This window comes from Euleptes europaea, chromosome 12 (assembly GCF_029931775.1).
Source record: "Euleptes europaea isolate rEulEur1 chromosome 12, rEulEur1.hap1, whole genome shotgun sequence".
NCBI lineage: Eukaryota > Metazoa > Chordata > Lepidosauria > Squamata > Sphaerodactylidae > Euleptes > Euleptes europaea.
In genome coordinates, this window is record NC_079323.1 from 65,673,165 (window position 1) to 65,817,343 (window position 144,179).

Here is a 144,179-nt window from a genome sequence, read left to right on the forward strand (position 1 = left end):
CTTCTGCTAGTCCCAGGGGCTGTCATTCCACTCCTGGGGCTTTCACTGCAGTTGCAGAATCATTCTTCTAATCTCAGGGGCTGTCATTCCACTCCAAGGCTAGTCATTCCAGTCGCAGAACACTTCTACTAGTCCTGGCAGCTGTCATTCCAGTCGCAGAGTAATGTAGTTAGGCCCAGAGACCTTAATGGAATATCCATGCCACATTTTCTTTGCAATTTTTTGTGCTGTAACCTATTTCAAAGGAGCGCATGCAAGTCATTGGGAAATCCTGGCTCCCATTATCTTCAATGGGCTGTGCAGCCTCTCCCACTGTTTCAAATGGGCAATCCTCTCATTCATTTTAAAACATCCCTTTTCCCAAGCCAGCCAAGGCCAGTGCCTGCCTCTCCTGCGGGTGAGTAAAGGGCAGCTCCTGCCTCTTGCCCAGCCCAGGCTGGATGGAAAGAAAAGGGAGAACTCTCCTCTCCCCCCCCCACCGCTGCCAGGCTGGAGGGTAAGAGACTCAAAACGGATAAAAGGAAGTATTTCTTTACACAACATATACAGTAGTTAAATTGTGGCACTCCCTTCCCCAGGATGTGGTGATGGCTGCCAACTTGGAAGGTTTTAAGAGGGGAGTGGACATGTTCATGGACAGGGGTATTCATGACTACTAGTCAAAATGGATACTAGTCATGATGCAAACCTATTCTCTCCAGGATCAGAGGAGAGAATTCCAACCCAGGCTGGGAGGAAAGAAAAGGGGGGGAGAGAAGAGATGCACTTGGAAACACAGCAGGCTCCAGGTCGGGAGAACTACCCTCCCCCTCCAACTAAGGAAAGCTTCTTCTTTCCAGCCCAGAATGGGAGGAAAGAAACGAGGGGGAGGGGAGAAGAGATGCACTTGGACACACCGCAGGCTCCAGGTCGGGAGAACTACCCTCCCCCTCCAACTAAGGAAAGTTGCTGCTTCGATTCCAGCCCAGGCTGGGAGGAAAGAAAATGGGGGCGGGGGAAGAGATGCACTTGGAAACACAGCAGACTCCAGTCCAGGTCGGGAGAACTACCCTGGGGACTCGGGGAGGGAGGCGGACTTGGGTTAGGAGGAGCAACGTACCAACCTACCTCCTCCTCTAGCGACTAGCAAGCCAACAGTGGAGGCCAGCCATGCGCAGCCGCTTTTAAGGAGGCGCTGCCGCTCTGTGTTGGCCTCCATATGGAGGCAAAATTATAGAGCGTCGCCATTTTTTTTTCTCCTGCTGGAAGTTTTTCAGTAGCAGTCAGAGGAAGCTAATAGTGGAGGGGAGTCCAGGGAAAGCGGCGGGGAGTCCAGGGAAGGGGGGGGCTTTGAACCGCTCCGCGCTGCCTGCAGGCAGCGCCGAGCCGGAGAGTCCAGGGAAGGGGCGGGGCAACTTACCGGCGCGTGCCCACAGAGATGGCTCGGCGTGCCAAGTCCGGCACGCGTGCCATAGGTTCGCCAACACGGCCTTATGGGGTTTTCAAGGCAAGAGACTAACAGAGGTAGTTTGCCAGTGCCTTCCTCTGTATCACTCCCTCTACCGCAGACCCAGTCCGTTTTTTGGCTGGTCGAGGGGAGACTCCAAGTTAAGGGCTGGGGAGTCCCAGTGGTCGCTTTCCTCTGAAGATGCGGGGCTACTACCAGCAGGAGTAGTTTGCAGAACCTCTCCCACGAGAGCTCCCGCCATTGGGAAACAGAACTCGGACCCTGGGATCGGGGCCGCCGACACCTGTTGCGGCCCGCGGAGCGCAAGCTCAGCCAACAACCGTGTTAGGGTAGCAAAGTCCTCTTGCACCAACTGGACCTCCTCAAGTAAAATATCAAGTCCCAAAAGGTCGTTGTGGGCTCGTAGATCAGTGTCTCAAGTCCTCCAAGGGGTCGCCGCTGCCAGGCGACACCACTGATCAATCACCTGCCCAACCAGCTGGATGGACTCCGCGTAAGTCCGCTGCATCTCCTCCCAGACGGTACGCAGAAAGTCGGGGTCCTCGGGGAGCTCGTCGTGCGCCCCGAGTCGAGACGAGTGTCCAAGCGAACCCTCCAGGGCTCCAGCCAAGGTTAACAAGTAAGGATAGGAAGACTAGTGTCCTAATGTAAGCTCTAGCCCTGCGGCGAACCCATAAACAGATTCCAGCAGACGGCAAGTCCACGCAAGCAGTTTTATTGGTTATAATCGACAGGTTTCAGAAGCCATATTTCAAAAGGACACTAGTAAGGGGCAAAGGTAAGGCACAGGCATATATGGAAGAGCAAAAGGAGATAACTGGTAACCCAGACAACCCCCCTCCCAGAGGCAGGAAGGAGTACTTGGCATTTCCCACAGTATGGGAATCTATGAAGACTAAACACAGGGCACAGACTGGCCTTGGACAGAATAGCACAACAGCACCTGGAGGCAGTTCAATCACACTATCGCATACCATCCTCATGGCTTGCTCTTGACAACTGTAGAGCAAAAAGCTCCTGTTTTGGGGTACATTCTTCCAAACCTGTTCTGAATTTTTGGGAGACCTTGTTAAGTGGTAAATGGGAAGAAGAAGTTGCTTTTGGAAGGAAAGTTGGCTAAGTTTAACAAAATTTCTGGCAGAGTATGAACTTTCATGAGTCATAGCTCTCTTCTTCAGATACAGCTAGAAGGAGTGAAGAAGTGAGCTGTGACTAACGAAAGCTGCCAGAATTTTTTTTAAAATTTTTTAAAGGTGCTACTAGACTCTTGCTCTTTTCTACTGCTACACACAGCCTAACACGGCTACCCTTCGTGATCTGGTTAAGTTTAGTAATTCTTGAATTAGATTTTTGTCCTGTACTGGCTTTAGAGATGACCATGGAAGATAGTGAATGATGGTAGGCACCACTGTCTCCCAGTAGAATCTCTGGTGTAGTGATTGTCAATGTGGTACCTACCAGTGAGCTTCCTGGTACCTATTTGCTGCTTCAGTTTCATTTCACCAAAGCAGAGAGCCAGTCCTGGCTTTCATTTGCCTCAACATAAGAACATAAGAAAGGCCATGCTGGATCAGACCAAGGTCCAGCAGTCTGTTCACACAGTGCCCAACCAGGTGCCTCTTGGAAGGTCACAAACAAGACAACAGTAGCAGCATTATCCTGCCTGTGTTCCAATGCAACTAATATAATAGGCATGCTCTTCTAATAATGGAGAAAATACATATTCATCATGACTAGAATCCATTTTTACTAATAGCCATGAATACCCCTCTCCTCTATAAACATGTCCACTCCCCTCTTAAAGCCTCCCAAGTTAGCAGCCATCACCACATCCTGAGGCAGGGAGTTCCACAATTTAACTATGCGTTGTGTAAAGAAATACTTCCTTTTATCAGTTTTGAATCACTCACCCTCCAGCTTCAGCAGATGACCCCACGTTCTAGTCTTATGAGAGAGGTAGAAAAACTTCTGCCTGTCCACTCTCTCCATACCATGCATAATTTTATAGACCTCTATAATGTCTCCCCTTAACTGCCTTCTCTTCAAGCTAAACAACCCTAAGCGTTTTAACAGCTCTTCATAGGGCAGTTGCTCTAGCCCCCGATCATTTTGGTTGCTCTTTTCTGCACTTTCTCAAGCTCTGCAATATCCTTTTTTAGGTGTAGTGACCAGAACTGTACACACTATTCCAAGTGTGGTCTCACCATAGATTTGTACAATGGCAGTATGATAGCAGCAATTTTATGGCCAGCATGGAATTTGCCTTTTTCACAGCAGCCACACACTGGGTTAACATGTTCATCGAGCAATCCACTACCACCCCAAGATCTTTTTCTTGGTCTGTCACTGCCAGCATGGATATCATCAGTGTATATGTGAAGTTGATTTTTTTTTTGCCCCAATATGCATCACTTTATACTTGCTCACATTGAATCTCATTTGCCATTTTAATGCCCACTCCTCCAGTTTGGAGAGATCCTTTTTTCTTTTAACCACCCTAAATAATTTGGTGTCATTGAAGAACAGGTTGAAAAGCTCTGGTCTCAACATAGATCCCTGAGGAATCCCACTGCACACATCCTTCCATTGTGAGATCTGACCATTGATTCCTACTCTCTGCTTCCTATTTTTCAGCCAGCTCTCAATCCATAAGAGGACTTGTCCTCTTATCCCATGACTATGAAGTTTACCTAGCAGTCTTTGGTGGGAACTTTGTCAAAAGTCTTTTGGAAATCCAAATACACAATGTCCACGGGCTCATTCCTGTCCACATGCTTATTGACACTTTCAAAATACTCTAAAAGGTTAGTAAGACAGGACCTACTTTTGCAGAAACTATGTTGGGTTTTGCTCAGCAGGCCTTGCCCTTCTGTATGCTTGACAATTCTATCTTTAATAATGCTTTCTATCAATTTACCAGGAACAGATGTTAAGCTAACTGGCCTGTAATCTCCTGGTTCCCCCTCGGAACCCTTTTTATGAATGGATGTTACATTGGCCATTCTCCAGTCCTCTGGAGAATTCACCTCCTCAAACAAATGCACCTCCTCTAATAAACTTGAGAAATATAAGTGGCTTTACCTCTGGAATGGGGGCAGCAGAAACAGGAAATATTTGCAAAAAATGAAGTCTTCAAGACACCAAGACATTTGAGCTGAGGCATTGTAGTTCAAAAGGTAAATACTCATTTCTCTCTGTGTTCAGTCCTGCATTAACAGCATCACACATGGTATAATACCACAATAAGGATACCTCCTTTAGACTTATTTGTGGAAGTTGTTTTAAAGAATGCCTCTGCTGTTTATGCCCCATAGCAATCAGTGTGCTTTTAGCTGTGCAAACTGCCATTTCCGTACAAGGAACTCTTTTAAGAGGCATTGTTAGTGGGTTCCCCACTACTGTGTAACTCCTTCCCTTGGAGACTTGCTAATTGTTAGCATTTTTGGAAGGGTTACCTGGCCCTTTACTAGGAGAAAGGGTTCCTTTACTTTGCCATGTCATGCATATATATGGCAAAATTTTAATTCACTACTACATGCAGTATGTTTATAATGCCATGGGAGAAGGTGGAACAGATGAGGTACCAGATCTATTCCCTTGCTAATTTAAATGACTGCCTCACTGATGGTGAATGTAACCAACTAAAAGAAGACATATGTCTGATAAAATGCAGGTGCCATGTTAAGATACTCTGAAAAAACACTGGTGACTATTTCCTATAATTACCAAGAAAACATTCCTTTTGATAGCTACATGTTTTGCAGAGTCAGGTAAAAAATGACTGCTGAAAGGACAGTGTAGGTTAAAATGGTTGTGATGAGTTCTGGCTTAATAGAGGCCCCATCCCACCCACCCACCCACAATCATCCTGTCTGCCATTTGATGTCAAACTTTCAGCTCTGTTTGTTTTGGAACAGAAAAAGGTGTGCCCAAAAGACCTTTCCTTAAAACCTGGACCAAAGTGGAAAGAAGTTTGTATTTGTCTCCTTTTCAGACTTTCACATTCTTACTTGTAGACTTGTATTTGAACTGCCTAAGGTTGATGACTCAGGTAAGCTGCATCTGTAGTGTGAAGTGTTAATATTAACACTGATGCAGCCTGAATCTGGGCTCTGGGAGAGAGATCAGTCCTGGCCAGTGAGCTGGTGTGATAGGGCCCTGCTGTGTAGCCATTTGTTGCTGCCACTACGGCATCTAATGTTGGTCTCAATGGGTGAGTCTTCCAGACATACATAAGGGAAGCTGAGCCCTGTTTGATGTTTTGTGTGCTGCTTGTGTGTGTGTGTTAAGTGCCGTCAAGTCGCTTCCGACTCATGGCGACCCTATGAATGAAAGTCCTCCAAAATGTCCTATCTTTGACAGCCTTGCTCAGATCTTGCAAATTGAAGGCTGTGGCTTCCTTTATTGAGTCAATCCATCTCTTGTTGGGTCTTCCTCTTTTCCTGCTGCCCTCAACTTTTCCTGCTTGAGCCCTTATAAATCTGGAAGGTGTCAATTATCAGAGTTGCATTTTTGCCTGCTTCTTGTGGACTTTTTGTGCTCAGGGCTGCTTTGTAGGTTATAGCAGCCACATGGAGGCTGACAAATTTTTTATGTATGTGTAGCTCCATTAGAAGCTCAAATATGAAAGAGCTTCTAATGGAGCTACACATACATAAAAGTTGCTTGTTATGGATTAGTATTTTGTGATAGTGTCACATCTTGCTGGTTTAAACAAGCCATATGATAGGACAGATCTGAATTGTGGGAATGTGTAAAACTTTACACTCCAAGCATGTAGCTGTCACCAATGTTCCTTTGTTTCTTGGAAACCTTCTCTTGGCTGCTGTGACACAGGAGATGGCACTCGGTGCAGATGCTAGCCAGCAAGGTGTAAGGGTGGCTACCAAGCTGGAAACTGGCTATCTCGGTTAGGATCTGTTTTGTTAAGGGTTTGATAGTTGGCATACTCAGAGGGAGGAACATTATAAATATTCTTGTTAGAGAGAAAATGGCTTGTTAATAGCCACAGCATAAGGATTGATGGAAGTTTATTTTTTCATAGTCTTCACAGGAGTAGTTCCCCAAACTATGTAAACTATAGACAGAGGCCCAGTGTGGTGTAGCGGTTAGAGTGTTGGACTAGGATCTGGGAGACACAGGTTGAGATCCCCACTCCGCCATGGAGGCTTGCTGGGTGATGGGCCAGTTACACACTTTCAGCCTAACCTACCTCACAGGATTGTTGGGAGGATAAAATAAAGGAGAGGATGTTAGGCCTGTTTTTTACTGCTTTTAGCAGCTTGTCAGACTAAGAATGTTTTGGTTTCGGATCCACCAGGTGCATCTCAAGGCCGAGCCTGCTAACTGTTGAATTCCTGTTCCAGCGCTATCTCCCGTGGGAACGGCTCCTCGTTAGGAGGGGGGTACCATGACTCGTTGTGACTAATGCTTTCCCATATAGGCCCTGTACTGTGCTACCAGTTCCCATTCGTGCCAATTTACCTGTTAGCTCTGTATACCTGTAGGTTTTCTAATAAGTCAACTCTCTCTGTGGATGTTGTTTGTGGGATTACCACGGGGACAAGTGCTCGCATTTTGGCACAAATGCCTTCTCTATTTTTTACCTGCCTGGCTGGAGCCCTGAAGGGTTCGCCGAAGTCTCGGATTGGAGCAGAAAACATGCTCTCCAAGTAAATTACCTGTGGCTGGAGCCCCGGAGGGTTCGCCTAGGTCCCGAATGGGAGTAAAGACAGCACTCCCCGGGTAGAGGGTTTCTGGCTGAAACCCTGGAGGGTCCTAAACCTTGGTACCCTCTGTTAAAACCGTCGGACAAGTACCCTGACGACCCTTCTTTGCTAAATGACATTCTTGCTAAGGCGCTGCGGACAAATGCGAAAATCAATCACCTAATTGTACTCATTCAAGTTCAGTGGCGTCGCCTGGCTGACACAACCCCTGGACAAGCCCCGACGCAAATCAAAGTGCCCAGCACTACCTCCAAATACTGGACAGTTAGTAAAAAAAGTTCAACTGGCACAGGAGGATTTAGCAGCCTTAACCCATTTGTTAGCGGGGTTAACTGTACGTAAAAAACAACAAAAGCCGGTAGCAGCCCCGCTCCGCCCCAATCCATAGCGGAAACACGGGTGGAAGAAGTCCCAATCCCAACCGCTCCTGATCCCATTTTGTGCTTAAAAAAAGCACAGGATGTAGCAGCCCGGACAGCCTTACTGTTTGTAAAACTAACCTCGGCCACTGTGGCTAAACTCACAAAGTGTTTAACCCCTAAGTTTGGAGCAGACGCTGCTGCTCTAGCAGTTCAGGTTCAACCGTTATTAAACCTAAAAAAATCCTCTAAAGTCCTTCTGCTTCTAAAGCAAGAAGCTCTCCCAATCGTCACCACGGCAATTGCCGCCAAGCTCGAGGCCGACCAAGTGCTTGCTAACCAAAAGCAAGCCAAAAAACAGTTGTGGGCAGCGAATGCGGTGGCAGCTCGGGCACCCCCCCGAAAAGCAACGTTTGGCCGCCGCTCAAGCCCGCGCAGTCACAAACGTGCGTCCCAAAAACAGCACAAAATTCAAGTTTATCCCCTTATTTTCCCCAACTTATGGCCCATCTCGTGACGTGCAACGCGCACGTAGACTCGCAGGTCGCTTGATCAAGCCAAACTACTCGGATGAGGAGGACTTGTATAGTAAAAACCCCCACTAAGTTACTAATCTCCGGGTCAGCCAGTCCCGACGCACAGGGGGAACTAAAAACAAAATGCGTCTCTTGCAGGGTCAAAACCAAAACTTAACTGATCGTGTGGCCCGTCTGCAAAACCAAATAAAACTGCTACTCCAAAAAAATAAACATTTACAACAAGCTCAAGCTCCCCCAGTCCAACCGGTACCATCTCAGCCAACTCAGCCGGCTCCACAACCACAATTTCCGCCGCTGAGGGCACCTCTTCTCCCTGCTCCTGGACAACCAGCCCAGCCACCTCCAAAACCTCCGGCTCAGCCAATCCCAAAAGCACCAGTTCTGCCACCCCCAGGGCAGCCAATTTTGCCGCCCCCAGAGCAACCGCCAGTGCTACCTCCAGCGCCCCCTCTCATACAGTAAAAACAACCGGGGTTACAAGTAACCTACAACAGCTCAGTTAAAGCTCTGCCCTGTTTCCTACACCAAGTAAACAGTTATATAAAAAAACAAAAGCAACACTTCCCAACCGAAGACAGCCGTTTGCAGTTCGCTGCCTCCCTATTAACTAAAAAAGCCGCCAGCTGGATAGTCCTCCGGTTTAACACTCAAACCCAATCCATACACTCACTTAATAAGTTCATGCAAGCGTTACAGCAACGTTTTAAAAACCCTTTCCTGGGAGAGAAGGCCAAAGCAGCCCTCCTGCAACTTCAACAAAGCTCCACACCAGTGCGAAAATTCGCAAACAAATTCCAAAAGCTCGCCAATAAAATAGTAAACTAAACCAAGGCCACCCAAATACATTATTTCCAAAAAGCTATAAACCCTAACAAAATGCAGTCAATAACCAAATAAAAACCACCCTCCACCCGTAAGCAAGTTCAGCAATTTCTTAAATTCGCTAACTTCTACAAAAAATTCATCCCCAAGTTCGCTGAAATCGCACTCCCCATCACAAATCTCCTTAAAACTAAAAAAAGCAGCGCCGCCGCGTTGCCCTCAGCTAAAATCAATTAAACCCTCCAATGCCAAACCGCTTTCAATACCCTCAAGCAACTATTTACCTCTAAACCAACGTTAAAGCACCCTTATCCCAAACAAATATTTATAGTCCAAATTAACGCCTCAAACGTAGCAATGGGGGGTGTGCTTTTACAGCAAAAAAAAAAAAGTCTTCTGCATCCGTGCACTTACTTCTCTAAGAAGTTCGCGCAATCTCAGCTCAACTGGCCAATCTAAAAAAAAAAAAGCAGCCGCCATCCACCATGCCCTCACAGTATAAAGGCAGTTTTGAAAAAATTCTAAAATATAAAACAATCACAAAAACCTAAAAACGCTCACAAAAGCCCGTAAACTGTCCGCAAAACAAGTACGCTATGTAAGCCACTTTGTGTCCCTACTGGGGAGAAAAGTAGGATATAAATAAAAGTAAATAAAGATATATGGCTTTTCTCCCAAGATATCGGTAAGAACCATATGAGTTCCCTAGAGGTTTCTATTATACAACATGACTAAAAGTATGAATGTTTAACAATCTTCCCATTTTAAATAGGGTATTTTATCCATTCTTTACTAGTCTTTCTTAGTAAATAAAAAAGTTTGCAAGACTACTAAAGCTATATATAGAGATGGAAAAATGTATGCCAAAGAATAATGTATTACAAAAATACAACAAAATTCAACTTGGTGAGTTGCATTCCACAGACACATTCTGCTAACGGTGCTGCTGTCTGTCACTGCAAGGAGCTTTGTATCAGTGGAAGCTCCTTGTGCCAGAAGAAATCTCTTGCATTAGTAGTCCAAATCTGTGGGATTCAACTCGGGTAAGTATTTTTTAAAATCAAGGCTCCCACTATCCATCTGCTTCTAATTAGAATTGTTCTTCCTGAAATCAGTATTTATCCAATTAGTATTTACCCATAGCTGCAAGCACCTTAATTTGAATATCATACACGTAGTGATTAATTGATCAACTAATATATATATATAATTTTGTGTGGATATGCATATATGTTATAGATGTGTTTCACAGATACCTAAGGGAGTTAAGTAAATACACTATGTATTACACAAACATTTACATAACTTGTTTAGGATATAGGTACAGTAAATTAAATGAATTCAAGGGCTTGTATCCAGTAATCCATCGATAGAAAGTGATCGAAGATGTGGATTTTTGCCATGTTCCCCTCTCCTCTGTAGTCCCTTTTGACCCCCCAGAAAGATAACTGAGCAAAGGTCCTATGAGGACAAACAGTTCCCTCATCTGTCAGTGGACTTGTGGAAGAGGGAGGGAGAAGAGGGTGATTCCAAAGCCATCCCTTTCCTCACTGCAGATTCCTGGCCTACTGGGGCCAGTCTAACAGTGCAGAGAATCAACTTTCTGGGAGATGAAACATGGTGAAAATTTGTGCTGCTTCTGGCAGCCATGCCAATGTTTTCGATTTGATTTAGCTCCCAAGGATTCTTCTTTCAGGTGGCATTTAAGAAAAAGAAGAGTTGGTTTTTATACCCCGCTTTTCTCTACCATAAGGAGTCTCAAAGCGGCTTACAATCACCTTCCCTTCCCCCCTCACAACAGACCCCTTGTGAGGTTAGGTGAGGCTGAGAGAGTTCTGAGAGAACTGTGGCTAGCCCAAGGTCACCCAGCAGACTTCACATGGAGGAGTGGGGAATCAAACCCGGTTCTCCAGATTAGAGTCTGCCGCTCTTAACCACTACACCACGTTGTCTTCTGTTCAACCCAGTGAACTTCATTGAACTAAATTTTATTAAGGAGTTCTATCCAGATATGAGATTTAAAAATGATGTAGAACATATCTTGAGAAATATGACATTGGAAAGAATTGGCAGATGTTAGAATGAGATGCTGCTGATGTTGTTCCTGAAGACAAGCTTGTTTTCTTAAGAATTTGATTAATCACAAATTTTAGTTGAGAACCAGCCAAACAATAACATGTCTATTTGTCTTATTGCTGTGCAGAAGATATCTCCTAGGATTTGTGGTGTTGAAGATGGTGACTGGCAAATTTATATTTCATGCAAAAAACGTTTTAAAGATTTTAGTTTAAAATTGGTTTAAGTATAAGAGGGTAAGAATTCCTCATTTCTGTCCATTGAGCTCTTATAAGAATAAAGCTGTTCTGTTACACAGAGGTATCATCTATCTCCCATGTGGGCTTTCTTCTAATTAACACAGAAAAACACTACCTCAGGTAGATCCTTAGAGGACTATTATAAAAATGAACAATAAATATTATGATAAGGAACTTGAGATGTATCTGATAAAGATGTGAGGACATACAATCTTGGATAAATTACCCAGAATGCCCACCCCCTTTTATTTTCCTTGCATTAATTAACCCACTACAACTCTCACTGTGCCGTCCATAAACTTTCACATAGAAAAGTGCCAAAATTGGTTTAGAAGTCAATGGGTGTAACTCTGTTTGTGATTGCATTGTTAAAGAGCATTGTAGGTGGTTTTGCTGTTTGGCATTTATTTTCTGTATAACAACTCTACGGGCTACTGAATTCCTGAGATTGCATCATCTAATAGAGGCTGTCTGTCAGTCTGCATGTTCCAGTTCGACTGAGGAGTGCAATGATATCACCAAGTGTATTGTCTGCTCTGAGAACTTTCTTTGTAATTGGGAGGGTAACTGACCCTGCTTTGAATTGATTATAGAGACAGAAATACACTTGCATTATACACTCTAAGGTGTTACTGGACTCGAATGTTGCCGTACACTGAGCAGTTGCTTCCACTGAGCGATAACATGTGTGAGTCTTGGGGTGGGTAAATTTTATCCTAAAAAGGTACCTCTGCTATTTTAGTTATTTGTTGTTTTACTTCATTTATTCACTGCTTTTCTTCACAATGGAGACTGACATTGTGGTTTACATTGTTCTCCTCAATTTTATCCTTTCAACAGCCTTGTGAGGTTAAGCTGAGAGTATGTGACTGACCCAAGGTAACCCAGTGAGCTTCCCTGGCAGTGTGATTATTCCAACCAAGGTCTCCCTGATCCTAATCTGGCAATCTATCTGCTATACCACCACTGGCTTTATATATTATTATTAGCAGTAGATCATACCGCAACCAGACAGCCAGAGGGATGACAGAGCTTTTAATTTTACTTTCTTTCCCCAATTTTCCAGATGCTTGGCTGAGTCACCGCAGCCCCATATTCCTCCAAGCCAAAAGAAGAAACAAGTGCATAGCTCAGGGGTCTGCAAACTGTGGCTCTTTGGCCCGTTGAGTGCGGCTCTCTGAACTTGGTTTGGAGCCCCTGCTCTCGCACCCGCTCGCGCCGGCAGCTGAGCTGCAGAGCCGGCGCGCCTGAGAGCGAGAGAACAGGCGAGCGGGCGCGCTGTCTCTCCCCCCCCCCCCCGCCATGGAGAATGGCCAGGTCCCCCTTTCCCTTGCCCTCAATGGTTGGGAGGCTAAAGCCTCCCCTCCCCTCTAGCCGCGCGATTGCTGGGCGGGCGGCTCGGCGGTTCCTGCCCCCCCCGCCTATCAGCTGTTGGGCGGGGCGGGCTTCCTTTGGTAGACCTGGCCTCTGGCTGAGTCCCATTGGGAGGCCATGTCTACCCACTGGCTTTCTTGGTGGTAGACCTGGACTCCGAGGAGGGGAAAAAGCCCCCCTTCAGAGGCCAGGTCTACCAATTGGCTTCTATGGGCCTCCAAAGGCTAGGTCTACTGCCAAGAAAGCCAATGGGTAGACCTGGCCTCCCAATGGGACTCAGCCAGAGGCCAGGTCTACCAATAGGCTTTTATGGCGGTAGACCAGGCCTCCAGACGAGGACTAGGCGGGGAGGGGGAAATGGCAGGGACTTACAATTTAATTTTTATCAATAAATAAGATCACTATTAAGTATGATACCAAGTTTTATTTAGTGTACCTATAGTTTAATTAAGACTTTAAACTTTAATTAAAGTTTATTAAGTTAATAAACAGTGTACCTACCTATATAGTTTAAGTTTAAGAAATTTGGCTCTCAAAAGAAATCTCAATCGTTGTACTGTTGATATTTGGCTCTTTTGACTAATGAGTTTGCCAACCCCTGGCATAGCTAAACTGTGTCCATAGAATTTGTGTGACTAAACGTTATAGACTATAGGTTTTAGACAACAGCTCCACTTGATTTGTTCATTAAAAATATATTTTATAAATGGTCAGCTTAAACATGGATTTTCTGTTTAAGCTTTTGTCAATCGGACCTTTGTGTTCTGCTCACCAAGTTTGTTCTTCGTTGTGCTTAAAGTTCTATTTTGTTGTTTAAGTTCTATTCCAATGTTGTTGCACATTGTTTAGTATTTTGTTATATCAGCCTGATCTGACGTGTATATTGGTGTGATCAGATCAAATAATGCTGTGCAAGAAAATACCTGTTTTTAAACTTGCATTTGCTGAGCTAAAGACTATGCAGGAATGGGTGTGCCTTTATAGGAAGGGAACAGCTGATCGATGCTTAATCCTTCCTCTCCACACGGATTCTCACTTTACCTTTGTCTAAGCCTTAACCAACCACTTGCTGCTTCTACTACATACAGCAAAAAGTAAAGAACTAAGGGACTGTGCACATAGTATGATTAAGCAGGTTTGTGTCTGGTCAGAGCCTGGGAGGAAGACTTCTTGAAAATAATACATATACCTGCTTACGTTCCATGGTGGAAGATAACAGGGGTATAAATGCATAAAACACATACCACTGTGGATTCTAAAGAACTCCTGCCTGTATGGATAAAAAATAAAAACGTTTGGCCATGGCTACTACTTGGATTGGAATAAGTCCCATCATGAAAGCTGATTAGCCCACTCTTAGATGTTAACCTACAGCATAACTGCTATATGTGTGACACAATGCTGGGTTTGGACTTAGAATATATTTGTGAAAATACTGTTAATGTGATGATTGAAATGCAGGTAGACTTGCAAGTGGTATAATGGAAGGGAACAATTAGATCTCACTTGTAGTTGATATCTGTAATGGATATCTATTGATAGCAAATTGAGGTTTATAGAATTACAGAAATTCAACAAAAGTGGCAATAATTGGCACAAAGTGGCAGAGTTACAGTTTGCTGTTTAAATAATAATGTAAAATAGTATATGATGTGTATATAATAATGTATAGTTATATAAGTTATTATAGGCTTTAATTGGGTATTTTGATGAGAAAAAGCTGATTCCTTTACCAAGTTCTGGTAATTAGACTAGTCAGTTCTGAATGTCTGTTTTTGAACTGTAATTTTGAAAGGTTTAGTACTGACGTGTGTGTACGTAAAGTGCTATCAAATCACAGTTGGCATTACGGTGACCCAGTAGGGTTTTCAAGGCAAGAGACTAACAAAAGTGGGTTGCCATTGTACTAACATACAACTTCGCAAATCAAGGTTTTTCTGTAGTTCATAGTGATAATTGCCTGTGTATGCCCGTAAGACAGGACAAAAGAAGGGCTACTGTTCAGTAGAAACTGTCTTTTTGGTTTTTTTTTTTTTTTTACCCATATAGAACTTAAAAGACACTTAAAGCAGAATCAGAGTGTTGGAAACGGGAGTCCTCTCTGTGTCCCTCCCTCCTGCATGTGAACTGCTGTCCTCTGGTTCCTGTGACCATTGCCTACCAAAATGAAAAGTAGCCTATGTGTAAAGATCTCCTCCTCCAGGGTCCCATTTGCCATCCGGACCCGGCGAGTATCAACTGACCGTATGGAAGTTGAGTGGCGACGGCTCCTAGACCTCGGCTATCTCTCAGAAGTTGTTGACACCATTCTAGCCTCCAGGAGGCCGGCTACCCAGCACTTTTATGGGGCCACCTGGAAAGTTTTCACTGTGGTGCAATCGCTATTTGGCAAACCCTTTAAAACCCAGGACAGTCCATATCCTGTCCTTTTTTGCAGGAGGGGAGACAACTAGGGCTCAAAACCTCTACCATGAAGCGCCAATTAGCCACCATCACAACCTTGGTCCCTCAGGTCTCTGGATACCCTGACAGCAAACACCCACATATCAGGGCCTTCTTATGGGGGGTTAAGTCCACCTCTCCTCCAGTTATTCATCGATTCACCACCTGGAGCCTTCGCACTGTCCTGAAGAACTCACGAAGTCTCCTTTCGAACCACTCAGGACAGTTGACCTAAAGTGGCTCCGAATGAAGACGTTGTTCTTAACAGCCGTGACCTCAGCAAGAAGGGTCTCAGTGTTGCGCACAGACCCCACCTTCATCCCGAAGGTTAGTACTCGCTTCCATCGCATAGTGGCACAATAAAAAGATGCATCACACATGCATACAAGGCAACAGGCCTACAGGTACCCCAGAACATCACAGCCCACTCCACTAGGAGCGCGGCTGCCTCCACAGCCTTCAACCACAGGGCATCAGTGGAGCAGATTTGCAACGCGGCTACCTGGTCATTAGTTTCCACATTCACAAGACATTATAGGGTCAACCTAATGGCCGAGGGAGCCAGTGGCTTCGGAAGAAGGGTCTTGCAGGCTGTGCAGGATACCTAATTGCTCCCACCCTAGTCTAAAGTAGCTCTAGTACGTCCCGAGCTGAAGACGCCCTCCTTCATCAGAGCGAGAAAGAGCCTTGATTACTTACCGTAAAGGCTCCTTCTGCTCTGATATAAGGAGGGCGTCTTCCCCTCCCAATGGTACCTGCAACAAAACAAACAAACAAACAAAACCAACAGTTTGCCCAACTGATCTTCAGATCGCCTGCCAAACATTTTCAGTATTACTGGAATAGAGGTGTAAGGGAGTCTGTCCTTATCCCTCCATTATGTGTTATACGGAACGTTAGTTCCCAAGGTTTAATTATTTCACGGATAGTTTTTTCCTACAGTTTTTCCAACGCATGCTTACACTTTTTTTCCGGATAGTTTACAACAGTTGTTACTGGTTTCTTTTCCGGAAGGTTTTCCTGTCTATTTCAGGTATAGCTCTGTAACTACTGGAGCTTTCAGGAAGGAGGGGGCTACTTCCCCCGGAAGACAGGAAGGCCTAGTTTAAATTTGATTCCTGCCTCCCTAGCAACTCAAGGTAAATAACCCGAGCTGAAGATGCCCTCCTTACATCAGAGCAGAAGGAGCCTTCACGGTAAGTAATCAAGGCTCTATCTCCCCTGGGAGAGATGGCGAGAGGGAAAGCGGTGGAACAAGTAGCAGCTATGATTTAAAGAAGCCCTTTCTGCTCAAAGATCTTTTCCCCTGGGGCCCCAGCCTCATCAAGCCCTACACCAACCCTCAGGCAGTGGAACAGGGAGCAGTCCCTGCTGCAGTCAGTTAGAGCAACCTCGGGAAATGGACCTCTGCTGCTCATACAGAGAGGGGCATTTGCCATGGCCCACAAAGGCAGCCAGGAAGACTGTCTGTAACCAACCAACCCAGGCCCTCATGGAGTTGGATCAGATTTCAATTTACTCCTCTGAAGGTAGTGACAGGGAGGAAGGGGAATGTAATTCGGATACCGAGGAATTTTATGTTGAGGAAGGAAGCCAACCCAGGTTGTTTGCTTCTGAGGATTATCAATCCTTCCTCTCCAAATCCCTCATAGCCCTCGAACTTACTGATGAGGCTGACACAGTAGAGCAAACCAAACCTCAGGTCTGGCCCAAGGGGACAAAGACATACTTTCACAGGGTTGGCCAACGAAGAGTCCCTCTCCCAGAATATTTTGAGAGGGTTATCAGAACTCAGTGGGACAAGCCTACTATTAATAGGCAGTTCCCTGCTACCATTAAAAAACCATATGATATGTCCTTGTCGGCCAAGGAGCTTTTCAAACTCCCTGTTGTTGATGCTCCAGTGGCAGCTCTCCAGTCCTCGGGGTTATTATCAGAGGACAGGGTGGGGTCCATTAGGGACCAATTAGACCGCAAAATGGAGTTTCTGTCTAGAAAGGTACACGAAGCATCCACACTGTCCCTACAGGCCACTACCACCGCAGCAATCATTGCCAGAGCTTCTCATGCCTGGGCAAAAATGCTTTCCCAGCTCCTGCCTGGAGCAGATCGGAAGGTCGCAGAGGGAGTAGATAAAAGTCCTGAAGGCCTCGGCCTTTCTTGCTGATGCCTCTCTAGACGCACTTTCATTCTCAGTCAGGTCTGTGGTGACCACTGCAGCTATCCACTGAGCGCTGTGGTTAAGGGCCTGGCCAGTGGACGTGAAATCCAAATCTCTTTGCCTATCCCTTACAGGCGGGCAAGCTGTTTGGTGACCATCTGGACAAGATGCTGACAGAGACAATGGCTTCTTCGACCATATTAACTGTGCATCGCCCTCAAAAGCAACACGGACATCTCGCTGTCTCCTGCAATCCAAAAGAGCCTCCTGTGGTGGGCACAACCAGCCAACCTCTGAAAAGGTCATCCTCCCAGAACCGGTCCAGATCTTCATGGATGCTTGCTTAGAAGGCTGGGGAGCCACAGCGCAGAGTCTTTTCATTCAAGAGTCCTGGTCTCCAGAGGAGCGGAAAAAACACATCAGCTTCCTGGAACTAAGAGCTACCTAGCACTACAGAACTTCCAACACATCCTGGCAGACGGACATGTGCTCATCAAGATGGACAATGTAGCAACCAAGGCCCACCTCAACAAACAGGGTGGGTCCAGATCGTCGTCCTTCCACCAGAAGTGCCACTACAATTGCCGCATTCAACAATCGAGCATCCATCAATGTAATTTGCAAAGACCATCCATATCTACCTTTGTGTGGCATTACAAAATCAACACCTACGCTTTGGTAGACGCAGCCTTCGGCAGAAGAGTGCTCCAAAGTGCTTTTGAAGCAAATGACTAATCCCACCCGGGACCTAGCTCTTGGACGTCCCAAGCTGCAAGATGCCCTTCCCTCAGATTGGGAATGGAGCCTTGTTTACTCACCGAGAGGGTTCCTTCCGCTCTGAGGAAGAAGGGCATCTTGCCCACCCGAACATCAATTACACCAGGGTGGCCTTCATTAGCTGGGACACAGAAAGAGCTCAAATTGAATTTTCACTGTTAATTCTAAGAGTGTGCACTATTAAGTAGGGAATTCAGAAAGAGATACAATCATTACTTCCTTCCTCTCATCTCCCAACAATCAACTTTACACTGTGTTGTGTTATTCCTACTTGGAGTTTTTAGTTCATGTTGGTGTTATTAACTTTAGTGTTTTTCTCCTGTCTCTAGTAGCTTGTTAGTGGTAAACTGGAAGCCCGGGCTATCCATGCCCAGGAGACAGGAAGTAGAAATTTAGTCCTGCCTCCCCTAGCAGTGGGCATGAATAACCCAAGCTGTAAGATGCCCTTCTTCCTCAGAGCAGAAGGAACCCCTCGGTGAGTAAAAAGCTCCATTTTTGTTTTCTAGTTTTAACCTCTCCTTCCCTCACATCTCAGATGGCAAAAATTAAGACACATTAGCTGAAGGCAGCATGGAGTAGCTGTCTCTCAAGCACTAGGTATATTTGCAAGGTTGCTTGTAGAAAACTAAGGTATTTATAGATTAAATTTTAATAAACATGTAAAATCATACAATTTCTTCTTCTGTGCTGATATTTATAAATGATACATTTTACTGGTTCTTGTAGGTTATCCGGGCTGTGTAACCGTGGTCTTGGTATTTTCTTTCCTGACGTTTCACCAGCAGCTGTGGCAGGCATCTTCAGAGGAGTAACACTGAAGGACAGTGTCTCTCAGTGTCAAGTGTGTAGGAAGAGTAATATATAGTCAGAAAGACTACAGTCAACAATAGCCATGCAGATTAGCTTTGGATTTCACACATTAACAGATCACTTCAGGATACAATGGTTCCATATTAACATACCACACCCTCATTAGCACATTATCTTGATACTTACAGGACAATGATTAGCACATTACCTTTGATACTTTTTGCAGGACAATGATTCAGCTCAACCCAACCCCTTTCTGACTATATATTACTCTTCCTACTCACTTGACACTGAGAGACACTGTCCTTCAGTGTTACTCCTCTGAAGATGCCTGCCACAGCGGCTGGCGAAACGTCAGGAAAGAAAATACCAAGACCACGGTTACACAGCCCGGATAACCTACAAGAACCAATGAACTCTGACCGTGAAAGCCTTCGACAATATTTTGATACATTTTACGTTGTTAAAACAGTAAAATAAGTTTAGGTTTGATAGTTTCACGTATCACATATTTCATTTTTTCCAAAACATCTCCCTATGTTTTCCCCTTCTGGGGAAACAAATACTCCCCCCCCCCCCATGGCTGCAGAATTTCCAGAAAATTAACAACTCTGTCTATGTAATCTTAACACACTTTGAGAAGTACCATAATGTTATGGGAGCTGTGTTTGTCAATATGTGTTTGTCAACTCCTAAGTATCTTCCAGGAAAAATTATTTTGACTTACTTTTCAGAAGGTAAGCTGATAGCTCTCATGTTTTCATTTGAGAAGTTTGAATACATGCTGGCAAAGAATTAAAGGATAAGAAAACAGAAGGCAATCTAAAAAATAAGCTTGAATTAGTTTACTCTGCCCGCCATCTATGTACATGACACTTTATAGAATACAAGATGATATGGTTCCTTTATACTGAAATTTTTCTTGAGCTGACTTAAATCGAAATCTCTAGGTCGTATGGGCAGTGTGACCATGATCTGCTTTTCGACATCTGTCATGTTGATGAAAATGATGTGCAAATTGTTCCAATAATCACATACATCCAACCCTCTGATTCCTAGGATATTTTTGATTGTAGCCTTTTGTGCCGTGTAAGATGCTATCTACAGTTATTGCCATGTTCCATTATTATGCATCAAGGACCATTCTGAAGGACATCTTGTTTAAAATACCATAGCCGTGCCACTGGTAATACTTCTGTTATTGCTATGACTACTGGAACTTAGCAGTAGAGCCTAATAAATCTGAATTTTGCTGGTAGAAGATTAATCCTTTTGTTCTTTGTTCTTTGAAATGTTTCTTGGCTTAGAATAGCTAGGTAAGTCTAAGCCATTTCCCAAACTACTATGTGTAAAGGAGCTACTGTTCAGGAAAGCTTGAACAATCAGTGCTCAGTATTGAATATATGAATTAATGTCACATTTCTGATCACTGCTTGTGTTGCTTTTAAAGAATAAGGGCTGTGACTGTAGAAACACTTCCTGCCACAAGGAATTAATAATGGCTGGTATTTAACGGTTAACAGTTACAGCAATCAACAGGCTGTCTTAATGGAGCTTGTATCTGATTCCTTGCTTTGCTTCTATTTTTAGATTCTTTACAAGGAGATACAGACTGACAAGAAAGAAACAGTGTTAGCTTTTTCATATCATTACCAAATTTAGGGCATGGGATGAAATTGGATGGTTTCCCCTAGAACAGCTTGGATCACAGTTGAAATCCTTGTTCTTATCCTGTTAGCAAACTGAGTATGCAGTCAGGGCCTGCAAGGGGAAAGTGCCGCTTTGCAGAAAAAGTTTTGAATTTTGGAGAGAACTAGATAGCTATACCGTTGTTGTTTTTTGTTATGGAAAAAGCATCTGAAATGAAGGAAACAGAGATGTACAATTGCACCCTTTAAAGATAAGACAGTAGGATCTGGAAAGTAGTGCACATAGGAAAATCTGTTTTTATGGGAAAAGAAAATGGCTCTGCAAAAAGAGGGGAAAATAACCACGAGAGCAAAATGCGCCCTCACAATCCACAAAAAACCTTCCTTAAGAGCAAGTTACTGCAATGGCTTCAGTTTGCTTGAATGAGCATGTGTGAATAATGTACATATCCACTTGAAGCAAACTAGGGTGTCCAAGTAGTTGGAGAGGAATCTGAACTGACATTTGAGATATCACTGGAAAAATGATATCTGAAGAGCTGGAAATTGAGTCCTAAGAGGATCCAGAGATAAGTTGTTCCTGAGGAGAATCCCTGGTGAAGAAAATAAAACTCAAAGCAAGTGTCAGGGAGAACAATATTCCAGATATCTATTAAAAGATACCCAAGCCTGCAAAATAGGTGACTGGAAGGAAATGGAAGAAGGATGCAGGCAGATCACACCTCTAGTCAGTTAAACAGCCGTCTGGAGTAGCTGTGACCAATGTTGGTCTGTATAATGTTGTGGAACACAGAGGCCTCCAAAAGAATTTCCAGTACCAAAAAGGAAGCCGTGCTTTGCCAAGCAGTTGGTCATCAGGCATTACCAGTTGCTCTACTCCACTGAAGCCTGTCCTGCACTTCAGAAAGCTTTGCAGGGATGTGGAAGAGAATTATCCAACAACAGGTTATCCAACTCATTTTTTTCTTCTCTCCTTTTATTGTATCCCAGGTTTTGATTTGTCCAAATGAGTCAATCATGTCTTCATATATTATATAGTCCATCAGTTTCCTTTCTGCGCTACTATAATATGCTTCTACTGGAGACATTAGTAGTGATGGTGTTCGGCTAAGCCTTCTTTTATTTTTCATCCATTATTTCAATAGACTGTCTTTAATTACATGTTGAGTTCTACCTCAATCGTATTTTATTTTCATCCAGAGTTGATGATGCAACCCTTCTTTCATATCACCTCTCTCCAGTTTTAACATACTCCACTCCAGATTTTTTATCCAATCTGTAATCCACACTAGGCCAGCTGCCTGATAATAAAGCTTCAAATTCGGTATTGACAGTCCACCTCTAGCCTTTTCATCCTGTAATACTTTGAATCTAATCCTTGGTTTTTTTCCATTCCATTCAAATTTGTTTAATTGTTTTTGCCAACTTTCCAAAGTCTTTTCCTCCAGACCGATTGGTAACATCTGAAATAGGGAATTTAGCCTAGGTAAAACATTCATTTAGATTATGGAAATTCTCCCCAGCCAAGAAATCTTCAGCTTCGACCATCTCTCAAGAGCCTTTTCAATTTTCACCATGTAGCTTTATGTTATCTTTGAACAGTCTCATTTTGTCCTGTAATTTTTATTCCCGAATATTTTACTGTGACTTTATATCCAGTACTAGTTTTGATCTCGTATTTTTCATGCTTCAAAATGTTTTCCAGTGTTATTTTCTCCTTGGATTTATTAATCTTATACCCTGAATATTTTCCAAACTCTTCTATTTGTTCTATCAGGTGCTCTATTGAGTTTTGGGGATTGAGAATAGTTAAAACAACATCATCAGCATAACAATTCAATTTGAATTCTTCTCCTTGTAAGCCAGTAATTTTAGGATCTCTTCTTATTCTATTTGCCAGAACTTCCAATGCAATATTGAACAGTAGGAGAGATAGTGGTTGCCCCTGTCTTGTGCCTTTATTAATTTGGAAACCATCCGTTAATTTCCTATTGATCAGTATCCTTGCTTTTTGATTTTTGTAAATACTATGGGTCCAAATGACAAATCTGTCCCCACAATTTAAACTCTCCAAAAGGAACGTCCATGAGATGTTATCAAATGCTTTCTCTGCATACAAGAAGATAAATGCTGTTTTAATCTTTGTTTTAAACATATTCTATAGCATTTAATACAAAACAAATAATGTCTCTCATTTGCCTTTTTGGTATAATTCCGGTTTGATCTTGATGTATGACCTTCGTGATCTTTTTCTTCAGTTTTTTCGCAATGATGGCAGCAAATAATTTGTAGTCCACATTAGGGAGTGAAATGGGTCTGTATGATTGAGGTAAAAGAGAATCGCTCCCTTCTTTATGTATTTTTTTTTAGATTTATTACAGTCCTTAGACTGTAAAATGTTTGTAGTTACATTGCCTCACTCATCTGGCAGTATAAAATATATATATTAAAAATATACATTTGGTTAAAATACTATACAAAAATATTGCTCTTTAAAATGGTTAAAAACTGGTCAACAATATAAATTTAAACAATCCCATCAATAACTTCATTTCTATTTAGATTTCCAAAAATTAAATACCATTCTACAGAACTTGGCCACCAACTTTGTTACCTAAGAAAATTCATCCATAAGAAGGATGTTATTTCTAACAGATTCAGGATAACCAGTATTCTTTATCAAATGAGGGCCAAGAATCTTCTCCCTATCCTCCCTATAGTAACTGCACCTAAGAAGGACATGTTCCAGTGTGTCTGGTTCACCACTGTTGCAGGGACAGAGCCTTTGTGAGAGGGGAGTCTTTTTGAATTTCCCTTCTAATACTGCAGAGGGCAGAGCCGAACAACAAACTAGAGTAAATGCTCTCCTAGTAGTATTTCCTTCCAGTGTTTTGATTAGAAGTATGCTTCCTGCCATGATGGAGGGATATTTCCTTCTCCGGTTCTTGTAGGTTATCCGGGCTGTGTAACCGTGGTCTTGGAATTTTCTTTCCTGACGTTTCGCCAGCAACTGTGGCAGGCATCTTCAGAGTACTGTCCTTCAGTGTTACTACTCTGAAGATGCCTGCCACAGTTGCTGGCGAAACGTCAGGAAAGAAAATTCCAAGACCACGGTTACACAGCCCGGATAACCTACAAGAACCAATGAACTCTGACCGTGAAAGCCTTCGACAATATTTCCTTCTCCATTTATCTCATAGCTTTTTGGAGATTTGTCACAATCTCTTCTTCAAAACATTTATAGTAATTGACTATTAATCCATCAGCGCCCAGGGCCTTATCTAATTTTAGTTTCCCAATAACGTGTTATTTCTTGTACCATTATGTTTTGATTCCACATTTCTTTATCGTCTTCAGTAAAATGTAACATTGACGCATCTTTAATATACTCCTCCTTCCCATCTTGAGCATTCCTGTTACTTTGATACAATTTAGTGAAGGAGTGAAATTGTTCTTAGATATCCTTTTCTATGTAACTTGCCCAGTTATCTTTGTTCACTCCTATTATTGATCTTTTTTTCTATTTCTTTCTTTAGACAATAGGAAAGATATCTGCTGGGTTTATTGACATGCTCAAAATACCTTTTCTTTACAAACTTAATCCTGTTTTGTGTTTCCTCTGTTTCTAACATATCCAACATGATTCTCACCTTTTTAATTTTCTTTAGAGTGGCCTTCTTCTGGTTTTTTGCTTGTTGTTCTCCAAGATTTTTTAAATTCTCCACTAGTTTCCTCCTTTGTTCTTGTTTCTCATTCCTTTTATTTGCGTTTATAGCAATTAATTTACCCCTCATGAAAGCTTTGCTGGCATCCCATATCATTGCACTGGAAACATCTGGAGTATTATTCAAATTAAAGAACTCTTTTAGGTCTTCACAGCATTGTTTTATTACTTCTTCTTGCTGTAGTACATTGTCATTAAGGCTCCATCTTCTGATCCCCTATTTACCAAATATCCACACAATTTCTATAGGGTTATGATCTGCAAACGTCTTGGGTAATATTTCAGCACTTTCTAAATTGTTCAACAACATATTTGACAACCAGCACATGTCTATCCTTGAGTACAAATTATGCCTATCCAAATAAAAAGTATAATCTTGCTTCTCCAAGCATCTTTCAGTTGCATCAGTTCCATGTAACTGAGGACATTTTTTGGTAGTTTAAAACCTTTATGAACTTTTGACTATCAAACTTTGGGTCTAGCACTCCATTCATGTCTCCCAGAATTATTACTTCTTCTTGAAAGTCTAATATTGCTTGAAATTTTTTTTCAACAAATTGTTCATCTGAATGGCTTCTGTGCAGTCCCACATTGGGAACTGCGCAGGCCAGCCACGGGTAAGATTTGTTAGCTTCTAAAAAATTCTAAGAGAGTGCCCCCCCTCCCCTTGGGGCATGCAATCTCCCCGCCCCTCGGTCACATGTCCCAAGGGGGAGGGGGCACTCTTCCCTCCAGTTCTCTTTCTGCCACCACGGAGAGAGAACGTGTCTTTAGCTTCTCTTCATTATAGAGTCTATGAAGGCTCCTCTCTTTTGAAATAATTAAGTCTGATTGTCACAGAAAAACTGCCTTCCTCATGTAAGAGCTGTGCTAGATCGCTCAGAGGGCATTGAAGACTCGGACTGATCACTTTTACATGGAGTCCTCGGCGAGGTTACCTCCACCTTGAGAAAACCCCCTGTTCGGAAACTTGGCAAGACATCTGAGGTAAGTCTGGGCAAGATAAATCCTCCCTTCGGACCTCTAATCGGTGAAAACCCTCATTAAACCGGACAAGTTTTCTTTTCCCCATCACTTGGAACGTGGAGTCGCCTCAGCGCCTACCCGTACTGGCCATCGATACCGAGCGACGACGTCTACGGAGATTGAGGATACGTCTCATGATTCCCTGGTTAACCCCTCTGCCTGTTCAGAGCTGGTCCCAGGATGCCCTGGTTAGCCCCTCTGCTCCTGTTCAGAGCGGGTCCCAGGATGAGCAACAGCTCTGCACTCAATTCCTTTTGCAGCCGCATAAGGGTGTTGCTATTTTGACTCCGGACATTCGGAGCCTACGGCCTCCCAGCGCCCACGGCCTCTTGGCGACCCTCTTGGCGCCCACGGCCTCTCGGAGTCTACGGCCTGTCGGCGCCCACGGCCCCTCAGAGCCAACGGCATCTCGGCGCCCACGGCCCCTCTGAGCCGACGGCCTCTCGACGCCCGCAACCCCTCTGAGCCGACGGCCTCTCGGCGCCCGCGGCCCCTCGGAGCCGACGGCCCCTTGGCGTCCGATGCAATGGCTACTCAGGCCTCTGACCCGGAATTCCACACATTGCAACCCTCACCTGTGGACATTGCAGGAAATACTAAATCTCATCCCCTTCGGGGGATGTGAGATTATATGTAGAACTGATCTGCCTAGCTAAGGTTCTTATATATATTCTCTCCCTGACGTCTCGGACAACAACCATCATGGGTACATGGCAGTCCTCAGAGACAGGTCCGGTGGCCCTTCCAATGCTTAGAAGCATTTGGAGGTCGTCGTTTCTAATCGGACCAAGCCGATTTTTGCCTCCCTCTTCACCAGAAGAGTTGACAGCCTTTACAAGATCCGCTGTGAAGATGGTTATTTTCCGTACCAGTACCCTGTCTCAAATTCTATAGTGGTCAATGCCCTGTCGGACAAATATGGATCATGTTCACATTCCTTGCCCCAAACCGGGGGGGACGCAGACTAGATGCTTTACACAGGAACGTTTATACTTCCAGTGCCACTGGTTTTCACATTTCTATTTCATGGCAATTATGGCCAGATACTAATATGCCCCCTGTGGTGGAATTTCATCCCAAATTAATATCCTACCAGAGGATCAATGCCCATCAGAATAAACTGCTCAGAGCATAAACATGACCCTCGACAGTTAGCACTTTGTTGCGTCACGTTGCGGACCCTTCCAGCAAGGTCAGGGCCTCGTCCATAGTCCTTTGGAAGCAGACATGACTTAACCAATCCACCCTTCCGTATGACAATCGGCTGTGTATCTAGCACCTCACCCTTGAGGGCGCCTCCACCACGTGTTGGGAACCCACCCTTTGAGGGCACCTCGCTTTTAGCGATTAAATGATGCCTTCTTGATCATCTCAAGAAGGATAACCGCTATGTCCTTGGGCATTGCCCCACTGTGCCAGCTTACAGCCGACACGCTTTGGCAGCTATTCTCAAACATCTCGCCTATACAGGTACCAGGGTACCTTCCACCCCCAATCTCATTTCTGTCCAGCAGGATAGAGAGTTTTTTTGAGCACTCCTAGACACAGCAAGGGTCCTAGCCCATCTCTCGAGCCCAAGCAGGTGTGGCTAGACGCTCAAGTGCGTTTCACAGACCGGTTGTCTGATTGTTACAGTATATGATGTCCATCACGGATGATAATTGGATTCTCAAAATGATAAGCACGGATGCTTTATTGAGTTCGAGATGCTGCTTCCCTACCTCTTTCCGGCTTGCTCTACGTCGCCGGCTTCCACCCACGGGAACTTCCACGGAAAAGGGCCATCCGGGTGTTCCCCTCTGAGGATCGGATCTATGGGTACTATTCCTGTTTCTACCTAGTTAACAAAGAGAGGGGGAGTTCCCCTCTTTAGACCTGGGGACTGGATGACATAGTCAAGTTCCACAAATTCATATGTTGCTTATATGTTAAATACCCAAGGTCCTGCCACTCCCAAATGAGCGCATTTGCCGTTGGGCTTGCGTGATGCATATTGCACATTGCAATCCTCAAAGACTGCGGACTCTGTCGCGTTTTCTCTGCAAGGGCAGGGACTATGGATATGTAGTTTGCCCCCGGTCGTGCTGCGGCACCTCGCACCTTCATGTCGTGCTTATCTATAGGACTTACACACACAACCCTACAGGGATGTGTCATTCTTCATACCTATATGACGGGTCGATAGTTGGTTACTCAGAGCCTGCCTTTCCTTGTCAGGCGGAGGTTCTTAATTTCCGTCCTAACCGACCTGGTCTCCTGGTCAACTATAAAAGTCTCCATTGACCTCTTCTAAGGTCATAGATTCATGGTATCCACCTGCACTTGGCCACAGCTAGAGCTTACCTTCGAATACAGGAAATACGCTCCAATTATCAATTAGTTAACCTGTTCTAGGAAAGGTTCCAAACGACTACTAAATTCAGTTCTTGAGGCTCATGGCTTTCTCCACAAGCTCATTGTTCCTGATGCCTCCTTATCAGGACGCAGAGCTTGTTGTGGGCTCTTAAGGCCCATGGTGTATGGCCTGCTCTAGAATTTACCCTCTACATTAGCTTTCTTGAGCCTTATTCTATTAGGCTTACTCTCTGTTCCTTTACAAGGGTCCTCCAGTATCGACGTGTTCAGATCACAATGGACAGCACCACCCAGCTCTAACAGGGCGGCATGAGGTCCTTTTGCTGTGCACAGAAGCCACTGCAGTCTGGGCCTGGCCATAACACACGGCTCCACTGTCACTGCCATTCACAGGCACGAGTTACGTTCTCGTACACTTCGTAAGTTATCACCCTGACGATTGTCGCAAGCTCGCTATAGACCTCGTTGTCTCCATTATCTAGTTCTAATCTGGGGCACCACGCAAATGTATCTCTTGTGCCTCAGCACAATTCAGTATTTCCTCATGGTGCTCTCGAGCGGGGGTGAGCCTACGTTCCATGGGGGATGCTTCCAAGTACTTGGCCGCCGCCCCTTTTTCCCTTGCTGACCAAGGTTCTGGTCAAGATCTGGTTGGAAAAGACAAATGGCGTCCTGGTAGCACCATCTGGCCCAGGAGATCCCAGTCCACAATTCTAATGCCCCTGTCTCAAGGGAGTACTGTTCCTCCCCAGGTTTTTTCTCACATTCCTTCCAGAATTAAGCTGGCAGCATGGAGAATTCTATGTGATCTATAGTCAGATAGGGTGACTCAGATGCTGATGCACCCCAGTAAGTTGTCCAGGAGGCGTTTTTAATTGAGGACTAACGGAGACATTTGTCTCTGTGGGCTACTGGCAATGGTTTGTCCAGAGCTACTTCTTTCCTGTTGTCAATTTTGGCTACCTCGACTACAATTCGGCCCTTCATGCTGAGTTGCACTCTCTTTCTGTGTTCTTTTTTCACACCCAGGCTCACAGAACTTTTTTTACGGGGACATATCAACCTCTATCCCAGGGTATCTCCACCTGTTCCTCAGTGGAGCTTTCCCTTCATGTTGTCCTGACTCACGAAACACCTTTTGAGCCTTTGGCCACTTTGGGCCTCTCTTTGCTATACCTATGAGACACTCTGTCTGGTCACAATCACATCGGCCAGTCATGTCAGAGATTTAGCGGCTCTTTGTCGTTCCTCACGTTTACTAACTTTCACGCTGTTAAGTGGTGTTGAAACCCGAGCTTTCTTCTACACAAGGTATCGTTTTAACAGTGTTATTGCCGACCTCTTCTTTCGATGCGTAGAGGGCTCAATACTTTTAATGTATGGAGGGCCCTCCCTTCTTATCACAAAGAACCTTGTTTGCAGGAAAAACATTAATATGTTATTGCTGTAACGACCACCGTAAGGGTCACCGAGCCTCCCAGTAGACCCTGTCCAGGTAAATTACCTCAACCATTTAACTGTCTTATGAGAGAGCATGCGTGGATGCCCTGGACATGATCTTGGCGCACTCCACAAGAGCTTATGCTGCCTCCGTTGTCTTTTCGGCTAATATTGACCTCTGAGACATCTGCTCAGCGCTGTGGTCGTCGACCCCTTCTACTTTCGTTAAGAACTATGCAATCGACGTGGATTCATCTAGTGAGGCAGTAGTGGGACGTGCCGTATTATGGTCATTGTTTTGGTGATTGTCCCACACCTACCGTCCTGGTAACCGAGCTCGCTACTCTCCCAACGTAGGACTGCATAGAAGCCATTCAGATGAAAACAGAGTTTCACTTACCTGTAACTGTTGTTCATCTAATGGAATTTCTATGCAGTAACACATTCCCTCCCTCCTTCCCCGCTGTGGGACCTCTAGGCAATCATGTGGTTATTGGTTCCGTGGTGGCAGGTTGGAGAACTGGAGGGAAGAGTGCCCCCTCCCCCTTGGGACATGTGACCGAGGGGCGGGGAGATTGCATGCCCCAAGGGGAGGGGGGCACTCTCTTAGAATTTGCAAGAAGCTAACAAATCTTATCCGTGGCTGGCCTGCGCCTGCGCAGTTCCCAACGTGTTACTGCATAGAAGTCCCATCAGATGAACAACAGTTACAGGTAAGTGAAACTCTGTTTTCTCTAGCATTGCTGGGGGCATAAATTACACCAAGCGTGAATGTCTTCCCCTCAATTCTGTGTAGTTTTAATAATAGATATCTTCCATCTGTATCTTGGAGTTCTTCTAAGATTTTAATTTGTGGATTTTTTTTATAAGTTGCAGCTCCTCTTTTTTTTTCCATAGCCAACGATAGATATTTTTTATTTTCTAATACATGTTTGTGTGAGTTCTTCGTGTGAGTTTCTTGAAGGCATATTATTTCTGCCCTGAGTTTATTCAGGGCATGGAAAGTCTTGTTTAGTTTGGATAGGCGATTTAGACCATTGATATTCTTATAGGAGTCATACATTGCATAACTGGAAGAATTATTCTGGCTTCCAGTTCATTTCCAGATAGCAGGCTGTTTAGAGTCTGTAAAGTTATCTGAAGATTGGTTAGCTTTCTTGTGAGCCTAACCACCCATTAAGCTTTGCAGGAGAGGCCCTACTGCATGTGCTGCTGAAGCAGGTCAGTGCATTTCATATGACTATGCTCTTAAAATCGACCCCTTCCTGAGAAGTGGTATGTTATCTTATTCAGTTAGTCACCTACTAAGCAGGACTCAACTTAATTTACTTACAAAAGTAAGTCTTTTTATTGAATAGCTTCAATGTAATATATGTGTATATGTAAGTATTTCAAAGTCTTTAAAGTGTTAAAAGTGTATACAAGAATACAAGCAACTTCTACATACTATTTAGTTTCAAAATCCAGTACTTAAAATATAACAGTTAAAGAAGTCTGATTTAGTTAAAAGAGTCTGATTCACACTATCTAGAATAGCATATAAGTAAGTTCATACATACCAAACGCCAATCCCTTCTGAGATTCTCCAGTCTATGCAAAGACTTGGAGAGATCTAACTTTCTAGCCTTTCCCTGCGTATATTTATACTGTCCAATTTCACATCACTTGGTTTCCACTCTGAAGTACACCACTTCAGTTCAACTTTAGCTGTACACCTTTTACATACTCCCATATAGGGAATTCCTCTTCCAGCAGAGCTATCTGCTGGCTAAACAATATATTGAATAGTCAATACAAGTTCTTGTAGGTTATCCAGGCTGTGTGACCGAGGTCTTGGTATTTTCTTTTCTTTCCTGCCGTTTCACCAGCAGTTGTGGCAGGCATCTTCAGAGGAGAAACACAGAGAAGATGCCTGCCACAGCTGCTGGCGAAACGTCAGGAAAGAAAATACCAAGACCACGGTCACACAGCTCGAATAACCTATAAGAACTGATGAACTCTGACTGTGAAAGCCTTCGACAATAGTCAATACAAGATTCAGCTATTTTAGCTAATACATACTGTCACAAGACGGACCCTGCCAGGCCCCGCTCGGACTTTAGCGGCCCGACGCAACGAGGGAGGGCGCTCCACCCCAGGGAAAGGAGAGAGGGAAAGAACAGTCCAGGGACGGAGGCAGCCCCGTTCCACAGAGGCTCCTTTCACCCCAAGGAGGAAGCGGAGGGGAGAACCGAGACGACTCCACCGCCGTGCAAGGCGCCGCCATGCCTGGGGGAAGCAAGCCAACCTACCACGCCACCAGAGAGAGGGCGGAGGAACAAGACGGCGAACACCGGCCGGAGCGCAGAGAAGCGGCCGGGCACAGCCACGCAGAGCACACAGGCGATTCCTGCCCCGCAGCCCAGCTAAGCGGTGGCAGGGCGCGTCCCGGACGCGCACTCGCCACCAGGTCCTATTGAGGACTCGGGAGGCATGGCTTTGGGGAGGGAGGGTCCATGGCCGGGGCCTATAAAGGCAGAATGGCGGAGGCCGATGAGGAGGGCAGACCGAGGTCTCATGCCTGTGACCACAACAGGAGAGAGACACTGGCTGCGTCTGAGGGAGAGGTTGATTCTGACTCTCCCTCGGAATGGTCTGAGGCCGAGGAGGCTCCCCTGGCGCGGCCCCTGCAGTTCACGGAGGAGAAGAGGGTGGGCACTGCCAAGCCCCAAGACCCTACACATACATTTATAATATTTCATTTTACAAACATCTTTATATCCCAAGAAATGCAGTGAAAATGAGCCTATTCTTAATATTCTACTAATATTCTAACATATATAAACTTTAAAACAGCATAATTTATATAACATTCATTGTGTAATGCTTTTTACAGTTGGTTATTTTGGAGTCTCTTTTGCGGAACAGGAAAATCTGACCAGAGATAAGTAACTTCAAATGTGGCACAAATTCTCTGAATACTTTACTACATTCTCATTTAGCTGTTCCCATTTATCCGTTGACATTTATCTGAATGTTACTGACTAAGCAACTTTCAATTCACTTCACAATGAAGGAAAAGAACTTAGAACTGTCTTTTGAATGAATGGAATAGGAGACATGTCCAGGCTTGTTTAGCTTAAAGCTTCTATATGAAAGCCTCATATATGAAAGCTTCATAGGTAAGAAATAGGTAATAGGTAAATTCTGTCAACGCACAACACTAATACATCAGTTCATATGTTCCATATGTTAAAGCCTGTAACACTGCCACCATTGGAATTGTGAGAGGGCCTTCCCAGTGGTAGTGTCTAAGATGGGGAATGCCTTCTTCAGTCACCCACCTGGTAACCAGTTTATCTAGTTTTAGACCCTGGTTGAAAACTTCGTTTACACAGTCCTTCAGTAAAGGTTTTTTGTGTAGATGATTTTTGCTTGAGTGTACCCTTGATCATATTGATTAGCAGACTGTATCTCTTGCTCATGGATTTTTATTGGTGGTTATAGTTATCTGCTGGTTTTATTTTGGATTTGCATTGGTGGCATTCGATTACATTTTAATGAGATTTTTATGTATTGTCTCTTATTGCTGTATTGTCTCTTATTGCCTTGGGAGCAACTTAATGGGCTTATTAAGTTTTTAAATGAGTAAATGTCTGTGACACACCCGTTTTCAATGTTGCTCTTCTCAGCATTTGTCCTCTGATCTACCATTGTTTAAATAGTTTTTTACGCAGCTAATGCTTTTATCCATTTGGGTTAGAAGAGAGAGGCACTTGGTTTTCTGTCTTCTCTACTTTTTCTTGTACTGTGCATTTGAAGTATGTAGTTGCTGCATTAAAGTTGATAAGATATAAGGTGTCTGACCACTGAGTACTTGCTTTGTTATATTTTTTAAATAACAGATCTGTCCTTTTAAAAATTCCCAGAGCATGTTTGTACTTTTTGCCATCTCCCCTCCCCCACTTGCCACAATACAATTCAAGATATTCTGGTCAACTGTAGCATGGCAGTTTGCCATAAGACGATTAGTGGATTAAGGCAAAGACTAGGTATGTTGGCTCTGATAGTAATATGTATTGCCAAGCATTTCCTGTTTTATTGCTTAATTCATGAACACCTAGGTTTATATTGATTTCTTATGATACTAGGACTTTAAAAACTTGGATGGGTCATTAAATACACTGCTGTGTCAACAGGAGAAGGCTCTTGTCCTGCTTTTCTTGTTGCTGAGGAGGCAGCTTTTAGCATCAAGCCGTGTTTCCAGATTTACCTCAGTGTGCTTTGGTCATCGTAATCCATTCTTCTTGTCAAGACTGATTTGTTTGTTCAAACGGAGACTGACATCTTCCTGGTGTTCATTCTATTTTTTTTCCCGCCACTTCTTTCTCATATTGCAAAAGCAAGAATAAATTGGAAAGATGTTGACAAACCAGTCAGGAATATGTTTGTTAGCTGGAGTTTGTGCTACGTTGATTGCACTGGCTGTAGCGTACTACGTGTACTGGTAAGTAAGGCTGCGATAACTTTGGGCTTTACTTTCCTCTTTATGAAGTTGAGATTGTGTATCTTTTAAAGCTTTGTTTATATTGGGTGCGGTTTAATATAGTAATGTGTCTCCCTGGATGGATCTTGTTTCCTAATCATGGTCAGAGGTATTTTTTTAAAAAAAAAATCTTTCGTATTTAAATAGGAAAGAAATGGCTTGCTAATGTAAATCTTAGAGAAAACATTGGGTTTCTTGGATTACATTACTGCCTACAGATTCCACGTCCTTGTTCCCTTCCTTTGCTCCTTGCTTAGTTTTTGAGCAAGACCAACGCATGTTAACTAAATGCATAGGTAAAATTGTAAATGTCTCCCCTAAAAGATGAAGCATACTTCTAGAAAGTTTGTTGTTCGGGCTTTTTGTTTAGTTCCTCCAATTTGTTCAAAAGCATTGATCAGGTATAATCTCCTCAACCAATCCATGGAACTTTTCAGGGTGAGAGTGATTTCCCCCTCCCATCCAGATTCACAGCTGAAATGTGTGAGTTAATTAACAGGCCTGAGTAGATGGCCTTGATGAGTAACCACCAGTGAGGGGTGACTAACTCCCATAGAGAACAGTGAACTTAACTGGAACTAACTGGAAAATTCTTTTAAGATGCCTTCTCTGTTGACAACCTCCCCTTCAACTAGGAGTGCTGAGGACCTCAGAAGACAACTGAGTTAAACCTGTTCTATCATTATTAGTTTGCTTTCTGGGATATCTGACCCATATGACAAGGTTTTATAAGCATGTGGACTTTTTCTGTTCCCCAAAAGTCTTTTCCCTTGTAGTCTGAGAATCTCAGTACTTTAAATTTGAAGTTGAGAAAAAAGAAAAGAAAAGCTGTTTTAGGACTTTGGATAAGGGTATGAAGATGAAATTTTAAAAACACTTTTCTAATAGAATGCTAACCATGTTTTGTGAATTAAGGTTTTCTAACGGCAATATATTTATAAATGTCAACTGTTGCACTTTGCATAGAAATTTAGTCAGAAAGAATGGGTGATTTTTAGATTATTATAAGTTGCTGTTGACACTTCCTATTGTGTTTGTAGCTTGCATATATGACATATTTTAAGAACTCTTCATAGAGGAGTAAACTTTAATTGGATTGACTATGCTTTGCTGGCTGACCTATATACTCTCAAGGATTTTTCCATGACTTGAGTCGTGTGCATCAGTTTGACTTCCATATGCATTGCAAGCAATCACTTGACATGATTTTTCCCTTTTATAAATGCTCTGTTCAAATTCTGCCTGGGTTGCCTCTCCTTTAAATTGAAAAGCTTTTGTAGTTTAGGACAGAATAATTGAAGTTATAACATCTTGAAATATACATTTTTGGGGCAAAAGACTGTAATTTTTGTACATTTTTTTGTACAGGACATGGAGAAATGAGGTCCTGATTTGATTAACCACTCTGGGGTCTGCCAGCTTGTGAATACTGTTAAACAAGAGATCTTTATTTAAAAATTGTCCTTGCTAGTGATGGCCTTTAGACCTGTACTACTGGTCTAAAGTATTTATGTGTCCAACAGTTAAAGTAAACCATCATGAATTGTCATGAAATGTTCTTACAGGGCCGGCATCAATGTACTCTGAAATAAGGTACCTGCTGGAGCTCAGTGTTTCTGGCAGGGCCCACTACCAATGACCATGTGCCTCCTCTGCTGCCCATGCACCCTTTTCCCACCCTCTTGCAAATACTCTGTCATCCATGTTCCCAGCTGTACACACCATCCAGCATCACCAGGGAACAGGCATCTAGGTAAAGCAGGCATCTGTGAGTGCAGGTGGTTAGAAAGCTCATGAGAGGGTAGGGAAAGGATGCACAGGCAAATAGTGGGTGAGAAAGGAGGCATGGGGGGATAGTGGAATGCAGAAGGGTTGAGTGCACTCTCCCCAGGGCTTTCCAAATCTGGAACTGCCCCTCTATTCTTATTTACTTCAACATCATGGTTCCTGTGCAGTTACACGGGGTACTGTGTATGTTCAGGCCTACCACAGCGAGTTTTTCAAGCTCAAAAATGCCTCCTAGCATCCCCCCCCCCATTTTCCCACCTTTTGCATTGTGATATAGAGTGGGCAGAGCACCTTTCCCTCAGTCCTCTCTCTGCCACTTTTCACCAGTTCACTCCAAAAGCTGGGCACGATAGAACTTCCCACCTACAAGTGGCACTCTGGGAAAAGACTTTGTCAGGCACCACTCACAAGGTCTGAGTGCCACTCCGCCTTCTGTTGATGATAGACCGCTCCGGGTTTCCGGGGTTCCTATGGTCCTCTGACTGAACCCAACCACTCTGGGTCCAACATAAAAAAGAGGAAGAGCTCTACTTTTGCATCTCCTAAACACAGTTCCTTGGAATCACCACCTAGGAAGGCTAACCGTAAACACAAGCCTCCTGGAGATGCCACCAAAATCAAAGTCATCGTCCACCCACTCCTGGAACCAGTCAAGGAGGCAACTCCCTCTCTGTTGGGGCATTCGTCTTTTTTGTCCCATTCTGTGTTGGAGGGTGATGTACAAGATTCGAAACCCCCCCATCTCCTGTCATAAACCCAACCCCCCAACTCACCGTATGGATCCACTAGCCCAATCATATCTGATGGATTTATATTTAACGTTGTCCCAATTGCCATACCAAGAACAGTGTGACTATTGCAACATAGGCTGGGATCCATATGCCCCGCTTGGTTACTACCAGGAAGAGGCAGGCTGTTTCCCTTTAGATGATCCTGAATTCCCATAGGATCCACATGAGGAAAATCAGCCCTTTGATGATACAGCTTTTGTCTACAATCCGCCTGTCTCTGAGGACAGAGAGTTCGACTGTACCTTTGAAGCTTCACCCAAGGACAAGATGCCCAAACCATCCATATATTCCCTGAGCAAAGACCTCCAGTAATGAAAGACCTATTAGAAGTCACAACTGAACCTTGATTATGCCTAGCATTGGTGTTGCTTTCTGCTTGGCATATTGAAAATCAATACAGAACCAAGCTGGAAGGATGCCCTTTCCTCTTCTAACACCCCATTGTTAACTCCTTAGTTGTCAACCACACCCAAAGGAAGGGCACCCAGTACTCTGCACCAATTGCCAAAGAGGATATTAAGCTAGATGTGGTAGGCAGAAAAATCTGTGCCTCCTCTGCTCTCAGATTCAAGATTGCCGACTACCAGTGCATAATAGCCTGTTGCCAACTCTTCCAACCAGCTTACCTGGCAAGACGTTTCCCAAGACCAGTGAGTTATAAGCACCATGACAAAGGGTTATGCAATAGAACGTGCCTCTCTCCTGACCTACAGTCTCCCATCGTCCAACCCTCCTGCCCCATCTCCAGAACTCCTAGCTGAGGTCACTCAATCAATCAAGTCTTGATTTGGTACATAACCAGCAAAGTTGCAAAAAGTCTAATACACAGGTATATCTAACCCACCATCCAAATACAATGGATGGGATACAACACCCCACAATAAAATTTAAAACTGACTATAAATATAAAATACACATATAAAGCCCAACAAATCATCTAAATAAAGTTATCTTTACAAGGTAGCCCTTCATTTAGGTCACCGCTTTATCTTTGCAGATTTTAAGGGCTATAGCTAAAAATCTAGCACAATTCAATATAAACTCCAGGTTTGTATCAAATAATAGTTTCTGGCTTATTTAGGCATTGGTAATTCCATGCCATCGTTTTATTATTGGAGAAATAAGATTCATTCTACTTGCTTCATAAAACCTACAGTGCAATATGATATGGTCCATCGACTCGATCCTCCCTGATCCACAGGGACAAAACTGCTCTTCCAATACTAGCAGAGGTCTATGCTCTGCTCAGAAAGAAAGATACTTTCTGGTCAAAAAGAAAGGGAGAGAATGAGGCCCATGCTAGATCTGACAGGCCTAAACAAGTTCTTGTTATTTAAAAAATTCAGAATGCTATTGATTCCCAATGTCCTTCGGCAGACGTCTGCAGAGCAGTCCTGTTCTATCTAAATAGGACGAAACCATTTAGAAAGGACAACAACCTTTAATATCTTTCATAAGTTCCAATTTAGGCAAGAAACTTGGACTCAAGGTGGATTACACAATATAAAACAATGCAGTCAGACAGCATAAGACATCCAATGAACAATGCAATGGGACTAGGATTATAGAATTAGAAAACAGCGCAAGGAACATAATATAAAAATATAGTCTGGTAAATGCATCCTTGACCAGTCAAATACTCCCTTACAAAGTGAGAAAGGTCTTTGATCTAGTGTAGTGTCAGAAAATGGACAAGATAAGCCCGTTGAGTGGACCCAAAAGTGAAATTGTAACAGGAGATGAAGAGAGGGCAGAACTCCTCAATTCCTACTTTTCCTCAGTCTTTTCTCGTGGGGGAAGTGGTGCTCAACATGGCATAAACAGAACATGTGATGAGGGAAGAGATTTGCAGGCTAGAATTGGCATTGGGGTAGTGCACAAACACCTGGTTTCTTTAAATGAAACAAAATTCTCTGGGCCAGATGAATGGCACCCAAGGGTACTCAAAGAACTTGCAGATGTAATTTCGGAACCTCTGTCCATTATTTTTGAAAAGTCTTGGCAAACAGGTGAGGTGCCAGAAGATTGGAGGCGGGCAAATGTTGTCCCCATCTTCAAGAAGGGGGAAAAGGAGGATCCAGGTAACTACGGTACCGACCCATCATCTTGACTTCTATACCAGGAAAAGTGTTCGAACAAATCATCAAAGAGTCCTTGAGCATTTAGAACAGATGGATCTGATCTCTAAGAGCCAGCATGGGTTTCTCAGGAATAAGTCATGTCAGACTAACCTTATCTCCTTTTTTGAGAAATTTACTACCTTGCTGGATCAGGGGAATGCTGTAGACATAGTTTATCTAGATTTCAGTAAGGCTTTTGATAAGGTTCCACATAGAATTCTAGTTGACAAATTGGGAAAATGTGGGTGAGATCCTATTATTGCTAGATGGATCTGCAACTGGTTGACAGATTGTACCCAAAGAGTGCTAGTTAATTGTTCCTCGTCTACTTGGAGAGAAGTGACTAGTGGAGTTCCTCAGGGATCTGTGCTGGGCCCTGTGTTGTTCAACATCTTTATAAATGATTTGGATGAAGGAATAGAGGGGATGCATATTAAATTTGCAAATGATACTAAATTGGGAGGGGTAGCAAATACGGTAGAAGATGCAGGATGACCTTGACAGGCTGGAGAAATGGGCTAGAACTAATAAAATGCACTTCAACAAAGACAAATGTAAAGTTCTGCATTTAGGTAGGAAAAATCAAATGCATAATTATAGGATGGGGAAGACTTGTTTGAGAAGTAGTGTGTGTTAAAAGGATCTTGGGGTCTTAATAGACCAAACACTGAACATGAGTCAGCAGTGTAATGCGGTAACTAAAAAGGCAAATGCAGTCTTGGGCTGCATCAACAGAAGTATAGTGTCCAGATCACGCGAAGTGATGGTATCGCTTTACTCTGCTCTGGTTAGACCTCAACTAGAGTACTGTGTTCAGTTTTGGGCACCACAATTTAAGAAAGATGTAGACAAGCTGGAACGTGTCCAGAGAAGGGCAACAAAGATGGTGAGGGGTCTGGAGACCAAGTCCTTTGAGGAAAGGTTGAAGGAGCTGGGTATGTTTAGCCTGAAGAGGAGAAGACTGAGAGGGGATATGTTAACCATGTTCAAGTACTTGAAGGGCTGTCATATAGAGGAGGGTGCCGAGTTGTTTTCTGTTGCTCAAGAAGGTCGGACCAGAAGCAACGGGTTGAAATTAAATCAAAAGAGTTTCCGTCTAGACATTAGGAAGAATTTTCTAACAATTAGAGCGGTTCCTCAGTGGAACAGGCTTCCTCGGGAGGTGGTAAGCTCTCCTTCCCTGGAGGTTTTTAAGAAGAGGTTAGATGGCCATCTGTCAGCAATGCTGATTCTGTGACCTTAGGCAGATGATGAGAGGGAGGGCATCTTGGCCATCTTCTGGTCACTAGGGGTGTGGAGGGGGGAGGTAGTTGTGAATTTCCTGCATTGTGCAGGGGGTTGCTTGATGGCCCTGGTGGTCCCTTCCAACTCTATGATTCTATGTTCCTTGCAGCAGAGTCAGCAACCAGCAATTCTTTTAAATTTACCAGTTAACCATGCATGTTCATTTGTAGATAAAATTCAGGTAGGTAAACAGAAAGGAAACAGCCTGTTTGAAATTCGATTAGTTAGAGCTGTGGTGAATGCTGAGCTGTGTGGTCAAAGTGCCTCCTTTTTTCCCCGTGCCTTCAACTAGAATGATGGGGACAAAAAGCTGGTATTTCCTTGTGGTCTTCTGCCTTTCTGCCCACAGCTAAAAACCTGCTTTGTTTGTTTGTTTGATCCAAGTTTCATACCATTTGGTTGATTTCTACCATTCACTGATTTGTCTGCTCTATGCTATATTTTTAATCTCTTCTGCTGCTGTTTTTTTTTTTTAAATTATATAGGCATCGCCTTGAATACCATTTTACTCTTGAAGAAAGGAGTCAGCTCTGACTTGTATTGCTCAGGCTAGCCTGATTTTACCAGATCTTAGACACTAAGCAGGGTTGACCCTGGCAAGTATTTGAATGGGAGACCTCCAAGGAATACCAGAGTTGTTACGCCACCATGGTTAAAGTGTTGGACTAGAATCTGGGAAGCCCAGGTTTGAATCCCCAGTCTGCCTGGGAAACTTGCTGGGTGACCTTGGGCCAGTCAAACACTCTCAGCCTTGATTCTGACAAGTATTTGGATGGGAGACCTCAAAGGAATACCAGGGGTGTGGCCTGGAGGCAGGCAGTGGCAAACCACCTCCAAACGTTTTTTGCCTTGAAAATCCTACAGGGTCGCCATACATTTTGCCTTGTTGAATGTTTAAAAGCCAAAAAACTACCTTTACATTTCAGACAGTTTTTCAATCAAGATGCATCTAGTACCTATTCAAGAACACATGGTTTACACAATTTCACCTTGCAGTAGAAGTAAATTGCTTAGACTCCTGGAATATCGGAATTTCTTCAACGTTAAAACGTTTTTAGTTCCTTTAGAAGATTGTGAGAGCTTGCCCACAGTAGAAAATAAAGCTGTATTTAACAGCTGCTTTCCTACAGAACTCCCTCCTCCTGTTCTTCAGCTCACTGCTTTCACAGACATTAAGATGGAAAACACAGCTCTTGTGTGAAATAGGCCAAGTCCCTTTCTGAACACCTGACAACTATGAGGTCTTACAAGTTCAGTGTTTTAGATTATTGCCACTTGTGCTGACCCTAAGGAACCCCTGCACAGTTTTGCTGTGTCTCTACTGTCTCACAGGCTCAGTTGTGTGTGTGTGTTTAATTTGCTTGGTTCTTGCAATTCCCATTGACTTCCATTGCACTAATCAGCTTGTTGTTTTAGTCCTACATGTTTTGATACATTATCGTTAGTAATGACACAGCAGTGAAGGGGGGCAGTGTCTCAGATCTTGCCACTATGTTCAGAGAACACAGGCAATCAGAATAAAATATGGTGTGCTCTGCAGAAAAAGTTACATATTTGTACTGGAAAAGCTAGTTTGACCAAGAAGAAAAAAACAGGTGAAGAAGAAAAATTGTCATATTGTAGCTCCATTTATTAAATGCAGATAGGCAAAGCTTGAGAACATTTGTGAATGGTTGTAGCATTTTGAAGCAGATCTACAAAGAGGAAAGGTAGGATATGAGTTTATGGAGTAAATAAGTAATGCAAGTATATAAGAGCTGTGTTAGTGGTACAAAAAGGGCTATGTCTTAGCTAGCTGGATTTCCCCCTGCCCCCCAGGGTAAAGTCAGAATTCATACTAAAACCATGAAACAAACATGGCCTGCTCCTGCTGCAGTTGGGCTGTCACTGGCAGTAGACGAATCAGGATTTCCAAGAAGACTTCACTTAGGCAACTTTCACACATTACTTAATAATGGACTCTCAGTGCACTATAGTAGTTGTTTGGATTTTCCCATGTGAAACAGGAAAATCCAGTTGCAAATTATTTTTATAGTGCATAATCCAACATGTGTACAAGCAGCTTTCTTGTCGATCATCGGGTGCACCAACTGTGATTAGGTTGATGAATCATGACATATGAATGTAGCCCTAGAGCAGTAAGGTTTTTAAAAATTCTGAATCTTTCAATTTAAACTCGATTTTGGATTTAGGCTTTGTGTGTATGTAGTGGGACTTTCTGTTTCTTCTGATGGCTGAAATAAAAAACTAACTCCCAGAGAAGCATGCCAGGGAAGAGGGAAGCTATTGTTACACTTAAAGCATAGTTGCTGAGTATCTTCTGACGCTATAGCAAAAGAAAGCAGTCTTGTTCAGTTAACTTTTCAAGTTTTAACACCCTTCTAAAAAGTTACTGAACAGCAGGCATAAGCATAAGAGCCTGGCTGGATGAGGCCAACGATCCATCTAGTCCCACATCCTGTTTCATATCAGGACTAATGGGGGATGGCTTAAGAAGGCCTACAAGAAGGGCATGGAAGCCTAGGCTTTCCCATGTGGTTGCCTGCCAGCAAATAGCATGTAGAAGTTTTCTGCCTCTGAACATGAAAGTGCAAAGAAACATCAGTAAAAAAATATGGGTTTAAAAATGCTGCAAAAGAGATTGCTTGTTTGTTCAGAAGGGTCCTGATTTTGACTGTTCAGTTCTTTCCTGCCTAGATTTGTTTTCCCTTCAGTTGTAACATAGAATATATAATCAAAGAGAAATGTTAGTTTGGTCAGAGGCTAAATAGGCTCTGTTCTATTAATATTAAGGATTCATGTTAAGAAAAACTTGTAAGTAGCCAAGGGAAATTACCATGAGGAGAGAATTCAGTTCCTTCCTCTTTTTTTGTCCATCATTTCTGTTTTTCTGACAGTCTGCCTTATTTATATAGCACTGTGAACATGAACATAAGGAGAGCCCTTCTGGATCAGACCATCTGGTCCAGCATTCTGTCTAACACAGTGGACAGCCAGTTACAATGAAGGGCAAAAAGAGAATAGAGGCCAAGGCCTTCCCCCCCAGTGTTACCTCCTAGCTCAGGTATTCAGTGTCTTTATTCCTCTGAACATGGAGGTTCCCTTTAGTCACCCAGGTTACTGATGGACCTGTCCTCCATGAAATTGTCTAATGCCCTTTGAAGCCATCTATGATGTGGCCATCACTACATCCCCTGGCAATGAATTCCACATTTTAATCACCGATTGAGTAAAGAAGTGTTTTCTTTTGTGTGTCCTGAATCTGTTGCCCATCAACTCCCCTTGGGGCATTTTTCACGGTAGACTTTGCTTTTGTTTTGCCACGGACTAAAAAAAAACACGATTTAAATGTTTTTTTCATGGCCGCGATTTATCCCCATCAATTATCTGTAGTTTTGGTTTTTCATGGGAACAAAGCACGCTGTACTTGACAATGGTTTGGTCTGTCCCTTTTGCAGGAGGCCTGCCCTTCCAACAGGCTCATTGTTTATGCCTGCCCCCAGCTCCACCCCAACTCCGCCCAGCAGATTACCTCGTGCGGTTCACCAGCCCCAGCGCAAAAAACAAGCACCAGTCCCTCTGGTCTCCTCCATTTTTCTTCCACCCTCGCTCTGTTCTGCTTTTGGAACAGTCAGATTCCAAATTGGGGGGGGGGGGCAAGGCAGTGCTTTCCTCAAAGCTTCCCTCTATTTTCTATAGGTGTGGAACCCATTGCCCTTTAATGATAGGATTGGGGGGGGGGGCAGGGAATCCATGTGCCCAGAGAAGTGTTTAGCTGAAAGTGGGATTGGGGGGGGAGAGGAAAGAAGGCCCCTGGATTGCGCGCTGGCCATGATCCGGCCACATTGCATCGTGAGAGACAGGAGGGCTTCTAGCTTGCACACCAGCCCCAATCCAACCAGTGTGCATGGCGGGGGGGGGGGGGAGGAAAGAAGGCCCCTGGATTGCGTTCTGGCCATGATCCGGCCACAGTGCATCAAGAGAGAGGAGGGAGATAAGAGCAGGCTGGCCGCCCCTCTTCAGAAGAGTGATGGGAGGGAGTTTTGCCCTGGGTTTTCCGCTCTTAGGATGCACATTTTTCCCATCCGATTTCTCAAAAATCCCCCCTTCCCTCTGGGGCAGAGGGGCCAACAGCCCCTTCCCTTGAACATCCCCCCCCCACGGGTCCGGCTGCCCTAGACTGAGCTACCAGCACCAGCGCGAGAGAAACACATGGCGTGGCCCCCCCAGTCTCCCCCTGGAGCCGTCCGTCCGACGTCCCTCTGGGCTTGGAGGTGTGGGCCCAGCTCCAAGGCCCATCCCGGGCGAGGGGCGGGGAAGGTGTGCGGGGACGGAGGGAGAGAAGTGCCAGGATTCTAGGCAGGCAGGCAGGCAGGCAGCAAAAGGGGCGGTATTCTTGTCCGAGCGCAGAACTCCCCCAGCCAATCACCGTTCTTGGGGGAGGAGAAAGGAGACGTCCCGGGGAGTGAAGCAAACATTTTTTCATGGGCATCCACGCAACAAAACACGTGTTCACAGGAAAGATCGTCTCAAAAGTGGTTTGGATTGCCTCTTTTTTAACCCGGCTTATTTTGCTCAGGGGGGGGAAACACGGATCTTCAGTGAATAACCAAAATTTGACTCCGATGCAAATCAGCGTCAAAACAGCAGCAAATCTCCGGGAAGAATACCCCCTTGAGTTCTAGGATTTGGGGAGAGGGAGAAAAAGTTCTCACTGTCCACCCTCTCTGCCCCATGCATAATTTTACAAGCCTCTATCATGTCCTCCCCAAGTCGTTTCCCCCCAATCTTAAAAGTCCCAGTTTATTTAGCTTTTTCTCATGTATATTGCTTTACAGAGTACAGAGTAATTTTAATAGCTGTGTGATAGAAATCCAGCTCTCTCTACTACTGCATCTGCCTCAATTGAATTTTTGCCTGTGTTAAGGGTGAAGGAGTCAGTTGGCAACTTTAGGCAAGGATACCAGCAAAGGATATTTTACATCCCAGACCAGCATACCCTTACCAATTACAGCTGTTCTTGTTTTTGTTTTTCTCTTTGGTTATTGTGTTTTTCCTTTAGAATTGATATGCCCCCTGAATGTGTTGAATCTGCTTGTAGGTGGTGATAGCACTGTAACCCCAAGCAGCACAGATTTGTAGATGATGTGCAGATACAAACTGAGTTACAAGATTTGCCATTGGTACAACAGGAACACTTGCTGTATAAGGTTTCATATGTTAGCATTGGACATGAAACTAATCCTAGTCTTGTGATGTTGTTTCTTGATTAACATTTATGATGTCACACATTGTAGCAACACAAATTGAAACAATTCACACACATGCATTCACATGCACATGCACAAAACCCCTAACCAAATTATCATAAAGTCACCAAATTATCACAAAGCCGGGCTTTAAATGGTGGGAAAGTTCGCCCCACTCCTCCGTAGAGATGCTTAGTGAAGATCACACTAAAGAATCGGAATGCAGCCACTTTGCTATTTATTTCCTAGGAGGAGAACGGGGGCAATGCCTTCCAGACCCCATAACTCCGGACCCCCTGACCCAATCTTCACCAAACTTGGGGGTTCTTGCAAGGAGAGTCCCTTGGAGCTACGCTGAAAATTTAGGGGCTTTACCTTCAAAAATGCCTCCCAGGAGCTGTGGAAAGCCCCATAGGCTTTATTGGACCCAAATTTTTCAAGAAACCCAGAAAAAAGCAAAATCCCCATATTTACTGGTTTGGGGATTCGGCTTATTTCAGTTTTACCCAAAAAAAAATCGGGACCAATAAACCTGAACCGGAATTTTACCAATTTTTTCCCCACTGACCTAATTATTGCTTTATCCAAAACTAAGTGATCTGTTAATGTGTGTAATCCAAGACACTGAAAGACTGGACAATTCTACCAACTATTTTGTCAGATTGCACAGAGAAGCCATTGAAATTCACAAACATCAGCACAACTTTAACAGAAAAGAGGAGAGTTTAAGAATGAATAAGGCTTGGCTTCCTGCCCTGAAAAACCTCCAGACAAAGACAACATTCAACAATAGCCATACAGATTAGTTTTGGATTACACACATTAACAGATCACTTCAGGATACAATGGTTCCATATTAACATACCATACCCTCATTAGCACATTATCTTGATACTTACAGGACAATACTTTTGCAGGACAATACTCAGCTCAAACCCAACCCCTTTCTGACTATATATTACTCTTTCTACACCCTTGACACTGAGAGACACTGTCCTTCAGTGTTACTACTCTGAAGATGCCTGCCACAGCTGCTGGCGAAACGTCAGGAAAGAAAATTCCAAGACCACGGTTACACAGCCCGGATAACCTACAAGAACCAATGAACTCTGACCGTGAAAGCCTTCGACAATATTCAGTCTGGGCAAGTTAGAAATCTTTCTGTTCAGGCATCTGATAAACTCTGGTATATTTTTCAATAGAATATAAACTACCTAAAAACCTGTGATCAGATTCTTCTCACTTGCAGTTTGCCTAATGATCTGCAGGTACTGAAAATCAGAAACATGATGCATAATTACAGTGTAGTACAATCATATTCGGTCTTTTGCTTACAAGAGAAATTAACCCATCAAACGAGAATCACTATCACTCTATGACTGAAGCCTGCTATTTAACTCAGTTGAGCATCAAACTGCCAGGCTGAGCAAGCATGCCAAATTAACATTTGAAACAGTGGATCTTGGTAAATAAAACACAAATGTGAAAATGTTCTACGACAGAGTTGGCACCAAGAGACTGTTTGGAGGACATTAATGTAATTTTTCCCCTGTTGCAGTGCAGATACACCAATTCCTATACAATGTAAAGAAAGGGTTTTCAAGGCAAGAGAAGTTCAGAGGTGGTTTACCATTGCCTGCCTCCATGTGGGCTGAGAGAGTTGTGAGAGAACTGTGACTGGCCCAAGGTCACCCAGCAGGCTTCACGTGGAGGAGTGGGGAATTGAACCCAGTTCTCCAGATTAGACTCTGCTGCTCTTAACCACTGCACCATGTTGGCTCTGTTTTGTTTGTAGTTAAACCAAGATATTAGGGGAAATCTATCCAGAGGAGTAGCTTTAAGTGACACATGGTGCCAAGAACTGGAGAATGCTGTCAGTTGAAATCCAGTTTCTTCTGTATCATTATTTTGTGAGGAAAGGTGGGCTAAGAGACACCTACAAATAGTATGTTCATAATGATAAACCGTTTACCAGTCTAGCAAAGCTAAGCTTGATTTTAGTTTTCTACAGTATCCTGATTAGCCTGTTGGTAAGCCTAAAATGCCTTTTGGACAGTGCAGAATTCTTTCCAAATCAACAGAGAAATTTTGGGCAGGATTACATGTAGCCATTGCAGCTGCTGCTGTATGAAAAGCTTAGCTTAGCCCCTTTTTTTGCGATGGTGAGGTGGTTTTCTGTAGCCTATGTACAAAGACAGACTTAAAAGGCATATTTTACAAGATATTAAAATACATTTTGTACTTGTGGGTGTATGGAATTTGACTGTGATTTTAAATGATTTGTAGGTGGTAGTCGTATGATATTTTAAAGTTAGATCTATTCAACAGTTCATCAGCAGATAGGAAAGAATCCTGTAAACCCTTAATCACATATTAAGGTGAAGCAGATACCTGAGCCACTTAATTGCTTATAGTAGGATAGAACAGAAACTCCCTTATGGAACTGGGGTTGTGTTTGTATTTAATGCAAAAATATGTAGTAAAGACTGTCAAATTTGCATGTTGCTTGTCTGCTTTGAATTGCAAAACAGCCATATTAATTCATTCAATATGGAAATGCAGTAGAACAGTCAATTTGAGGCTAATGTGTAGCTGCTGCTGTTCCTGGTGGGCAAGATTCTACAGCCGGTTCCTACTACTTCCTCCTGCAGGGGTGAAATGAGGACACACTGGCTAAGAACTCCCCCCCCCCCCCGTGCGCATTCTGGCCCTGCCACCTTTAACTCCTCCATTGTCGCGACTTCCGCCCCTAGCCCTCTTGTAGTACAGAGCGAATACATTTCTCCACGGCCCGGGTGGGAAAGGGTTAACACAGTTTCTTGGGCGATCCTAGCAGCTCCATAGCTAACAACTCTTCTGCAAGGGGGGGAAAAGGTTCCTTTTCTCAGCAAAACAAAACTCACATCTGCCTTGAATAGAGGCTATTCCTGTCCGCGAGAGGGGGCAGGTCACCATTCTTAGATCCTTCTGAGCTAGAGATCTGCCAGGGCCTTAAACGGCCCCTGGGCCTGACGTTCCCCACCCCTGGTCTACATTGAGGGTTTTTGCAGTATCTCCAGAAAGGCTGAAAGGAGGCTCCAATGATACATACTGTCCCTCAGATGAGGCAATGATAGCTTCAGAAAAACCTTTAGAAGTCATTAATGCTTGGGACAATGAAAGTGAATTTTTGTGGTATGGAATAAACTGTTACCAATATTGTTAATTTTCTTTACACATCACTATATACTGAATAGTCAACTATCTTGTCCCTGTGTGGCTGACAACTACCACACAACTGGGTCATTTGCAGACAAGGTAGGGGTATCTACATACTAGGGGACTTGCCTGCTTTTTAGAAAAAGTGTTTGTGAATTAACTAAAGGGGGGGAGCAGGTTGTTCCAGCACCCTAAGAGCTCATAGAATGCTTGACGGTCGATTTTGAGGAGGTGATGTGGAATTTCCAAATTATCCCCCCACAAATTCCTTGTGGGGTCCCAGCTTGTAATTTTAGAGCTCCAAATTGAAATGAGAGGAAGATATTTCCCTCTCCCTACATCCTCCTTCTTTAACCATTCTTTGAATTTAGATCCAAAAACACATGATATTTCTGTTGAGTACAACTGTACCAGAACCATTTGTCCCTTAGGGTTGCCAACTCTGGTTGGGAAATTCCTGGAGGTTTGGGAAGTATCCTCAGTGGGATATAATGTTATAAAAATTTGTCCTCTAAAGCAGCCATTTTCTCCAGGGGAACTGATCTCTCTTGTCTAGAGATTAATTCTAATTCCAGGGGATCTCCAGGCTCCCCTGGAGGCTAGCAACCTTGTCATCCCTCCTTCTGCTGAGTGTGCTGTGTGCTTACAGTCATTTTCTTCTTATTTATGAACTTTTGAGAATGGGTAAGCATCTACAACAAGACCCATGTATGTTTTATCGATTTGATTTAGGTCTAGAGTCTTGCCCTCTCTTGGAAATAAACATGACATAGTTGTTCCTTTGTCTTCTAAACACACTAGTGAAAATTAATATGCAGGTATTGCCTGATGACATATCACCCCTATTATCTAGCTCTGTTTATATTTCAGATATTCAGTCCTAGGACTGAAACAGAAGGATATAAAGAACTCAGAATTAGCATTTATTTATTACTTGTATATACTGCTTCTTAGCAATGCTGTCAGAGTGGCTCATTACCATGTTTATAAAACAGATCAGTTATAAATGTGGAATATGTGATGGCTCTTGTATTTAAGGTTTGATAAGATTATTCTTAGTCATATTTAAATAGCTCATAATGGACAAATAAATTGTGAATAGATATGACCGTTTATTTATTTTAAGAAGGTGCTTGTTATTGGTGGGATGGTTGTTTTTGAACCACTGTATTCTGGGAACCCGCTGATCCCCTTTCCTCATCAGCCCCTGAGTGTTCACAATAGTTTTGGATACACACTACCCCTTGCCCTTGCAGATTGTAGCTGTTGTTTTCCTGTCTCCCCCAGATACTTTCAGTATTGGGCAATAGTTTTATTTGTACCTTTTATTTAGTGTTTCCTATTGTTATTGTCTCAAACTTTAAGTAAATAAACTACCACATGGTGTAGTCTTTGTTTTCAAGGTGGTGTGCTAAGAGAATCTGTAGAACACCCCTGCCTTGGCTTTCATGAGGAGGTTAATAAGAAATAGTGCTTTATTGACTCATGGAGTGCTTAAATGCTGCTCTTTTTAATTTATTTTGAAATGTGTCCCAAATACACCTACCAGTCTACCCAACCATGTTGCATTAGGTTTTTAAAATATGCCCCTTTCCCCCCTTAGGTTTTTGACTAGGAATTCAAAAAAGTGCATGGCAACCAGTGCTGAAGTCTGACAGTTTTGCACCTGAAGCACAGCACCCAAAAGAAAGACACACTTTCTTCTGCACTGGAGCTCAGGAGTCATTTATGCATGGTCGCTGTAACATCCGTTATTTCCTGTTTCAGCCAGGATCTAACTTTTCAGTATGCATGATATCCCATTCCTTGGTAGCTCGACTCAAAACCAACCTGGGTCTTCCCGTTCCTCTGTTAATCCGACTTTTCCCTCTCCCCGGAGCTCAGCCCGGCTCAAAGCAGCGTGCAGATGACTAAACAGGGAGAAACACAGAAGATTGGCTTCTCTCACAGCCAATCACGAAGCATTGTGTAAGGAGGCGGGGATTCAAGTGCTTCCTGCTGCCTCTGAGCTCTTTCTGAGCAAAAGAAAGGCTTTTTAAAAACGAGGCTTGGATTTCTCCCCCCCCCCTTCTTTCAGATTGCTCTGTTTTTTGTTTTTTGTTCTTAAAATGCTTTTTTATGCGGCAGTTGGGTTTGTGGGGGGAGGGAAATCTTTCACGGTGAGCACTGCGATGTAAGCCAATTACAGCGCAGCATTTAAAGGGGTGGGACTTGATTTGAACTTGGGAGACTGCTTTTCTATATTCATGGCTCAATTAGCACACAGTTTTGTTCCTGATCATTCAAGCCAATGCATACAGTTTCCCCCAAATCGGGTTACATTAATGTGCAACGAACCCAAGTCCAACCAGGGAGATCCAACCCATGCATAAAAGGCCTAAATGGCTTTCCATATACAACTTCCCTCTTGTTTACTTCCTGCTCCTGATATACCTTCTAAACTACGTTAATTAGCTTAAAGCCCAGTAGCGTATTCTTGCTAGTTCTACACTCTGTCAATAACACTCTTCCATACATCTGCTGTGGAGCCTTACAGACATGCTTTCTGTGAGAACCTGCTTTTAAGTAGCAGATTATGGCAGCTGCAGCTGGTTTGCACATAAAATTGTTTGGCATCAACTGGGTAGTTCTTACAGTTCATAAGCATGGAGTGATTTGCTGATCCTCTGAAGCTTTTGTTTTCCATCCCATTTGAATCTCTAGCAACTGAATATTTGTGTATAATGATCCCTTCTGAGTTGTTTCTGTTTCTTCATCATAGAAACATCTGGAGATGAACAGGTACAATTGTACAAGGTATAACCAAGAAGAAGAAAAACTAGACCTACAGAATTCTGAAACCAGGAATAAGAATGAGAACAAACAGTGGCAGTATCTGGATTTCCATTCAATCAGTAGCTTGCTCTCATGAATCCTTTGGTAGAACTGTCAGGACAGTTACTGTGTTTACGTTGACACTTATGTATTGTCACCGTGGATTTAAAAATTTGCATCATGGGGGCTTCAGGAGGTAGCTTGTGGAGATATGTCCATGATTAATATTTAAAAATCCAGTGAACACATTTGAGCGTTCCAAAATGTGCTGGTGGAGCGTTTCTCCTACTCGATGCCACATGTGTGTCCCTGAGATGCATGTAGGGATTTTCCTTTTTGCCCATCTTAAAACACAGCAAGCAGAAGACTTGAGCCTCCAGTGGCTGCTATTGTATGGTTCTGTGTTAAGTAGGCTATAGTGGAAGACAGGAGAGGATGTGACCTTTCCCTGACAGCAGCGTGGGCGCCCCATTTTCAGATACAACAATTTTGTTCAGGTGGCAATGATCTCTTTCTGCATTTTCCCGTAAGTATGGTGATCTTAGAGAAGAAATAACTTACCAAATAACATGCTGTTGCCCCTCCAGCACTCATACATGGATGTATGTAGATCTAGTAGCTGTATTGTTGAGAAATATTACTGCAAGGGGCAGAAGTAAGCTTTTTGCCCAAACTTTTTCATGGCTTTGAAACTAGAAATATTTTCTGAAAAACCATACTTGAGTTGCAGGACTCGGCCAGGAATCATGAAGATGCCGGGTATCATCATCTTCTGTAATCGCAGATGCACAAACTTTTTCAGCAGTAGGCACAGCAAATATAGAAACGGGCAGTGTAATTGGAAAATCAATCCCAGAAATTACAGTTTAATAAATGGCTGCAAAAATGTAAACCTGTCTGTGGTGCTCCCTCCATGAATTGATCTGTGCACTGGTGACACTAATGAGAATATTTCTTTCTAAGCTAATGGCCAGTTCATATTCTGTCCACAATGGGAAGGTGCCATTGCAGAAATGTATTGGTTTCAGAAATGTCATTGTAATATATTACCTGGCGAGGGTTTCCTGGAAGTTATAGACTTAAAATTGAGGGAGGAAGTGACTAATTACGCTGGGTTGCATTGAGTTCAGTTGGGATAATCAGAAACCAGTTTTACAGCCTTCTCGCTCTAGGTAAGAAGGGCGTCTTCATTCTGGGTTATTTTCCTTTATTTGCTAGGGAAGGCAGGAATCAACAAAATTGTAGGCCTTCCGGTTCCCCGGGGGAAATGACCCCCTCCCATCGGAATGCCTCAGTTTTGTTTCCTGCCTTTGTCAGGGAAGCAGGTTTGCGGCGGTGCTCCGCCATTTTGTTAGCGATTTCAAATTGTATTCTAGTGGGAAGGTTTTAATTTTCCCCAAAATATTTCCCCCCTCTTCATATTCCTTTCCTACCTTTGTGTCGGTATTGTTCGTCTCCATTTTTCGTTTTTCCTTGTCGCATCTTGTGTTAGGGCCCGGGGGGTTGGTGTACTCTTTCCCGCCTAAATAAAATGGCGGTGTCCAGCAGAGATGAGTTTATCTCGCCCATAGATTTAGACCCGGGTCTCCTTGTCGCGGCAGCCCCAAGCTGCGGGGATTCATCTAACCCCTCTAAAGGGGCCAATCCCAAACGAAAAAGGAAACCGGACCCGAAAGAAGAGGGAAAGAAGAAGATTCGTTCCTCAGGGAAACGAAAGGATTCAGGCGCGGCTGCTATCCGGCCGCCGATCGCACCCGCCGCCACGTCCGTGGCGGAGCGGGTTAAGTTAGGCGCGGCTGCTAGCCGGACGCCGGACGCAGCTGCTAGCCGGACGCCCAGAGACTCAGAGACTGCAGAGTGCTCCGCGGGACCGCCCGAGGCAGCAGGGTTGCCTATGCCCGCTGCGGCTGCTAGCCACGTCATCTCAAGCGGCAACGAGGCTCCCCGCAGATCCATGGACTCACAGCAGGGAACTCTTCCTGGTACTGTACAAGCGCTCGCGGGGCTTCAGACAGTGGGGGGCTGGCTGCCTTAAGAGCCGAGCTCACTGAGCTCATTAGGAGCGTTTTTGTGGATGGTTTGCAGGCAGCTCAAGTGACCCCTCCTCCCACTATCATGGGTGCAGAGGATTACCAGGATCCTCTAGAGGGCCCCAGTACTCTTAACAGAGTCAAGGGATCTGGGAGGGAGAAGGCTACAGGCGAGCAACCCTCTGGTTATTCCAGAGGGACAGTAGTCATGCAGACCCAGTCTCCTCCAGACTCATCAGAGGATGAGAACGAAGAGGAGGAGGAAGGCTCCCCCCCAGAGGAGGATCCCCCTAAACCAGAGGAAAAGCAGCTCAGACTCTTTCCTCAAGAGGAATTTCCCTCCCTCTTGACTAAGACCCTAGAAGCTTTGGACCTGTCCGAACCACAGGATCCCCAAGCTTCTGACAAGCTCAAAGGGTCCAAAGAATTCTTTCACAGACACACCAGTCCATCTCGTGTGATACCTGTGCCAGACTATTTCACTTCATTGATTACCTCAGAATGGGAAAAACCATTAGCAGGTAGACAGGCACCATCCATAGGTAAAAAGTTCTATGATTTAACACCTGCCTCGGCCCAATTGCTTCAGCCCCGGTGGTGGAAGCTCCTGTCTGTGCTTTACACTCAAATGACGTAGTGACCAGGGATGGCATGGGGTCTATCAGAGATCCTCTTGACAGGAAGGCAGAGATCTCACTCAAGCGTGCACACGAAGCCTCTGCCCTAGCCATCAGTGCCTCGGTCACATCGGCTTTAGTGGCCAGGGCAGCGATAGTTTGGACACGCAAACTACATCAACTCATTCCCGAGGGTAATAAGAAAGCCCAGGAGGGAGTGTCCAGGATCTTAAGGGCGGTCACCTTTCTGGCTGACTCTTCTTTGGATACTCTTTCGTTTTCAGCGAGAGCCATAGCCACTCAACTAGCTTCAAGGAGAGCGCTTTGGCTCAGGCCATGGCAAGTGGACCATCATTCTAAGGCTGACCTGATGGGGTTTCCATACCAGGGGAAGAGGCTCTTTGGTGATCAGCTCGACCCTATCTTGGTCGAGACAAGGGACAAGAAGAAGGCGCTCCCCAAGAGCTACAAGCGAGACCAAAAAACCTATTCACGTCCCTTCCGCTCTTCTCACACCCTCCAGAGATTTCGTGGTGAACAGCGAAGGGATTCTTGGAACTCCTTTAAGGGTTCCTTTCGTAGGGGAGGCCGCTATTCAAGGTCCCCACGTTCCTCCCAGCCCTCTGACAGGGCTGGGTATGGGACTCAACAGTCCAAGCAATGACGCCTCCATCGATCCGGTGAGGGGTCGTCTCACCCACTTTGCGGCGGCGTGGCGGTTATCCCAGACGGACCATTGGGTATCCTCCATCATCGCTCAAGGATACTTAATAGAGTTCCGCAAAACCCCACCTTCGAGATTCATCGCCAAGACGCAACCACTAGGCAAAGAAAAATTACTTTGCACACAGAGAGCTATACAACACCTGTTAGACATCCAGGCCATAGAGCCCGTCGAGTACTCAGAGCACTGCTTAGGGATGTATTCCGTGTTTTTCACGGTTCCAAAGAAAAACGGGGACTAGAGAGCCATCCTGAACCTCAAGTGGGTGAACAAGTTTGTCATCTACAAAAGGTTCAGGATGGAAACCCTGAAATCCATCTCAGAGTCCTTGACACCTCGAGCCTTCCTGACCTCGGTGGACCTCACCGTGGCATATCTCCACGTCCCCATCCACCAGAGTCACAGGAAGTTCCTGCGCTTTGCCTGCCAGGACGACCATTACCAGTTTCGGGCCCTACCGTTCGGCTTAACATCTGCGCCGAGGGTCTTCACCAAGATCCTAGTGACCCTCATGGTAGAGGCCCGCAAGCAGGGGGTCCAGGTACACCCGTACCTGGACGACATCCTCATATGCTCCCCCACGAAGGAGCTCAGTCGGGTGCACACCAACATTGTGATCCAGATCTTACAAGATCACGGATTCCTGATCAATTGGAGCAAAAGTCAACTGATACCTTCACAGAGACTGACTCATCTAGGGGTGGTCATCGACACCATGACCAGCTCCTTCATTCTCACATCGGAGAAGGTGGAATCCATTTCCTCACTCGCCAAACAGGCAGCAGCTGCTCCAACATTTCGACTCATGGCATTGGCCAAGCTCCAGGGGCACATGATATCGTGCATTCCGTCGGTACCATGGGCTCGCTTTTGGGCGAGACCGATACAATGGTTCCTCCGCCCGTTCCAAAAGGACATTGCCAAGAAGTGACACACACTCCTCAGCCTTTCGGACTCTGCCCGTGCGAGTCTGGAATGGTGGACGGTTCCCGAAAATCTATCTCGAGGACTTCAGTACATTCACGAAACACCTGTCCAGTTGTTTACGGATGCGAGCCTAGCAGGATGGGGAGCGACTCTACACGATCGACCAGCTCAGGGTCTCTGGGAACCAAAACATCTCAAGAAAAGCACCAACTTCCTAGAGATCACAGCAATTTGGAAAGCCCTCCTGCACTTTGGTCCTCAGCTAGCTGGGAGACACCTTCTCATCAGAACAGTCAACATAGCCACGAAAGCGCATATAAACAAGCAGGGGGGTTCCAAGTCATCCTCACTGCACAAACAGGCTTCCAGGATCCTAGAATGGGCCGAGTCCCATTTAGCCTCGATATCAGCCGAGCACATCAAGGGGGTTCAGAATGTTCAGGCCGACTGGCTCAGCAGACAACACCTCGACGAGGCCGAGTGGTCTCTGCACCCGGAGGTCTTCCATCAGATCACCATCCGATTAGGGGTCCCGCAAGTGGACTTGTTTGCAACTCCAGCCAACTCCCAACTCGAGAGGTTCTACTCCAGGTATCACCAAGCCGGGGGGGAGGAAACAGATGCCCTCCTATCCCCGTGGCCGACCGGCCTTCTGTATGCTTTTCCACCTCTACCTCTCATCCCCAGGGTGATCAGACGCATTTGGACTCTCCGAGCCGAGGTACTAATGGTAGCTCCGGACTGGCCAAGACGGCCATGGTATCCGGCTTTACAGCAGATGTCCACCCAACCTCCCTGGCGGCTTCCATCCAGACAAGACCTCTTGATTCAAGGACCGATTTGCCACCTGGACCCCGGGTGGTATCGACTAACCGTATGGCACTTGAGAGGCGGGACCTCTTAGGTCAAGGATACAATTCCGGCATTGTTGACACTATCTTGGCCTCTAGGAAACCAGCTACTCAAAGAATATACGGAGCCACCTGGAAGGTGTTCGCTACTTGGTGCCACCGTAACTCAAAAGATCCTCTGAAACCAGGAGTTGCGGATATTTTAGCCTTTCTTCATGAGGGAAGGAAGCTCGGCCTTAAAGTTTCCACCATGAGGCGTCAGTTGGCCGCTATAGCCACTCTGGTACCTCGAGTGGCCAAGTATCCTTTGACCGAACACCCTCACATCTGTGCCTTTCTTAGAGGAGTTAAACTATCATCTCCGGCGGTGGTTCATAGATTTCCTTCCTGGAATCTGCGCACTGTTCTACAAGCCTTGACCAAGCCACCGTTTGAGCCTCTCAGAACAGTCGACCTCAAGTGGGTACGCATGAAGGCCTTGTTCCTTACGGCTGTCACCTCGGCCAGGAGGGTGTCAGAACTTGGGGCTCTCTCTGTAAGGTCAGAGCTTTGTGTGTTTCACAAAAACAGAGTGATCCTTCGTACTGATCCCTCTTTCATCCCAAAGGTTCATACACGCTTCCACATCGAACAGGAAATAGTTCTTCCTACCTTTTTCCCAAGCCCTTCCAACCAAAGGGAGAGGGAGTGGCACTCATTGGATGTAAAAAGAGCCCTACATATTTACATCAGACAAACCCAGCATATAAGAAAGTCAGAGCGTCTCTTCATTTCCTTGACGGCTCCTAACAAGGGCGGAGCTATGTCCAGGGCGGCTATCAGCAGTGCCATAAAGGCATGTATTTCCTTCGCATACTCTAACTCCGGCGTAAGAGTCCCATCCAGCATCACGGCGCACTCGGTTAGAAGTGCAGCCACCACTGCGGCCTTTAAACATAGAGTGTCACTGGAACAGATATGTAATGCAGCTACTTGGTCCTCCTTGTCGACCTTTACTAGACATTACAGGGTGGACGCATTCTCCAGAGATTCCTCCGCATTTGGCCTGGGAGTGCTTCAGGCAGTGCAGGAGGACTAAATCCCCACCCTAATTCTTTAACAGCTCTGGTAAGTCCCAGAATGAAGACGCCCTTCTTACCTAGAGCGAGAAAGAGCCTTGGTTCACTTACCGTGAAGGCTTCTTCTGCTCGTAGGTAAGAAGGGCGTCTTCCCCTCCCTAATTCCTGCCAGAAGCACATTAAAAAACAAAACAAAACAGGGAGGGTGTCTCGAGTGAAGTTGTTCACGTTAATTCTGTCTTGTTGTGTTGTTACCAGTGGTTGCCCCTTTGCTACCTTGTCTATCGAGGGGAAACATGTTTTTTCACGGTTAAATTGTAAGGGTTTTTTCTATGAATACTATTTTAAGCTTTTCAATTACTGAGGCATTCCGATGGGAGGGGGTCATTTCCCCCGGGGAACCGGAAGGCCTACAATTTTGTTGATTCCTGCCTTCCCTTGCAAATAAAGGAAAATAACCCAGAATGAAGACGCCCTTCTTACCTACGAGCAGAAGAAGCCTTCACGGTAAGTGAACCAAGGCTCTTTCTCCACATACCGTATGTGGAAGAGTTTGCTTTCCTGCTGCCTAGTTGCTGCTTTCTTACTGTTACTGGACTTGAAATAGTTCATCCAGAGGGAGCAGTAGTTACGTTGACATGTGATACTTAAAGTACTGACTGAAAGAATGGCAAGATGATTACATGTGAGTTGAAATGTAGATTGAAACGACATTGAGGGAAGCAAGAAGAAGAAGCTTATGTCACGTTGTGAAGAAAAATAGCTCAGAAGGCTTTCTGTCTTTCAGGACAATGGTGATGAACTGTGATTGATTAATTTTTAAACATGTATACACCCTGGGAGTATTTTCAGGGGGAAAGATGGGAAGTAACTTCTCCTGGGGACTGTGAAGTTCAGTGTCTTAAGTAGTTCAGTACAGAAAAAAAAAATATTGTAACATTTGGATAAGATGGGATTCCCCCTTTCACTTCAGATTGCCTGCATGTATGAGGCCAACTTGCAACGCTGCCCTATAAGAAGCACGTACCATGGGAGCAGTAAGGGGCTTTTCTGTCTCTTAAGTAAAAAATGCATTCAGTTAGATACAACTAAGCTCTACATTTGTGGGAGGGAAGATAACTTTCTAGATCAGAAAAGCACAGCCCTTTTACTTGGAGCAGGAAGTCCTGTTTGACATGCAGTTTGGAAGAACTTCTGCAGGCTACAGAAAGGATTGTGATCACCTTGTGATGCACTACCAGAAGTGGATGTGGTGTGCCTCATAAACTGGAGGAGACCTACAAGCCAGCTTATGGATGTTCAGAAGGATCAACATTTGGCCCTCCTCTCTAAAAAACATTGTTGTCCCTGCTTGAGATAGTGTTAGGCTGGTTAAGTGTGTTACTTTTTCTTTTTTTTCCAAGGCCAGGCTCAGAAATGAATCAAAACCCACTCAGTTTTTTTTGGTGGTGTGAAATGCAACAAGATGCATTCTGGTGTTTGGAAGGGAGCAACTGATGAGTAGGAGGTAGAATAATTTTGCCTTTTAATAAGAAAGCTGTCATTTTATAGTAGGAATATTTTGCAGGAGGAATTGAGTGACTGAAAATCATATTTTGGAACTCGACTGTTGGGATATACCTTTTTCAAGTTTTGTTGACTCATAACAGGAGGAGGCTGTAGTGCTAAGCACATATAGGGGGCTGACTTGGATGGCATAAAGTGAGTTGTAGGTGGCAAAGCAGTCAGTCAGGACCCAGGAATGATGTGATTTGGTGTTCGATGAGAAGGGCAGACTGTAGATCCAGGAGAAGACAAAAACATAGCTTGCCACAGAAGGTAGTGTGTTGCATTGGCTGGCTGAGCCTGCTGATCCTCATGGCTTCTTTGCATAATGACAAACGGTTGCTTGTTAGGTTTAAACCATTGTCTCTGCTTAGGGGCCAGCGAAGAAGTTCAAAAATTTCCTCCCAGCTTTGTGTCACTAAGCTTCGTCACTGTAATCCATCAATTCAAGGCTCTGTTGAAGAGTTAGTGGAGGGAGGACATAGCAGCCTCTATATGTGGCAGCTGCACTGAGGCCACATCTGTGGCTGATCAGGCTGTGTCCTATGCTCCAGGATACTTTTGTGTGACAGGTACTGAAAGGGTTGCCATACCCAAGATGTACCCTGCAATGCGTGTGTGTGTGTGGGTTAAGTGCCATCAAGTCACTTCCGACTTATGAGAACCCTGTGAATTAATGACCTCCAAAACGTCCTATAATTAACAGCCTTGCTCATGTCTCACAAGGCTGGTCTTCACTTCCCACAATTTACTTTGTTTCCAAACACCCGGTTAAGTTCCTTTCTCGCATTTACACTTGGTTGTCTTGCCCATTCTTAGTCTCCAAGCCAAGGCTATTGCTTTCCTTTCTTTCTCCCCTGTTCAGCTTTTCTTTTGGGCATGTGGATGGCAGCAAAATTTTACCTCTCTGGGGATAAGTAAGCACCTTACTGAGCAGATCTCTGCTCATTGAACTATTTCCCCTTGCATCTACAAGCTGAATTATTTACACCCACTATGCCCCCTTGTGGCAGCCTGCTACTGAGCATGCATAATGTAAATTCAGTAGTGTTCGTAGCAGTTAATCTCATTCTGAATTTGGCCTCAGTGTGCGATAAAAAAAGTCTGCACAATGAGGCCAGGTACAGAAGATGCCTCTACAAACTGGGAAGGAAGCCCTGGATTTCTAGGGAAATCCCCCAAATTGACCCCTTCCCAAAAAAGAGAGATAAGGAATGTATGCTTGTGCAAACATTGTAAATAAGCTGACCAAGTTCTCACAGGATCGTGGTCAACATTATGGGTTGCTTAGAAGCACCATAATGAAGCATTTTAAAAATTAAGTACCTGAGGGTGGGGAAATGGGGACAGAGAAAGCAGCTGCAGGGGGAAAGAGAGAGAAATTGGTGGTGGGAGTGTTGAGGGAGAAACCAGTGATGGGAGAAAGAAGGCAACGGTGGTGGTGGAGCATGGGGGGGGCGGCGGCAAGTAAGAGGGGAATAACGTGGGAGCCAAATGAGGGATAGGGTTTCCTATCTCCTGCAAGTCTGTGTGGGCCCCCTTCTTATATCTTGTTGTTGAACAACATGGGGAAGGTATTTAAAGTGTTTAATATGTTTTCAAAACCTAAACCAAAAGCATATACTTGAATTTTTGACTTTTTGTACTTCAAAATAGAAAAGCTGTTGTTTTGTCTGATCATCATAAAAACCTATGGGAAATAGTAGGAGAGACAAATCTCCACTGCTTGCCATTTTTAAAAAACTGCTGCTATTCCATCTGATTTTCCTGAAATTTAGCCAGCCTGTATCCCTCCCCCAAGTAGGGTTGCCAGGTCCCTCTTTGCAACCGGTGGAAAATTTTGGGGGCGGAGCCTGAGGAGGGCGGGGTTTGGGGAGGGGAGGGACTTCAATGCCATAGAGTTCAGTTGCCAAAGCGGCCATTTTTCTCCAGGTGATCTGATCTCTATCTGCTGGAGATCAGTTGAATTAGCAGGAGATCTCCTGCTACTACCTGGCAGTTGGCAACCCTACCCCCAAGGGACCATATCCACTAGGACAAATACACATGCCTTTATAAGGAGTAGAATTTTCACATTTGTAAGAAAGCCTCATACTCTGGCTATAGAGCTGATTCTGCTCTATAGTATATGTGTGTGTAAAGTGCTGTCAAGTCGCAGCCGACTTATGGCGACCCCTTTTTGGGTTTTCATGCCAAGAGACTAACAGAGGTGGTTTGCCAGTGCCTTCCTCTGCACAGCAACCCTGGTATTCCTTGGTAGTCTCCCATCCAAATACTAACCAGGGCTGACCCTGCTTAGCTTCTGAGATCTGACGAGATCAGGCTAGCCTGGGCCATCCAGGTCAGGGCCTATAGTATATACAAACCTGAATTATCTGTTTGGATCACAGGTCCAGATATTCTTGATACAGTGATTAGGTACATAATTGTTTTTTTAATGTCCAGAATACGGATAGTCCTGAAACTGTAAAGCAGGGTTGCTGTTTGAGGGTATATGGGGTCGCTGGACAACAGCTAATTTTGCAGCAGTTCTTTGAGTGGACGTGAGTGCTGTTATGCAAACATGCATTTCCACCATCAAGATGTTGTTGTGCCCAGTCCCACTTTTATATTTGGTGCTTCTTCCACACTCTGGTTTGGGCTGGCAGCTATGAGAACAGAAAGCACCCTTATGGGGGAGGCATTTGATCTGATCCCTGCCAGCTGCACACACTTTGTTCTCTCAACAGCTTCCTTCAACAGGGTGTGGAGGAGGATGAAACCTACCTTTAGTAAGTAGCAGATTTTTTTTCTGGATGGTTTGCCAGCCCTGTGCAATACTAAATGTGCCAGATCTCTTACAGTTTCAAAGTGCTTCTAAAAGCAACATTTTAATTGTAAAAGCAAGGCATTCTTTATTATGCAGTTCATGCAAAATCATCCCTTATAATGGACCTTCAGAAGCCTGGGATTTTGGAAATTCAACTTACTGCTAAAGAGTTGCAAGTACACAAGAACTGGATTGTGACTGATAGCAAGAGCTCCTGTTACTATTGCTTGGAAATAGTCTATTGTAGGAACACAAAACCAGCACACACAATTCAATGCAATACGATTATATTAAAGTGCAAAATATCAAGTGAAATACTTAACTAAGGACGCTACTATTTACAATATATACAAGTACACAAAAGTGCAAGGAGCAACATCAATTCTAAGGATTAAATTAATCAAGGTAAGTATTTCTAATATTGTTCATATGAATAGTATTGCATATATGTAGCAATGCTACAGGTAAGTGATACAGTCCATGTAGACAGCCGAGAAGGGGAAACTAGAACGTGTCGTCCGGATCGGTATCCACGTTTTGCCGAAAGCTTCATCAGCTGATACAATTTATTCAAAGTCAATATAATTATACAGGAAAGAAATCCTCCAACATGAATATTCCCAAAGGCCAGGATGCACTTATTATGCGTGGAGTCATCCTGGCCTTTGGAATATTCATGTTGGAGGATTTCTTTCCTGTATAATTATATTGGCTTTGAATGAATTGTATCAGCTGATGAAGCTTTCAGCGAAACGTGGATACCGATCCGGACGACACGTTCCCCTTCTCGGCTGTCTCTACGTGGACTGTATCACTTACCTGTAGCATTGCTACATATATGCAATACTATTCATATGAACAATATTAGAAATACTTACCTTGATTAATTGAATCCTTAGAATTGATGTTGCTCCTTGCATTTTTGTGTACTTGTATATATTGTAAATAGTAGCATCCTTAGTTAAGTATTTCACTTGATATTTTGCACTTTAATATAGTCGTATTGCATTGAACTGTGTGTGCTGGTTTTGTGTTCCTACAATACCCCACAGCATACAGCCTATTTTGTCTTGCCTGGAAATAGGCTATGGCATAGCGTTAAACAAGTTTTGACCCACAGCTAAGAGACACCTGAATGGCATTGGCCTCAAGACAAAGTAAAAATATTTTGCTTCTTCTCCACCTGCTGTTAATAGAAGAGAAATCTGTAACATTTTCTCTTCTAATTGATGGATATTTTATTTGCTAAGTGCTATTTTTGTTTTTGTTTTTTAGGACTGTTATTCTGAGTGAAGGACCTTGCACACGGAACTAAGCAGTTACCATGGGCTTAATTGCATTTCTGAAGACCCAGTTTATTGTTCACCTCCTGATTGGGTTTGTCTTCGTTGTGAGTGGGTTCATCATTAACTTCATCCAGCTATGCACGCTAATCCTCTGGCCTATAAACAAGCAGTTATATCGACGCGTAAACTGTCGCCTTTCCTATTCATTGTGGAGCCGTGAGTATGCTATGAATTCTGTCCAGTAAACGATGAGGGATGGCTGCTCTTGGCACCTGAGGTTCTCAGACTGTGGGGCATGGTTTCCTGGGAGCAGGAGGAGCCTGATGAGACAGGTGTGCATGCAAGTGTTGGGGTAGTGGGAGTGATGTGTAGCTGGACAGACGAGCAATGTCTGGGGGATCACTCCTGCAGGCACCATCTCTTTTCTTCTCCCCAGTCTCTCTTTCTCCAAAACATATTCAGTGTACCAGTAGGCAGAGGGAGTGAGTCAAACCCTTGGTGCGCACTTGGTAAGAAGCAGCAGCTGGAGGAATGCACCACTCCTCTCTTGAGTTGGAGCTTAGAGCAGTTGTGCCAGGATTTGTTACCTTTTCTTTATTTCCTTCCCCTTGCAACCCCACAGAAAGCTACTTGTCTGCGCATCTGAGGTAGCACAGTCTTCCTTCCACTCAGCAGGTGTGCCAAGTAAACAGGCAGTTCTATTTTTCCCCCTCTGGCATTAGTGCCCTGCTCCCAACAGGCCTCATTCTAACATCATCCCCTCCTGGGGAAAAGGGGTTTCTTTTCTTTCTTAAAAATATTAGTGGAATCCTAAATATCCCTCACTGAGTTTTGGGACATTGAGACATAAGCTGTAAACTTGGAGCAAGAGTGTAAGGTTCTTGAAAATAGTCTCCTACATTCTTATTTAGAGCCTGTCCTAAGGAGATGGGACTATTCTCGTATTTGAAAAAATATTAAGGAGAAAGCTGATATTCCAGACTGTTTCAAAATAATCTTTTCAGCTTGGCTTGCAGTGAAGCGGCTGCTTAATTGCTTTTTGTTTGACTCAGCAGCCTGAATAGCTCAGTTTTGCCCAAGCTCATCAGGACTTGGGAGCTAAGCAAGGTCAGCCATGGTCAGCACTTGGATGGGAGACCACCAAGGAAGACTGGGGTTGCTACATGGAGGAAGGCAACGGCAAACTGACTCTGCTCATCTCTTGCCTAGAATGCTGTATGTTGAGGTCACTATAGGTTGGTTGTGACTTGACTGCACCTTCTTCTTCTTGACTCAGTTGTTCCAGGAGCAAGTCAATTAGAGACCGCTTGCTTCTAAGATTCCCTGACTTCAGTCCATCCCTGGCCCTCCTCCTCAAGTACAGGAAGGTTAACAGCCAATGCATGTGCTCTGTGCAGCATTTTTATACCAACTTGCCTAGAGTCTCTTGTTCTCAGTGAGCTGAAGATTTGAAAAATGCTGAAGAACTGGAAGCTTCCAGTAATCTGGCAAGAACAGAAGGAAAAGAGCGTTATTTTTATCTTGAAGCTTGTGAAGGCTACTAGAAAATTAGTTAAGTTGAAACCGTTAGAAGCAGTTTGGTTATATCTAAATGAGTTCCAAAGGGTCTTTTTTCATTCAAGTAATTTTACTGATGGTCAGTAATTCTCAATATCAAGTCCTCGGTTTGTTAAAATTGGTTTTGAGGGAATTTAAGTTTTGTATAATGGTTAGGTCTCTTTTTCTCCTTCTGTTTATATCTGCTTCCTTTGCTTACACTGAGAATGTTGATACGACAAGAATAGCTGTGCTATGAATAGTGTGCAAATACCACCTTCCATTTGGAGCTCCTGTTCTGGGTGGATTTGATTGATTTAACAGTGCTGGGGGGGAATTACAAAGAACAGTGCAGTTCATGTTCACTAGGTGACCATTTTAGTGAGAGGTGGAATATCTGTCAGCTGGGTGGGTTGATGTGATACTTGCTTGTAGCACAGAATCTTGTGGGCACAGAGGCAACAACTTAGTGACAGAATCATTTTGGTATGCATATAAAGTCAGTCGGTTCGGTCCATGGCATCTTCAGGAAAAGATCACTGGTAGAAGAGCTGGGAAGGAGCCTTTTCCTGAGACCTTGGAGAATAGTCTCCTCCGGACTGAACTGACCTGGCGAACATATTGTGTTTCCTCCAGCTTTGGGAAGGGGAAACCAGGCTATTGTGTGACCGAAGAACGCAATAGACAGTACCTATGGTGAAGCCTGGTGCAGAAGACCTCTTGGACTATCAAAGAGCAGTTTTGAATATGGGTTGCAAATGTACTGATTTAATTTTTTTAGTTTTGAAAATTTTATGTTGTTTCATTTATACTCTGCCTTTGTCCCCAGTGGGAACCAGAAGTGGGTTATGGCATTCTCCTCTTCTCCATTTTATCCTAACAACCACCCTGTGAGGTAGGTTAGGTTGAGTGTCTGTGTCTGGCCTAAGGTCACCCTGGAAGCTTCCATGGCAGACTAGGGATATGAACCTGGCTCTCCCAGGCTCTAGTCTGTCTCTCTAACCACTGCACCTACATCAAGTTACATCCCAAAGTTGCCATTTGGATGGATGGATGGATGGATAAGGTCAAATAATTTTGGTGGTCCATATACATTTCTGGAGAATGTTGTGTCCTGGGGTTGTTTCACACAGTGCATCACTCTGTAAAACACATCACTAGACTTTCAGGTGAACTGCCTTAGCTGAAGGTGATGTGAAGTGATCTGTTGGTTGTAGCCGCTGACAGTGGTTGCAGTCAAAACAAGCCTCTCTAGATGGAGAATCTACTTCCTAGAGTTGAATTCAGGAATACCTTTAATTTTGTCTTATAAAGGAAACTATATATAAATGGCATACCATCTTGCACTATAGTTATTTGATGAAGTAATTTTGGAATCATAATCCCTTTTGCTGCTGTGGGATGCCAGCTGTGTGGAAGTCATTCACAGACTCGCTCCCTCAGGAGGCTTCAGTCTCTTGCTGAGTAGCTCTTAACTAAAATTATCAATGCTGCACTTCTGTGAAAAAGCTCTTTCCTGTTGTAAAGCAGCACTGATGTTTCGTCTGACTTCCTGCCTAGAGAAAACACTTTGCTGCATATTTAATTCATGAGAGGAATCTGTATTCCGGCCCTATTCATCCCGTTATCTTCAAATGACTTGTGCTTTTTAGAGGTCCGCTTGTTCGGTGGTTGTCTGTAGTGATAAGTCTTTTCAAATGGGCAATGATTTGTTTTATTTTTGTGAGGCTTCTCTATATTGCGGTCTACAGAATTATAGAGTGGTTCCCTGTTTCTCTTAGGGATCATTTTGCACATTGCCTAAAGAACTACAGTGGCATTTCCCACCCAACGTTAGCTGATGTTCTGTCTGCTATTCAAGTGTTCAGATTTTTGTTTATTGGTGCAGAATGAAAATACCCCTAACCTGCCAGTCCACAGCCCTCAAGGTTAGAGAGGTTATTCTTTTAATACAAAAGAATATCTGGTAGCCTTTCACCCCCTTACAAAGACCATAGGAGTGGTTGAACTGGTTCAGACCCAAAGATGCGTCATGTAAGGATTTGTTTGCAGTGGTGACCAGCCAGATGCCTCTGGGAAGTTCAGACAACAGCTCTGTCCTGTTGTTACTCCTGAGCATCTGCTAGTCAGGGATGAATTGCTTTGAAAATGCAATTTCGCTATCATGGCCACTGATTTAGCTATCATGGCCACTGATAGACTATGAATTTGGCTGACCCAGGACTAGGACTTCTAAACTTCCTTGGCCACATTTCATAACTGGCCCATTTAAGGAGCACGCTTAAGGTATTAGGACTATCTGTCTCTGTTTTCTTGTTTATTGTTTAGATTGTGAAGTTCATTGCTAGAAAACATCTAGTGTCGTTTTGTCACTCTTACAAAAAACAGATGTACAGAACAGTTTCAAGCATCAGACTTCAAAGATGAAGAAGAATGTACAAGTGGCTGCTAGAAATAGTTCTTTCTACGTGAATCTTACAGTGTATGATCCAAACTTGTGACTCTTGAACACTTTTACAATTCAGGGCCAGGTCCGGGTTTACATTTTTTTAGAAGGGGGCAAAAGTACAAAGTGATACCCCCCTTATATTATATACATATTTTTTTCTTTATATAATCTGCTGCTGCCGCTGCCCCCCTGGCTTGCTGCCCGGGACAGGCACCCCCCTTGCCCCTCCAGATCCGGCCCTGTTGAGGGCTGAAAACCTTGCCTAGGGTGAGAGCTAAATAATTCCATTTAAGACTTAGTGATAAGCAAAGTAACACAAAACTGAAGCTATTAGAATATGAGATTGTAAAAAGCATTTAAAGCAGAGATATTTAAACCCTGAACTCACTAGCAGTGTGCTTAATTGCTGCCTACCTCATATTAATTGGCTAGCCAATTCTTGTACAGTATATTGCCATTATAAATTATGCATGTCTCTGACTTTCCACTCTTCTGTTGTTTAAAACTACACTGTTATGTGTAAAGTTTAGTGCTGGATATATTCACCAGGAGCCATCTTCACATTTTTAGGGGGCAGGTTTGCTTGAAGCGAAAAAGAATTTCAGCTTATTAGATGAATTAGATATCAGATCTCCAGTAGCCCAGGCAGCGATGATTCTGGGCTTTTCCCAGCCTTGGCACTTCAAGCTGTAACTGTTTCTTTAGAATTATTTGCACTGTTGTGTTCTTTTTCACCCTTAAGCTATCTTATGTTGGCTGGAGCACTTGGTAAAAGAAGAGTACATTTTGTATGCTCCTTCGGGTTGTGCCACTTCCAACTAGATTTCCTTATGAAAGGCAAACACAAAGGCAGAGGCTTCAGATGGCATCAGAAGGTTACATTGCAGGGAAATAACAACAAGGAATGCAGCTATCTGCCTTCAGCTGTGTAAATTCAGGTGGAGGCAGAAATTGATTAATACTCTCAACAGGAAATATAGCCCTTATATGTCCCATAGAGTTTAAAGTAATGCTTTTAAAAGAAGCACAGGTTTCTTGCAAGCCATAGACAACTTGTTTATTGGAATGGAGCTTGAAGATAGTGCTTGTGTAATGCTACCAATTTTGCTTAACCACACTCAGTTGAGAGTGGGCAAATAGGATCAACCCTCAATCCTTCAGGTTTTGAAGTGGGCTTCAGATCCTGAGTTAAATGGAAACCCTGCTTATCCGTAACCACAATTTGTCATCTATAAAAAAAATAAAAAAGAGCGGAAGAATGGAGTATTCCTATTTGCTCCAACTTAGTTAAGCTGTTGACTGAATTACATCTCTCTCCAAGTGAAAACAATGGAATTCCAAAGTATGTTTACGGGTGGTATCTTTGAAAAGCAAGACCAACCCCAAATTAATATAAAGAGGACCTTTTTTGGCACTGAGATCTAAGTGTTGGAGCCAGAGATGATCTTCCTCACTGAAGGGTTGTTCTATTCCTTATGCTAGAGCATTGTATGAGAAAAAAGAAACTAAAACCAAAGATTCTTGTGTGTAGCTCATTGTTTTTTTTGCCCTTTTAAAAATTCAAACATATATTGGGAACTTGCCCAGTACATAGTAAAACATCTCTTCACCTCTGAAGTCTAGAATGTGCTACCTTTAAAAGTGAAGCTGGGATTCCAGTATTCAAATTGTGGTTTACAATAAATTAGTCCTGGGCTGGGCATGTGATAGATTGGGTTTATACTAAGCAGAAGCAATGCAACTGCACAATTGACAGCAACTTTGAAAAGAGGCCAGGAAGGAAATGGATATGGCAAAATATGATGTAATACCAAATCTTTTGTTTCTTTTTTTGTGACCTAGAGTTAGTGATGTTGCTGGAATGGTGGTCAGGCACAGAATGCACGTTATTCTCAGACCAGGCTGCAGTGGATAAGTTTGGGAAAGAGCATGTCATCGTTATCCTGAACCACAACTATGAAATAGATTTCCTGTGTGGCTGGACCATGACAGAGCGCTTTGGTGTATTGGGGGTGAGTTGGTCATAGCTTTGAGCTTACTGTTCAGTAAACTGTAACACTGTTTAGTAAGCCATAACTTCTTATTTTTTGTGTTGGTGTTTGGAAGAAGGAGTTAGTTGTTTTTTTAAATGTCCAGTAGGACAAACAGAGCAAAGTTAGTATGGCTAGTAACTTCTTGGGTGGCTCTGTGGTTGAAGCTCTCAGTGGTAGAATACTCCAGTATGAGGGGAGGGACCAAGGATCAGTGGCAGAATCTGGTTTGCATGCAGATGGTCCTGGGTTAAAAGAAATAAGATCAGATAGAAGGTGATAGACCTCTGCCTTACACTTTAAGAGCTGCTGCCAGACTGTGTAGATAACAGGTGCCTGGTGTGGGGAGCGGAAGGGAAGGCGATTGCAAGCTGCTTTGAGGCTCCTTAAGGTAGAGAAAAGTAGGGTACAAAAACCATCTCTTCTACTCGCCTCAATTGAGAATAAGGCAGCTTCATGTGTTTGAGACATGCTACATGTGTACAAAGTCCCAGGTTCAGTCTTAGCCTTTGGCATCTCTAGTTAAAAGGTAACAGGAAGCATGTATGCATAACGTCCCTTCTTTGCCTGAGAAACTGGGCTTACTGAGCTAGATGGACCATTGTAGATCAAGAAATAGATACCATTTTGTGGTATTCCTTTCAGAGCTCAAAAGTTCTGGCTAAGAAAGAGCTGCTGTGTGTGCCCCTAATTGGCTGGACGTGGTACTTCCTAGAGATTGTTTTCTGCAGAAGGAAATGGGAAGAAGATCGAGACACTGTTATTGAAGGGCTAAAACGGTTGGCTGATTATCCAGAATATATGTGGGTGAGTGTTTGGACAGCATTTCTTCTGTATTTTGAACAGAGTGGTGAAAGGCATAGTCTTGTCTGGTGAGGGTTTTTTCATAGTCTAGTTATAATGAACCATTACTGGGTTCATGTCTAATACATAGTGTACTGTATACCCTCATTCCACCACTATCCATCACTATGATGGACATATAGCCAGAACTCCTTTAAATCTTAATTTTTATGGCATCTGTTATCAAAAGTCTGACTATATATGGGCAAGAAGAATTTATCCCAGTTGGAAAGGAGTGATGAATTGATTTTCTGTGTATTTGTTGCCTTTTCTGGATGAAGATGAAATGCCAGGGCTCTGAAGGACTTTCTAGGAAAGGGATCACCATTGTTAGGGAAACATTCCTTGGTGCAGGCAATAGAGGAAGTCTAGTTTCTCCATCAACTATAGAAATGTCTGTATGAAAGAGATCCTCCAGTGGCTGCCTCCTGAGATGGTTCAGGGAAGAACCAATCAATCTTTGGGCTGTTAGTATCCAGCAGTTCTTCCTCTGATGTAGCGGCTTCTAAATTTGGGTCATGGGTCATAGCAGTTTGCTTAGATCAGTCACATATGAACTATAATTTCTTTATTTAAACGGTAACACTGGATGTTTTCCCTTCTTGGTTTTTGTGCCATAGTTTCTCTTGTATTGTGAAGGAACTCGTTTTACAGAGACCAAGCATCGTATCAGTATGGAAGTGGCAGAATCTAAGGGATTGCCTAAACTGAAATATCATCTGTTACCCAGAACCAAAGGCTTCACTACCGCTGTCCAGTGTCTCCGGGGAACAGGTATCTATATTTCCTTAGCCTTTCTTGCAGCACTATTAATACAATCATTCAGCACGTTCTTTATTGTTGGTTGCTAGATTTAAAAAAATATGGAAAAATCTGTATCGATTGGTTATGTTGACATTATTTAAACAGCTAGATTTGATTTTGTAAATAATCGTAATAGATTAATTAATAATACTACTTAGCACTTCACATTTCTAAGGTGGTGTGCAAACATTGCCTCATTAGCACTCCCAGCGTGCATGTGAGAGGTGTGTGTGTGTTACACCACACAGATCAGGCTGTTAAATAGGACAGGTGGCTGGCTAAACAGTATTTATGGGCGTCATGTTTTACAATGTCTTGAAAGTTAACAGTATCAAGGCAACAATACAGTAAATTTGGGGGCTAGAAGGACCTAGAAAGTTGCCCTGTCCTCTTCTCACTGAGGAAAGATTAATATTATTTTATAACAGTCTTCAAGTACATTGCCCTCACTTCTCCTGTCTCTCAAGAAAGTAATATATACTTTTTAAGTACTCACCGATGAGGGTCTCCAGAGCTTTCTTTTGCAATCTGAAATCAATGCTGGATTTACGGACACAGTCTGGGAAAATTTAGGGGTGATCTGTAAGTCTCAGTAAAATTGGCAAGAGGCATATTTGCACTTAAGTGCTTACTAAGCATTGCTGATTTCAATGGTGTTTATGTGCCTGGTATTTAATCTATGAGAACATTGGCAACACATTGAAAAGTGTTGGAGCTGGGCCAATCCTTGTCTTTGATTCAGTGCCCTTTCTGCAAGATAAGAATGAAGCTGCCTTATAGTGCATCAGACCATTGGCCCATCAAGATCACTATTGCCTGCTCAGACTGGCAGCTGCTCTCCAGGGGCTCAGATCGAGGTCTCTCACATCACCTACTACCTGATCCTTTTAACTGGAGATGTTGGGGATTGAAACTGGGCCTTCTACATGCTAAGCAGATACACTACCACCAAGCCATGGTCCCTTCTCAAAGAATATTAGCTAACCTCTCAGCTGCTTGGATTATAAAATGTATCATATATTTAAAGTGCAAAATTTCCCTTTCAGTATGTAAAATCTTTGTGTTCCTCTGAGTAACAAAATTAATATCCATTCTCTGGAAACTAATTATTGGGGTAGATTGGCCATTATGGCCACCAGAACTTTTCCTGGTGGGGCGATGGCCTGCCTCCTCACCTGGACTGTGCCAGACCAGTGGTATGATGGATGGTGCCCGGCCTGCATGATGCTTTAATCCTGGTTTAGAATTCAGGACATTTGAAAAGAAACAAACATGACTTCAGACATAGTATTGTCTGGGCTAACAGTGTTTTAAAATTAATATTGCAGAGAAAGTAATACACCCCTGTTTGTTAAAGCACCCAAATTCAGACAGCCCAACAAACTGGAATGAAATGGAAGACTCCCCTGACACATCAGGAAAAAGATGGGGGAAATGATGAAAATACAGCAACTGTTGATAAGAAGCTCATTCACTTCATGAACAAATTGTGGTTTAATCATGATGTACCAAATGAAGCCTAAACATGCTAGAGATTCATGTCCAGCTAATTACGAAGAGGGTGACTGACCCTGGGTCATTTAGTGTGACTTCAACACAGTTCTATTTTGGGCATTGTTGGGCTTGTAGAACAATGTCACTGGAGCACTGAAGGGTGCTTCCATTCTCGGTGCATTCCATTTATATCCTACTGTGTGTTCTTCATTATGATAATAAATGAATCCTGGCTGTCTGAAGCTTGAAATAATAGATGTCTTATTGCTTGGAACAGTTTCAGCAGTGTATGATGTAACATTAAACTTCAGAGGAAATAAGAACCCATCCTTATTAGGAATCCTTTATGGGAAGAAATATGAAGCTGATATGTGTGTCAGGTAAGCATGTGATGTTGGGGATGAGATGTGTGCCATACATTTGGGTATTGTCGCTGTGATCAAAAATGGTAGTGAAGCTACCATGATTACTTAGGTTCTTTCCACAGGGATGTAAGGTCCTCTAGCTTTTTGTGTTACTTTTAGAAGAATCTCATTGCATTTAGTATCTGAGTGTGATAATCATAGGCAACACAGCACTGCATGAATTCTTTCAAAAATACTTTGCTCTGGCTGCTGCTTTAGTTTGGTTCCTTATAGGCTTTAAAGAATCTGTGCGGTCCCCAAGAGTGTTTACATAAAGTTCCATACACTTTTATGGCTGTCTTTTACATATTTATTAAAAAATAGAAAAGTGTAGATCACTCTTATTACATGCTGATTATCAGAGGGACTCGGGAAACGTACCTCTCCAAAGGTTAATAATAGTATGAGTTTGAAGTTCTAGGGTCCAGTTGCCTGGGCTTTTTTGGTTAGGCCTACTGAAGAACAAGATGGTGATTGAACATCTCAAAGTATTTAAAAACTAATTCAAGCAATATTTTCTGAATGGGCTGACTGCAGGCCTAGCTGAAATTGTTCCTTCCCAGGGATGAAGGGATGAGTGAGAGCTATACAATTTTAGTTCGGTCTGTCTCATTCCCCAGCTACAGTACCCCAGTTGCAATCCATAAATCTGTTACTCCTTAGTGTGTGTGTGTGTGTGTGTGTGTGTATGAACAGCAGGAGTTTCTTTCATAATGTCTAGCTAATTTAAGAGTTTGTGCCTCCTTACCCAAGATTTGACTGCATTGTTTGGATCTAAGAGAAGAAACCAGGTAAACTCAGTCTCCCTCATAATACATTGTACTTTTTGTACAAATTAAAGACTATTTATTTATTTATTTATAATTTCTACTTACTATCCCACTCCCCCCGGTCAAAACCGGGCTCAGAATGGCTGTTGTTATTAGAGAACTGAGGCACAATTTGTTAAGAACTTCTTGCACCCAACCAATCCCCATTCTTGTGATGGCAGTCTGAACTACAGCTGCCAGGCAATATAAAGAACCTCTATATTATTCTATATTATTCTGTTTGCCACAGCAACCCTGCAAAAGCTCACTTATTCCTAATTAAGTAGAATCTTTCCCAAAGGCTATGCAACACTAAGGGTGAACCTCCAGGGTGCCCTTCTGCTTAGACAGAAGGCTTGCAAAACATCTAAAGTTGACCCAAGTGGCACATATAGCCAATCTATAAGGTACATTTCAATGGCTCAAACTACTTAACGTCCCTTTGCTAGATAGCATTAACCCCTAGCTATTCTAACTAGTTATACTGAACTCCCTAAAACAGTTTAACATAGGTATAATTGAAAATCCTGTATTGTACTCACAGCAATAAATCTGCCACTAGAGAGCAGTCTCAGCCTGAACATTTAGATTATGCAGATATATTATTCTCTTTGGAGCCAGTTAGGAAAATAAACTTCTAGGTAGACTGATTGTATTTTGTGCAAACACTGTTTTTCAGAGGTATACAAACACCTGAACATTTTTCATGCCTTCTCTTTTTTTAAAAATGCAAGTCTTGGAAAGGGTTTTTGGGAGTGAAAAGAAAAAAGATGACTGAATTTCAACAATTGCCACCTGCCCAATTATTATCTACAATAAGGGTTCAGGGTTCTGAAGTGTGCTAGTTCCTGCTGTATCCTGTGTAGCTGCTTGAATGTACATATTCTGATTATTTTTATTCTAATAAAATCTCTTTGAACGAACTAGGAGGTTTCCTCTTGAAGATATCCCTTTGGATGAGAAGGAAGCAGCAAACTGGCTTCATAAACTTTACCAGGAAAAGGTGAATAGTTTGTTTGCTTTAAAATTTTTACAGAACAACATATTAAGGGAATAAATAGTCAACAGAAGATCGTATTTCTTGCTCTGGGAGAGGAGGCCATCTTAAGTGTGGGTGTTTCCTCTTCCTCTTGTTCCGGGAGGCAGGACCTAAAATTTTAACTGCCTATCTCTGGAGGGAACGCCCCCGCCCTTTTCAGCCTTGTTCCTGCATCGTCCGGGAGAGCAGTGTACTCACAGCTCTCTTCCCTGAGCTATAGAACAACCTATTCTATTCTTATTATTTTCCAATTCTATTCTATCCTAACTATTCAAAAAAAAAAAAACACCTTTATTCTTACTCTATCTCTTATCTGTCCTCTCTGTCTTCTGAGGCAGGACAGAGTAGTAATTCTCCCGCCAAAACAAAATGGCGACTGAGTGTTCTGATAATTTTATCACTGAGGGAGATTTGGATCCGGGTTTACTGCAGGCTACGCCTCTCACCCAGGATCTGCCTTCTGACATTCACTCCGGTGATTTGAAAGGCAAAACTAAAAAAGCAGGGAACAAGCGCAAGAGAGGCAGCTCATCCCATCATGGCGCCAAACACCTCCTCACAGTTGCTTGTGCCCACGCGTCAGCTGCGGCTGAACCCCCCGGGAACAAAGTTCGATCCTCTGGTACCGGGAACGGCCGGGGAAAAACAGCGACTTCGGTCGTTAATCCTGTGGTTCAGGCCGTAGGCGTCTCTCCTCAAGAAGATCCCGGACGGAGTGTCCAAGAAGCCAGTAATGTAATCTCCCTCCCCCCCTTTCCCCCGCAACCGGCCGCTTCGGCCGCAGGAGAAATCGTGCTGTTACGAGCGGAGCTAGCATCCCTAATTAAAGACGCTTTTACTGAGGGACTGAGAACAGCTCAGCTTCCTTCCCTGGCCCCTTCTCTTAGTGGCATGCAAGCCGGCATGCAAGCTCCAGCTCAAGATCAAAACCTTCGCGGTCCTCGGGGAAACAGCCAGGCAGGCTGCGGGGAACAGACCGGCCCGCATACATTGAAGGGGGGGTGGCGGTTGGCCCACGAAAGCAGCCCTAAAGGCGGCTTCATCCTCCCAACCCCGGCAATCTGGGCAAGATCCATCACCTTTCTCCTCTGATAATGATGATTCAGACAGAGAAGAGGGCGAGTTCTCCTCAGAAGGAGAGGACCCTTTACCCCAGCCAACCAAACAAACCAGGCTCTTTGAGGCTGAGGATTTTCAGCCATTTTTTATAAAAGCCCTGGCTGCACTAGATCTTGCTGATGATTCTACCCCTTCTCAAGAGAAAAAGAAAGGGGCAAAGTTCTTTCATTCATATACTGTCACTGATAAGGTGGTACCTGTACCTGATTATTTTTTGTCTCTGCTAAAAGGGGAATGGGATAAGCCCATGGCGGGAAAACAGTTCCCTCAGGCTACTAGAAAACTGTATAACGTGGCCAGTAGTGCTGCTGATTTATTAAAGATCCCTCTAGTGCATTCCTCTGATGCAGTCACAGAGGAAGGGTTGGTTTCTGTTAAAGATCCTGCTGACAGAAAGACTGAACTGGCCTGTAAGAAAGCCCACGAAGCCTCAGCTTTAGCCATTAGCTCCTCAATTACATCTGCCTTCGTGTCCAGGGCAGCTATAGTCTGGACTACCACCCTATATGCGTGATATATGCCAGACCAGAGGAGAGGCCGATGGAGCTATGGCAGGGGTTCCTTTTGTAGGGGTGGACGTTTCTCTAGAAATTCCCCCAGAACCCAGAATTTTCAAAGTGACAGAGGCGACAAGTCCTTTCGTCAACCAAGGCAGTGACGCCAGACAACAACCAGTGGGGGGCAGACTCAGCCTCTTTCACAACTGTCAGGAGTCGTGCGGTCCACTTGACTCTTGACATGAGTTAGGCCCGTTTCTGTTCAAGAGCATCTTTCGGTTTTGTTTCCCTGAGCTGTTCAAACTATCCCCGCTCCCTGCCTTCCCCCCTGCTCTGACCTTGAGTCACAAGCAGGCAACTTCAGTATTATGGCTTTCTCACTCCCTGCTTCCCACCAGGCACTGTTATCTCCCAATTCCCAGGCCTGCTTGATCTTGCACCTGGGATTGCTTTGTGCTTAAAGTTATGCTTTGTAGACTGGATGGTCATTAGCAGCTTTGAACCTGTGGATTGCTTATGCTGTACCTGCAGCTCCTGAATAAACGTTTACCTGCTTTAGACCTGCCTGTCTGAGCGAGTGACTTTTTGGGATTGCCGAGGTTGGCTGGAGAACCTCACAACAACCAATGGTCCACTTCCCATCCAGACCATTGGGTATTACAGATTGTCACTCACGGCTATCGAATACAGTTTTACAAAAGACCAAGAGATCGTCTGGTGGTGTCCCCTGTGTCTCGTCAGTCGGAAAAAAGATTCAGAACTTTAGCTGCCATCCAGCACCTGTTACAGATCAAGGCCATCGAATATGTGGTCCCCTCGGAGCAATCGTCGGGCATATATTCCGTGTTCTTTACAGTGCCAAAGAGAGACGGAAGATGGCAGGCCATCCTCGACCTGAAATACCTGAACAGGCATGTAACATACCGACGCTTCAGGATGGAGAGTCTACACTCCATAGCAGAAGCCTTAAGACCAGGAGATTGTTTAACCTCTGTGGACCTAACCGAAGCCTATTTGCACATATCCATTCATCCAGACCATCGACGCTTCCTAAGGTTTCTACACAACAGTCATCATTTTCAATTCAAGGCACTACCCTTCGGTCTGGGGTCAGCTCCTCGAGTCTTTACCAAGGTCCTGGTGACCCTGGTAGCCCTAGCGCATCAGGAGGGCATAAGAATCCACCCTTACCTCGACGACATCTAATCTGCTCGTCAAGAGCGCAAAGCATCCAACACACAAACATCGTGCTCCAGTTATTGGACAGCCACGGCTTTCTAGTCAACCAAAAGAAAAGCCAACTCAACCCCACTCAACATCTGCGCCATCTAGGGGTGTACATCGACACCGTCGTCAACTCTCTTGTCCTTCCACACGACAAAATCCAAAAGATCTGCACTCTCGCGAGGACAACTATGCAAGCAACCACAGTCCACCTCATGACCCTGGCAAAATTACAGGGTCTAATGATTTCCTGTATTCCGGCGGTGCAGTGGGCACGACTACACTCCAGGCCTCTTCAGTGGTTTTTGAATATTTACCAGAAGGATATCCTGGTAAAGAGAAACAAGTCTCTACTTCTTTCAACCACGACAAGACGCATCCTCAAGTGGTGGACCATTCCAGAAAATCTCCAGAAAAGGGTCCATTACATACGACAAACACCGTTGCAGTTATTCACAGATGCATTCCTTACGGGCTGGGGAGCCACCCTGCAGGGTCATTCGGCACAGGGCACATGGTCAACTCAAGAGAAGCAAATGAACATCAACGCTTTGGAGATTCGTGCAATTTATTACGTCCTCCTGCACTTCAAACACCATCTGTCCGGGACAGACCTGCTGGTGAGAACGGACAATGTGGCAGCCAAAGCTCACCTGAACAAGCGGGGGGTTCCCGGTCCTCTGCTCTACACAAAGAGGCACTAAAGATCCTGTCCTGGGCGGAGACCAACCTATACTCCATCACAGCAGAGCACATTCAGGGAGTTCTCAACGTCAACTCAGATTGGCTCAGCAGACAGAACCTCAACGAGGCGGAGTGGGCTCTGAATCAGGACGTTTTCCATCTCCTGACAACTCATTGCGGAATGCCCCTAGTAGATCTCTTCGCGTCAAACAAAAGCCATCAACTCCCAAGGTATTACACCAGATACATCCAAGCGGGAGCAGAGCAGACAGATGCACTCGCGGCACCATGGCCATCGGGGCTTCTATATGCCTTCCCTCCGTTCCCGCTTCTTCCCAAGGTCCTCAGGTGAATCAAGCCACAGTCATTCTTGTGGCTCCTTACTGGCCGCATCGCCCGTGATTCCCCACTCTACTAGAGATGTCCATTGCGAAACCGTGGACGCTTCCACTTCGACCAGATCTCCTACTCCAGGGGCCGATTCTTCACCCAGATCCAGGCTGGTACAGGCTGACCGCCTGGGTATTGAGAGGAGTCACCTGCTGAAGCTAGGTTACGACACAGAGATAGCAGAAACTATACTTGCTGCCCGAAGACCTTCTACAAAGCGAATATACAGTGCTACATGGAAGGCCTTCATAAGATGGTGCCAAAGAAAACAACTTAATCCCATCAAACCTACTACCTCCAACATCCTGTCTTTTCTGCAAGATGGATGATGACAGAATTTATCCCCAGCAACCCTATGTCGTCAGTTAGCTGCAGTTGCTACTATTGTCCCAAAAGTATCAGACTATCCACTGTCTAATCATCCCCATATCAAAGCCTTTTTAAGGGGACTTACCTTAATCTCACCTCCAGTCAAACACAGGTTCCCTACCTGGAGCCTACATATGGTTCTAACAGCCCTTACTCAACATCCATTTGAACCTTTAAGGAACATCTCATTAAATTGGTTAAGAATGAAGACTCTGTTTTTAACAGCTGTGACATCGGCTAGGAGAGTCTCTGAGCTAGGAGCCCTCTCCATTAAGCCAGGTCTTTGCACTTTTCACAAGGACAAAGTAGTCCTTGCTCCTGACCCTTTATCCCCAAAGTTAACTCCCGTTTTCATAGGAATCAGGACATCATGCTACCCTCATTCTGTCCAAACCCTAAAACCCCAAAGGAGAAAATCTGGCATACCTTAGATCTCAGAAGGGCCCTTCATACGTACATTGACCGTACCAAACACCTAAGAGTCTCAGACACTCTCTTTATCAATCTTACAGCTCCAAACAAGGGCAAACCCATGTCCCGTGCATCCATCAGCTGCACAATTACCACTTGCATCACTCAGGCTTACAAAGCAGCCAAAATTGCGGTTCCTTTGGGATTGACAGAACACTGTCAGGAGTGCGGACATGTCAGCGGCCTTTAACCGCAGAGCTCCCATAGAAGAGATTTGCAAGGCCGCAACGTGGTCCTCAATTTCTACATTTGTGAGGCATTATAAACTTAATCTTTTTGCCTCAGCTGATGCCTCCTTTGGCAGGAGGGTTCTCCAGAGCATTCTCCACAACGTCTGATCCCACCCAGGTAGGGACAGCTCTTTTAAGTCCCACACTTAAGATGGCCTCCTCTCCCAGAGCGAGAAAGAGCCTTGGTTACTCACCGTGAAGGCTTCTTCTGCTCTGGGATACGGAGGCCATCTTGCCCGCCCAGACGTCTGAGTAATTCAGGAGGATGCTGTACAGTGGTTTTCTTACAATAAAATTCTACAACACAAGGTTTCAGGTTGGGTTTAAATACAGTTCTTTATTAATGTTGTTACAGTTAAATTACAAGTTAAAACTTACCCCAAGCATTTCTGCCAGGTTTTCTCTACTATTCTTTACTTTCTTTCTCTCTGTTTAATGGTAACACTCCTTGCTCGGAAAGTCTTTGACTGAAAAGGGCGGGGGCGTTCCCTCCAGAGATAGGCAATTAAAATTTTAGGTCCTGCCTCCCCGAACAAGAGGAAGAGGAAACACCAACACTTAAGATGGCCTCCGTATCCCAGAGCAGAAGAAGCCTTCACGGTGAGTAACCAAGGCTCTTTCTAAACACAGGCAATTTAAACAATGATAATTGAGTGATGAGTATGCTTCCCACTTAGAAGGCAGAATTTTTTAATCAATGTCTTTAAAAAAATGGAGGTTGTCTAAATTTTCTATAACAATACATACAATCTAGTGCAATATCATCATTCTTTATAGAGAGCATTATGTCTTAGGAAAGAGTTTAAAATTGATTTTGGAACAATCCTACCACTTGCTTTACAACAGTGATTCTTAATAGGGGCTGTAAGTCTCCCCCAGCGGCTATGTACATATGGGGGGCACTAAGACCTTTTGGGGGCAATTGGGGGCATTCAGGATTTTTTGCTGCCTCTTCTTGCTAGTTACATGGCTTCTTACAGCAAGCAAAGGAGACTTGTGCTATACTGTTCTCCCCACACTGAGAATCAGTTCCCATAACCTAGACTTTTTCCCCAGCTCCTTTAAAAAAAAAAGTGTCACACAGCAAATAGGAATCAAGGCTAACATGAAGAAATTGGCTGATGGCTATCAGGCCCTAGGGTCTTGCTGAATGTATGCCTGAGATCTATGTAAAGGTAAAGGTCCCCTGTGCAAGCACCGGGTCATTCCTGACCCATGGGGCGACGTCACATCCCCACGTTTCCAAGGCAGACTTTCTTTGTGGGGTGGTTTGCCAGTGCCTTCCCCAGTCATCTTCCCTTTACCCCCAGCAAGCTGGGTACTCATTTTACCGACCTCGGAAGGATGGAAGGCTGAGTTAACCTTGAGCCGGCTACCTGAAACCAACTTCCGTCAGGATCGAACTCAGGTCATGAGCAGAGCTTGGACTGCAGTACTGCAGCTTACCGCTCTGCACCACGGGGCTCCTGAGATCTATGTATTGTATGTATATATCATAAATATACCTATATAAATAACGTTGCCTTATGTCCTAGTTCTTCACTTGTTGACTTACTACGAGCCTGTTTGCGGCCCATTTGGCCATAGCATGGGCCCACTTGTTTTTGGGTGGCAGCTCCAGCATACTCCCCAAGGGGTATTTTAGTGTCAATATACATTTCTTAGAATGGCATAGAAAGGCAAATTTCAGTGCTGTCTGCTAGATTACATTGATGCAAAGTATCATTTCTTCTGCAGTGTAGCTGGAATCTTGCCATTTCCACAACAGATGTGTTAGCCCAACCTCTGGGGTATCACCAAACTAACAAAGGAGGAAAAAGTATGTTAGCTATGACCAGATGTTCAGGAGTTTGTTGATCTTTGTTGTGAAATGTTTGATTCAAAAGAAATGGGAATGTTTGCTACTATAGATTCTCCTGGGCTGTCTCCTCACATGGCCACATTCCAGCTACAGTCCTGGACAGGGAAGTAAGTGCCATTAAAATCAATGGGACTGACTTCTTATGGGACTTGTTTTGGGAATGGATGTAAGCTAACCTTTCATTTTCTATGGAATTTTCTATGGATTTGAAGCTTCTGTATCAATTCACCAGCAACTAGTATCTGTAAACTGCTTTTTTCATCTTTGGTGTAAGAGTCATGTAGCAAGGCAAGCAAACATTTGTACTGGTTTCTGTGTACACATCACATCAGTTGAAACTGAAATTACAGCAGCTAATTACTATTGTGAATTGTATATAGCTCTTAAGTCAATGGGGAAATACTTTGATTAAAGCACAACTATTTTTGGCCTAATCTCCTCCAGTGCAGCTTCTCTGGAGAACAATAAACCTTAGACTAAAGGTAGATTCTCATGGTAACCACTCCTTCATGCAGGAAGCAAATGCTGTTGATAAGCTATAAAAAGCAAAACTTTCTTAGCATGTAAGCATCATAGCTATTGATGGGGTGCAGCTCAGACATAAGGTTTCATGGGTCCAAAGCCCCCCCAGGCTCCAAAATCCAGACTGATTTAGCGTAGGCTTGTTTTGGCCTGTTTTGCCACAACTCCAACCCAGAGCCCCCGCTCGCCAAATGTACCCAAGTGGTGGGGAGGGTACAAGGCAGCCGTACACCTTAGCCCTGGAGGTATATTGCAGGCAAGGGCAGTGGCATCAGTTGAAACTGAGAGGCATGTGGCAGCTTCCAGAACCAGAGTCTGAGCCCTGTGGCTGCCATGAGCCCTCTCCTCTGTCGTACCTTTGTAAGTTTTTTTAATTGGGGGGATGGTTGTTGGGAGAGTGGGCAGGGAGGCATTGTGGGCCCCACTATTCTTCCAGTGGAATCAGTAGGAATCATGACAGGACCTAGATCCAAATGGGTCTGAATTAAAATGACATTTTTCAAACACCTATGAGCTTTCTTCAAAATAAGTATGTTTTAACTACACCCATTCTGATTTGGGCTGGAAGAGATTATCCATCACTAATCATAACTGCCAGTGGAGGCCAGTTGTAAATTTACCACCTGAGAGCTATCAGGAGAATACACATCAGATGGTGAGTTTTCGTGTCCTGCTTAAGTAGAATCCATTCCACAGGGTGGATTAATGGTGACTTAGGGATATTAAGTGATGCCTGAACTGACATGAGTAATGTCATATGTGAACTCAGTCTTAGATCACATTCAGCTTTCCAAGAAATAGCATACACTTTTTGTTCCTTTGCTCTGATTTCTGTTGTTGGTGTCTTGTCACTGAGATATCAAAAAATAGTACAAGATCTATAGATGTAAAAGAAGAAAGTACGAACAATGAATGGGGGAAAGGACTGGGTTGACTGCAGAAAGAAGTGTTGTTAAAATCATGATGCAACAAAAAAATACAAATCCCTCTCATAGCGACTAGTACTGTTTTGCCACAGAGGAATGCCTGTATTACAGTATCTATAAACTTTGAAATCTGTACAATCTTTTAAGCATTGAGTTACTTGAACAGAATCCATGGATTTCTTGATACCTTTTCTTCCTTTCTCTCTCCAAGGATGCTTTACAAGAGAAGTATAATCAAGAAGGTATATTTCCTGGTCAGCAATTCAAACCTCCCAGAAGACCTTGGACTCTCCTAAACTTTCTTTTCTGGGCCACAATTCTCCTGTCTCCTCTTTTCAAATTTGGTTTTGGAATTTTTGCAAGTGGATCACCTCTCCTGATTCTTGCATTCCTGGGCTTTGTTGGAGCAGGTAATAAAACTGAAGAAGGAAAAATCTTTATCTTGCTGTAGGGCATTCTGAGCTGAAATGTGTGTGTGTGTGTATAAGAGAGAGGCAGCATCCAGCAATGCAGTCACACCACTGTTATTCATCATCATTAAGGTTGCGCTCCTTAACTGGGGAGAAAGAAGAATGTGCTCGTTATATGCAGTTCTTATTTATTTCTTGTTTGGTTTCTCTGTATTTTAGTAGCTGATAGATCTAACAATTAGCCCTTCAAGGAATCTGCTCACAGTCTGGATGGGTAGCCGTGTTAATCTGGTTAAGAGTTAGAACTCACTTCATCAGATGCATTCATCTGATTCCACTTTGACTCATGAAAACTCATGCTGGATTAATTTTGGTAGTAATTAAAGTGCCACTGACTGCTTGTTTTAGTTTACTCACTATCTTCTGTATCATGTAGATTTTTCTTTCCCAGTCTTCAGGGACTCACTGGAACTTACCATATATGTTTTATCTTCACTACAGCTCTGAAAAGAGAGTAGTAACTTGCCTAAAGCTCTCAATTGACTACCGTGGCATCTTCCCAATACTTTAGCCCAGGGGTGGGGAACCTTTTTCATACCAAGGGCCATTTCCATATTTATAACATAATTCGAGGGCCATACCAGTTGTAGGTATTGGGGGGGGGAGAGGCTAGGGTTGCCAGGTCTCCAGCCACCACCTGGAGAAACTATGCAAAGAAGGAAGGGGAAGGAGGGAAAGAAGGAAGGAAAGGAAGAAAAGGGAGTGAAAGAGAGAGAGAAAGGGAGGGGTTCCCAGCTTCCCCCCTCACACACATACAGGCATGCTAGGGTTGCCAGGTCTCCAGCCACCACCTGGAGAAACTATGCAGAGAAGGAAGAGGAAGGAGGGAAAGAAGGAAGGAAAGGAAGAAAAGAGAGGGAGAGAAAGGGAGGGGTTCCCAGCTTCCCCCCTCACACACACACACACACACATGCAAGCCAGCCAGCCCCCAACCACATGAGCGGCTGGGAGTGATAAGTGAGAAGCTTCTGTGGCTTCCCCCTGCTTCGCACGCACATACACACAAGCCAGCCAGCCAGCCCCCAGCTGCACGGGTGGCTGGGAGCAAAGGGGGAGAAACCTCCACGGCTTCTACTGCCTTTGTGTGCGCGTATGCACACACACACTTATATATGCAAGCCAGCCAGCCAGCCCCCAGCCGCGTGAGCAATCAGAGAGAAGCCTCCGCGGCTTCCCCCTGCTTCGTGCGCGCGCGCACACACACACACACACACACACAAATGCCAGCCAGCCCCCAGCTGCACGGGTGGCTGGGAGCAAAGGGGCAGAAACCTCCGCGGCTTCCCCCGCCTTTGTGCGCGCGTACGCACACACACACTTATATATGCAAGCCAGCCAGCCCCCAGCCGCGTGAGCAATCAGAGAGAAGCCTCCGCGGCTTCCCCCTGCTTCGTGCGCGCGCACACACACACACAAGCCAGCCAGCCCCCAGCTGCACGGGTGGCTGGGAGCGATGGGGGAGAAACCTCCGCAGCTTCCCCTGCCTTTGCGCACACACGCACATACCTTGGCCTCGGGGGAGAGTGAGGGGAAAGCTGCGTAGGAGCCCACCGAGCCAGCGGAGGGTGCAGCGCGGCCATCGGCAGGGCAATGAGAGTGGGGGAGAGGGGCAGGAGATTCGGGTGCCCCCAACAACTTTAAAATGCGCTGCCGCTGCCAGGGCGCAGGCCGGGGAGAGCAGCAGGATATTCGGGTGCCCCCAACAACTTTCCAGGAACAGGAAGCCAGGAGACTTGGGGGAAACGCCCCCACAGTCACCCAATCAGCTTTTAGCATGCTCTCCTGCCTCCCTGCAAAGCCCAAAGCGCCGGGAGAAGGGCCTGGCTAGCAATAGCTAGCTCCCGGTCTCAGCAGGTGGGCCATGCAGCTCCAGGCCTTGGCAGACGGGCTGGGGGCCGGACAAAATGGCCTCGCGGGCCGGATGCGGCCCACGGGCTGGAGGTTCCCCACCCCTGCTTTAGCCAGAGCATCATATGGACTCCTTTAGGCATTATTCTCTTCGAATCTTTGGACAGCCTTGTGGTGCTTATCTTTTAGATCGTAATCCAAGACAGTTTAAGTAGGCTTGTGGCCTTAATAAATGAACCAATAACAAAATGAACCGGTCATTTGCATCTTTGAAGTGTTAGCCAATGGATAATCATCCTGTTTTTATTTTCCATTGGGGGACAAACTCCCTTTTTTTGAATTCACTTGGTGTCTTCTGCACCATTGACACTGCTGTTTGTACTGTTTAGGACCTGTTTGTGAGGGCTGGGGACTGGGGTGAAGCGATTTGCACAGCTATTGCTCATTTTCTTCCTGTAATGTGGCCAGCCATGGCTACCCTCAGTCTTTGGGCAGTATTGCTATTTACAGATCCCACTGGAGAAACAATAGGAATGCAAAGATGTGCTGAAGCAAGCACAAACTGGCGAAAGAAGTTTTGATTTGGCAGGAGAAAGGAAAGATAGACATTCATTTCTGTTAATGAAGCTTGCTTTTGAGCCATTTCATGATTCAGCAGAATATGCAGTGGTATTTACAGACATCCACTGCTATTAGATTGAAGTTCGGATCGAAGTTCTGAATTTAATGCCCATATTAAGGGCATTGGATGCCTCTCGTCCTGTGACCTGTTGGAATCCTTTGAGATACTTGATCGCTGTATTATATTTATTTAGGACACTTTTAATCCATTTTTTGCCATACAATATGGTGGCTTACAATGTACAAAAGACAATCAGATTCCACAGATAACACACAAACCAGTTTCACAATTATTACTTGCCATTAACAAATAAGCTCATAAGGCAGACCAGGTCGCAGCAACTCTGCCCTTGAGGAAACAGTCTCCCCCCAAGCAGGCAGGTACTCACTTCCCTGTTTGTGCAAGGCTGTTCATGCTCCGCGGTCCCATGCGCACGTGTAGAATATGAAAGGTTAGAATTCAGTATCCTGACAGATTCAGCGGAAGTGCTTCCACTTGTGCACAACTGCACAGTTGGATCCAACCCCATATGCATGTTGCACAGAGTTTTTGTGCTTTTGATTTATATTATACCATTGATAAATTGTGGAATAACTCCTGAAATAACTGTGATATTTCTTTTTTTCTGTTTTAAAGCTTCCTTTGGGGTTCGTAGACTGATAGGAGTAACAGAAATAGAAAAAGGCTCCAGCTATGGCAACCAAGAATTCAAGAAAAAGAAATGATTTTACAGATGCACTTCCAAACACATAGCAAGACTATGGTACCGAATTTACTTCATTGAAAGAAACTTAGAAAACTTATCTTCTTTTCTTATTAACTTGATAACTAATAATACTTGAGCCAAGACTGAAGAAAATGGAAGATTCTTTAGAAGAGGAAACAGTTGACTACTTACCTGCCTAAGGATAATTGTATTCATGGTTTTGGGGAGAAAATGAGCTAAAAAACAACCCCTTTTCTGCTTTGTCAGGGGTGGGAGGAAGGAACTAATGGATGGAACTATATATGTCTTCAGGTAACTGGTTTGTCTTTCAAGAGTACAACATCTGCTATGCAAGAAGAGCCACTTAATTACTTCTTGCTAAAACCATTTTTTCCAGTTCTTAGCAACTTTTTTTAATGCATACACTGCAGCAAAACACAGTCTCCAGTTAATTTACAGTTGTTCCTTGGGGAGAGGAAGCCAACTAAAAACTCTAGAATTTTTAGGTAATAGCTATTAATTTTCAAAAGAAAATGGATAATGGAATTTTGTGGGCCAAGTCCTTTACTGATAAGCACATTCTTTAGGCCAGATTTGACTAGTATGAATATAGTTTTAATTTTTTTTCACCCCCCTCGTCCTGTGTGTCCCAGGAAATAAAAGGAACATGCTTGGGTTCAGTTTCCTACATCTTGGACAGTTTTTAAAAAGCATTTGAATTTATGTGACCTGAGTTATTCAGTCCCTTGGCCTTGCGAGTTTCTTCCAAAGATCCACTCTGCTCAGCTTCCTGCATGGCTTATGACGAAAACATCTTCAACCAGCACTGGGATAGGGAAAATACCTTGTTTTTGAAAATAATAATACACACACACGAAAGAGTACACATTGAGTACTATACTTCCAGGGCTGCAATCCTAAACATGCTTACCTGAAAGAGTTTTCATCTGAAATCCAGTGGAACTGATTTCCAGGTAAATGTGTTAAGGTTTGGAGTGTCATTTTCCTACTTAGCACAACATATGAACACCCAAATCAACAGCCACTTCAGTACTTTTTAAAGTCTTTAATATCTAAACTTCTGAGGGTTCAGATTTCTGTGTACTGTGCTACAAATTAGTGAGATCAGTTTGGCTCCCGTCGTCTGACTCAAAGCATACTTAATAGCTGCATAAGAGCAGATTGCTCTTTTGTATGTTTTTTAAAAGGGGCTATTTGTAACTATGTGGCAGTGGCACATACTTCCAGTACAGGGATAAAATTCTGCTCCAGACCAGAAAAATCTGTGAATTAAACTAGGAATAGAATTCAAAGCTGGGCTAGGCTATTTCTTAAGATGTGATATTAACGCACACTTTCTTATCGGACAGAAAATTTTAATTGTACAAAATCACTGATTTCCTTTTTCTCATATACCCAAGGGTAAATGTGTACTATTTTACTTTGCCTAATACATGTTGCATTTTTATACCTGTACTTATTTAAGAATTTTCAGAATATGTTTGCTTGCTTGCTACTTCAAGTGCTGGAAAAATTATTTGTGGGGATTTCTTATCTTTGCTTTCTCATGTACCTGACTGCTTAAGGATTTCTGAATGGAAGGTTTTTGGAGTTGACTTACGGGCAATGATCAAAATAACTGATAGGCATGCATGAGAGAGAATGATATATTGAAAACCAGTTCATGCAGCTGGCTTGTCACCTCTGCTCTCACAGTTCCTATTGCTGAAGAGAGACGCTAGATTTCCAACTGAACAGGTGTTTGTTTTTTCAGTGGGGGGGAATGCAGCAGCAAAAACTGATTGCATGCAGATCTGTCCCACTTGTATTACTAATTTTCAAAATACTTTTGTTTGCAGCTTGCCACTTTGAAGTCAGGAAAAATATATACTTTGGATCACAGCCCATAGTGTACATCTATTTTTGTTGCATCATTCTCCCACCAAAAGATTGCACTGTCAGTCCCAGAACAGGCAAACTGTTCTGTCTGAGAAGTGACAAAATCTACCTGTAGTCTAAGGATGGGCAGCTGTTATTAACTTCATTAGAAGTTAAAAATGCACTTGAGGGATAGGCAAATTCCAGCCATGACTGTGTTTTAGAACTCAGCAGCTATTTTCTGCTTTTTGTTTTGTTTTTAAACCAAGCTCTCCGGCTGAACAAAGAAGCCTCTACTTTTCTCTGACTTCTAACCAGGGGACAGGCAGACTTGCTTTTTAAAAAAATCCTTCGTAAACAACTCTTGAAAAGTTTAAAAAAAAACCACAGATGCTGTATAATTACTTTCTGAAGATGAGGTTGAATATGTTTTAAATGCACTCAGTATGAAAAACAAAGCAGGGGTTGTAAAGGAGGAAGACCCCTGGCTGTGGGTACAATTTCATGCGAAAAAAGCATTTGTTAGTGGTGAATGGAGCGAAAAATGTCAACAATTTAGTGTGGGGGGTTGAGCAAGAAGAGGCTGCAGAGAAGACAGCACATATAAAATCTTTTTAAAGGGGGTCCGGTCTCCACTCCATACAGAGCAACTCCTGCTTAAAGCTAAGGGGAGTAATGCATGTACATTTGGGGGAGAAAAAGCAGATTAATTTCTTCTGTTTTATTTTCATATCATGACAAATCATTTTGTTTTAAAAGCTAGTAAAGAATACGCGTTTAATTTGTTCACATTTCTAGAAAGACATATCAGTTTTGAAAAATAAAGTGTACGATATTGCACAATAGAGTACATGACAGCTCATCTTTTTGGCTTGAATTTTGGTTTGTCCCTTCAAATAGGTTTTTTAATTAAATATGCAGAGTGTGTATGAAAGAATATTATTGAAAACAGCAGTAAGTGTCTCGTAAAGAATATCAAGTGGTTTGGACTGGAACAGTAAGCATAGATTTTATACATTACACTATTTTCTTCTGGTTTAATAGAACATAGCTTGTATATTTGACTACCAAGCCCTTTGAGAGCAATAATAAACAAATATATCATGAGCTTTCTTTTTTGTTGTTGTTTTCATTATTCAGTTTTAATCATCATTAGAGCATGATCATGTATACCCTTTCTCTTTATTTTAAGTGCACCAAGGGCTGGGGAGTGCCCAGCAGAATTTATTGCAGCAGTTCCCCCCCCACCCATCCTGTGTCAGTTTTTTAAAACTTCCGTCAGTTTCAAAAGAAGGCTGCAATGTAGCATTGGGAAGAAAAGGGAGGAGAAGAGCTGCTTGTCAAAAATGCTTTCAATCCCCCCCTCCAGGGTCTACCAAGCTAGTTGTGAAAGCCTTTGGATCCAAGCCACTGACTGCAAGTTACCTTGTAATTTGGTGCACTTAATTTGCTGTCCTTTTATGGGCCTTATCTGTCAAATTGTGACCATTACCTGTAATGAGTGTTACAGACTTTCATCCAGCAACATAACCTTTCTTATAAATATTCTAAATATATCTGAGTCATAACTAAAAATTCAAGTAGTATCCTATTGAGAGAGAGGACACAATAAGATAAAATAAAAACCAACAGAATCAAATTAGTACTAGAGTTCCAATAAGATGATAAAAACAAGTCACTGCACAGAACTGGCAGTAGTACTAGTAACAAGTTGCATCTAACTCATGGTGACCCCAGGTCAGTGGGGGTTTTCAAGAAAGAGATGAGCAGAGATGGTTTGCTGTTGCCTTCCTCTACATAGCAACCCCAGTCTTCCTTGCTGGTTTCTCATCCAAGTACTAACTCTGGCCAACCCTGTTTAGCTTCCAAGCTCTAATGAGAGAGGGCTAGTGTAAGGTCTGAGTCCACCTGTCAAATCCCAAACAACAGAACATCCAAACAGAGTTGTCTAAGAAGCTATTTATTTGGGAAGCATAAGGTGAAAGGCAGCAACTTACAGGAAAAGGGACGAGGACTCAAGTGGGAAAAGGGGGGCAGGTTGAAACATATACATCAGTTATACATCAGAAAGGCACCGTTAGATACCAGGCTGACTCTGGTTCCCATGAGAGATTACAGCTATCCGGGGTGCAGGCCGTCATAGCAAACTGCTGAGCTACTCGACCTTGACTCCAGCTGCGCTCCCAGCTTGGAGCTCACATTGTGCCCCCCTTAGAGCTCCCTCCTCCCTACGTCAGTGGAGGGGCGGGCTTATCTGGATACATAGCATGGAATTGATGTAGCAGGCGAGGGGCGGAGATGTGACGATGTTTAACCCATTCATCATGGGCGGGACTGAAATGCTTCTACCCGACTAGGTATTCCAAGCCCCCCCCCCCCCATGAATGCGGGAATCAAGGATTTTGGAAACTTCACAGTACTCCTGCCCTCCCACCATTTCGGGGACCTCTGGGGGCTTCTCTGGATGCCACTGGGACGTGGGTACGTACTGTTTCAATAAACTGACATGGAAAACTGGATGGACCCTTTTTAATTTCTTGCGAAGTTGTAGCTCCACCGTGACTTCATTAAGCACTCGGGTGACAGGGAAAGGGCCAATGTATTTTTCACTCAGTTTTTTGGAGGGTTGCAGAGACCGTAGGTTTTTGGTGGACCGTAGGTTTTTGATCCCCCACCCTGAGCGTCTTGCCTGGAGACCGATGCTTGTCTGCTTGAGCCTTATACTTCCGTTTGGCCCTTTCCAGATTTTTAGTTAACCAAGGCCAAGTAGACTGGATGGTTTGAATCCAGTCTGATAACTCAGTACCTCCCCCCTCCCCTGACACATCCACCTGCCCATTGGGGCCAAACTCCTTGCCATACACAATGCGGAAGGGGCTGAAACCTGTAGATTGATGAACAGAATTATTATTCTGCTAAAAGGCAACAGATCAACCCAGTCATCTTGATGATAATTCACATAGCATCGGAGATAACATTCTAGTACAGCATTCACTCTTTCAGTTTGTCCATCTGTTTGAGGGTGGAAAGCACTAGACAGACCCTGCTCCACCCCCACCATTTTGAGGAAAGCTTTCCAGAATTTGGCAACAAATACAGAGCCGCAGTCCGAGATTATCTTGCGCGGGAAGGAATGATATTTGAATATGTGTGTCACAAATAAGTGAGCCAGTCTGCACAAGGGACTAAATGAACCTGTTTGGAAAAAAGGTCCGTGACCACCCACAGGACAGTTTTTCCACGACTGAGTGGTAAATCAGTGAGGAAATCCATGGCTATTACCTCCCATGGCCCTGAAAGCACTTCTAACGGTTTTAGCAGCCCGGTGGGCTTGCTTGGCAGACGTTTAGCAGTGGCGCATACTGGACAGCTGCGAATGAAGGAGTCCAGATCAGAACGCATACCCACCCACCAGAATTGACGGCGAAGCAAATGCAGTGTTTTTACAAATCCAAAATGTCCAGAGGTTTTTGCTCCATGAGCTAGTTATAATACCTCTGCTCGTAAAGTTTTAGGCACGTACAACTTTGAGTCTTTAACCCATATTTCTCCTCGTTGCTCAAGACCTGAAGGCAGTTCGTTGTTGTTCCTTTCAGTTAGGCTCACGTATCAGAGTCTCACAAAAAGACTGGGGCAGCCCTGGAAGAATAGGATCGCCCCCCCCTTTGAGCCTGGGTAGGAGAGTCGCCACTAGCGATCCCGGGCGGAGGGCGAGGAGGGGTACCACCCATAGTGGGTTGCGGGATGTCGCTCCCAGCCTGGGCTTGTCGCGTCTGGGCACGCGTAAGGACTGCTAAGGTGGGATGGATACCTCTTTGCTCTGGAGTGAACAGGGACTCGATGGATCGTTCCACCTTAACAGGATATTGAGGAAGTCTGGAAAGAGCATCAGCTAAAAGGTTTCTTTTGCCCAGGATGTGTTTGATTACAAAACGAAAGCGAGAAAAGAAATCCGCCCATCTGGTTTGTTTTGCGGTGAGTTTGTGAGTCCCAGTTAAAGCCTCCAGATTTTTGTGATCTGTCCAAACCTGGAAAGGAGTCTGTGCAGCTTCTAGGAAATGTCTCCAGATTGTTAAGGTGTGTTTTACAGCTGCCGCCTCTTTTTCCCAAATCGGCCAGTTGAGCTGAGACTGGGAAAATTTCTTGGAGAAATAGGCACACGGGTATAACTGGCCACCTTCCCCCTCTTGCATGAGGGCCCCTCCCATGGCTACCTCAGAAGCATCTACTTGAATAATGACTCAATGGGTACACAACAGGGCTGATAAGCCAGTAAACTATTAGGCAACAATTAACTTGAAGCAAGGAAAAGTATAGTCTGGTGAGCCTTGTGCCTTGTCCCAAGGATGAACTGCCCAGACTGGGAGTACAGCAGGCCTTGGTGAGACAGAGAAAGCAGTGGCATGGATTGGCTGCCCTGAATCACCTGAGTCCCAGGATCAGGAGCATTTTGTCTTGAGGTATGTGTGTCTTGTCTCAAAATACCGATAGTCTCTCCTCCAGCAAAAGCTGCAGGGAACACAGAACTGGTGTCTGATCTGCATTGAATCCTGCATTGCCTGGTACTCGCCATCTGCTAGTGAAGGAGTATTATGTCCTGCTATGAAGGACTAACATGATTCTCAGCAACCAAGGAGGGAAATAAAAAACAAAACAATCAATCTCTTAACTAGAAAACCAGGTCTGTGCTGCTCTCTGGCAAATGAGAAAAGCTGGAAATAAAAAATGTATTATCTTCAGAACTGACTGAATTTTTGTGTAGCATTTACAGTCCACTTATAACAAACTGGAAACTTTTGGTAAACAAACCTAACACAAAACCATAATTAAACTTTGCTCATGTTCGAATCCTATATTGCAGGCATCTATGTTATGGGTGATCAGGAAATATTTTACAGTCACTTAAAAATAATAATAAAACTAGAGTTCTTTTTTGTAACCAGCTTCCAGGACTTGCGTACCATTAATGCACTTAAAACAGTAGATGGAGATACTGAATTCTATCTGCCTTGCACTCACTAATTCACACTGATTTACAATTCATTGTTCCACAGGGAGCTCTGAACAGTTTCTGATGTGTAATGTGGATGGGGTAGCTGCAAAAACAGAAGGCTACTGGGATCTCTCTAGATACTATTTTTTCCTACATGGAGATTATTTCTAGGTAGGAAAACAATGTGTGATAACTGGTGAATACAAATACAAAATGTTTATTTTGTTGAAAAAACACTATCTGTAAATGCCACACACTTGTTTTTGTGACAGCTTTGCTTCTGTACAGGCCTTTCCTTTGTAACATAATCTAAAACTGTAATCCCACCTGTCTCGTTCTCATACTCTTAACTGGTAGTCAGTGGACTCCTTGGTACAATTTGCATTGTCCTTGCATATACCAATTTAGGCTAAAATGGATTATACCATGTTTTCACAAATGGTCCACGTCTTCTCGAGCAACTTTGGAGCAAAAGGTTCAATTCTTCTTAGAGGACTCTGACCCTCAGCTTCTTATTTTGTTGTTCGTTTTTTGGAGACTGCAGAGAAGAGATGAAGGGATGGGTCTTATTTAAGTTTTACTGTTTTTATTGTTCAAGACCTCAATCTAAGAACAGGGGGAAAGAAGGAAAAGGAAAAGGAAAAGAAGGAAGGAAGGAAGGAAGGAAGGAAGGAAGGAAGAAAGGAAGAAAGGAAGAAAGGCTTTGTTCAGGCCCAAAGGCAAAGGAGGCTTTATTGTTGGAACAGGTGACAAATGTTGGGGCAGGAGCTTTCTCACCTGGCTATCAATTTCCTTAGCTTTCAGTGACAGATTGGGCACAATTGTTGAGGATTTGATTGTTATCTATTTGTACACTATAATGTTCTATATTTTATCAGTGCATAGAAGAAGAAGAGTTGGTTTCTATACACCGCTTTTTCTCTACCTTTAAGGAGTCTCAAAGGGCTCAGAGAGTTCTGAGAGAACTGTGACTAGCCTAAGGTCACACAGCAGGCTTCATGTGTAGGAGCAGGAAAACAAACCCAGTTCTTCAGATTATAATCTGCTGCTCTTAACCACTACACCACAATGCTATGTGCATTTTAATGGAGATTTTATAAATAAATGAATTAGCTATTTTTATATTTCATAACACTTGGAAGTAAATTCCATTGGTAAAAAAATGAAACTTACTTCATGGAAAATGAATTTAGAAAATGGTTACCCATTAGCTATAGCGAGACCCACAGGTCCAGAAAACATCAGTCACACTTAAGTCCTACTGAACTCATGGAATCATGGGAGGGGAGAACAATTACATCCTGCCCCACCAAAAAAATTACCCTCCAGGATTCTCTAAGCTCACAGAGGTTTGAGCAAGGGGATTTCTATCCTCCCCCCCTCCCCAGGCTATTTGCTTTAATTCACTCTCAGCTACTTTAAACATTTCATTCCTTTTGGAACATATTTAGTCCACATCAAGCCATTTTTTCCATTTTTCTTTTTATTAATTTACAAAGTCATATTTTTCTGAATACCTATTGAGTTCCCTGAGATCCCTTCCCTGTTTGTGGGTGGATCCATTGCACAGCTGTAGGGATTGGCCAATTAACTATTACATCAAGTGATGATGAAATGGGAATGACATAAATAATTTTGCTTCACACTATTTGAATCAAATGACAGGAACAACTGGTTTACTTATTAAGTGCTCAGTACTGTTCAAAGTACTGTATAAAGGAAGTCACGATCCTCAGTTTGCAAGACCTGAGCAAGGACAATAGGACATTTGGAAGGTCATTGATTGATAGGGTCACCATGAGTCGGAAGCAACTTGATGGCACTTACCACACGACACTGTTCAAAGAGTAGAATAAATGGCTGACAACCTGATGCAAAAAGAAAAAGAGATGGCAAGGGATGAAAAAAATAAGCAAAATCAAGTCCCAACTTTTACAGAAAAACTCCATTAATGATGAGCAACGGCTGTGGCAGAAGACTGTTTTGAAAGGGGAAGAACCAATTGGCAGTTGGTCCATCTAAGCCAGGGGTGTCCAAACTTTTTTCAAAGAGAGCCAGATTTGATGAAGTGAACATGCGTGAGGGCCGACCATTTTGCCTGACATTCTTAATTAAATTAATTAAATGCAAATTAACTATTTTATGCAAAGTTTATTGCAAACGGCATACTTATTATGCCCATAACCACAGACTGCACCACAAAAACCATGGCTACATTCCTTCCTTTCCCCAAAGCCCCTTTCAGCTCACCGGACGCCCCCCAGCTTCTAAATCTCCAACCTGCCTTCTGTAGGGAGGGAGCAAGAACTCTTCCTCCCCCCCCCCCCCGCTCATGTGCCTCTCTGGGACTGTGGACTCTCTCTCTTCAACCATGCCGGGGGTATTCTGTCGTCCCCTCATCTGAGCCAGGAAATAAACTGGTTTTCATTCTCATGGAGTCCAAGATTCAAACACTCTGACATCTCCCATGCAGGGAGGAATGTGGAGTTTTTCTCCCCATGAGAGCCAGCATGGTGTAGTGGTTAAGAGCGGTGGTTTGGAGAGGTGGAGTCTGATCTGGAGAACCAGGTCTGATTCCCCACTCCTCCACACGAGCAGTGGAGGCTAATCTGGTGAGCTGGATTTGTTTCTCCCGCTCCTACACATGAAGCCAGCTGGGTGACCTTGGGCTAGTCACAGCTCTCTCAGCCTTACCTACCTCACAGGGTATCTGTTGTGGGGAGGGGAAGGGGAGGGCGATTGTAAGCCACCCTTAAGTGGTAGAGAAAGTGGGCATATAAAAACCAACTCTTCTCTTCTTCTTTCCTTCTGACCTTTTTGCTCTCTGCTTGGGGCTTTGACCTCTGGAATGAACACGGGTGTCCTCTGCAGACTCGGCCCCATCTGAACGCACCTCGTTTCCAAACACGATACATGCCAGGAGTCATTTATTTCCCCCACCCCATCCCTTCTTTCAAAGCAGCCACTTCCTTGGAGAGAACCTGCTGGGGGGGTCTGACTCCAAACACTCCCTGCCCCCAAATCCAGCCCCCTCTCCCCCTGCCTTTCCTTGACTCACAATCCCCCCACCCAAGACCCATCCAGTCTCTCCCCTCCTCCCTCCCACCCACCCTGCAAATCTGGATCCCTCGCGAGACCTCTGCAATGCAGGGAAGGGGCTGCATCTCCCCCACCCTAGCTTTCTGCAGAGAGGAAGGAGGAAAGAGGAGAGCCAGATGGAGAACCCACCCCCACCCCCAGGCTTTTCGGTGTTTGTGTGTGTGTGTGTGTGGGGGGGTGCCTTTCCTCTCCCAGATTGGGGCCAACCTCTGACCTCCCTTGCATTTCCCTTCCCCCCCCGCCACCTTTCCCACCCTCGAGTCCCCCCCAACCCATCCTCAGGATCCCCCTTGACTCACTTGGGAGAAGCTTCTGCTGCTTTTCCATGCGTCAGAACAACAAAGGCTGCGTCCCCACGTACGGGCTCTGGGTAAGAAGGAAGTGGCCTCTCTAGGGTTTCAGACTCGCTGGCCTTCATTCTGGGAGGTGGGGCTGAGATAGCCAATCGAGGCGACCCTCCGCCCAAGTGTCGCCCCCTCGGTCGGGGATGCAAAGCACAGGTGCAGCCCCCACATGCCTCCTTTTCTCTCTCTGCAAAACGGGCTGGGGAGCCGTATTAAACCAGCCCAGGGGCCGCAATTGGCCCCCGGGCCGGACTTTGGACATGACTGATCTAAGCCCAAGGAGAGAGCCTTACTACCTCTTTTCTCCTTCTGATACCCAGAAGCTGTTCTATCTCTTGCATTTATGCATGTGTGCTTACTACTGAAAAGCTGGATGATTTTGTGTTGTGTCGGTTGTGGTCAGCCGCATGCTTCTTTGGAATCCAAGACCACAAATGCTGAAAGACGAAAAAGAATTTGGCACATCTATTATGTAAGAGCATAAACAAAGCTCTGCTGGATCAAGCCAAAAATCCATCTGGACTAGCATCCTGTGTACCACAGTGGCCAACTAGATGGTTCCAATCAGCCCACAATAAGGACATCATATAATCATCCCCTGTTGTCCCCAGCAATTGGTATTCAGAGGTAAACTGCCTCTGAACATGGAAGTTCAACCATTATAGCTCACAGCCAGCAACAGTCCAATCCTTTATGAATTTGTCTAATCCCCTTTTAAAGCCATTGAGGTGATTGCTGTTATTCCACATAGTGGTAAATTCCATATGCACTGTGTGAAGAATTTTCTTTAGGAAGTCCAAAATCTACTATCTGTCAATTTCATTGAGTGAACCTGTGTTCTAGTATACCATATAACACCACACAAAGAGCCAGTGTGGTGAAATGGTTGGAGTATTGGACTAGGATCTGAAAGACTCATACTCTGCCAAGCACTCTGCCATGACAGCTTGCTAGGTAGCCTAGCCTACCTCATAGGGTTGTTGTGAGGATAAAATGACAGTGGAGAATGATGTAAACTCCTTTCGGTCTCCACTCGGGAGAAAGGTGGGATAGAAATGAAGAAAACAAACAAGTAAATCTGATAGTGCAGTTTTGACCTCTTCCTTATAGTATACTTGTTTGTCTATGGACATAAAGAAAATAATCTTCAAACATTGGCACCCGGTGAGTTCGATACCAGGATGCAGCTCCCTGCCCAGATTTGGCTTTAGGAAGACCATCTCGTTGCGTGACAGGCTAGTCCATACTGACTCTACAGACAATTGTGTTGGGGACACAATTATAGGTCATCACAAATGTGTAAACTGTTCCGCTTGTCCTTATTCTTTACCTGTCAAGGAGTTCAGCAGTTTGAATATAGTGTTTAGGTTTGTGCTACGCCAATTCAGTAATTGCAACATGAAAAACGTAGTGTACATTGTGTGGTGCTCATGTAATCTATTATATGTAGGAGTTACCAGTAGGGCTGTTAAACATAGGATTGGAGAACATCGGTCATGGATCCGCAACAGAGTCATGTCCGTTTGTCCAATATTTTAGAGAACTTAGGCATTTAGATACAGATCTGCTATTTTTTGTGATTTGGAAATACCAATATAGACCATACACAAGACAGAATGTAGAAAAAGTGTTGCTGCAACAGGAAGCAAGATTTATTTTTCTTTTTGACACCATGTCACCTAAGGGCTTGAACTCCTCCTTCGATTTTACTTGTTTTCTTTGAAGTCTCTCTTTAAGAGATCCTATAAATGGGGCACACCTGTAGACTATTATCTCTTACATATTAAGTCTCTCACTAGCTGGAGCTCAATGAAATGAGCATAGAAGGTCGGAGGTAGGAGATTGTTATTAAACACCACCTCAGAACAGTATGTAGATTGTAATTGACACATGTGTCAGTGTTTTATCTCAGGTGTATTCTAGGTGATGATATACCACATTTTGTATATTTGTATATTTTTGTTGTTATTAGGTTCTTGTATGAAGCACATAGTTGGAGTGCCAACATAAAGAGGCTCCTATTAATGAAATATGACTGAAGAAAGGAGTTAAATAGGAAATACCGGATTCCTGTCTTGCAGTTTTGCGGCTTGGTCGCTTCCTCCACTGCTTTGTTGCTTCGCGGCTTCACACTCTTGGCTTTGTTTCTACTGATATACTGATGCCCGCTCTTTGGCTACTTTATTTGTAACGCAGTTGCTCTATTGGACCGGCTTGGACTACTTCATTATCTCAGAAACGTCGACTGGTCTACATTGACACTTTGGAGTTTTTTTCCCAATGGGACTGGATTGGACTGCATTCATACATTTGGTGCAGATATTATATTGGCTCTAGCACTTGGGACATAGCATATGATATTTGTTTTGAGTGGATCTGTTTTTATGTTTATTTAATGATAAGTTGTAATACACTCGTGTTGTTAATATATACATTTGTTTATACTTTCCTTTATTTATATTTACCTTTGGTCATAGCTGCTGCTTTTTTGTTTGCTATACACTCTGCAATGACAGCTTGCTAGGTCCTTGGTCCAGTCATACACTGTCAGCCTAGCCTACCTTACAGGGTTGTTGTGGGGATAAAATGACAGCGGAGAATGATGTAAACTGCTTTGGGTCTCCACTCGGGAGAAAGGTGGGATAGAAATGAAGTAAAAACAAGTAAACATTCCAAATGACTATTTTTTTTACATCTTCCAGCAATATTTAAAAGGTTCCAGTTCTAAAGGATTCTTCTGTCCCCTTGGTGGCTTACAAATTTTATATTCTGCATGACGTTGGACTATACAGTTTACATAAATTCCAAAGGTTGTCAAATGTGTCATTCAGTTATAACATAAGAGCGTGTGTCTCTGTTACTTTAAACTGTCACACCTCACAGCTGACTAAAAAGAAAAGATGATACAGCTCAAGAAAAATTCTTGACATATGTGTCAAGCAAAAGGTCATAGTTTTCTTATGGATAACAAAATACCCTTCTCTCTTGAGCAAAGTGGAGCTAGCTAGCTGATGTTATCAATAACAGTTGATCACTGGCTATCATCTTCTTATGAGAAACTGCTGATGGTTGGCACGAAATGCTGTACCTTTTTTCCAAGCCACCTGAATTTACTCTCAACTACAAGGTGTTGGGCTGACAAGATTTGCTGGGACTGACTTAGAACTGCTAAAAACACTTTCAAGAAAACAACCACTTTTCGAGAGCCTCAGCTTAGCTGACAAAGCATACAGGATCCCAAAGAATTTCATGCGCTTTTGTTTAGTACCTTACTTAATACACCTTTCTTTTAGGCCATGCCAGAAAATATTACAAGTTTTATGTTACAAATGTTGTTTATTGCTTACATAGATAGAAATTGTTGGTATCAAAGAATGTAAGAGATTCCTTGGTTGGATTTTTTAAAAGTATCTGAGCCAGTTTTTCTGGCTAGCTAGAAATGGATTTGTCTTAATCCCTCAATAAAGGTTTTAAGAATTAAAAGAGAGAGAAAACAACCACTCATTGTCTATGCTTTTGGTAAATACCTGACATATTTATTCACTGTACATTTATAAAGAAATTCTTACTTGCTAAAAGTGAGCCCCGTGGCGCAGATTGGTAAGCTGCAGTTCTGCAGTCAAAAGCTCTGCTCACAACCTGAGTTCAATCCCGACGGAAGTTGGTTTCAGGTAGCCAGCTTGAGGTCGACTCAATCTTCCATCCTTCCGAGGTCAGTAAAATTAGTACCCAGCTTGCTGAGGGTAAAGGGAAGATGACTGGGGAAGGCACTGGCAAACCACCCCATAAACAAAGTCTGCCTAGAAAACGTTGGGATGTGATGTCACCCCATGGGTCAGGAATGACCCGGTGCTTGCACAGGGGACCTTTACCTTTTTTAAAGCTGCAATACTGAGCATGATTACTTGGAACTAAACCCTGGCAAGTAGACAGGTGCCTCTCGACCCTGCAAGGCAAGGGACAGAGCAATAACCTCTCTTTGGTGGGCTTGCCGCCCATGGAGCACCTTTGCCAGGATAAGGTGCCTGGTCACCCAGCCGCCATGTGGTGGAGGAATGGGCATGAGAGGGACTCACCCCAGCAGCTTCCCCCTGAGTGAGCACTGGTGAGCCGCTGGTGGGCGCCCAGAGCATCCGCCCCAGACCCCTCTCCGTGCGGGATTGGGGGAGCGAGTCCCGTCGCCACAGGCCATCGGCCCCTCCAGTCACCCTCTCCTCCTCCTCTGCCCTCCGACCTCCTGCCTGCCGGCTCATCCTCGCCACCCTTGACCTGCGCAGCCCAGGTGTCAACTCTGAGGGGATGCTTAAGAGGGGAAGTGCGCCCATATGGCAGCACACACTTTGGGGGACGGGGCAGGCTCCTAGCTGCCTCCATTGGCCTCTCTCCCCTGTGAGCTGCCCAGCCTTGCGACCTCTCCTAAGCATCTACAGGTGAGGGTGGTCCACTCTCTTGGTGAGAGGTGCTGGAGAGCCAACCAACAGCCAACACCTGTGGGCTCCCAGCCTGCAAGGGCATGCCCTAAGTGGAACGAGGCCAGGTGATTCTCTATTCTTGACAAGGCAGTGGGAGCACTCCCCGGGGGGAGGGCTGCTGCTGCTGTTGTTGTTGTTGGTGGGAGTCATAGCTGTGGAGCTTGGCCGAAGCACGTCAGACAACAGCAAATATTCCATTGACGTGGGCGCGTGCTCCGCTGAAGGGTTGGAGGGTTGGCTCTACGCCATCACTTGGAAATTAGCAGCCAGGGCCCATGACCTCATGCCAGGGGGCAATGGAGGGGCCGATGGAGGGGCCCAGCTGATCTGATGGGTGTTCCTGCGGCCGAACAATGCCCAAGGAGGACGGCAGAGGAGGAGCAGGGAGCGGCAGTGGCAAAAATGCTGCAGCCGAATGCCTGCTCCAGCAGTCTGGAGGGGAGAGCTGATCAACATAGGGTGGCCCCAGGAGAGAAGCCGCCAGAGTCGGGCATGTCTTCAGGACCTCACCCACGAGCCACAGGTGCTGTTCCCTTGCTCCCGGATTGGGGAAGCGGGCAGTTTAGCTGTCCAGAGAGCCAGCTAGGCTGCCATGCAAATGAAGGGGCAGCTCCTGGTGGCTAGGCTGTGTCGGGGTGTAGGAATGCGGCACCAAGGGTTCCTTGGTGACTTCCTTCCACCCCGCTATTCACCCAGCACTGCCAGGAGAGGCGCTGCCACCCAGCCTAGACTCTGGCTTCGCTTGCAGCCCCCAAGAAATGGTGGGTGAGTCCACAGGAGGGGCGAAGGTGCCCCAAAGGGGGTTCCCGGTGAGCCTCACCCACCAAGCTGGGGTGATGGAGCTCCAAACAACCCCACTGCCCCCTTTCCAAAGCAATAAGCAGGTGACCAGTGTGAATCACTCCTTTATTAGACTCTTCTCAGCTGAGCGGGAGGTGAGAGTTAATGGGCAGGATGGGAAGTCTGGGGGCAGAGGGTCCGGCCAGTGTCTGGGTGTGTGTGTGGGAGTGAATCGCTGTGGAGAGTGGCGGTGGAGGGGGCTGCCTGTCACAGATTGCCACATCGCGCCTCCTGGCCGGCAGCATGGCGGCGAGGGCCTGGCTTGGCAGATGGCTGTCTGATGGAGTGACCCTCGCTTGGTCAGGGCAGCCACTGTCAGCAGGGTGACACGCTGAGTCAAGTGGGAACAGGCTCCATACAGAGGCGCCTTCCAGTCAGGGGTACAGTCGGGGGGCACAGGTCTGTGGCTGCCTCCCTGAGACATCAGGCACTTTGACAGCAGTGGGGGGGAGCACTGACCCAGCCCACGGAGATCTCTGCAATGACAAAAGAGGGTGTGAGGGGGGACGACCGCCAGACCCCTAGCCAGCATCCAGGCCAGCCAGGACTGGTGACAGCATCATGGTGGTGGTCCCGGGCCATGGCGACAGCTGAGTGGCGGCAGGGTGCTCTGAGGGGCCAGGGTTTGAAGGGGCTGCGCTCTTCTGAGAGTGGCTGTTGGGACAGGCAGCTGGAGTGGCAGTGACCCAGCAACAAGCCCCTCTCCCAGGCAGCCCGGGCTTGGCATTTGGAAAAAAACACAAGAGAGTGATCAGAGGCAGCCTCCCAGAGGGGTTCAGTGAAGGCTCTCGCTATAGCGAGGGCAGGTCTGCACATCCACTGTTCCAGTGGAGAGGGTGAAGGGGGGCAGGCTCCCACCAGCCTGGAGAGCTTGCCCACCCACAGTCAAAATCAGCTGGGGAGACTCGAACCCGAGAGCCTCCCAACCCCTGGTTTACAGGGGTGACCCAGGCAGAGTCCCCTGACAGTTGGGAGAGTTGGAGGGGAAAATGCACAAAGTCCCAACCCCCCCGCAAGCTGACTGGCAGCATGCTGGCCCATGCAAGGCTTACCTGTCAAGTGAGAGCCAGCTTCACAGTGCTGCTTATGAGGGAATTTCCCGCCTTCCTGGCCTTGTGGGGGTGCTGCCACTTCCTGGGGTGGCCCCATTGGTTGGCCTCCTAGTTGGGTTCCAGAGTCACCTGGCTGAGATGGGTGGGCCTTTCGGGCATCGCAGAGACAAGGGGCCAGAGTGCATGGGGCTCAATGGGCTGCGCCAGGTAAATACCTGGGATAACTTTTTGGTGGCAAAAGTGGGTGTTCCTGGGCTGAAAGGGGCTTAGGAGACCTCCTAGTCCATGGAACGCCCCTGGGAACCCACCACCACCACCTGTGGCCTCTTCTGCGCCTCTCGGGTGCTGGCGTGGCCCTTGCACCAGTGACCCCATGCCTTCCCCCTCCGCCACCTGCCGCCGGCCTAACTCCACTTACGCCAGCATTCAGGCCTCTTGCGCCAGTGGTAGGCCCTGTGGGCCTCCTAACCACTTTTGGCTCCCAACCTCAGGAATGCGCTGTAAATTTCTGAAATCCCTGACCTGGATGGCCCAGGCTAGCCCTGATCTCATCAGATCTTGGAAGCTAAGCAGGGTTGGCCTTGATTAGTACTTAGATGTGTATCACTAAGGAAGTCCAGAGTTGCTACGTGGAAGCAGGAAATGGCAAACCACCTCTGTTTGTCTCTTGCCTTAAAAACCCTATGGAGTTGCCATAAGTCATCTGCAACTTGATGATACTTTCCATCACGTAACCTAAACTCAGGAGACAACACTGGGGAAGGCCTTCACTGTTTGTTAGCCATCCAGGGCAACTGGTTGGCTGCTGTGTGAAACCGGATGCTGGAGTAGATGGACCATGGGTTAGAGGCAACATGGCTCTTCTGATATGTTCTTACTTACTAGTGTTTTTCCAGATGGTGGGACCTCTTCTCCTCTTCTTCAGTGTTTTGTTCTCTGAAAGCTGCATTAATATATCATCTTCCAGAGGGTAGGGGAAGCATAATAAAATAATGAGTATTTGTTTTATGTAACGATTTCATCCATAATTTAGCTTGAAGGCCTGAGTCACTCTCATCGCAGATCAACTGACAGACTTATGCTAAATTGCTCCTTGGCAGCATTAGAATATCTATATTCACTACTTCTCATCTAGTCTTTTCTCCTACAGTTCTCTCTTTCTTCCATAAATGGACAATATATGCCTATATCATTCACTTTACTTTTCAGATACAAAAGTTTTTTTACCTCTACCCAACCTAAGTTTTTTTTGTCAAGGAAGTGCACACTGGGGCTGTCGATTTGGTTCCATCCGACATGGAAAACAGCCGAATTTTCCCCGATTCGGTGGTTTCCAGTTCGGATAGAGCCGGTCAAAAAAGGCGAGAAAACGACGAGCCGAACTCAGCGAGTTCGGGCGGACGCCGGATAAATTCGTACAACTTTGGCACTCCCAAATCAGCATTCTCCCGCAGCCAATGGTGGCCCAAGCTGGGTCTTCTTCTGGCCAATCAGAGCAGGGATTCTCCCTTTCGAATTGGCAGGAGAAGAGTATAAAAACTCCCAAGTCCCTCCCGTCCCATCCCGTCCCCTCCCGAGTTCATTTCCTTCCATTTTGGTGGTGCTGCTCCTGAGAGATCCTGAGCTGAGCTGCTTACTGGAATAGGATTGGATTTACTTCTCCTCCCTGCTGGAAGATATCCACACAGTTTGATTTTTGGGGTTTTTCTCTATACCTTTTCTCCTGTGTATGTGTGGGAGGGAAAGCAGATTCTGTGTGTGTGTGGGGGGGAAGCATTTTATGTGGTTGAAGGGGAAGCCAAAGGGGGGGGTGTTGCCTGTTCTGCTGGGGGTGTGAGTGCCCACTCGCCTCTGCGGGAGTGTGCGTTCTGCCTTTTTCTTCCCGTTGCCACCCTCGCCTGGAGTCGAGTCAGTGCAGCGGTGCGGTGTGAGTGTCCCTCCGCTCGGCACCCACGCCTCCTCCTCTTTCTTGGATCGTTTATTTGGGGTTGAGCTGAGAGCCGTACTGGTTTGAGGGGGGGGGCTTTGCCTGTTCTGCCAAGGGGAGATTTGGGGGGGGTTACCTGTCCTGGGGGGGCTGATTGCCTCTTTGTGAGTGAAATCTATCAATCCTGAAGATACGGAATTTGCGCAGGTCGCACTTACGCTAGTAGTGTTATAAGATGCACTTTGGCTGTGTTGAAATGAAAATATACGTACGTTACCCATGCTAGTTACGCTGTTTACTTACGCTTTGAGCATTGTTGGATGCACTTTCGGCATAGTTACATCGGCTCTTAGAAGCCACAGACTGGCTTCTACTCTGTGTGTGTGTGTGTGTGTGTGTGTGTGTGTGTGTGTGTGAAGCCAAAGGGGGGGGTGACCTGTTCTGGTGGGGGGGGGCTTGATCTCCTCTTTGCGAGTGTGATTGTTGCTGTGGAAGATTTGAATCCAGCAGCATGAAATCTATCAATCCTGAAGATATGGAATTTGCGCAGGTTGCACTTATGCTAGTAGCATTATAAGATGCACTTTGGCTGTGTTGAAATGAAAAGATACGTTACCCACGCTAGTTATGCTGTTTACTTACGCTTTGAGCGTTGTTGGATGAACTTTCAGCATTGTTACATCGGCTCTTAGAAGCCACGGACTGGCTTCTACTGTGTGTGTGTGTGTGTGGGGGGGCAACCTGTCCTGGCTGCCCCAGAAACAATGGGAGGTTTTGCCTTGGATTTGCCGCTCTCTGATGCACATTAAGGATTGCCGGCTCCTCTTCATTCCAATGGGCGGAGGGGGGAACCTCTTCCAGACCCCATAACTCGGGACCCTCTGACCCAATCTGCACCAAACCTGGGGGTTCTTGCAAGAAGGGTCCCCTCAAGCTACACTGAAAGTTTGGGACCTCTAACTCCAAAAATGCACCCCCTGGAGCCACAGAAAGCCGTGAATGTGCTTAGATGGCATTAATCAGCTGAATTTATTCGCGAACGCCAAATTTCATGCCAAATTCTATGGATCCGAATAGGGGGAGTTCAGACTTCGGCATTTCCTGAATAAAAACAGGCCAAATTTTGCTGGATCTTAATTTTATCGAATTTTTTTCCCCAACAGCCCTAGTGCACACCTGAGGAAGGTTTGGACACTGCCTTTTGCACAGGGCTTTGTGTGCTCTACTCCTTTGGGCTTGATCCAGGAGCTTTATCAGTTGCAATAAAGCTTTTAAAAAGTACTTTCCCATAAACTCAGGCCATCTTTGGGAAACTTTCTCTTGAAGGTGTTTTCCAGCAGGGGTTTTCTTAAGGAAAACTGAGAACTGCATGGTGTGTGTGTGTGCTGAGTACTGTCAAGTTGCTTCTGACTTCTGGCAACCCTATGAATTAATGTCCTCCAACATGTCCTATCATTAACCGGCTTGCTCAGGTCTTGCAAACTGAGTGCTGTGGCTTCCTTGATCGAGTCAATCCATTTCATGTTAGGTCTTCCTCTTCCCCCACTGCCTTTAACTTTTCCTAGCATTGTCTTTCCAAGTGACTCTTGTCTTCTCAGAATGTGACCAAAGTATGATAGCCTCCGTTCAGTCACTTCTGTAAGCCCTTGGCCCTAAGAATCCCCAAAAGCAACAACCCAGACAGGTGGTCCTAAGACAAGTTGACTTTATTGGAAATCAAACGGGTTAACAGTGCTTGCAAATTAACTAAGCCAAGAATGGCTGGTTGGCGCGAATCAGTAATATATATTAGCATAGCTGATATGGCAGGTTGGCATAGTAACTCAGTCTCCCACGGGAGAGGAATATACGAGATCAAGTGTCCGTTAGAACAACAAAGCGAGGCAGCTGCGAGAAGCCACGAGAAAGTCAAAACAACTCAGAGGAGCCGAGGAGCCAAGAATAGTCAAGAACAGGCCCGCTCCTGACATCCTGCTCCCCTTAGGGCCCCCTCCCGACCCGAAAGGGGGCTGGTTTCTGAGGGTAGGTGGAGTGGAAGGTTTGCACTAGTCGAGGGGTGGCGAAGTCGCAGGCGCGTACCCATTCGTCATAGGCAGGGGGGAAGTGCTTCCAATGAACAAGATACTGGAGAGAGCCGTAGTGAATGCGAGAGTCCAGGATTTTAGCAACGTCGAAATGCTCCCCCCCCCCCACCGGTTGCTTGGGAAGCGGGTCGGGATGCCACTCCAGGGAGGGAGTGTGCGGTTTCAAAAGGCTTACATGGAAAACTGGATGGATATGTCTGAGTGCCTTTGGCAGAGAGAGTTCTACTGTCACGGGGTTGATGACCCGAGACACAGGATAAGGTCCCTGTCAGCCCTTGGCCCACAGAACCAGAAATCACCACAAAGTCATATAGAGTCCAAACAGATGGCTTTTACTGATCAAATAGGCATACAGTGCAAACGAATAAAATGACAGCTATGAGAGGCTCACTAGCTGGGAGATATTATAAGGCAGGAAAGGCGGGAGATTACACGCATGAATACAGTTTCCCAGGAGCTGAGTTCCCAGGCCTAGGTATGCGACCTTGGGGGGCAGACAATACAGCACAGAGACAGAGGCAATAACGAAACCGAGATAGCAGCCTGACATTCTGCTCCCCTCAAGGCCCCCTCCCAGTTCGTAAGGGGGCTGGCCTGTCCGGGTAAGCAATGTGAAAGGCGTTGACGAGGTCGGGGGCGGAGACATCCCGTGCGCGCACCCATTCGTCATAGGCAGGGGGGAAATGTTTCCAACGAACTAGATATTGCAGATTGCCATGGTGAATACGGGAGTCAAGGATCTTGGAGACTTCGAAGTGTTCTTCCCCCCCCCACCATGATGGGTTGCGCAGGCGGTGGGTCCGGATGCCACCGTGGAGAAGCAACATGGGGTTTGAGGAGGCTTATGTGGAAAACAGGATGCACACGCCTCAAGGATTTGGGGAGAGCCAGTTCCACTGTGACAGGGTTTATGACCCGAGTAATGGGGAAAGGGCCAATGAATTTGGCGCTGAGCTTATGGCACGGTTGGGTGGAACGGAGATTTTTGGTGGAAAGGTAAACCAAAGCACCCACTTGCAGATCACCCCCGGGGGAGCGATGTTTGTCAGCTTGCGCTTTGTATTTACGTTTGGCCCGGTCGAGGTTGCTAACGAGCCAGGGCCAAGTGGTACGGAGGGCGTGTGCCCAGGAGGCAATGTCGGGGTTCCCCTCCCCCTCTACATCATCTGTAGGAGCGATGGGACTGAAATCTTGTCCATACACAGCAAAAAACGGGCTAAAACCTGTGGATTGATGCATGGCATTATTGTAGGCATATTCTGCTAAAGGTAACAGTTCCACCCAGTTATCCTGGTGGTAGTTAACATAACAACGCAAATAACATTCAAGTACAGCATTGACACGTTCAGTTTGACCATCAGTTTGAGGATGGTATGCACTAGACAATCCCTGTTCCACCCCCACCAACTTGAGGAAAGCTTTCCAAAACTTAGAAACGAAACCACTTCCGCGGTCACAAATTATTTTACGCGGAAACGAATGTAAACGAAAGATATGCGTCACGAAGAGGCGGGCCAGTTTCTGAGCAGAGGGGATCCCTGCGCATGGAATCAAATGTATTTGCTTAGAAAACAAATCAGTAACAACCCACAACACAGTTTTACCCCCACTGAGAGGGAGATCAGTCATGAAGTCCATAGCAATCACTTCCCAAGGTCTGCTGGGCGTTTCAAGAGGTTGTAGCAGTCCCGGGGGTTTGCCCTGCGATCGTTTCGCAGCGGCACAAACGGGACAGCTGCGGATGAAGGAGTCAATGTCGGAACGCATTCCCCCCCACCAGAACTGTCTGCGCAATAAGTGAAGGGTCTTCAGAAACCCAAAGTGCCCAGCTGTTTTGGCTCCATGAGCTAAATGTAAAACGTCCTTCCGGAGAGCTTTGGGTACATACAATTTTGAGTCTTTGTACCAGGACCCCCCTTGTTCCAAAACACCAGGAGGTAGGGTATGAGCGGAACGTTCTAAAAGGCACTGGTCCCGAAGGACAGTTAAAAAGGATTCGGAGATGGGGATTTTGGAGGGAGCCCCCCCATCGGTCATGGAGATCTGAGAAACAGTTATAGGGCTAGTGCTTACGTGCGGCGGCGCGCAGACTGCAGGCGGCTGAGCGGTCGGAGGGGTAGGAGGGGCGGGAACTCCGGTCTGTTGCGGTGGCGGCTGGGCAGCCGGTTGGGCTGGCGGAGCTTGCGAGTTAGGGAAGGTGTGCTGATGCTGGGATCGGGTTTGCACAGCCAGCATAGGTAGGGCCCCACGTTGCATAGGGGTGAACAGAGAGTTGGTGGGTCTTTCGAGTTTTACCGGATATTGTGGTAAACGGGAGAGGGCATCCGCGAGAACGTTCTGCTTCCCAGGGACGTGCTTCAGGGTGAAACGGAACTGAGCAAAGAACTCCGCCCACCGTTGTTGTTTCGCCGATAGCTTATGGGACCCCGTGAGGGCAGCTAGATTTTTGTGATCGGTCCAAACTTCAAAGGGTACTTTAGACCCTTCCAAGAATTGCCGCCATAAAGTCAGTGCATGATGAACTGCAGAGGCCTCTTTCTCCCAGATGGGCCAGTTTAATTGAGCGTGCGCAATTTTTTTTGAAAAGTAAGCGCAAGGGTGAAGAAGACCGTCCGGTCCTTGCTGGAGGAGAGCCCCTCCCATGGCTACATCGGAAGCATCGACTTGCACAATGAACATTTGATTTGGGTCTGGGTGCCGTAGCACCGGCTCCGAAGTGAAGAGGCGTTTGAGGGCCAGAAAGGCGGCTTGGCATTGCTCAGTCCATAGGATTTTTGCGGAGGGCAAGGCAGCCGAGCTTACTTTTCCCTTAGTTTTCAGCAGGTCCGTAATGGGTAGAGCCACTTGGGCGAAGTTAGGGATGAATCCCCGATAGAAGTTTGCAAATCCCAGAAATTGCTGTACTTGCTTACGGTTGGTGGGGGGAGTCCAATCGAGGACGGCTTGGACTTTGGCGGGGTCCATGCGAAGACCTTGGTGGGAGATGATGTATCCCAAAAACGTGAGTTTGCTTTGGTGAAATTCACACTTAGCTAGTTTAGCGAACAGTTGATGGTTACGCAGGCGTTGTAGAACTTCCCTGACCAGAGTCACATGCTCGTCCATAGTTTTCGAATAAATGAGAATGTCATCTAAGTAGACCACCACCCCACGATATAGAAGGTCATGTAGGATTTCATTGATGAGTTGCATGAAGACCCCCGGGGCCCCTTTTAATCCGAATGGCATTACAAGGAATTCATACATTCCGAAACAGCTAGAGAAGGCAGTGAGGTGTTCATCTCCTTCGCGGATACGGACTCGGTAGTAGGCTTCCACCAAGTCTAATTTAGAGAACACCTGGCCTTCCTGTAATTGTCCCAAAATATCCGATATTAATGGGATAGGATAGGCGTTGGTCTGGGTAACCGCATTGAGCTTTCTGAAGTCAATGCACAGGCGAAGGTCGCCCTCTTTTTTCCGGACGAAAAACGCGGGGGCCGAGTTTGGGGCATTCGAAGGGCGAATGAACCCTCTGGCGAGGTTTTTGTCCAAAAAGTCCCGGAGGACAGTGCGCTCGGAAGCGCTCATAGGGTAAATCTTACTTTTGGTTAATGTGCAGTCCTTTACTACTTCAATCGCACAGTCTGAGGCCCGGTGGGGGGGTAAGGCATCACATTCCCTAAGGTCGAAGACATCTTCAAAGTCCCGGTATACAGCGGGTAGAGCCGGTGGTACTGGGGCAGTAGAGGTTAATGCTGGAACGGGCGGAAACGGCAGAGCAAAGTTTTGCCGATGCTGGTCGCAGGTGGGACTAGCGAAAGAGATAGTGTTTGTTTCCCAATCAATACTGGGACTATGTCCTTTAATCCAGTTAATTCCCAAGACCACTTCAAATCGGATAGGGGCTATAGTGAAGTCTATTTGTTCCCAGTGGGAACCAATTCCCATTGCCACCCCTATGGTGCGGTGATCAACTGGACCCCCCTGGAATTGGCTCCCGTCCATTTGAGCAAATTGGACGGGGGCGGGTAAAGCCTCTGAGTCGGCTCTGAGTGCAGCAAACGTGGCTTCGCTTATGAGAGTGCGACAGCAACCGGAGTCAATTAGTGCTTTGACGGGGATTTGTGGACCTCCGTTAAGTTGTTGTAAAACTGCATCCACGTAGACGGTGGAGTCCACTTCTTTGATTTTGGTAGGAGCATTCGGTTTGATAGGAAGATCCTGAGAGGTCTGTGGAGATGCTCCATTCACCACAGACCGGAGCCGTTTTTTGACAAGTCGAGGGGAGATTCCAGGTTTAAGGCTGGAGAAATCCAAGGGTTTTCCTCATCCGAAGAGGGAAAGCTGTCCCCCAATGGGGCACTTGTAATCCGAGACCCGGCGGGGTCGTTGGAAGCAGGCAGGGAGGCTGGGTCCCCGGCATGGAGTGCAGAGAGTGTGGACCTTCCCGGAGCTGCGCTGCGGGTGGCCGCGGTCCCTCTGCGTGGTGGACGACCTCGGGCGCGGGTTGTCGTGCTGGGACGAAATAATTCCTGGCGGCGTGGGCAAACGGCTGCAAAGTGGCCCATTTCTCCGCATGTAAGACAGGCACCCCTCTGAAATCGGGCTTCACGTTCCTGGAGCGGACGTGGGGGATTTCGTGGGACGAGCAGTGGTGCCTTGGGTTGAGGCTTTTGGGTGCCCTTCTCCTTGTGCTTTTGACGGACGAGAGAAATAAAGCGGCGGCGGCTTTCCACTTCCTCGGCTAATAGGATCCAGCCTTCGAGGGTATCGGGATCGCCCCGCATGTAAGACCAGTTCAGAATGTCAGGATGCAAGGCTTCCCTGAAATGATGGATTAGGGTGGTCTCGGGCCAACCTACAATTTTACTTGCCAGTCGCTGAAATTCATCGGCAAATTCCCGAACTGTAGCAGAGCCTTGTTTTAATTGTAAGAGTTCCGTTTTGGCTCTTTCCCCCAGGAAGGGGTCCTCAAACCTCCTTCTCAGGGCAGTCATGAAGTTGTTGAGGGAACGAATCGCACGAGAGCGGGTGTCAAACTGGAGGACCATCCAGTCAGCCGCTTTGCCTGTCAGGAGGGAAGCTACGTACCGCACCCGGCTATCTTCCGTGGGGAAAAGTTGACCTTGTTCTCGCATATAACTGTCCACTTGATGCAAGAAACAAGGCAAAGTCTCAAGAGATCCGTCATACGTAGTCCTCAATTTGAGTTGCTTCCAAGGGCCGGGCGCGGGTTGACCCGGTTGCACGGGTGGTCCGGGCGGAGGAGCAACAGGAGCTCCAGGAGGCAAGGGTGGAGCAGGCACATTAGCAGGTGGTTGCACGGGTGGTCCGGGCGGAGGAGCAACAGGAGCTCCAGGAGGTAAGGGTGGAGCAGGCACATTAGCGGGTGGTTGTACGGGTACCCCCTGACCCGGTATCGGAACGGGCTGTCTCTGAGCTATCAGGGTTTGTTGTAATTGCCTGCTCTCTTGAAGCATAAGTTCCATTACTTCCTGGAGTTGATCAACACGGTCGGAGAGCTCCCGATTCTGGGCTCGTAAAAGATGAACCTCCTCACTTGGGTCACCAGTAAGATGAGGCTTACTGGTTCGGAAGCTCGTGGCCCATTGAGAGCTATCCCCATATAAATCCTCGTCTTCAGACTCATCTGAGTCTCGACGTCGGTCAGCCAAACGGCGTGCGCGTTGGGTCGCACGCGACGGGACAAACGCCGGGGAAAAAGTTAGACCTGATAGTCCTAGTACATAGTCCTTGGGGCGCGTGTCCACGTTCGCCTGATTCCTAATCCTTGCTGCAGCCGCCCTGGCTGCTTCCGCCGCCTCTCTCTCTCTTGCGACCCTAGCCGCTTCGGCGGCTTGCTGATCCGCAAGAACTTTGGCGTTCTCAAGTCTTAGGGCAATCTCTGCCGTAATGCGCGGCAAAAGTTCTGTCTCGAGGAGCAAGAGTATGGGGTCAGGTTCTCCGCCCAGCAGAGGTTGTACTCGAACCGCCAGTGCGGATGCCTCGGCTCCAAACGTCGGGGTCAAAACTTGAGCCAAGGTGGCTACCGGGGTGTCCTTTGTACATTCCACAAGGAGAAGAGCGGTGCTAATAGCGACTCGCTTGGCCTCAGCCTGGCAGCTGGCCGCATCCGGGATCAGGGAAAAACCCTCCGGCGGGGCTCCCGCCATGGTAGAAAGAGTTTGTCGAGAAATAAGATTATCCAAAAGTCCAGTTAATATTTGTAAATCCTCAGTCGCCAATCGGGCATCGTCCAGTAATTGATCCAAGTCCTGAAGATCTAAACGAGCATCAGTATCCTCCGATGTTAACATCCAGAGACGTCCTGTAAGAGATTGCCACTGCGCCTGTACCAGTCCCCTCAAGCGGCAAACCTCTCGGGTCGTCCGGAAAAGTTCAGCGATTAAGTCTTGTAACAGAGTAGGATCCTCTGAGAAGGGCGCCAGGGTAGTAGATCACCTGGAGAGCTGCACAGCTCCCACCCAAGTGGCAGGCGAACCCCCCTGGGCTCCAGCCTGGCTAGGAGAACGGTGAAGATGAGAGATAGCTGTCATAATGTCAGCCCTTGGCCCACAGAACCAGAAATCACCACAAAGTCATATAGAGTCCAAACAGATGGCTTTTACTGATCAAATAGGCATACAGTGCAAACGAATAAAATGACAGCTATGAGAGGCTCACTAGCTGGGAGATATTATAAGGCAGGAAAGGCGGGAGATTACACGCATGAATACAGTTTCCCAGGAGCTGAGTTCCCAGGCCTAGGTATGCGACCTTGGGGGGCAGACAATACAGCACAGAGACAGAGGCAATAACGAAACCGAGATAGCAGCCTGACAGTCCCACATATTTGGTCCTCAGTTTGTCACAAGGGCGGGTGGATTGAAGGTTCTTGGTGGACAGGTAGACCAAGTCTCCCACTTTAAAGTCCTGGCTAGGAGATCGATGTTTGTCAGCTTGAGCCTTGTATTTACGTTTGGCTCGTTCCAAATTTTTTATTAGCCAGGGCCAGGTGGTGTGAATTGCCTCCACCCATGTAGCTACATCTCCATCGCCCTCCCCCCTGGAAATATTCAGCTGTTCGATAGGACCAAAGTCTTGACCATATACAGCTTGAAATGGACTAAACCCTGTGGACTGGTGAACAGCATTGTTGTAGGCATATTCAGCAAAAGGCAACAGTTCAACCCAATTATCTTGGTGATAATTGACATAACAATGAAGGTAACATTCTAACACAGCATTGACACATTCAGTTTGCCCATCAGTCTGGGGATGGAATGCACTAGAGCAGGGGTGGGGAACAACAGGCCCGGGGGCCGTATAAGGCCCGCGAAATCATTTGGTTTGGCCCTTCATGGGTCCTGGGAGATCTTTAGCTCAGAAGGATGCTGCCCTGCCTGAATCTCTTGGGCCCAGCTGGGGACAGCAGAGCTCAAAAGCGAGTCGCTCTATGTGGCAGACACTCAGAGCCGTCTCCGGTCGTGCCTCTTGGCTAAATGTATGACCAAATATAGAAGGCTAATTTTTAAATTGATAATTTTGTATGGCCCGCGAATGATGTTATAAATATCCAAATGGCCCTTGGCAGAAAAAAGGTTCCCCACCCCTACACTAGCGAGACCCTGCTCCACCCCCACCAATTTAAGAAAAGCTTTCAAAAATTTGGCCACATAGGTGCCCCCCCTGTCGCTCACTATCTTCTGCGGGAAGGAATGTAGACGGAAGACATGTGACACAAAGAGGCAGGCCAGTTTCGGGGTGGAGGGAATACCTGCGCACAGGATGAGGTGCACCTGTTTGGAAAAAAGATCCGTAACAACCCATAAAACAGTTTTACCCTCACTAAGAGGGTGGTCAGTCATAAAATCCATTGCAATGACTTCCCAGGGCCTGGAGGGGATTTCTAAGGGTTGCAAGAGTCCGGGGGGTTTCCCTTGAGAACGTTTGACAGTGGCACAAGTTGGGCAGCCGCGAACGAAGGAGTCCACGTCAGTGCGAATTCCCGGCCACCAGAATTGCCTACGCAACAAGTGAAGAGTTTTCAAGAATCCAAAGTGTCCTGCTGTTTTAGCTCCATGGGCTAATTTTAATACTTCCTTCCGCAAGTCCTTGGGCACGTATAGTTTAGAGTCTTTGTACCAGCAATTGCCACTTTCCAGAAGGGAGTGAGGGAGAGTGTGAGTGGAGAGCTCAGCCTGGCAAAGGGCACGGAGTGAGTCCAGGAAGGAATCAGGCAGGTCCATCTTACCCGGTGAGGTGGACAAGGCTGGTTGTGGAACCGTAGGGGCACTTGGAGGAGAGGGTGGCACGTCCGAACGTACTGGTGCTGGGGGGGTGGCTGTGGAGGGCGAGGGAGTCAGGTTAGAGTTCTGGACACACACCCCCAGTGCGGGGCTGTCATAGGGTCTGTGACCTGGTCTGGACGGCGAGGGTGGGCAAGAGACTTCTTTGCGCTGGGGTGAATAAGGAGACCGTGGGAAGGTCAATTTTGGTAGGATACTGGGGGAGTCTTGAGAGAGCGTCCGCCAGCACGTTCTGCTTGCCAGGGACATGTTTGAGTACAAAACGGAATTGGGAAAAGAAGTCAGCCCAACGAAGTTGCTTCGCGGACAGTTTATGGGTCCCAGTCAGCGCCTCCAGATTTTTGTGATCGGTCCAGACTTCAAAGGGGACCCGGGGACCCTCAAGGAATTGTCGCCATGTAGTCAGAGCATGGTAGACGGCGGCTGCTTGTTTTTCCCAAATGGACCAGTTGAGTTGGGAGTGCGCGAACCTTTTTGAAAAATAAGCGCAGGGGTAAAGTAGACCATCATTGCTGTGCTGCAGAAGGGCACCTCCCATGGCTACATCCGAAGCATCTACCTGTACTATAAACATACGATCAGGATCAGGATGTTTTAAAACTGGTTCAGAAGTGAACAGTCGCTTAAGGGTATCAAAAGCAGTTTGACATTGGAGAGTCCATAGAACTTTGGCCGTGGGCAGAAAGGCAGAAGCTCCCTTGCCTTTAGTCTTGAGGAGATCAGTAATAGGCAGAGCAATTTGGGCAAAGTTGGGAATAAACCCCGGATAAAAGTTTGCAAAGTCAAGAAATTGTTGCACTTGCTTACGAGTTGAAGGGGGAGCCCAATCAACAACCGACTGGACCTTGGTGGGGTCCATGGCGAGACCTTGGTGTGAGATAATATAACCCAGAAATGTCAATTGGCTTTGGTGAAATTCGCATTTGGATAGTTTAGCATAAAGCTGATTGTCCCGGAGCTGTTGTAGCACTTCTCGCACCAAAGCTACATGCTCTTCCATGGAGTTAGAATAAATGAGGATGTCATCAAGATAAACCACCACACCCCGGTATAACAAATCATGGAGGATTTCATTTATGAATTGCATGAAGACCCCCGGAGCCCCCTTTAATCAGAAGGGCATGACAAGGAATTCAAACATACCAAAACAGCTGGAAAAGGCTGTGAGGGGTTCATCCCCGTCACGAATGCGGACTCTGTAATAGGCTTCAACTAAGTCCAGTTTGGTGAAAATGCACCCCTCCTTTAGCTGTCCCAAGATATCTGAAATTAGAGGGATGGGGTAGGCATTAGTCTGAGTGACAGAATTGAGCTTCCGAAAGTCAATGCAGAGGCGCAAATCACCTGTCTTTTTGCGGACAAAAAAGGCAGGAGCTGAGCAAGGAGCTGAAGATGGTCAAATGAAACCACGAGCAAGGTTTTTATCTAAAAAGTCTTGCAATACAGTACGTTCAGCAGTGCTCATGGGATATATCTTACTTTTAGGCAGTTTACCGTCCCCCACTACTTCGATAGCACAGTCCGTTCTACGGTGGGGGGGCAGAGCATCGCACTCTTTGACATCGAAAACGTCCGCGAAATCCTGATACTCAGCAGGCAGCACTAGAGGGTGTGTGTGTCAGAGACTAAGGCTGTGGCTGTTGGAAGAACTACTGCGACTTCGTGTCGGTGTTGGATGCAGTCAGGATGTGAAAAGGTGATTGTATCGGCCTTCCAGTCTATAGAGGGCTGTGCCCCTTTAGCCAGTTTATTCCCAAAATGACTTCATGACGGATGGGGGCTATAGTGAAGTCTATTTGCTCCCAATGAGAACCGATACCCATCGCAACGCTGCAAGTGCGAAGATCTACCGGGGGCCCCCTAAAGGTGCTGCCATCCATCTGATCAAACTGGATAGGGTCAGGTAGTGTCTCTGACTTAACTTTAAGTGCACTGAAAGTGGCCTGATTGATTAAAGAGCGCCCACAGCCCGAATCTATGAGGGCTTTAACATGTAGTTTGGGGCCTCGTTTGTAATGTTGTAACACCACATCCACATATACAGTATTTTCAACTTCACTCACCATAACAGGAGCCTTGGGTTTTGCAGAAGAAGCTGCAGGGGTCTGCGGTGTCGCTCCACTCACCGCAGACCCTGCCCGTTTTTGGACTGGTCAAGAGGAGATTCTAGGTTGAGGGCAGGGGGATCCCAGGAGCAATCCTCATCAGAAGATGGAGAGCTGTCCCCCAATGGGGCACTTGTAATCCGAGTCCTGGATGGGACGGTAGGAGTCGGTTCATCAGTGACTTCGACGTGAAGTGCTTTGGGTGCGTGTCACCCCGGCGTAGTGCTGCATGCGGCAGCGGTGCCTCTGCGTTGAGGTCCTTCTGGATGGGGAGGAAGAGCGAGGTCTGGATGGCGCAGGCAGGCTGCTGCGAAGTGGCCCATGGTGCCGCAAACGAGACAGGCTCCCCTCTGAAACTGGGATTCGCGGTCCTGTGAGGGTCGCGTTGGTCTCTGCAGGATGGGGGTTGAAGCCTTAGAGGGAGCCTTTTGGCTGCTCCCATCTTTGGTCTGATGCCGAACTAGGGAGATGAAATGGCGACGGCTTTCCACTTCTTCCGCCAGCAGGATCCAATCCTCCAAAGTGTCAGGATCCTCTCACATATATGCCCAGTTCAAAATGTCAGGGTGTAACGCCTCCCGAAAATAGTGTATGCGGGTAGCTTCTGGCCAGTCCACTATTTTACTGGCGAGTTGTTGAAACTCATCGGAGAACTCCCGAACTGGGGTTGAGCCCTGCCGGAGTTGTAAAAGTTCGGCTTTAGCCCTTTCTCCTAGAAAGGGGTCCTCGAAACGTCTCCGCAGGCCCTCATGAAATTATTGAGAGAGCGTATGGAGCGAGCCCGAGTGTCAAACTGGAGAATCATCCAATCCGCCGCTTTTCCCGTTAAGAGGGAGGCAACAAAACGAACCCGGCTATCCTCAATGGGAAAAAATTGGCCTTGTTCCCTCATGTAACTGTCCACATGATGCAGGAAACAGGGTAAAGCCTCGACCGAGCCATCATAAGTGATCTTCAGTCAGGGTTGCTTCCATTGAATTGGTTGCACAGGGAGCAGTAACCCCAGCCCTCCAGGGGGCGGCGGTACAACTGGCGCCCCGGGGAGCGGCTCGCCTGGCACGACGGGCGCACCTGGCCCGACCGGCGCAGCGGGCGCAACGGGTCCCCCACCAGGTGCCTGGGGGGGTTGTGAAGCTGGCTGCGGAGGCTGGGTAGGATCCGGTGGAACAGGGGCGTTTTGAGCCAGTTGCAACTGTTTGTTCTCACGGAGCAGTTGTTCCATCTGTTCCTGTAGACGGTGTACCTGATCAGCCAATTCCCGGTTCTGGCTCCGCAAAAAATAAGTGTCATCGTGGATCCCTCCGGTACGTCTGGATTGGCTGACCCGGAGGTCGGTAGCCCAGTGGGATCCGTCACCATATAAGTCCTCGTCATCGGAGAAGTCCGATTCAGAGTACCGTTCCGCAAGACGCCGGGCACGTTGCGTGGTGCGAGATGGGACGGACGTTGGGGAGAAAGAGGGCCCAAAAGGGAGCCCTGATCCCGAAGGTCCCTTGGGATGCACATCTTTTGCATCAGCCCTGGCGCGTTCGGCTGCCAACCACTGCTCTCTTTCCTTGTCGGCCTGAGCCTTGGCCGCCGCTAATGCCGCTTCCTGCTGTTGATCCTCAGCTCGTTGGTTTGCAAGCGCCTGGTCGGCTTCCAGCTTAAAAGCGATAGCTGCAGTCACCAACTGAAGAGCTTCTCGCTCCAGAAGGGCGAGGAGCGGGGCCTGATCCTGTCCAAGTAGAGGCTGCACCTGGACAGCCAAGGCGGCTGCCCCAGCCCCAAACGTCAGAGTCAACAGTTGTGTCAGGTCGGCCACCGTAGTTGTGGCCAAGGGTAGATCCACAAATAGCAATGCAGTCCGAATAGCGAGGGTGCGTGCCTCAGCTTCGCAAACTTTAGGATCAGGAACCAGGGTCTGCAGCTGCTGTCCCGCCATGTCGCGGAGCGAGTCGGGAAGGTCCAGAACCACCGCTTGATCCTGTTGCAAAGTCAATCTCGCTAACAAGCGAGTCAGGAGAACCAAGTCCTCTTTTGCCTCCCGTACCTCTTCCAACAACTCGTCCAGGGCTAAGAGGTCGTGATGGGCGGCACGGTCCGCGTCCTCAGACGTCCAGGGCATCGTTTCCGTAAGGCAGCGCCACTGGAGCCGGAGAAGGTCTACTAGGCGGTTAATTTCCGCATCAGTCTGTAGAGCTTCCACTAGCACATCATGCTGTAGAGTAGGGTCATCAGGAAAGAGAGATGATCCCGACGAAAGGGCCCAACGGTTTAAGTCCTCCAGGATTCCAGACGCGACCTCTACCCGAGACGTAGGTGAACCCTCCGGGGCTCCAGCCACGCTGGTGAATAGTGAATTCTTGGCTTAATGTAAGCCCTTGGCCCTAAGAATCCCCAAAAGAAACAACCCAGACAGGTGGTCCTAAGGCAAGTTGACTTTATTGGAAATCAAACGGGTTAACAGTGCTTGCAAATTAACTAAGCCAAGAATGGCTGGTTGGCGCGAATCAATAATATGTATTAGCATAGCTGATATGACAGGTTGGCATAGTAACTCAGTCTCCCATGGGAGAGGAATATACGAGATAAAGTGTCCGTTAGAACAACAAAGCGAGGCAGCTACGAGAAGCCGCAAGAAAGTCAAAACAACTCAGAGGAGCCGAGAATCATCGAGAACAGGCCCGCTCCTGACAACTTCAGCTTCTAGGGAGAGTTCAGGCATGATTTGATCTAGAACCCACTAATTTGTCTTATCGGTGGTCCACGATATCCATAAAGCTTAACTCCAACACCACATTTCAAAGGAATCAACATACAGAGCCAGTATGGTGTAGTGGTTAAGAGTGGTGGTTAGTAATGGTGGGCTCTAATCTGGATAACTGGGTTTGATTCCTCACTCCTCCACATAAGCGGCAGACTCTAATCTGGTGAATTATGTTGGCTTCCCCACTCCTACACATGAAGCCACCTAGGTGACCTTAGGCTAGTCACAGCTCTAATAGAGCTCTCAGCCCCACCTACCTCACAGGGTGTCTGTTGTGGGGAGGAGAAGTTGATTGTAAGGCGGTTTGATTCTTCCTTAAGTGGTAGAGAAAGTGGGCATATAAAAACCAAGTCGTCTTCTTCTTCTTCCTGTCAGCTTTCTTCATTGTCCAACTTTCACACCTATATATAGTAATGGAGAACACTATGGCATGAATTAACTTGATTTTGGTCAGCAGTGAAATATCCTTACTCTTAATAATTTTTTCTAGCTCCTTCATGGCTGCCTTCCCCAGTCACAATCTCCTTCTGATTTCTTGGTTGTGATCTCCCTTTTGGTTGATGATGGAGCCAAAGAGTAGAAAATCTTAAACAATGTAAATTTCTTCATCATCCGCCTTAAAGCTGTGTAATTCTCCAGAAGTCATTCACGTACACAAACCTTTATTAGCATAATTACAAGGCTTTCAGTAGTCATTCCTTTTGTCTTCTTGTTCAGTTGTAATCCTGCTTTGGCACTTTCTCCTTTGACTTTCATCAGTAGGCATTTCAAGTCTTCACTATTTTCTGCCAGTAAGATGGTGTCATCTGCGTATCTCAAACTGTTAATGTTCCTTCCATCAGGTTTCACTCCACCTTCATCTAAATGTAACCCAGCTTTCCTTATGATATGTTCTGCATACAGATGGAACCGAAAGGGAATACTTGCTTGTCTGATTAGAAACCATTCTGTTTCTCCATATTCTGCCCTAACAGCCAGGGGCATAGACTTCACAATTTTCCAGGTGGTGGGGGGGCTGGGGCTGGGCAAGAGGCATTGCTCTGACATCATAGGGAGAAGCCAATGACATCACAGGGAGGGGCCATGGGGGATTTAGGGAAGGGCTTGAAGACACTCAATGTTATCAGTGACTAAATCTATAGGATTTATATAGGTATGTTTCCTTATTAAAAATAGCCACTGAAAGGTATGTTTCCTCATTAAAAATAGCCACCCCAAGGAATGAGGCAATCTATTTGAATTAGTTAAAAAATTATTGCTATGCTTCAGAAATATTAGTATTAAATCAGTATATATGCAATAAATGTAACAGAATGTCAGATAAGCAGAACAAGCTAGTTTACAAAGTTTCACAGATTAAGTTTCACAGAACAAAATATGACATTCATACACACCAAACGTAGAACATGCTGCCCGGGAAGTCAGATTGAGACTTCCAATGTCTTACAATTTCTACCCCCTTATATATCCTTTCTCCATGAGAACTCAAATCTGTTCTCCTTTATTACAGCTTCCACATCAAATCTTTCCCAAGGATCAAAGACATCATTCTCATATATTAAAAATACAAATCAGACAAAGTTTTCCTCAATAAGCACTCATTCTAATCTTCCCATCCATTGTACCAAAAGTTACAGCTGCAAAGTGTGGCGAGAATTCTTTTATATTGGTTTGGGTTAAGAAGAACCATTTTTATATTACAATCTATAGCTTAAGAAGCCTGTGACTGACCTCTGCCTTAAAGGGCACCGGAGATGGCATTTGGTAGGAGCTGATTAAAACAAAGCACATTAGTTGCTTGCAATTATGTTTTAGGGGGAAGAAGGTCATTTAGGCAAGCTATCTGTTAGATTGGGGGAATTTGCTTAGGTACACAGGCTTCACAGACAAACAGTTGACAGAGACCCTTTTGAACTGGGGGAATTTGCTTAGGTACACAGGCTTCACAATAAACAGTTGACAGAGACCCTTTTGAACTAAGTAACTTATTTGGGAACAGAAAAACAAACAAACAAGATAAAGCCATGATTTGTGAAAACTCATCTCCTAAAGTATTTTACAGGAGGTGGCTGTTTGAGACCGCTTTCTCACGGTTCAACTTATAAAAGGTTGGTCCAGTTGTCCAGTCCTTTGTCCTTCCCAGGGAGAGACCACTCTGTATCTCTTTTGGAATGACCCAGAGCAGCTCTGATTATCTGTCTGTCTGTGTATCAGTCTCTATGTGGGGTGTTGTTAAATCTGTCTAAGTATTATTATTCTCTTTGCCTTACAACCTTTGTAAGTTCAATAAACCTATATGCTTTGTGTGTGTGGTCTGAGACTGTCCTAAGTACATGGTCTGTGTTTCCTATTACATTCTCTGGCTTTGCTTTGGTAAGAGGCAGGCAGAGAAAATCCAAACACAACGAACTTAAAAATTTCTCGCGTCACAAAGTTACATAGAATTGATAACAATATGCATTTGCAAGTAAGTTCACAAAATCTAGAATCTCATCTTCAGTTTCTCACTAACTTCAGACAATGATATGAATGGTTAATTATACAATATGTTGAGAAATACTTTGATTCACACTTAAAAGGATTTGAGAAAGATGCTTGTATGCATCTTTGATAACAGCAGTTTAAAAGGACCAAAGTGTTTCGCTGTTTTGATATATTTTATTTTGTGGACTTTTCGATTGACTGATACTGTTTTATTACAAATTTATGTTACTGTTGATTAGATGTGTTCTATTTTTGGTCAAATTACCATAAAATAAAGGTTGAATTGAATTGAATTTTTCACTGTTATCTTTATTTACATTTAAAAAGTTCCTCTGGCTGAATGCCTGGATTCAGATGGAGCTCACTGTATCTGCTACACTTGCAGTTCTCCGCAAAACCAAAACAATTTATAATTGTACTTGCCAGGCTCCAGTCAGGAGCTCAACCCCAGTACTGTTAATTGCCATAATTTGCAATGCATTTAATATACTTTTAACCCAATATTTGCCTAATACAATGACAGGCTCCACAGAAATTTAGGGGGGCTTCAACAAATGATCTTCAGACAGCTGAAATACAATTTTTACTTTTAATTACAGTAAAATCAAATATGTTCCCTTGCAATATCCAAAAACATATCCCAATGAAGCCATAGTCGGGCAGCATCCAAGTCAGTTTTGTAAAAGTTTAGAATGTACTAACATCCTCTCCTATGACAAACTTTTCAGTTTTGTGACACATCTGAAGAAAAGTGATTGTGTAAACTGCTGTAAATTTTATCAATGACTTCATAAAAGATTTTCCTGTATAAATCCTTAGGAGATTGAAATTGGTGAGGATCTCACCCAGCATCAACACCTAGGAACAGTAGGACTCTCTAAATCAAAGTATTTTGCTGTCATGACTGTCTGTGACCAGAACTGTTCAAAATTGTTCTGCAGTTGCTTTGTACTCTCCTTTGCAGAAGCAAAAAGAAGCTCTGCTTGATGGAACTGTAGATTACTTTTTTGAAGAGCTGTGTTTAATGTGTCCAAATGACCAAACATAAGCAGCAGTAACTGCAGCATGAAGTATCAGGTGCTGTGGAACACAGGCAGGACAATGCTACTGCAGTCATCTTGTTTGTGGGCTTCCTAGAAGCACCTGGTTGGCCACTGTGTGAACAGACTGCTGGACTTGATGGGTCTTGGGCTGATCCAGCATGGCTTTTCTTATGTTATTGTCTTATGATACACTCTCAAAGAACTGAATCAACTCCCTATCACCGTGTTGGCAAACCTATGGCACGCGTGCCATAAGCTGCACGCCGAGCCCTCTCTGTGGGCACGCGCGGGGGCGAGGCGGCAGGTGTAGCGGTGAGTCCGGCCAGGTAGCCCTCGGGGCCTAGCATGAGCGGCCAGTGGCGGCGGGGGGTCTGGAGCAGCACCTGGGTGGGGCGGCGGCGCTGCTGCTGCTGCTGCGGCAGAGCGGGGCGGCAGGAGGCATATGGCTTGCGGCGTGGCGGCTCTTCCGCTGGCCAGCCCGGCGCCCCCACCTGTGCCGCCGCCGTGGTACCACAAGGACCTGAGCCGGGCGGCGGCCAAGGAGCTGCTGGCCCGGGCTTGCTGTGACAACAGCTTCCTGGTGCACAAGAGCGTGGCAGGAGCCTTCGCCCTCTGCCTGCTGTGAGTGGCCCTGGCCCCTTGGAGGCTGGGGGAAGAGGGGTTTCTCTCCCCCCCGGTAGGCTGCGCTGTGATCAGCGGTGGCGAGTTGGGAATCGCTCCTCCCCTTTCCCTCCCCTCCCCTCGGAGCCCCCCTGAGTCGGGAGCTGCTACTGAGCGCGCTGTTTGGAAGGGTGCGTGGCTTGGTTATGTTTTTTTGTAAAGCGCGTCTCGCCCGGGGTTTGCATTTCGCTGCAGGTGGCGGAGGGGAGCCAGGGAGCCGGATCGGAGGAACGGGGTGGGAAAGGCCCCACCAACCCACTTTTGCAAACTTGCCACCCTTTGCACCTGCACAGCTTTTGCTGCAGGCGTGGGAAGCGCATGAGCTTGCCCCCCCTTACCCGGGGTGCAATGCAAAGGTGCCTCTTCCTCTGCAACGCGGCAGGCTTTTTTGTGTGTGTTTGTGTCTTTGCATCGTTGGGGGGCGAGTTGCAAAAGTTCGCCTTGCGGGTTTTCATGCAAGCCTGCGGACGACTCGACCTTTCCTCGGGGTGTGTGTGTGTCTCTCTCCCCCCCAATACACCCTGTTGCTGGGGCAAGCTGGCCCTTCGCTCATTTTCCCCATCCAGATTCTCAAAACTCTGCATGGGGGGTTATTGGCCGTTTGTGAATGGGAGGTTTTGCCTTGGATTTGCCACTCAGATGCACATTTTCTCCATCCAGATTCTGAAAACTCTCCATGGGGGGTTATTGGCCATTTATGAATGGGAGCTTTTGCCTTGGATTTGCCACTCAGAATTCCTTAAAAATTTGGAATTCTTTGACAAATAATTTTAAGTCAATGAAAGCACTTGGGATTGCTTTCCTCACTTTGTTTGGATCATCTTATGCTTGTGAGCAACTGTTTTCAGCTTTGAATTATATCAAATCTGACACCAGAAACAGACTAACAGATGACCTGAGTGCTGCATGTGTTGCTCTCAAACTTACAAAGTATGAGCCAAGGGTAGAAAAAATTATCAGCATGCACACAACAGCAAAAATCACATTAATTGTTCAAAAGCACGCCTTTCGATAATAAGTTGTTTGTATCATTGAAAGCTCTGTTATTGTGTTTTTCTTGTAAGGCAAAAGATGTTAATGTATGAGTTTTTTTTCTAAACTAAAACCTCAGTATTCAGGTTAAATTGCCGCATTGGCACTCAGCGATAAATAAGTGGGTTTTGGGTTGCAGTTTGGGCACTCGGTCTCTAAAAGGTTTGCCATCACTGCCCTATCATTTGAAGACTGTAAGGATGCTGCTCCAACAGTCCACCTAGTGAGGCAAAAGTGTCTCAGATTTATGTTCTCTGCCTGCTGAAAGTGTTTAAACAAAACAAGACGTTTTGGTGAAGTTTTCACAAAGGTGATCATGTCAGATAACTCAGGAAATTTCTATACATAGTAACATTTTCTGACACATCATGTACCACTAAGTTCACAACATATGCAAAACCATGAACATATAGTGCTCTTGACTCCTCAACCTGTACTCCACTAAGATGTCCAGCAACAGTTGATGCTTTATCATAGCATTGGCCATGACATCTGTCAAGAGAAAGATCAAAGCGACATACATCTTTCAAAATAGAGAAGAGAGTTTTAACAGTGGTGGATTCAGTTTCATAAAATCCAAAGAAGAATTCCTCTACAAACATAGCCTCTGTAGCAAAGCGGAAGCAAAATGAAACCTTGTGTGGTGATATCTGTGGCCTCATCAACAATTACATTGTAATAAACAGCTGCTTTAATCCCTCTCACTAGTGTAAGTAGAACATTGTGAGCCATGATCTCAAGCATTTCATTCACAATGGTTGGTGAAATCCATTTGTAGTTTGTATGATTCAGCTGCGGAACATCTGCAGCACGTAGCAGCAAGAGCTGTTTCAGGTTTGACTCTTCCTTGTCATGGCTGCATATTGCAATGTCCTGACTGGCAAGGTAGTTTACTGAGGCTAAAATTATCATCAGTGCCTTTCTAGCATCTCAAATTTGCTTCTGCTGGCCTTCTGAAAACTTGATCTGTATATTTACTCCTGCTTTAACAGAGGCTATAGTTCGACAGCTGCATGGTGCAAGTTAGAATTCTGATGGGGCTGAAATCTAAACAGTGACTTCTTCCAGTTTGAGAAGCCAGTTTGAACAAATGTTTCACGTGCATCCTCACCAAACCTGAAGTAGCTGTGGGTGAGAACAAACCTGCAGAACTCAGTGGCAAGGTCCTTTGTTTGGGCCATAGGAACAGGTATTTTAAGGCAATGTATCAATTCTTAATAAACACACAAATACAAACTATCAAACAGGAACAAAGCCCCAAAGAATCATGGAAATTGTAATATGATACAACAGGAAGGTAGGACAGGACTGTACTTCAGCTGCTATTGTAACTGAGCCCCTCATGTGGGCACTGGTTACCTTTAACTCCCATTGGGGCGCCCTGTGTTTGTCTGCCTATGCCTCGTATCTCTCCTTCGCCTGCTCCAAATTTTTTACAAGCCAGGGCCAAGTGTTCCTCACTGTGTTAGCCCATACTGACACCTCTGGGGGGTCGCCGCCTGGCAGGAGGGGTACGGCCCCCAAGGGTCCGAATTCTATTCCGTAGACAGCTTCAGCACTTGCCCTATTCAGAACCAATAACCACGACAGGAGACAAACTGGTCCAAGGAAGATGGTTTACTGGCAGCATAGGTAAGCAGAGCATACAGGATCTAAGACAGCAATGGAGGGCACTGGGATACACTTGACTATATAAAAGCATAGAAAAAAGCATTCAGCATTCAGCAGCACAGGACAGGCTCATGAGATTACTATTTCAAAACAGTCTAGAGATGCCCCCGTTCTCACGGAGTACTGTCTATTTCAAAGAGTCCAAGAATGCAAAACAATCCTTGGGAGCAAGTTGGTGGAAAAGCAAAACTGAGACACAGGCCTGACATTCTGCTCCCCTTAGGGCCCCCTCCCAGTCGGCAAGGAGGACGGTTTATCGGGGTAGGCGGTGTGGAAGGCGTGCACCAGGTCCGGGGCGGAGACATCTCATGCCTTCACCCATTCATCATAGGCAGGGGGGAAGTGTTTCCAATGAACCAGATACTGTAGAGACCCATGACATATACGAGAGTCTAGAATCTTAGAAACTTCAAAATGTTCCTCTCCCCCCCCCCACCATCACAGGCTGCTCAGGGGGCGGTTCCGGGTGCCAATCTGAGGAGGCGACATGAGGCTTGAGGAGACTAACATGGAAAACAGGGTGGATACGTCTCAGGGTTTTCGGAAGAGCCAGTTCTACAGTGACAGGGTTAATTATCCGGGCGACGGGATATGGCCCCACGTACTTGGCACTGAGTTTATGGCAAGGTCGGGTGGACCGCAGATTCTTGGTGGAAAGGTACACTAAGTCACCCACTTGAAAGTCTTTACTGGGAGAACGATGCTTATCTGCTTGAGCCTTGTATTTGCGCTTGGCCCTGTCTAGATTCTTTACTAGCCAGGGCCAGGTGTTGCGGATGGCTTGAGTCCAGGAATCCACCTCGACACTTCCCTCTACCCCCGTCATATCCACATGAGCAATGGGGCCGAAATCCTGACCGTACACTACATAGAATGGACTAAAACCGGTAGACTGATGCACAGCATTATTGTAAGCATACTCTGCAAAAGGCAACAATTCAACCCAATCATCCTGATGGTAATTGACATAACAGCGTAAATAACACTCCAGGACAGCATTAACACGTTCAGTTTGCCCATCCGTTTGGGGGTGATAAGCACTAGACAAACCCTGCTCCACCCCCACCAACTTGAGAAATGCCTTCCAAAATTTAGCCATGTAGCTACTTCCGCAGTCGCAAATTATCTTACACAGAAAGGAATGTAGACGGAAAACATGTGACAGGAAAAGGCGGGCCAACCTGGGGGCAGACGGAATACCTGCACATGGAACCAAATGTACCTGTTTGGAAAATAAATCAGTAATAACCCAAAGTACAGTTTTTCCCTCACTAAGAGGGAGGTCAGTCATGAAATCCATGCCAATCACTTCCCAGGGTCTGCTGGGAATTTCCAGTGGCTGTAGGAGTCCTGGAGGCTTACCCTGGGATTGTTTGACAGTGGCACAAATGGGACAACTGCGAACAAAGGAATCCACATCCGTACGCATGCCCACCCACCAAAATTGCCTGCGTAACAAGTGAAGGGTCTTTAGGAAACCAAAATGTCCTGCCGTTTTAACTCCATGAGCTAATTGCAGGACTTCCCTTCGAAGCACTTTAGGCACGTATAGCTTCGAGTCCTTGTACAAACATCCACTCCGTTTAAGCAAGCCTTGGGGTAGAGTTTGAGCGGAGCGTTCGGCCAGGCATTGAGTATGAAGGGAGTCCAGGAAGGAAATGGGCAGGATCACTCCCCCCCCCCCACAGAAGAGGAGGAATCCGGAGCCGCTGGCGGTGGCGATGGAGGGGGGGGACTTCGGGTGCTGCGGAGCGCCGGTGACGGTCGGTGCAGGCTGATCTGGAGAGGGAGTTGGTTCTCTTGCGCCTGATGCTCTGCTGTCCATTGCTTGGGTCTGGGATTGGAGCAGAGTTTGGGACCGAGTTTTTACCGCCAGGACGGCAGAGCCCCTTTGTGCGCCTGAGTGAATAAAGAGTCCGTGGGACGGTCAATTTTTACTGGATATTGGGGCAATCTGGAAAGAGCATCAGCAAGCACGTTCTGTTTCCCAGGTACATGTTTAAGTACAAAACGGAATTGGGCAAAGAAAGCCCAACGCTGTTGTTTCGCGGACAGTTTGTGGGTCCCCGTGAGGGCCTCTAGATTTTTGTGATTGGTCCAGACCTCAAAGGGGACCCCGGACCCCTCCAAAAACTGTCTCCATAGGGTGAGGGCATGATGGACGGCCGCTGCTTTCTTCTCCCAAATTGGCCAATTCAATTGAGCGTGCACAAACTTCTTGGAAAAGTAAGCACAGGGGTGGAGAAGACCGTCAGCCCCCCTCTGGAGAAGAGCCCCCCCCCATGGCCACATCAGATGCATCTACTTGCACAACAAACATTTGGTTCGGGTAGGGGTGCTGCAGCACCGGTTCGGAAGTGAAAAGTCGTTTGAGAGCTGTAAAAGCGGTTTGACATTGATCAGTCCAAAGTACCTTGGAGGTGGGTAACGTAGCTGAGATTCCTTTACCTTTAGTTTTAAGGAGGTCGGTGATTGGCAGTGCCACTTGAGCAAAGTTGGGAATGAAACCACGGTAGAAATTGGCAAAGCCCAGAAATTGTTGCACTTGCTTACGGGTGGAGGGGGGTGTCCAGTCAAGAACAGCTTGCACTTTAGCAGGGTCCATGCTGAGGCCCCGATGTGAAATGATGTACCCCAAAAACGTTAGTTGTTCTTGGTGGAACTCGCACTTAGACACCTTAGCATAGAGTTGATGATCACGGAGACATTGCAACACTTCTCTGACTAGAGCAACGTGTTCTTCCATGGATTTAGAATAAATAAGGATATCATCCAAATGTCAGGCCTGTATCTCAGTTGATGTTTACTTTCGCTTTTCCACCGACCAGACTCAAGGACTGTTGTGCCTACTGAACTCCTTTTGAAGCTCTGGGAACTCAGCTTTGTTTGTGATTTGTAATCTCTTGCCTTTTCTGTGCTTTTATATTACCAAGTTCAAGCCAGCAAGCTTCATTGCTGTCACCCTTTTCTTTATGCTCTGTTAACCTATTTTGACCAGTAAAACCAGCTTCTTTGGACCTGACTGTCTCTGATGTGGTTTTTGGTTCAATTGGGCCAAGGGCTTACATTGTGACAGCAAAGCTTCATCAATCCTTCATCTTCTGCCAGGCTGGAGCCCCGGAGGGTTCGCCTGCCACTCGGATGGGAGCGAGGAAAGCACTCTCCGAGTGACTCGTGGCTGGAGCCCCGTGTGGTTCGCCCCAGGCCCGCCGGAACTGATCCCCGGGTAGCGGGTTCCAACTGAGAACCCTGGAAGATGATCCCGACCTCGTACGGGACGTTGTAGCTGAGCTACGGAGGACTAGCACAGAAGTCAGTCGCCTACATGGATTAATACAGGCCCAGTGGCGTTCTCTGGCGACAGCCCCCTGGATGTCCGACGTTGAGGATGCCAAAGCCTGCTTAGACCTCCAAGCCCTTGATCGGTTGGTGGAGGATGCTCGGTTTGCGGCTGAGGATTTACAACTACTAAAGGACTTGTTAGACAGGCTTATTGTTCGTGAGACCTCTCCTGATTTGTCTGCGGCCCCAATCTGCCCAGCCGTATCCCGAGCCATGGCGGGATCGACTCCGGAAGGTGTTTCATTGGTACCGAATGCGGCTGAGTGTCAAGCAGAGGCTCAACAGATCGCAGTTCAAACGGCGCTACTGTTTGTGGGACTACCTAAGGATACCACAGTAGCCGACCTATCGCAATTGTTAACCCCAACTTTCGGAGCTGGGGCACCCGCGATAGCGGTCCAGGTTCAACCGCTATTGGGCGGGGAGTCTAAACCGCTGCTCGCCCTATTGGAAAAGGAACTTCTACCACTTGTTACCATGGCTGCTGCCCTGAAGCTCGAGGCCACCCAAGCTCTCGCGGACACAGAGGCAGCTGCAGTGGCTGAGGCGGCGGCCAAAGCTCAGGCCGAGCGGGAAAGGGAGCAGCAGTTGGCTGCAGAACGGGCGCGGGCGGGTGTGCACCACAAGGACACCGGGCGAACTGGCCCCTCATGGGGGCCAACGTTTTCTCCGGCTTTTGCTGCATCTCGCATCACCCAATGCGCGGGTCGCCTCGCAGAACGGCTTCGGGGCTCCGACGATTCTGACGAGGAGGACTTGTATGGGGACGGCTCCCATTGGGCCACTGGTTTGTGGTCCAGTCGAGCGCATCGTCCGGGTGGCCCTGAGGAGGAAGTGCACCTATTGAGGGCTCAGAATCAAGAGTTATACGATCGTGTAGATCGCCTCCAGGATCAACTGGAACACTTGTTTCTAGACAACGAGCGCTTGCAACAGGCGCTGACGACTCCAGCGCAGCCCGTTCTCCCTATTCAGCCGGGTATCCCCGCTCAACAACCCACAGCACCAGTGCACCCCCAGCCGGGTGTACCCACTCAACCACCTGCTCTCCCCCTAGTTCCGGGAGCCCCGGCTGCACCAATTCCCGGAGCACCCGTGCTACTGGGTCAACCTATACCCGGTCTATGGAAGCAACCTCGGCTGAAGACGACATATGATGGTTCACTTGAAACTCTACCCTGTTTTCTTCATCAAGTGGACAGTTATATGAGGGAACAGGGGCAATACTTTCCCACTGAGGACAGCCGAGTCCGTTTCATAGCCTCTTTATTGACGGGGAAGGCAGCTGACTGGATGGTCCTCCAATTTGACAGTAGATCCCGATCTATCCGCTCCCTCAACAATTTCATGCTTGCCTTGCGGAGACGGTTTGAGGACCCCTTTATGGGAGAACGAGCCAAGGCAGAACTATTACAACTCAGACAGGGCTCCTCTCCAGTCTGGGAATTTGTGGATGAATTCCAGAGACTGGCAAGCAAGATTGTGGATTGGCCTGAGGCCACCCTTATTCATTATTTCAGGGAAGCCTTACACCCTGACATTCTGAACTGGTCGTATATGCGGGGTGATCCCGAGACCCTAGAAGATTGGATTTTGCTAGCTGAGGAGGTCGAGAGCCGCCGACGTTTCATTTCCCTGGTCCGACAATGAAACAGGGATAAGAGCGCCCAAAAACATCTCTAGCTGTTTTGGAATGTATGAATTTCTTGTGATGCCTTTCGGATTAAAAGGGGCCCCGGGGGTCTTCATGCAACTCATTAACGAAATCCTCCATGATTTGCTATACCGCGGCGTGGTAGTTTATTTGGATGACATTCTTATTTATTCAAAAACCATGGAGGAACATGTTGCTCTGGTCAGAGAAGTTTTGCAACGTCTGTGTAACCACCAGCTCTATGCAAAACTGTCCAAATGCGAATTTCACCAAGAGAAAATAACTTTCTTGGGGTACATAATCTCTCATCGTGGTCTTAGCATGGACCCCGCTAAGGGCCAATTGGTACTTGACTGGACTCCACCCTCCACCAGCAAGCAAGTGCAGCAATTTCTGGGCTTTGCCAATTTCTATTGCGGTTTCATTCCCAATTTCGCTCAAGTGGCGCTGCCAATCACTGACCTCCTGAAAACAAAAGGTAAAGGGGTTTCTGCAACGTTGCCCTCTGCCAAAATACTGTGGACTGATCAATGCCAATCCGCCTTTGTAGCCCTCAAACGGCTTTTCACTTCTGAACCTGTGCTGCAGCACCCAAATCCAAACCAAATGTTTGTTGTGCAAGTCGATGCGTCCGACATAGCCATGGGGGGGCCCTTCTCCAAAGAGGACCAGACCTGTGCCTCCTTCACCCCTGTGCCTACTTTTCGAAAAAGTTTGTGCATGCCCAATTAAACTGGCCCATTTGGGAAAAGGAGGCATCAGCCGTCCACCATGCCCTTACTCTGTGGAGGCAATTCCTGGAGGGATCCGGGGTCCCCTTCGAAGTCTGGACCGATCACAAAAATCTAGCTGCCCTCACGGGGACCCATAAACTGTCCGCAAAACAACAGCGTTGGGCGGACTTCTTTGCTCAATTCCGTTTAGTTCTTAAACATGTGCCCGGGAAACAGAACGTGCTTGCAGATGCCCTATCCAGGTTGCCTCAATACCCAGTAAAACGTGATCGGCCGACAGACTCTTTATTCACCCCGGCACAAAGAGGAGCCCTGCCCCTGCTGGCCGTGCAGACCCGGTCCCAAACCCGGCCCCAGCATGGGAATCGCGCAGTGGCCGACAAGGTGTCCAGTCCTAACCAGCAGGCTCCCTCGCCAGCCCCCCTTGCGCCAACTGTATCCGGCCCCCCGCAGCAACCAGTTTCTCCCCCCCTCCAACACCACCAGCTCCTGGTTCACACTCTCCCGCGAAAGGAGGGGGGGTGATCATCTCCAACTCCTTCCTGGACTTCCTTCGGGCTCAGTGCTTAGCCGAACGCACTGCCCAGACCCTGCCCCAAGGTGTACTTGAGCAAGGTGGTTGTTGGTACAAAGACTCAAAACTATACGTGCCTAGGATACTTCGAAGAGAAGTCCTGCAGTTGGCCCATGGAGCTAAAATTGTGGGACACTTTGGGTTCCTGAAAACCCTTCACTTGTTGCACAGACAGTTTTGGTGGGGGGAATGCGTTCTGATGTGGATTCCTTCATTCGCAGCTGCCCTATCTGTGCCACAGTCAAACGATCTCAAGGCAAACCCCCAGGACTGCTGCAACCGCTGGAAATTCCCAGCAAGCCCTGGGAAGTAATTGCCATGGATTTCATGACGGATCTCCCTCTTAGCGGGGGCAAAACTGTACTATGGGTTGTTACTGACTTATTTTCCAAACAGGTACATTTGGTTCCGTGTGCGGGTATTCCCTCCACCCCCAAGTTGGCCAGCCTCTTCGTGTCACATGTTTTCCGTCTTCATTCGTTCCCGCGCAAGATAATCTGCGACCACGGAAGTAGTTTCGTGGCTAAATTTTGGAAGGCTTTCCTCAAATTAGTGGGGGTGGAGCAGGGATTGTCGCGTGCTTACCATCCCCAGATGGATGGACAAACTGAACGTGTCAATGCTGTACTGGAATGTTATTTACATTGTTATGTCAATTACCACCAGGACGACTGGGTAGAACTATTGCCTTTTGCAGAATATTCGTACAATAATGCTGTCCATCAGTCTACAGGGTTCAGCCCCTTCTATGCTATGTACGGGCAGGACTTCAGTCCTATTGCCCCTATAGAAGTACCAGAGGGGGAGGGGGATCCCGATGTATCCTCTTGGGCGCATGCCCTCCGCACCACATGGCCCTGGCTGGTGAGCAACCTAGATAGAGCCAAGCACAAATACAAGGTGCAGGCAGATAAGAATCGTTCCCCCAGCAAGGATTTCCAGGTTGGTGAATTAGTGTATCTTTCCACAAAAAACCTGTGATCCACTCGACCTTGCCACAAACTCAGTGCCAAGTACATTGGACCATATCCCATTGCCCGGATCGTTAACCCTGCACTGTGGAACTGACTCTCCCCAAAACCCTGAGACGTATCCACCCAGTCTTCCATGTCAGCCTCCTTAAACCTCTTGTCGCCTCCTCGGAATGGCACCCAGAACCGCCTCCCGAGCAGCCCGTGATGGTGGGGGGGAGGAGCATTTTGAAGTGTCAAAGATCCTAGATTCACGTATACGGCATGGATCCCTGCAGTACTTAATTTGCTGGAAACACTTCCCCCCTGCCTACGATGAATGGGTGCGTGCACAGGATGTCTCCGCCCCACACTTAGTGAATGCCTTTCACACCGCCTACCCGGATAAGCCGTCCCCCTTGCAAGATGGGAGGGGGCCTTAAGGGGGGCAGAATGTCAGGCCTGTATCTCAGTTGATGTTTACTTTCGCTTTCCCACCGACCAGACTCAAGGACTGTTGTGCCTACTGAACTCCGTTTGAAGCTCTGGGAACTCAGCTTTGTTTGTGATTTGTAATCTCTTGCCTTTTCTGTGCTTTTATATTACCAAGTTCGAGCCAGCAAGCTTCATTGCTGTCACCCTTTTCTTTATGCTCTGTTAACCTATTTTGACCAGTAAAACCAGCTTCTTTGGGCCTGACTGTCTCTGATGTGGTTTTTGGTTCAATTGGGCCAAGGGCTTACACCAGATAAACTACCATGCCACGATATAATAAGTCATGGAAGATCTCATTAATGAGTTGCATGAAGACCCCCGAGGCCCCTTTTAACCCGAAAGGCATCACAAGAAATTCATACATGCCGAAGCAGCTAGAAAAGGCTGTAAGGGGTTCATCCCCGTCACGAATCCGAACCCGGTAATAAGCCTCAACCAAGTCCAATTTGGTGAAAATACGCCCCTCCTGTAGTTGTCCTAAGATGTCCAAAATCAATGGGATAGGATAGGCGTTAGTCTGGGTAACTGCGTTGAGTTTTCGGAAGTCTATACACAAACGCAAATCACCTTCCTTCTTACGGACGAAGAAAGCGGGGGCTGAATTAGGGGCGGTTGACGGCCGAATGAATCCCCGAGCAAGATTTTTATCCAAAAAGTCTCACAACACAGCGTGTTTGGAGACGCTCATAGGGTAAATCTTGCTTTTGGACAGTGTGCAGGCTTTCACAACTTCAATCGCACAGTCCGTGGCACGATGGGGGGGTAAGGCATCACATTCTTTCATGTCAAAAACATCTGCAAAGTCTCAGTATACCTCAGGTAAAGGTGTTGGCAATACTGCATCAGAGGTTAAGGCAGGCGCGGGTGGAGGTACAACCGCGGGTTCATGTCTGTGTTGCTCACATTTTGGGCTGGCGAACGTAATTGTGTCAGCGTCCCAATCTATGTAGGGGCTATGACCTTTGAGCCAATTAATCCCCAAAACAACTTCGTATCGGATGGGAGCTATGGTAAAGTCTATTTGCTCCCAATGGGAACTGATACCCATCGCTACTCCCCATGTGCGACGGTTGACTGGCCCCCCTCTGAACTGGCTGCCGTCCATTTGGGCGAATTGGACGGGGGCCGGTAGTTCTTCAGATTTGACTTTTAGGGCTGCAAACGTGGCTTCATTGATTAGAGTGCGTCCACAGCCGGAGTCTATGAGTGCTTTGACACGTATTTGGGGGCCCTTCTTGTAGTTTTGTAGCACTATGTCCACATAAACAGTGTTTTCCACTTCACTCACCTTGACAGGAGCCTTGGGTTTTGCAGGAGATTCTGCAGGGGTCTGTGGGGACGCTCCACTCACCACAGACCGTGCCCGTTTTTTGACAGGTCGAGAGGGGTTTCCAGATTAAGGGCTGGGGAATTCCATTGATTATCCTTGTCGGAAGAAGGAGAGCTGTCCTCCACTGGGGCACTTGTAATCCAGGACCCTACGGGGTCGATTGGTGCAGGGAGGTTAGATGATTCTTCGACGTGAAGTGCAGAGGGTGTGGGTCATCCCGGCGCTGCGCTGCGGGTGGCCGTGGTGCCTCTGCGTTGAGGTCGTCCTCGAGCTCGAGGCGGTATGCTTGCGCAAGTGGTCTCCGGGCGTTGAGGGCAAGCTGCTGCAAAGTGACCCATTCCCCCGCAAACGAGACAAGCCCCTCTCTGGAAACGGGACTCGCGATCCAGAGGGAGCCGGGTTGGTCTCTGTGGGTTGGGAGTTGAAGGTTTGGTGGGCGGCTTTTGTCCGCCTTTCTCCTTAGCTCTATTTCGGACTAGCGAAACAAACCGCCGGCGGCTTTCAACTTCCTCAGCCAGCAAAATCCAGTCCTCAAGGGTATCTGGGTCGCCTCGCATATAAGACCAGTTTAAAATGTCTGGGTGCAATGCTTCGAGAAAGTAGTGGATAAGGGTAGCTTCTGGCCAGTCCACTACCTTACTCGCAAGTCTTTGGAATTCATCTGCAAACTCCCGAACTGGAGAGGAGCCTTGCCTGAGTTGTAAAAGTTCCGCTTTGGCTCTCTCTCCCATGAAGGGATCTTCAAACCGCCGTCGCAAGGCGAACATAAAATTGTCGAGGGAACGAATGGAGCAGGACCGTGTATCAAACTGTAGAATCATCCAGTCGGCCGCTTTCTACGTTAACAAGTGTATCCCAGTGCCCTCCATTGCTGTCTTAATGGCAGCACTTGCCCTATTCAGAACCAATAACCACGACAGGAGACAAACTGGTCCAAGGAAGATGGTTTACTGGCAGCATAGGTAAGCAGAGCATACAGGATCTAAGACAGCAATGGAGGGCACTGGGATACACTTGACTATATAAAAGCATAGAAAAAAGCATTCAGCAGCACAGGACAGGCTCATGAGATTACTATTTCAAAACAGTCCCCGTTCTCATGGAGTACTGTCTACTTCAAAGAGTCCAAGAATGCAAAACAATCCTTGGTAGCAAGTTGGTGGAAAAGCGAAATTGAGACACAGGCCTGACAACAGCCTTGAAAGGGCTTATGCCAGTAGCAGAGTGTACCGAGTTATTATAGGCGTACTCCGCCAATGGTAGCAGGTCGACCCAATTGTCCTGATGGTAATTTACAAAACAGCTTATGTAACATTCTACCACCACGTTAACCCTTTCGGTCTGCCCATCTGTCTGTGGGTGATAGGCCGAAGATAAACCCTGTTGCACACCCACAATTCCTAAAAATGATTTCCAAAACTTTGACACAAAGACGGACCCCCTGTCACTCACGACCTTCCGCGGAAAGCCATGTAATCTGAAGATTTGGTGCACAAATAAGCGAGCCAGTTTGTGTGCAGAGGGCATCCCCTCGCACAGAACGAGATGAACCTGCTTTGAAAAGAGATCTGTGACCACCCACAGAACCGTCTTCCCCTGGCTAGAAGGGAGGTTGGTGATGAAGTCCATCCCGATCACCCGCCAGGGTGCCTCCGGAGTCTCTAGGGGTTTTAACAATCCAGGAGATTTTCCCATCAAGCGCTTACTCGTCGCACACACAGGGCAAGATTTAAAGAACACATCGATGTCCTGGCACATCCCTGGCCACCAGAACTGCCTTCTCGCTAGGTGCAAAGTTTTCACAAACCCGAAATATCCCCCCGTTTTGGAACTGTGGCTCCATTCCAACACCTCCCGCCGCAGTTGCTGGGGGACGTAATGTTTATCCTTGTGGGCACCCTTTTCGTCCGTCACCTGGGACGGGAGAGACTTATCCCCCCGCTCGCACTGAAGAGCCTCCCCCCACCTTTTCTTGACGGCCTCTGGAAGATCTTCTGGGATTGCTAAGGATCGGGGGGTAGACGCAGCCAACCCCTGACAGGAGTCTGGGACTGGCTCCTCCGCCTTATCCCCCCGCTCTTGCTGAAAGGTTTCTCCCCCCTTTCTGTGACTGTCTCCGGAAGATCTCCTGGGATCGCCAGGGATGGGGGGGGGTAGAGACAGCCTTCTCCTGACAGGGGTCTGGGACTGGCTCCTCTGCCGCTGTGCGGGATTGGGCTCTGGTCAAAACCCCCGTGCTTGTCCCAGGTGTTCCCAGGTAAAAAGGGAGCCCACCGGCCGTTCGCCCTTATAGTCGTATTGCGGCATCCAGGACAGCCCGTCGGCCAAGCAGTTTTCCTTCCCTGCCATGTGTTTAATGCTGAAACGGAACTTGGAGAAAAAGTCCGCCCAGTGAAGCTGTTTGGCCAATAGCTTCCTCTGACCCAATATAGCCTCAAGATTCCGGTGGTCCATCCAAACCTTGAAAGGCTCCGCCGCCCCCTCTAGGAATTGCCGCCAGACCGTAAGGGCATGCTTGATAGCCATGGCCTCCTTTTCCCCAATCAGCCAGTTTAGCTCGGGGCCAGAGAACTTCCTAGAAAAATAGGCACAGGGTCTAAGCACCCCTTGGTCATCCCTCTGAAGGAGCGCGCCTCCCATGGCCTTCTCCGAGGCGTCTACTCGGAGGGTAACGGGTTCGAACAATCTGGGTGAGCCAGAATGGGCTCGGAGGTAAAAAGCTCTTTCAGAGTCTCAAATGCCACCTGACACTGGTCAGTCCATGGCACTTGGTATTGCGCAAAGGTAGCCTCCTGCCCCTTCCCCTTAGTCTTGAGCAGATCGGTGATTGGTAAGGCTACCTTGGCAAAGTCCTGGATAAAATTCCTATAAAAATTTGCGAACCCCAAGAACTGCTGAACCTGCTTGCGAGTTCTGGGGGGCTCCCATTCCCTGACTGCCTGGACATTCTCGGGGTCCATGATCAAACCTTGGGGGGACACAACATACCCGAGAAAGGACAATTGGCTCTGATTGAATGCACATTTCGAAAGTTTGGCATACAAATGGTTGTCCCTTAAATGACGCAAAACCTCCCGCACCAAATTCCGGTGTTCCTCGGGATCCCTGGAGTAGATCAGAATATCATCCAGATAAACGATTACCCCTTTAAACAGTAGATCATGCAGGACCTCATTGATTAATTGCATGAAGCACGACGGTGCCCCCGATAGACCGAACGGCATAACCATGAATTCAAATAACCCATAACAACAAGAAAAGGCCGTTTTTGCTTCATCCCCCTCCTTAATACGGACCTGGTAGTAAGCTTCCACCAGGTCAAGTTTCAAGAAAACACAGCCCTCCTGGAGAGCACTCAGGAGGTCCGGGATTAAAGGGATGGGGTAAACGTTAGTCTCAGTAATTGAGTTAAGTACCCTATAGTCCACACACAGCCTGAGATCAGATGTCCCCTTCTTCTTCACAAAGAAGCAGGGAGATGAGAATGCGGCCTTGGACGACCGTATGAACCCCCGCTCCAAGTTCTTGTCCAGGAATTCCCGCAGTACCGCCTTCTCTTGGGGGCCCATGGGATAGACCCGGGCTTTGGACGGCTTAATGTCTTTAGTAAGTTCTATGGCACAGTCCGTCTTGCGGTGAGGGGGTAATAAGTCACAGTCCGTCCCCTCAAACACATCCGCAAAGTCACTATATTCCGGGGGCAGCGTGAGTGCCTCAATCGTAGCAGCATCCCCCCTTCGCCTCCGGGTATGTTGTCCCAGCCATGCCTCTCACATTGGGGGGCCTCAAACACTATCTGCTGCTGTTCCCAGTAGATACTAGGGTTGTGTCCTGCCAGCCAGTTGCTACCGAGAACCACCGGATAAGAGATCTTAGGCACTACCACCCCCAACAACACCTTGCGGGAGCACAAATGGACTGGACCCCCCCGTAGATCACTCCCATCCATCTGATGGAAATGCAAGGGCTGGTCCAGTTCTAGAGTTCCGACCTTCAGGCATTCCACAGCCTGATCTATTAAGGTCCGGGAGCACCCGGAGTCCAGGATAGCAACAACAGCAACAGGTTCCCCTCCCTGGGAGTTCCGCAATACAATAGGCAGCAGTAAAGTTTCCCCCTGGTCACTCACCCTACTCGGAGCCGGTTTGGAACCTTCCGAGGGTGCCCTCCGTGCCGGCTCGCTCACAGAAGGCTGTCCTTGTTTTTTTTCCGGCGAGGGGTCTCTGGAGAGGCCTTGAGGGCTAAGGCTGTACGGACCAGATGCCGGTTCCACTTGCAGGGCTGCCGCTCCGCGTCGGCTGGCTGTCCCCTCTGCTCTTCTCCGATCCAGGGTCCTGGTTGGGGTAGTCTCCCATTCTCGGGACACTCAGTTGCCTGACAACTCCGCCAATGTGCTGGTGCATTTCGCCGTGAAATGGCCCATCCTCCCGCACTGGAGACATGCTCCTTCCTTGAAACGGCACGTCTTTTCCAGGCTGAAGCCCCTCGGTTCCTTCCGTCTCGCCGCGGTTCTGCTGCATTGTGTCAGGCTTGCTCGTTGCTCGTTGCTGAAACGGCCTATGTTTTGGTTTTGCCAGGTGCAGCCCAAGGTCAAGCCTGTTAACTGTCAAATTCCTCTCGCTAACTCTGTGAGAACTGCTCTCGTAGGGGGGCAGTTGCCATGGCTGCCACCACTATCTGATATGACCAATGCTCTTCCATATAAGCCTTAGGCCGTGCTTTTAGTTCTCATTCGTGCCAACTTACTTTTCTGCTGCTGTAAACCTGTAGACTTTTCCTAATAAATCAACTCTATTTTGGACTTCTTGTCTGTGGATGTTGTTTCAAGGATTGTCACAGGACAAGTGCTCACATTTTGGCACGAATCCCTCTCTATTTTTTACCTGCCTGGCTGGAGCCCTGGAGGGTTTGCCGGGATCTCAGATTGGAGCAGGGGATGTGCTCTCCGAGTGAGTTGCCTGTGGCTGGAGCCCCGGAGGGTTCGCCTGGAGCAAGGGCTCCCCGGGGTGAGGGTTCCTGGCTGGAGCCCTGGAGGGTCCTGAACATTGGTATCTTCCGTTGGGACTGTTGGACGAGTTCCCTGACGACCCTACCCTGCTGCATGACATTCTTGCTGAGGCGCTACGGACTGACGCGGAGATCAATCGCCTAGTTGTACTTATTCGAATTCAGTGGTGTCGCCTGGCTGAAACGACGCCCTGGACGACCCATGACGCAGATCAAAGTGCCCAGCACAACCTCCGGACACTGGATAGTTTATTGGAGGAAGTCCGGCTGGCGCAGGAGGAGTTAGCATCATTAACCCATTTGTTAGCAGGATTAACATTGCGTGAGGTGCAACAGGAACCGACGGCAGCCCCGATCCGCCCTGTACGTGACTCTCCCAGGGCGGGATTACGGGCGGAGGAGGTCCCGATGTCAACCGTTTCTGATCCCAATGTATGCCTGAAGGAGGCACAGGATGTGGTGGCCCGGACGGCTTTACAATTTGTGGGACTGACCCTGGCCATGGCCACGGTGGCTGAGATCGCAAAACTACTAACCCCGGAGTTTGGACCCGACACAGCTGCTCTGGCAGTCCGGGTTCAACTGTTGTTGGGCCAACCTTCCTCTGAGCTCCTTCTGCTTCTGGAGCAAGAGGCCCTCCCGATCGTCACAACAGCGATCGCCGTTAAGCTCGAAGCTGACCAAGCGCTCGCCGATCGGAAGCGAGCCGAGGAACAATTACGGGCCGTAGATGCGGCTGCAACTCAGGCGCCGGCCAATCTGAACAAGGCTGAGGAGCTATGTTTGGCTCAAGTGGCCACTGCTCGAAGCAGCGTGACGGTGGCAGTGGATGTGCGTCCCAAAGAAAGCACAGGGTTTGGATTGTTCCCCTTGTTTTTCCCGACCTATGGCCCGCCTCGAGACGTGCAACACACACGTCAGCTCGCTGGGTGCTGGGTCAAACCGGATTACTTGGATGAGGAGGACTTATACTGTGAGGAGTCTCACTGGGCTACTGGCCTCCGAATCAGCCAGGCCCGACGTACTGGGGGAACTGGGGACGAAATGCGACTCTTACGGGGCCAGAACCGGGACTTGACTGATCGGGTGGCCCATCTGCAGGACCAAATGGAGCTCCTAATGCGAGAAAACGAACGTTTACAGTGAGCTCAAACGCCCCCAGTTCAACCGATGCCAGGGCATCCAACTCAGCCAGCTCCATGGCCACAGGTCCCGCTGCTGAGTCCACCAACTCTGCCCCCTCCAGGGCAACCGGCCCAGCCGGTCCCGGGGGCACCTGTCCTACTGCCTGTGGGGCAACCAGTCTTGCCGCCCCCAGGGCAACCGCCAGCACTACCCCCAGCGCCCCCTCTCATGCAGTGGAAGCAACCACGGTTAAGGGTGACTTACGATGGCTCAGTTGAGGCTCTGCCCTGTTTCCTACACCAAGTGGACAGTTATATGAGGGAACAGGGGCAGCACTTCCCCACCGAAGACAGCCGAGTATGATTCGTTGCCTCACTATTAATTGGAAAAGCTGCCGACTGGATGGTTCTCCAGTTTGACACTCGGGCCCGATCCATACGCTCACTCATGTAAGCTCCTAACCCTTCAAACCAGAAATCACCACAGAGTCATATAGAATCCAAGCAGATGGCTTTTACTGGTCAAAAAGGCAATACAGTGCATACAGGGAACTATGGCAGCTATGAGAGTCTCACTAGCTGAACGATAATATAAAGCAGTAAATGGCGGGAGATTACATAGCATCAGCAATGCATAAACAGAGTACACTTTCCCAGGAGTAGCATTCCCAGGCCTTGGTATGTGTGGTCGACCTTGAGGCTAGACAGTACAGCACAGACACAGAAACAATACTGAAACCGAGATAGCAGCCTGACATCCTGCTCCCCTTAAGGCCCCCTCCCAGTCTGTAAGGGGGCTGGTCTTGCCGGGTAGGCAGTGTGAAAGGCATTGACGAGTTTGGGGGCGGAGACATCTCGTGCGCGAACCCATTCGTCGTAGGCAGGGGGGAAGTGTTTCCAACGGACCAAGTACTGTAGGTTTCCATGGTGAATACGAGAATCAAGGATCTTGGAGACCTCGAAGTGCTCCTCCCCCCCCACCATAATGGGCTGTTCGGGAGGCGGATCGGGATGCCACTATGGAGAAGCAGTATGGGGCTTCAGGAGGCTAATGTGGAAAACGGGATGCACACGCCTCAGGGTTTTGGGGAGAGCTAGCTCCACTGTGACCGGATTTATGATCCGTGTGATGGGGAATGGGCCAATGAATTTAGCATTGAGCTTAGGGCACGGACGGGTGGAACGTAGATTTTTAGTGGAAAGGTAGACCATTTTACCCACTCGCAGGTCACCCCCGGGGGAACGATGTTTGTCGGCTTGTGCTTTGTATTTGCGCTTGGCTCGATCGAGATTGCTAACGAGCCAGGGCCAGGTGGTACGGAGGGTGTGTGCCCAGGAGGCAACGTCAGGGTCTCCCTCCCCCTCCCCATTATTTCCGGGAGTAACAGGACCGAAATCCTGTCCATACACTGCATAGAATGGGCTAAAACCTGTAGATTGATGTACAGCATTATTGTAGGCATATTCTGCAAAAGGTAATAGTTCCACCCAGTTATCTTGGTGGTAGTTGACATAACAGCGTAAATAACATTCAAGTACAGCATTAACACGTTCAGTTTGACCATCTGTTTGAGGATGGTATGCAGTAGACAATCCTCGTTCTACCCCCACCAACTTGAGAAATGCTTTCCAAAACTTAGAAACAAAACCACTGCCGCGGTCACAGATTATTTTGCGCGGAAACGAATGTAACCTGAAGATATGTGTCACGAAGAGGCGGGCCAATTTTTGAGCAGAGGGGATCCCTGCGCATGGAACTAAATGGATGTTTGGAAAACAAATCAGTAACAACCCATAAGACAGTTTTTCCCCCGCTGAGAGGGAGATCAGTCATAAAGTCCATAGCAATCACTTCCCATGGTCTGTTGGGTATTTCCAGAGGTTGCAGTAAACCTGGGGGTTTGCCCTGTGCTCGTTTCATTGTGGCGCAAACAGGACAGCTGCGAATAAAAGAATCAACATCGGACCGCATTCCCCCCCACCAAAATTGTCTGCGCAATAAGTGGAGATAAGCTGCCATAATGTAAGCTCCTGACCCTTCGAACCAGAAATCACCACAGAGTCATATAGAATCCAAGCAGATGGCTTTTACTGGTCAAAAAGGCAATACAGTGCATACAGGGAACTATGGCAGCTATGAGAGTCTCACTAGCTGAACGATAATATAAAGCAGTAAATGGCGGGAGATTACATAGCATCAGCAACGCATAAACAGAGTACACTTTCCCAGGAGTAGCATTCCCAGGCCTTGGTATGTGTGGTCGACCTTGAGGCTAGACAGTACAGCACAGACACAGAAACAATACTGAAACC

General features: G+C 46.2%; 1 protein-coding gene across 1 annotated transcript; it reads left to right on the forward strand.

Annotated features, from left to right (window-relative positions):
- Window positions 1-33,316: 33,316 nt before the first annotated feature.
- AGPAT3 (1-acylglycerol-3-phosphate O-acyltransferase 3) lies at window positions 33,317-86,095 on the forward strand. The gene is made up of 9 exons (XM_056858529.1): window positions 33,317-33,455; window positions 62,575-62,801; window positions 68,413-68,582; window positions 69,246-69,407; window positions 70,064-70,217; window positions 72,019-72,121; window positions 73,882-73,957; window positions 82,498-82,696; window positions 85,863-86,095. The coding sequence occupies exons 2-9, from the start codon at window positions 62,624-62,626 to the stop codon at window positions 85,949-85,951; spliced, it is 1,131 nt and encodes a 376-aa protein (XP_056714507.1). The 5' UTR covers window positions 33,317-33,455; window positions 62,575-62,623; the 3' UTR covers window positions 85,952-86,095.
- Window positions 86,096-144,179: the final 58,084 nt, after the last annotated feature.

What these genes read in the sequence shown, in the direction of transcription:
- AGPAT3 (XM_056858529.1), top strand. Translation starts at nt 62,624, where the DNA reads ATGGGCTTAATTGCATTTCTGAAGACCCAGTTTATTGTTCACCTCCTG. An exon ending in TTCCTATTCATTGTGGAGCC is followed by an intron (nt 62,802 to 68,412) that starts GTGAGTATGCTA and finishes TTTGTGACCTAG; the next exon opens with AGTTAGTGATGTTGCTGGAA. An exon ending in ATTATCCAGAATATATGTGG is followed by an intron (nt 69,408 to 70,063) that starts GTGAGTGTTTGG and finishes TTTGTGCCATAG; the next exon opens with TTTCTCTTGTATTGTGAAGG.